Here is a 144,179-nt window from a genome sequence, read left to right on the forward strand (position 1 = left end):
TTAATCACAGGGCACCTGAAGCACTCTTGTGGACTCTGTTGTGGAAAAGTGTTGAACGTCTGACTGACTGGTTGAGCAACCAGTATGGGGTGTCCTGGCCAGTCAAACTGTGTTCATGTAGCCCTGGTCTCTACAAAGGTCTTGGCCCACCAGCAAGCTACACAAAGTTGATAAAATATCTGCCTAGGAGAAGAAGAAATGGAAAGGGCATAAGGATGTGTTGGTAGGGGACTGAAGAGCCCTGCAGTGAGGAGAAATGAGGGAACTGAGGTTTTTGTGATGGGGCTGTAGGTGAGACAAGGATGAGTTCATTGTTGTGATTTGTTTGAAGGTGCAGTCAACCATGAAGCATTTCCTGTGGAAATCATAATTAATTAGTGATGAAGCTGTTAGATTTACTTGTTGATAGTGCGTTGCATTGTTCTGCTTAATTCCCTTTGCCACATCGGGAAAGTGCTCTTCTTTATAGACCAAGCTGTATGAAAGGTCATATTTTTGACCCAAAAAGGTTTACTTAACGGTTTTAAATGATGGATTGCACTGTATCTTAACTTAATGACAGTGGCACTTGAAAAATGTGGTGGTGATGTATGAATGAGAAAAACAAGGCTTAGATCCTGGTCTCATGCCAGATTTGTGTTAGTCAGGCTCTGCTGTATTCTGTTTTGTTGTGTTTAACTCTGTGCATAGGACCCATCAACACTGTTCTCAGAGCACCTGACTTCTGCAGTCATGTTGAACAGTTCATTTGCCTAACTCTGATCTAATAGTAGGAAAAATCAGCAGTTATTTGATTTAAATTGACAGAGATTGTGCAATATATTTAATGTGGTGATGTCAGAATCAGATTCAGAGGATTTGATCTGGCTGGTGCGTTCATACAATAACTGGAAGAAGTGCTTACTGTAAAACAATAGGCTCTTACCTTTTCTTTTCTTTTCTTTCTTTTACTTGAAGTTTTTACATCTGGATCTGAAGAATTGTAACCTTGTGGGAAGCACTGTAGTCTTCTGACCTCCATTCATCCCCAAGGCAGGAGCAATGCTGGTAGCTAATGTGAGCTTCTCTAGAGCTCTGTAAATTGTGGTGTTTGTTTCTAGAAGATTAACCTCTCATGGGTTAGGAGGAAAATTCAGTGTAACCTGGCTTTCTGAGCTGGCTTTTTTACTTAGGACCAGTGAGCAACCGGTTGAAAGAGCAAACAGGCCCTTTTTTTACCCTGCACTTACTTTTTTGAAACATGTCAGGTATGGAAACCCTTCCTGGCAGAACCTCAGCCATCCTAACCATCCCCTTCTAGCTTTAAATCTGGTCGTTCTTCCATTTATAAAATTGTGCAGTTCTGAGCTTTGTAGATTGTAGATCTGGATATTTGTGGCAGGGATCATCCACTATGCTTCACCACTCACTCAGTTGTCATGTTGCAACCAATGCTTTTATTTTAACTTTGAGAAAGTTAGCTGTCCTGTTTGGAAAAAAATTCCAACCAATAAACCAACCAAAAACCTGAAAGCTTGGTGAAAGCTCATAAATCAGTTCTTTAAAGCCAATTTTGAGGTGATAGGAGGGAAAAACACATGAAGCTTTCTAAAAGGGTAAGTACGGAGAAAGAATTAAAACTAATTGCAGGGCGTCCTGTCACTTTTAGATAAGTACATTTGCCATATAAAGTTGAGGGAAGTTTTGACAGCAAAAGATAGGACCAAGCTTTCTTCCATCTTCTGGCTGTAAACAGGTAACCCTGACTTTATCATGTGGTGTGGAGTGCCCAGCGGCCTGTAGAAAGTATTGTTTTGTGTTGTCATTTGCCTGAGAGCTGTTCTCCTGCCCTGACAAAAACTGTGTTTGTGCAGTGTTTGGGGTTATAAACAGGATGCTCTATTTCAAGTATTAAATGTGAAATGACTTACCATGAGAGTTTCATTAAAGTAGTTGAAAAGTCCAAGAATTGCGTGCATGGAATTAATTTTTCTTTGCTATCAAAGACCCTTTGGCTTGGTTTTTTTGTCGAATTGGAGAACAACTGTGCAGATAAATGACTTTGGTGTCTGCCTCAAACAGCACGTGTGATGTGAGATGTTTGGAGACTTATTTTTTTCATGCCAAGTTGATGCAGGAACACTACAAAGTAGTTTATGTAGCATTTGGGCTGATATAGAGCCAGGTGGCTTGTCCAGAGGCCTGAATGTTTGCAGCCATCCCAAAAAACACATCTGTAGGTCACCAAAATGCATCCTGTGTTGCTGTATAGCTGTTGGATACTGGTCTGTACGGGGAATTTGCACGTGTGAGTAGTGATGACAGTGCTGGCATTAGGCACCTTCTGAGTATGCAGCACTGCCTAGAATGTGTGTTCCCCAGAGCTCCCCACAGTGTGCCACGTGCTGTGTATTTCCCACACTGAACTCACATTAGCTCATGAAGGGATAACCACAGTGGTGCTTGGGGCTGGAAGAAATGAGCTCCACCCCAGGGTATTGCCATGAACTTCTGGCAGTCAATAATGGGCACTGCCTGGTCAGTTTGATATCATGAGTGTTACCAAGAGGAACTAGCAGGGGAGTTTAATATTTTCTAATTGATTGATTAAGATCCCTTGGACAAAACCCATTTAAAATCATAGGAGTTTTTTTCAGAACTGGGTTTTCAAGTACGGTTTATTGTCGGAGAGCTGTCCCAAAGTAGCTATAATTAAAACATGTGTAACTGTAGCCTGCACAGTTTTTAAGAATAGCACAGTAAATTATACCCTTGTCTCTATATGGATTATGCCTAATTGTTGAATTTCAGATACGTGACTGGGAATAAAATGTGCCTTTTAGCTTTCTTTTAAGACAGTAAAAAATTGGATTGCAATTCATTTCATTCTTCTATTATGCTCATCTCTGTAGTACTTGAGTGCCTTGTGCTGTTACTATCAAAGTAATCTCTGTTGCATGTTTGCTATTTCAGTTTCTTAGGGAGAGAAACAAGCATGAGGAAAAGTTTTGAGTTTCAACTGCATGAAATGTGAGAGTTTTTACAGATGCACGTGCACACAACCAATCTGATATATTTAAGTTATTTTACTTAATGCTCACAACATGTCATTGGAAGTAGATATGTGTGGTTCAGTTCAACCAACTGATACTCTGAAAATTTGTTTCAGGTTCTCTTATACTTCAAACTTAGTTATCTTACATGGGAGTGTAGCCAAGAGGTCTCATTGCTACATGATGTACTATGAAATCAACACACAGTACAGACTAAACTAAAACTGGTGTTAGATAAACAGATCCAAGCATGGAGTAAGTCTGGATGACCTGAATGGATGTGTCATATATTGCTATGAGTTATTGATGACCTTCCATAATTCACAAGTGGCTCAGGTTCCCTCCCCCACTTCTGAGATATGAGATCATTAAAAATGTGTGCAAATAAATAACATATCTTGAGTCAGCTCATTGTATTTCCTATTGCTCTCCCTTTCCCTCCATGTATGGTATGTATTCATATCCTATTTATTTCAGAAACAGTGAAACTCCTACCAGCAGCCATTGGGAAGAGAGTTATATGGAATAGTTATATCATTGGACAGCTTCATAACTGTGAGGTTATAGACATAAAATATAGCCATTTAATGTGTTAAGAAAAACTTCTGCTGTTATTTATACCAATAGGGCTATTGTATTTAAATAAACTAAACTTTACAGTTTGGTCGCATCCACTGGATCAAATTTTACCCTGACTTATAAACTGAACTCTTTGAAAATCACAAATGGCATCATCAGTCTCTACAAAACTGACTCAGCAAATCCTCTGGGTATGGTGGAATCACATCAGGGAAGATTTGGTCTAGCAGCTAAGGTATTTTGACCCTAAATGTGCTCTAGTCTCAGTTATTGTTTGCCAAGTCTTCTTTCTTTTAACTTGAAGTAGTGCAACTCTCTCAGCCAAAAGTGAAAAGGATCCCAAGTCCATTGAAGTTAAATCTTTCCATTGAATTCAGTAGGCTTTGGATCAGCTCATAAGAGCAGCTGCCATCTTGGAGAAAATCTATGTGAAAATTTTCCTTGATTTCACTATTAATGATCTATGTCTTGAGAATACTTCATTTTTCTATTTTTCCTATACAGTATTTAAATGCAGGTTTTCATTCCTCATTGTTCATGCATCTTTTGCAGTCAGTTCCCATCAGCGGCTTTCTTACTGAGCTAATAAGAAAAATATTGCAGTTTGTAATCTCTTCTTTCATCTTTGTGTTTATTATGTTTTGAGAATGTATGCAGTTCCATGGGTCAGTCATGCCTGTGAAACAAGTTTTGTCATATTGCTCAAGGTTCCTGCTTGTAGCCACGTAGCCCCTTATTTCAATTTCTGATAGGCACCACCTGGAGAATGCTGCAGTAATTGAACCAATAGCACATGCCTGTGGGGGAAGGAAACTGAAGCCTTATGATCTTTGTTTTGATGCATGTATGGTCATGTCCTGGTTGTTCATTGATTGGTTATTTATTGGTTACTTCATTTATTGCTTATTTCAGCACATGGCAGCAATCCAGTTATAGTGGTGTTGCTAATGAGGCTGGTGCCAGTTTAGGAAACCCCTGCATTAAGAATACATACCTAAGTGATTCTTGTTGTATGATCAGAGAGTCAAAAAATGGTTTGGGTTAGGAGGGACACTAAAGATTATCTAGTTCCAACCCCACTGCCATGGGCAGATACACCTTCCACTACATCAGGTCACCAAAGCCCCATCCAGCCTGGCCTATGGTCCTTCATTCTATGTCTGAACATGAACATTTTGCTGCCTCCACTGAAGGTCTTACTGGAGAGCTTTTTTTTCATTGAAGGGCCATTTTCATAGTCCAAAGCATTCAGGGTGAGGAAGGCCAGAAGTAGAGAGTTACTGCTAGTTTCTGTACAGCCCAGCACATTTAGCACTACCAGCATGCTTTCTTGCAACGTGTGAGGGATTACTTAATTGACTTCAAGACAGCTTTCCAGTGGAAAGTCTTGGAGGAAGAATTTGGATGATGGAGAAGACAGAGAGGAAAAAAAAGCCCAACAAAGTGTTTGAATTCCAGGTTGGAGGGCATAGAGGATCTGGATGATGGTCCCTTCTCTGTAATGGAGCAATGCTGGCATTTGTAGAAATGATACAAGATTATAGCTGAGGTAATTGATATCTATGCAATCGCTAAAGATTCACTTTCCACATCTCCCAAAGTGATCAGAAAACCTGATAGTTCCCAAAATTGCCACCGAAGTCATTGATGCTGTTAGATAACATTGGCTGCATTCTTCAAATTGAAGTGCCCTCACTTTAAATATGATGTTTTAGGGGCTTCCCAAAACATGAGCCATTACTTCACAGACAGTTTTTCAAAAATTGTTACTTCTGTGTTAGTAGATGCCTGTCTTTCTGCTAAATAAGCCAAAGATTCAGTTAACTGTACTAACCGTACTGATTAAATCACCCTTTGACCCCCAAGTGCAGCTACTTTTCCACTATAGCCATGAAGTAATTGATGGAGTAGCACAGGAAAGCTTACATTCTTGCTGTTTGGCAAAATCATAAAAAAGTGTATTATTTCTTAATGGACTTAGGAGAGATGAGTAATTTAAATCTGGTAAACACATGAGAGCAGCAGTCACCCTTTCCTTGGATAGTAGAGGAAAACTTTGCTTTAAAAACTCATCTAAATATCCTCCTACATGAACTGAAAGATTGTTTCTAATCCATCTAAAACTGTAACAAATTGTTTTTATTCAAGCTAACAAGGTGCAGTACAACCCAGAGGGGTCCTGGTCAAACTTCCACCAGCAGAAATCAGCCTGGAGTTTTTCCTTTGACTCTAATGGGGTTTTTTGTTTTGTTCAGTGCTGATTTGAGAATAATGAGCAGGCTGGCAACCAAATATTTCTCTGATTCATTACAAGGACAGGCCCACTCATTGTAGAAGAGCCCAGATGATTAGTTTCTGCAAAAATTGATGAAAAACAAAAAAAAATTTGTCCATGGCCTCTTTGATGTGAATGGGGAAATTCACCTGTAGTGCTGGGTTCAGTTCTGGGCTTCAGAGCAAGAGAAACATGGACATACTGGAGACACTCCAAAAAGGGGACACAAAAATGTTTAAGAGACTGGAGCACCTCTCCTGTGAGAAGGGGCTGGGAGAGTTGTGAAAGAAAGAGAAGAGAAGAGAAGAGAAGAGAAGAGAAGAGAAGAGAAGAGAAGAGAAGAGAAGAGAAGAGAAGAGAAGAGAAGAGAAGAGAAGAGAAGAGAAGAGCTCAGAGGAAACTTTATCAGTGTGTATAAATACTGGAAGGGTAAAGAGGACACAGCCAGGCTCTTTCTAGTGGTGCCTAGAGAGAGCACCAGAGGCTATGGGCCCAAACTAAAACACAGAAGGTTCTCTCTGAATATCAGAAAACAGGTTTGCTTACTGTGAGGGTGACCAATCACTGGCACAGGTTGTGCAGGGAGGTTGTGGGTTGTCTCTCCTTGGAGGTAGCAGGAAGCTGACTGGACATGGTCCCGGCCAGCCTGCTGTAGATGGCCCTTCTTTAGCAGGGGGTCAGACCAGGTGAGCTCCAAACGTCCCTTCCAACCTCAACCATTCTGTGATTCTGTGATGAGTGGAAGAGAATTAAGAATGCAGCTGAGAAGAGCACATGTAGCCTCAACAAGAGGTTGTTCCATTGATTGTGGCTTCAAATCCCAATGGGACAGGTAATAAAATATACAGGGGGGGGAAGAGTAAGGAAACCTAGCCAAGACTACTCAGAAACTGTTGTATTCAGTAAGTGGTTTTTATTGGTATAGGTGTGGAATAAGTGTAAACTGGGTGAACTTGTATGTGTCCTGTGAATTAGTCACTGAAGTTAAAGAAAATGAAAGCTTTCACTCCTTTTTTTTTTTCTTTCTGAGGAGAAATGGTTCACTTCCATACCTATAAGGAAAATAAAATCCTCATCCTTAACTTTTAAAGAATGCAAGATTAAAATCCTGGGAAACAATCCACTATTAATTGTGAACAGGCACACAATTAGTGACAATTTGAGATCAAGGCAATGAATATCTTTATAAAGTGCTTCTCTTAAAAAATTAATTGTTGCTAATGTTTCAGAATTCCATCATATGGTTACTTTAAGGTTATGACAAACAGGTTAAGAAATATGAGTTAGGTCTTAGCAAGCCCTTTGGCTTACCAGACAACGAGCAGTTACTTTTTAAAAACCTGAAAGCACTGAGAAATGACTGTAATAAGAAGAGAAGAGCACTAGCAATCCTCAAAAAAGGGAATATTGTTAGCGATTACCATTTTTTAAAGTACTTTAGTCCAAAACTCACATCTGATAAGGAAAATAATCTTTGAACATCTAGAAGACAGTAAAAATATGATCAATAACCTGCACTGTTTTGTCAAGACTAAATGTTGCCAGACAAACCATTTTTATAGCCTAGACTAATTAATGGAAGAAGAAAATGAGGTAAATGTTATACTGAAGGTCAGAGTCTCAGCTGGAGAAAGGAAACATAACCATATTGACTTCATCATACTTATTAAAGCAAGCTGAAGAACAGCATTTATACTTCAAAACTGCATTTCTCTAAGTCTCATAAAGTTTCATCCAAAAAAATTAAATCAAATTTTTAAAAAACATTTCACATAACATGAAATCTGGGTAAAAGTCCACAAAACAGAGCAATTTGGAATGCTTTTAGGTGTTGCAAAGATTGTTTCTAAAATGTATCTTAATTACTGGCTTTCTTAATACTCCAGGAAAGGTCCAAATTTTATTAATGCAGCCTGGTACATGCTGTAAGCATTTTGAAAAAAAAGAAGAATGAAAACTATATACCAAGCTAGGGAGAAAAGCTGGGTAATAATACAAATGTGATATTTTAAAGGAAATAAGTTCAAAAATACTGATATTCAGAATTAAGAAGAAACATGACAACAGTAGTCCATTTTTACTGCCTAACAGTAGTCCATACTGACCTAAGCCCAGTTTTGTTTTGTGTAGATTTTTCAATCCTCTCTTCTATGTATGTGTTTTCATGTGAGTTACATAAGTTCAGTGGAAGGGATTCCCATTCTTTTCCCTATATCATTATCTACTAAAAGAATTACTTGGTGTTGGCATTACATAGTTACTGACATATTTATTAAAATTCATATCTAGAAGTATTTTGGTACATAGAATAATAAAGAATAATCTTTTACTACAAGAAAAGAGGTAAGATTTAGTGGACAATCAAAGGGAAAATGAAAGAGCAGAGACACAATACTGGCCAGCCCGATAAGCAATGATTTTGATGGAAGTGATGTGGATCTGTTTTTTATTAACTCCATCTTGAGGATATTCCTCTTCTCTCAGAACAATGTTGGTCAGAATTTACTCCCAAGGTGAGATTTTTCCAGCAATGTGCTGCATGAGCACTCAGCCATACCTTGGACATTACTTCAGCCAAAGGTCTGGAGCCCTGTAGAGGCAAATCCAAGTACAGTCATATAACGTTGAGATGATGCAATAACACAAACAAAATCAGTTTACAAGGCTCCTTAGGATCAGGACAATTTAGTTATATTAGGTTGCTCTTTGTGCAAGCCCACAAAATAATACAGGTGGGGAGGGTGCAGACTATGCCACCTCTGATATTTCAGAGCTCTCTTGGTTTCTCAGGTAGATGGCATTAGATTCCCAGGTGCTCCCATAAAAGCCAATGCTTTTTGATATACAAAGTGGTTACTTTTCTTGGTAAGCACCAAGGAAACATCAGAAGCACCAACAGGAACATCAGAAGAAGGAATTGCTGTCGTTGTGATGCAGGCATAGCTAAGCATAAACAAAGAAGGGGCAGCCTCATCTGCCTGGAGGTTTGTGAGAAAATAATCAGAAATATTTTTTACTGGAAACTCATGTGTCCAGTGCTGCATAAAGGTTATGTGCAGTACTACTGTTCACATGCTATAGTTTGTAGTGAGAATATGGGGCAATTATGAAAGTGAAATTTGCTTTCTCTGCAATGTGTGCAACATTTATTTGAAGTGAATTGTTCCAGGGAACATACTTGCCAAGAAAATCTTTCAGGAGATAATTTAAGGAAAATGAGCACCAAAGAATGGAAATTATGGGATTGAATTCGCTTAATTCAAATGGAAAATGTCTTCATGGTTTTTACCCAGCAGGTAATGCATATGTTTATTGCATTATAGAAATTACAGAGCTAGTTAAATTATTTCACTATTTCTGACATTCTGAAGATCTTTCCACTCCTTATGATTTGAAATTGATACTTTTTCTGCTTATTTTTACAATGTATTTCCAGAGGGTTTTGCCAGAATTTTATGATATAATTTTAGAAAATTCATATTTACTAATAATCTATTTTCTTCCTGAAAGTAGGGAAAATAATGAAAGCAGCAATGTTCAATTACATTTTAAAAATATTGACATATGCATTTGCCAAAATTTTAATAGGAAGTGCTGATACTGCTTGAAACATTCCCCTTGTAAAAGCGTAGACCATTTTTTCAACAACATAATGGCACAGGATTTGCTGAGAGCTATCATAAATCGTAGAATTGTGGAAAAATTCAGGCTAGATCTCTGGCGGTGTTGTAGTCCAGCCTTCAGCAGAAAGCAAGGCTAGCTTTGAAGTTAGATCAGGTTGCTCAGTCTTGTCCAGTTGCATTTTGAGTACCTCTAGGGATGGAGATGTCACGATTTCTGTGGTCAGCTTGTGCCAGTGCTCAGCCACCATCACTGTAAAAATTTTTCTTTACTTCTGATCAGGGCCCAAATTGGACACACTATTCCAGATGTATCTTCCCAGGTCCTGAGAAGAGAGGAATAACCACTTTCCCCAGAAATGCTGCCTACACTTCTGCTAAATGCACAGTATGTGCACAGCTCTCATTCCCAGAGCTGGGATTAGCAAGATCCATATCCACAAAGGAACGCCCCGGCTGGTTGACTCCAGTCTTGTGCTGAGCATGGTGGGCAGATCCTATCCAGGTGCAGGACTTTGCATTCCTCTTTGTAGCATTTCATGGAGTTCCTTCTGACCCATTTCTCCAGTTTGTCTGGGTCCTTGGGTGACATCCAGTGTATGAGCCACTCCCCCCAGTTTGGTACCACCAAGAGACCTGCTGAGGGCTCGTTTCATTCCCCTGTCCAGGTTATTGATGAGTTCAACATCTGTTAATCCATGCTGGCTGTTCACAGTTGCTGTCTTTACTTTCACTTGCACTAAAATGACCTGCATAAAGACTTACTCCTTAATTTTTTCAAGAACTGAGGAAAGAGTGACTATCTTTTAGCTGCCTGTACCCTCTTTGTCACTTTTTTTAAAAAATACCTTTTTTCTCTTACTGCAGACCCAAAGAGGCAGTCCTCCCCAAGGACATCTCTTCTCCATGGAGACATTTGGACAGAGGAATCACATATCATGAAAATAATCAAGTCTGTTCTCTCCAACCTAAAAATATTCTTGGGGGAACTGGGACTTCATGGGGCACAGATCTTCAGTGTCCCCAGACACGCCAGTGTTGTCTATTAATCATGAGTCTTTCTTTTTCCTGACGCAGGCTTCTCTGTCTGTCTGTCTGCAAACATATGCTCAGGTGTAGGAACAGGCTGAGCTTTGGAGTTGTTTATGAGAACCTAAACACGTCTGGCACCTTTGCACAGGACAAAGACCTTGTTCACTGAAGCAGACTGTGTAGAGGAAGGACCAAACATTCCTGCTAGGTCTGCTGATCCATGCCCCAAACATGGCTATTCCTCAGCACTTCATGTAAGCTTCAAGTCTAGGCCACATTTGAAAAAATATCCAGTGAGAAAGACAGAAATTATGAGGGTGATGGACTCCCACCCACTGTCAGGGGGGTAGGGTGGGGTGAAATGGGCAGTTTCTCATTCCTCTACAGTCCAGGGGGATGTGATGGGCTTGCTGTGTTGCATGGAGTAGAAGAAAAAGTTGTGGTATTAGTCAGGCTTTGCTTGTTCCATGTGCTCACTGCGAAAGAAATGCTAAAATAACAACTAACGGGTCTCGTAAAAGAAAACATGTTGTTTGCTTTCTCAGAGACTCTAGGTGACTTTAGGCAGAATCCGTGGAGAGGGGTTAGCAATCAGGCTATAAAAATGTTACAGCTCTAGCTTTGTTCCATGCTTCTCTATGGCTGAACACACTCTCACAGCCTATCTCAGCCAGCTTGATCCATAAACTATTCAGATAACAAATATTTTATCTTCTCAAATCAGAATTGCAGCAACTGCTCTTTTCATCAAGTAATCATTCAGGAATGAAGGGGACTTTGACATCAGAGGGGTGTTTCTGTGCCATGACATCCTGTCTGGGCTCTGGGAACTCTTGTTTCCCTGTGAAAACGAAGGTGGATGAGTGCTTGCTCCAAACACACTGCTGACGGCAGGGCTCTGCCTAGCAGCTCCCAACAGAGCCTGGGTAGAAAGTGGCATTACCTCATATGTCACTGTGATATTTTAAAAGGTTGCATAATTACTCTGACTGTTGCATTCGGATTGGGTGACAAGACTATGAAAACTGAAATATGATCCAGAAACTGTTTGGATTTTTTTTCTTTCTTTTCCCCCTTGTAGTCTGGGGGTGCACTGCAGCCTGAATGGTTACAGTGAGAAGGAAAGTCAGTGAGGAAGGGGAGAAATAGGTAATTCCAGACCCACCCTTTCTGCTGTTGCACAAGGCTCAAAGGAAGGGCATACAGCCACCTGATTTCCATCATTCCTGATTTCCATGATGGCCCTCACTGATGGTGCCCAGCACATTGCAGGGGGTGTTTTGGCACAAGACAGCTGTTTCCAGCTGTGATGTCATGGAGGAAAGACCAAGCATTACCCAAAAGCACTGTGCACCTGAGGCAGCTCCTACCAGATGTTTCATGACAACAGAGGACAGCAACATTCACCATGTTAGGAACCCCTCTGCCCTTTTTGAGGCAGTGCCTACTAATATTTCCCTGAGAAGGCACTTTTTGGAGTTTAATGATGCCTGTCCTGCTCCTGAGGATTGTGGTCTGTGTTTGGAGGGACACAAGAACCTGGTACTACCTGACCTCCACAGGCTTGGTACCTGCCTGGGACACGTAGCAGTCTCACTGAGTGATGGGCCCCAAATTAAAATACAGTGAGGTTGTGAAAAGTAGAATCAGTTCAGTGCAAAGCAGATGTCCTTGACTTTAAAGGGAATAAGGAAAAAAAGTTTTTTGTTACTTTCATAATAGATATTTGCATTCAGCCTTTAGACTGAGAACTACATTATCTGATCCAGACTAATCTGCTGGTTTTGGGACCTCACAGAACCATGGTTAAGATGAGCACACACTGAAGCATGTGAGGATCTACTGAGTGGTCTCAGCTTTTGCACAGAGTTTGTAGAACAGAGATGAAAAATGAGTTTCAAAAAAGGTATTTCTCACAGGCACACAGAAAGCCCTTTAAGTGTGGACTGCACTCCACACAGAAAAGAGACCACATTAAAAAGGGATTTAAAGCCCTGAAAGTCTTTTTGACTTCTGACTTCAAAAGAGCTCCCTCACAGAACTGTACCTGCAGTAGCTGCCTTCTGATCATATGGTCAGGCATGAGGGAAATTCATCTGATTTCTCCCTCAGCTATACAATGAAGCATGTTAAAAAACACGAAATTGGAAAATTATGTTGGGTTTTTAATCTTTTTATGCCAAACAAATGGATTCTTTATTTTCCACTCTATCTACTAGAAATGCAGACAGTGATGTATGAAATTAATTTGGAAGCTAGATGTTAGTAAGGTTAAATTTTAAATTTTTTTCCAGAGATGGGGTGAGCAATTAGGACTCCTTAGTGCCTTATCCAAAGTAAAAAGACAACTAATTTGGAAAAAAAGGGTCTGTTTTCCCAGACATCTAAATAAAGTGGAAATGAGTCAAATGAGGGTAGCAAGGAGGGATTGGGTAAACAACCAAGTTAAAGTTTGTTGTGATCTGCAAAGTAATTGAAATAAATAACTAAAATGCAGATTGTGTTTTGTTCTCCCAACATTAGGATTTTTAATTTGCCATAGAGAAAAGGCATTAAAAAAACCCCCTAAACTTTGGGATAAAAAGTCACAGAATGTTTGTTACTCAGAGTTCTGAGGTAAAAGCCAAGAAAATTAAATTAATAAAGTTGGCAGCAGTTTGTACTTCTCTTTGACTTGAAAGGAACCCCTGGTTACTCCTCTGTCCATGTCACAAGGAAGTGTAGGTTGTGCTGCTGCAGGCAGCACTGCCAGCTCTGCACCTGGCCTCATCCTCACCCCCTGGCTGTGCTCTCCTCCTTGGAGCATCCTGAGCTCCCCACGTGGGGTACTGGCAGAGAAAAACTGAGAGGGACCAACAACAGGCTGAGTGACCACTGTCCTCCGAGGGGGTAGGGGGCTTTAGTTCAAGCCAGTCCTTTTCATCAGAAAGGACACTTAACTTGCAGACTCTGCAGCACCATCCACAAGGATCCAGGAGAGCAGAAACACATCAGCACTGACTTATGGTCAGTGTTTTTTTCTGGAATGTGAGTGCAGCTCCTTGAGCCATAGGAAGAAATCAAACCTACATCTTTCATTTTTTAGCTGAGGGTATTAATTTTGTGTTACTGGATGGAAAGTTAACTACAACTAATTTTATTTAAATGACCTTTGTTTACATGACCTCGATTGTAAGTACCCAGAAAGTTAAATATTTCAAAATGTGAAGGGCTTATGTTCAGTAAGTGTCTAAACAAACTATTTCTGATAGATTAACTCCTCCTCCCCCCCTGCCCCCCGCAGTCTTAATTTGTTTTGGCAAAACCAGTTTGTTGAATTTGTTCAAACTTCAGAGAATGATCAGCCAACCTGAAATGTGTTTTGTGACTAATGATTTACCAAAAGAAATTTACTGTCTTCTTCCCAGGAGGCATATCGTTCATTTGGAAGTTCATGGTAAATTTTCCTTTATTCCTTTCTCTCCTTTACAGTGGATTGGAGCTTCCTCAGGACACAGGTGCCTCCCTTTTGCATTGCCATTTCAAAGAGGGAGATTGCTAGCCTCCTGCTTTGGATGGGATCAGTAGACCATCCTTTTTGCCTGCCTCATGCAGAGAAGGGGGCTGCTGTCAGCACTGGGGGGCTGTGAGGGCAGTCAAAGGGAGCCTGAAACCATGAGGACTGCAAAATCAGTGTCCAGTTAGTGTCTTGCCTGACTTTGCATGCTGTGTTTGGGCAGATTTGAAAGCAGGCAAAGAGGATTTGATTACCCCTGATTTGCACCATCCTTGAGCACCTTAGGCAGCTGACAGAACCAATTTGGATCCATGGCTCCTTGCTGCAGAAGTTTTAGGGAATGGGCTGAGAAAATACAAAGTCCTTCCAAGGCTTGGTTCTTCTTGGTGCTCCTCTAAAGCTGCCTAACAGTATGTTTAAATTAACCCCCTCTGGGCACCACCACAAACTTTCAGTGTTGTCACAGTGCTGATATAGCTGCAGGAGGGTATTTTTCCAGGGGAGTTTGCAATGAAGAAGAATTCAAGACAGAGCAATGGTGAAAAGTTTCCTAGGTCTCTTCCCTCACAGCTGAAGTGGAGCCCAGCCCAGGCAAGGGGCTAACAGAGGGAGAACAATCTAAGCATAACATGGAGCACTGTGGGGTGCTGGGGAGAACACCATCTCCTGATGTGGTAGCTTTCCCATGTCCCATGTAACACGAGGGCAGGGATCTTGCCAGTCCCATGCTGAGCACCATATGTGAGCTGGGTTACATTCACTCAGAGTCATTCAGCTGCTGATTGCAGAAAGCCTCCCGGGAAAGTGGGTGGTTATCTTTAAAATGATCTTCATCCAGCAGAGCAAGGCTTTGGTTCAGTTTTGCTAGAGTGGAGCACTCCCATAATTTTGAGTCATATCAGGATTAAATGAGTGAGTTTAAATATATGTTTTGAACATTCAAGTCCTGTGCAAACAAAGACCAGACAGAGGCCAAGACTAGCTGACGCGTGAGCAGCCATGTTGTTCCCTCTCTGGGCCAAGAACTGGATTCCTTCACAAAACCGTCTGTGTTGCAGTGATGAAAAAGTGAATATTTGACATAGTTAAATAGATAACACCCTGATGCCCCAGTAAAAAAAAGTGAATTAATGGGTTTGAGGAGACTCTATAAAGTGGTTGCTTGCAGCAGCAGTGAGTTGGCTGTGGTGCCCCAGAGAGCACCTTCCAGCTTAATTTTATTGTTTGCTGGTACAGATCCATGAGGAGGTATTCACTGGGATTTGGGTTACTCTTTTGTTTATAGAAAATCTCGCCTACCCCTTGCTATATAATGCACTCAATGTGTTGGAACTATGCTTGAAAGAGCAGATCTGGGTCATAGTGTCTCTCTCTTTTCCATCAGACCGAATTGTCATGCTCCTATTTGACCTGACTGGATTAACAATCCCCCCCAAAGTCTGTGCAGCTACCTATGGAACAAGCAGTACTGAGTGCCCTGCCTTTGGCTCCCCTGAGACAACGTGAAGCAGTGCCCCAGCTCGGTGGTGACGATGATGTATCAGCCACTGACACTGCTGCACTTGCCTGCTGAGACCAAGGGCCCACCACAGAAGTCATGCTGGTGTTCACTGGGATGCAAGAGACTGAACACTGATCAGGCTTTGAATCTCTGCAGGCTGGGTAGTTCATACAATATTAATTAAAAGCTCAGATAGGATAGTTTTCCTGTGTAAGTCCAGTTTAAAAAGTGAAATAGATGGAATGTCTGCAAACTGGCATATCAGACTCCTACAGCAGTGTCCTGTCCCACCTGCAGGATAGCTGGTTCTTACACCATGAACTTGATTTGTTAGCATGTGTGCTGTCAAAAGGTCTGTTTCTTATTTTTGTTGAGTTATGCCTTAAATGTGTCTTTTTTTGGCTACTTACATTCTCATTTCTGCACAGCAGCAGCCAAGCAGGGGCCCAATTCCTGGCCCTCGGATTTATTCCCATTGGTTTGATGGGCTGAGTCTGGTGCAGCCTGTATCACAGAGCACCTGGATGGACTGATTGCTGACATTTGCTGGCACTGCAATCTCAGCTGTGGAAACAATTTTGCTGGCAGTTGGAAGCCCAGTTTTCTGGGGAGGGGCCATATTTCTGGTTTGAAATGTGTGAAGTCTCACCAGAGCTCTGCTATCAGAGCTGCTGGAAATTTTCCCCTCACTCTCTTGGTCCACCTTCTCTCAACCATCCAGGCCTTACTTCTGCTTCTTCTCAAAATCCCTGATATATGTTTTCTGGCTTCTTTTGCTGTAATCTCTCTCCTCAGTTTTTCTTCATGCATTAGTTCATCCTTCACTGCATTTCCCCACTGCCTCTTCCATTTTACCTGCCCTTCTTCTTAATTTCTCAGGCCTCTCCTGTTTTTCTCCTCATGTCCACATTTTGGTCTTTTCTCCAGAAGCTCCATGAATGACAGCCTCAGTAATGGAGCGCATTCCTTGAAAAGGCCTTGTCCTGGACCTCAGAGCAACAGTGAGATGCAGGTCCAGATGGTATTGCTGGTGTTGATATTTATGAACAAGTCATGCTAGGGACCCATGGTGCCAAGAATTGTGCAGCTGGGCAGGAAAACACAGCTCTTGTGCCACAAGTCCTCATGTCCTCCACAGGACTAAAGGGGTTACAGCCTCAATCACCTGCAACTGAAGCATATGGAAAATAAGGATACATTTACCAAACTGTTTTAGCACATAAAGTTGTGAACACACTTTTTCTGCCCAGTCTGATATCCTTCTGCATGCTAACTGTCTTAATTTCATTCAAGCAATTAATTTTACTGGGGTGTAGGAATGACGCCCATGTAGAAAACACAGAAAAACTTGCTCTTAGTGTCTGAGTCAAGAGCACTCTGAGAGCTCAAGATCATCAATTTCTCTCCACAGTGTCATGGTGGGAAAGTAAAACTCACAGGAGTTAAAGGCAAGGAGAGAGAAGAGTGGGAGAAAAAGCAAGGAAACTTTATAGTCTGTGCTCACCGCCTGACTCTGGCTCACAGACCTGGAACGCCTCTTTTCCTGAGGCATGGCTGGAGCTGAAAAACGCAGCAAAGTCCTTGTATTCTGTGATATTCCAGTACAGTGTTCATGAAATTCTGTGTCAGTTTCACAGATTTGTAGAGGCAGAAGACTGTAAAGATTTAAGCATGAAAATCTTGATTTATATTCTTCCCTTTTATATTGCTGATGTTTAGACTTAAGGTTTTATGTCATCTCCTGGTTAATAGGTTTTGATGTGCCACAGGCTTTTCTATCAATATATGGTTGTATTGTTTCCTGTGACTTGGAGGTCAGCTGGCCAAGAGATAAGCAAACCTGTAAAGTTTAAGAGCAGTGAAATGGTTATTTTGATAATACTTAACTTGCCGAATACTTAATATGCACAGGTATTGTACTCAGGAGTGGAGCAGGGCAGTGGGATCTCCTTTAGCTTTCCATTCAGGATGCCTGCAGAATGAGGAAGGCTGGGCATCAGTTTGCAATTGGCTTGGTAATCTTTCATGGGGCCTGTTTGTGTCTCTTGTGCTGAAGGCTGAATGTAAAATGAACATTGTTAGCCAAGAAAGCAAATAAAGGGAACTGCTTCCCAAGGCATTTTACTCTGTTTATTTAACGCCTCTGAACAAACCCCTTTCCACATCCCCTGAACCTACTGGCCACTTCAGATAGCTTCATTTCCTGCTGGGTGAGTTTTTTCTAAAATGTTTATTCAGCTCCAGGAAATGATGATTTCCTGAATATTCTGAAACTTCATATTTTTGTTGTATCCCTGTTTATTTAATAGTTTTACTTATTGTACAAGTGTGCAAGGCACAGCAACACCTCTTGAAATGTAACCATGAGGACAGAGTGAAACTAGACATAGTACAACACAAAACAGAGTGAAACTAAATCTGGTTTTGCTAATTTATACACAAGTGTATTACCATTAGCATGAGCCATTACTCCTTATTTATACTGGCCTTAATGAGTTCAGAAGTAGGTTTTTAAATTTATCCGGCTCTAAGGAAAAGTGCCTAAAAATTCAAGTTAGTGAAGGAGAATTAATTAAGTTAAAGATTCTGTATTTCACAGTTTACATTAATGTCTTTTAGTTTTGTTTAAGCAGCAAACCAACGGAAGGGACTATATGTTTTCTTCACCCTACAGTGGGACTGAAAATAAGCAATGCTTATTTTGTGAGGTTGAAATTAACCTGCTGCCAGCACTCCAGCCTGACATGAATGTCACTACAGAGTGAAATTTGTGCACATTCTTAATGAAAAAGCCATAATACTTTATGCACAAGGATGGGAACCAAAATAACTACTCTGAAATGAAACGAGCTTCTTTAAAGTAAATTAACTGGGATTGGTCCCAGAGGAAATTCAGGAATTGCAAAGCCTTGCCATTTACCCTGGACTGAGCCACATGTCCCAGTCTTGCTTTCCTCTTCTCCCTTTGCACCTACTTGTTTTTAAATTTCTTCTTCTCCTGTCACTATTGGCTGTGACTCCCTTTGGTTTTTTCACATCTCTGCTGAGTCTTAAGAGAAATGCAATGTGAGTATGATGCTTGCCCCATGCTTACCTGGAACTTCCTCACAAAAACCTTCCTGGAACCCTCACAAAAACCATATCCTTCAATGTGTGTCCATTTGGTAAGATTTTTGAAGGAAGAAGAGACTGAAGACCAACCTTTCCTTTTCTTAGACAGCCTTTTATCCTTGCTCAGGAATCCAGCCTCTTCCTCTTCTGCAAGTCCTTTGTTGCCACTTGTATACTGTCTATTAAATATCCTTTTCAGACCCTTCCTTCCTTCCTTCCTTCCTTCCTTCCTTCCTTCCTTCCTTCCTTCCTTCCTTCCTTCCTTCCTTCCTTCCTTCCTTCCTTCCTTCCTTCCTTCCTTCCTTCCTTCCTTCCTTCCTTCCTTCCTTCCTTCCTTCCTTCCTTCCTTCCTTCCTTCCTTCCTTCCTTCCTTCCTTCCTTCCTTCCTTCCTTCCTTCCTTCCTTCCTTCCTTCCTTCCTTCCTTCCTTCCTTCCTTCCTTCCTTCCTTCCTTCCTTCCTTCCTTCCTTCCTTCCTTCCTTCCTTCCTTCCTTCCTTCCTTCCTTCCTTCCTTCCTTCCTTCCTTCCTCCCTCCCTCCCTCCCTCCCTCCCTCCCTTCCTCCCTCCCTCCCCTTCCCCACATTGTCTCCAGTTCAGGTGGACACATGCTGGTGACAATGTCTCTGTGACCAGGTCACTGCCAAGACAGAGCCTTTACAGCAGCAGAACAGGATCTGCTTCCAGACCACCACTGGTGATGCAATGTGACACCACTGTGCCCCTGTCTGACAGGATTGCTCCTGCTTCTGACACTAAATGCTTGATATCCATTTGCTGAGCTGAGGGTGCTGTTCCCAACTTGTTGCTCCCTCCCTGAGTTCATGTTGTGCAACTTTACCAGCAGGAAGCAGGGCCAAAAGTATTTGATTTTTAAGCAGGCTTTGACTGTTTTTACCTAATCTCTGATTAATTCACCTTAATTCCTGTGTGACCTGCTTTCTCCTTCTGAAGGGGGATAATTCCCTCTCTTCCTCCTGTTTAACATGGCTGGACAGAGCTCCAACCCTTTTGTCTTTTTCAGCCCAGGACTGTGTTTCTTAGTACCTTTTCTGCTCTAGCATAGATACCAGACCATCAGCTCCATCAATATCTTCCCCAGCTTTCACAGAAGGCTGCATCCTTTTGAGACATGTGCTATTTAGCTCTTTGAAATGAAAATAGATGAAATTTAGCTCTTTTTTGGCTTGGTGAAGATTTCAGAGGTTATAGGGGACCCATGGAGAGTGTTTTTTTTTTCTCCTCCAGAAGTTTATGCTACTTGGCCTCTATTATCACTTCAGCTGCTGAGAATCATTTGCAGTAATGTGTTTAAACCAGAAATTTCATGAGAAAGATCTACCCCAGGCTACAATTGCATTTGTAAAGTAAGCTGCTAGGTGACAGGAAAGCAAGTGAATCACACAAATAAATAGGTTTAAATTAACTCCAGGTCCTATACTAATGCATGATGACATTTACAGCTGCCTTGGCTTACCCTGCCATCTTCTGGTGATACCTGCCCCAAGATCAAAAGTTAGAGGTGAAATGAGCTGAAATACTTTATTACTAGAAACACAAGAGTTGGCTCCAGTCCAACAGAACAGTTTCCTCAAATAACTATTTTTAATATACAGCACCATATAGAATTCCTGCAATAAATGTTAGTATTTTAGACTTTGATTTAACTTCTTTCAATAATGTAGTTATTTTACTGGATGATATTTCACTAGGCTAGAGAAACCTCTCTGGCCTGACAATGCCTGCCCTGGCAAAGGCAGATTAAAAAAAAATGTACCCCACATTTCTCTCTCATTATAAACAACCAAAGATGTTGGGCAGACAGGACCACTGGCTGGCCAAGTATTCAAGACTGTAACTGCTTGGTCTCCAAGTCTTTAGATGCTCAGTTGGAAACTGCTTCTCAGCCATCCAAAACCAAACCATTTGACACTTCCTACAACAAAACCACCAATCTGAGCTCCAATTCTCTCACTGTGTCTCCCAGCTTAATAGCTTAAATAATTTTCTTTTTGGATGGTCATGTTGTGTTAGCATGTCAAGGCTTGGGTAGCCATGGGATTAAAGGGGTGGCTTCTCTGAAAAGCTGCCACAAGTTTCCCCCATGTCTGACAGAGCAAATGCCACATAACTCCAAGATGGACCCACAGCTGGCCAGTGGCCAAAGCTGAGACCAGCAGGGACAGTGGATTCTTTGGGATAATAGAGTTTACAAGGGGAATGATTACTGCCCAAGACCAGTTTGCAGTGGGAGAGAGGAGTGGGAATGTGTGAGAGCAGCAGTTCTGCAGACACCAGGGTCAGTGGAGAAGGAGGAGCAGGAGGTGCTCCAGGTGCCAGAACTGAGATTCCCCTACAGCCTCTGGTGCAGACCATGGTGAGGCAGAGTTTTCCCCATGGACTGTCAGGGTGCAAGTGGAGCAGAGATCCAGCCACAGCCTGTGGAGAGCCCTATGGCAGAGCAGTGGGATGTCCAAAGGAGGCTGTCACCCTGTGGGAAGCCCATGCTGGAGCAAGCTCCTGGCAGGACTTGTACTGTTTTTTTCCTGAAGGACTGTGCCCTGTAGAAGGGACCCATGTTGCAGCAGGTTGTGGGAAGGACTCACCTTGGAGAACTTCACGAAGGACTGTCTCCTGTGCAAGGGACCCACTGGTGTGGACCCTGCTGTAGCAGGGGCAGAGGGTGAGGAGTCCTCCCCCTGAGGAGCAAGGAGCAGCAGAGACTAATTGTGAGGAACTGACCACAGTCTCCAGCCCTCAACTCCCTGTGCTACTGCATGGAAGCAGGTAGAGAATTCAGGAGTGAAGCTGAGCTCAGGAAGAAGGGAGGGGTGATAGGAAAGGATTCAAAGATTTTTTTTTTCCTCATTACCCTCTTCTGATGGTTAAAAAGTTCAATTAATTTTCCCTAAGTGGAGTCTGGTTTGCCTGTGATGGCAATTGGTGACCTCTCCTCATCCTTAACTCATGAACCTTTTGTTGTATTTCCTCTCCCCTGCCCAGCTGAGGAGGGGAGCAATAGGACAGCTTTGATGGGCACCTGGCAGCCAGCCAGCATCAACCCAACACACTGGTTTTCCTGGTTTTTTCCATTTCTCTTTGTATCCTGCCCAGAATCAGTCTGTTTTTCTGCTTGGTTTTGCTCTTTGACCAGTTCCCAGTACTCCCTCTTTACAAAGATCTCAGCACTGGCCATCCCTTAAGGCTGGAATTGAGTTTGAATTTTTTATTTGGATATTTAAAGTGCTGCTGATCTGAAAAGTGCCCCCCTTACCCAGAGAATAATTTGGACTTTTTAGTGGAAAACCAAGAAATATTTGGTGTTTGGCAACAAAGGGATTAGTTATGTCTCAAAACTACAAGTCATTATTTAATTCTCACCAAAAATGTTAAACTTTTTTTGTCTGAAAATGTTTAGTTGCCATAAACAGAGGGTTGGGTGTTTTTTGGCTTTTCCACAAAATGTTGAAAATTTTCATGGAAAGCAGCTGTTGTGGGTCAAAAAAAAATCAGAGTAATCAAAAAAAGCACTCTTTTTACTGTTCAGTAGAGAAGTTTGGATGGAAAATTTTGACCAGCTTTACTTTAAGACCTTTTATGGTGCTGTGTTATGAAAGGATTAGACAGGAGCTCTATTGGACTGCTCCACCTATTTCTGGAAGGATTATGACAGTCTCTTCACTGCCCTCAGGCCTGTAAACCTTTCTCTTATGATATTCAGTATTTATTTACTTGTTTTGAAATGTTTTGCTTGCTTCTACTTTAATTTTACCAACAGGGCATCTTGTGGGTCTGCTTGATTTCCTCCTGGCTGTCTGACTCTTCTATGACAGATTGTTCTTAAGGGTTGTTCTAGTTGTGTGGCAGTAGGTCTTTAGGGCACTTCAGCCTTGCAGAACTTTGTGTCTCTTTTGGTGTTCCCCAGTGGCACAAGGCTTCCTTGCATCTTTGCAGCATCTTTATCCTGAGACTTAGCAGCACACTCAGACTTCCGTCCTCCTTGGTGCTTCAATACTGAGGAGCTTCCATGTTATAGAAGAAATTGTTATTGTTCAGTCATTGAGGGTGATCCTGTTGGTGTTATCACATTATTGCTCCTCTTCTTGGTGTCCAGGTTGTCTGAGATTCTGATGATCTCAGCATTTTCTGCACCGACTTGTGTCACCTACTCTGCTCTGGGACTGCACCCTAAGAGGCTCCGTGCTTCCTGAGGGCTCCTGCTCCCACAGCAGCACTCACTAGGGCCCTAATTATGGAAAACTGCACAAGCTAATTCCAGATGATGATGGCTGCTGGTATCCCACAGGGAAAAGCATTGTGGGGATGCAGGACCACGGCTGTTAAAGGCACTCCAGAAAGACAGGCAGTTTTCCATTCTCCACGAACAACCAATAACAGTGCTGTGTAGAAAGCATGCAGGGAGTTGTACTGGTGTCAAAATCATAAGGTAATGCTTTTTTTCTCTAATGCACTGAAGATCTCCAGGGACGTGGCAAGTCAGCTTTGCTGATTGGTATCATTACCCCCAGTGTGTTCACCAAAACCAACACTAATTAGTTCTCTAGACACTATGTGAATGCAAACATACTGGTTTTTATTTTGCTTCCTCTAACTCCCATCTGATCTCACTCAGTAGCACCTTCAAGCAGTGAACACATGAAGAAGTCTGCTGTCAGTCTCAAGCTCAGGAGCAGGGGATGCAAGAGGGATTTGCTGCAATTTCAAGGTCCTGATGGACAGAAGCGGATGCTCACAATGTGCTGTCTTGGCAGGTCTGAGTCTCTGTTGCCCATCAGCTGAGGCAGTGCTAATTCTAATTCTCATTCTCAGAAAAATGTGTAGAACCTAATCAAGTCAGGCTACATATGCCCTATACTCCATCTATACTTCTAAGGCAATGAGGAAAGTGTCACTTTTCTCCCCAGGCAGTCAAATCCCTGAGCCCACTGTTGTAGACAGGGTAATTAACCTACATGGAGCATTGATTCAGATAAAAGGGGCCATTTCCTGCACAAAACTAGACAAGTGTAAGTTGTGTGGGCTCAGCCTCTCTCTCCAGCCTTGCCAGGATCCAGACTCGGTCCACAAATGGGCTGAGCAGTGACCCAAAATATTCTGCAGGCAGTGACATCGTGTTCATTGTGGTGCTTGATCCCACTGTGCCCCCTGGAGCACTCAATGCTGCAGGACAGTATGAATTTTGCAGAGGTGGTGATAATATTTGAAATAAGTGTGACCAGATGGTGAGAGGTTTCTAATAATGTAGGACATGCTCTTAGCCAGTGCCTGTGCTGGGAAAAGGATACTTTTGGCATCTTTTTCTAAATATTCCTTTTGAAGCAGGCAGAGAGGCAGAGTTTGATCACAGTGACACTGGTGCAAGTCCAAAGTACCAGCCGTGAGTGACTGAATAGTGTTGGATTCACTGCGGGGTAATGAGATCAGATCCTGGACCACAGTGATCACTCTGTTCTGCAGTAGGCATATGTAACTTCTGTGTGAAAATGGCAGGGACTGTCGATAAAAGTGTTGGCCATGATTACTAGTGTGTTTTACAGGAGATGCAACTGTCAGTGGAATCTCTATGACTATAAAAGTACAAACCCACCAGATTTCTGTCTCGTTTCGGGGGCCGTGGTGCATCGCAGGTGGTGAATTGCAGGTGGTTTGCTAGGATAGCCACAGCAGTATCCTGCTGGAGGCTCTGGCTCTCCTGCACACAGCATGAGGAGCCGGCAGCCTTCCAAAGCATGGCAAAAAATTTACACCATTTCATGCTGCAGTGCTACAGAAAAAAGCCTGATTAATAAAAGTTAAATTCCTTACTTTTTTTTTCTGCCTTACAGTCACTTCTGCACCAAAAATTCTCATCAGACTGTTTTCCAGACATCACGCACTTATTTAGTTATATTTGATGCATGTGATAGGTAGGTTTGAAATCTTTGAGTGAGGAACAAAATAGCTGTTCAATGAAAGCATACAAGAGATGAGAGCTCATGAAGACTGCTAAAATGCCAAGGGGCAGTATAACCTTATGATACTTAGAGAAATATTCCTCAAAGGAAATATAATCAGTCCCTCAGAAAAGCAAACTGACCGTGGTTGAAAACAAACCTGTGAAGACATGCACCACACTGGGATGTATTTATCTGAGGGAGGGAGGCAGGAGCAAATCACAGTCAGGATGGTAGAGGCTGGAGAGACACTGTTGATTAAGGATCCAAAGTAATTTTTAATTTAAGTTTGGTAATAGATTCTCCTATGCTGACTTTTTCAGCATTTCCTTCTCTGTGCTTCCTAATTAGAGATTTTGCATTCTGTTTCAATTAAAAAGAAATAAAGCCATAAAAAGATTATTTGAAAAAATAAAGGGAGGTGTTTCTGAGAACTGCATGATTTTAGTCATAGTTTGTATTCTGAGAAAATCCTTCAACAATTTTGCCTTCTGGCTGGGGATTTCCCCTTCCTATCTATTATAAGATCCCCCAATAAATCTCCACTTTCAAGGTGAAAAGCCATTCTATATTTTAGGTGGGCTTGCTTGAAGGAAAAGATGCAGGCAGATTCAAGTGATTGCCACTTCTGGCTTCTGCCACACCCTCCCATCCTGTTTCAAAAATAGTTAACAGCAAATTACATAAGTTTAGCTGAGACAGTGAGGGCTCAGCACCTGAGCCTGGCTTTGGTGTCCTATTGGGGCTAACGACGGAGGGTATTCAGAGCTCTCAGTTGTGGTTTGAGGCTGTGGTAGGCACATACCACACTCCTTATGCCTATTTGATGGCTGGAAAATTACTATTACTACCTAGAAGATCAAAGACTCGACTTCAAAAAATAAACAAAGAAATGGAAAATGGTGTTTCTGCAGCTTACAGGCATGCTGGGTGGACACAGAAGGGGTTTGGTGAGGACTGAATGCAGCATGCTGCTTGCTGTCCATGCAGACTCCGGCCACATAGCTACACAGATATGGACAGCATCCCATGGTGGGATGCCATTGCCTCTTTGCTGGGATAACACAAGTGGCAGGTAGAATTGGGAGGTGGATTTAGCATGGCCCCTGCCAAGTTGAGCTGAGGTCTTTGCTTGGAGTGGTTATGTCTGGGAACAGGAAATTGAGAGACACTTTTATGGGCAAATTCTTTGAGAACATGCCAGGTTGCACCTGAGGAAAGCCCTATGATGAGGACTTGAAATTGAGATATTAACGTATAGACAAATAATGAAAAACTAAGAATTTTTCATTTCTTTTCCCCTTCTGAAATAAATTATTATGAAATTTTCATTCAGCAGTTCAGTAAACAAGAAAACTTTTTCAAAATGGGATTTAAACTACCAGATAAATCTGGTAGGACATTACCCTTCTGAAGTATGCCAGATATTCTTTGGCATGCTACTTGTTATTTAACACAGCCATTAAATGTGTTTTATCTGTGAAAGGGGAGAGGGAGAGCAATGAGACCAGCAGAAATGATGAATTAACTGGCTGTGATTAGGTGGACTTGCAGAGTGAGCTACTGCGGTGAACAGTTTTGTGAAAACAAGAAATGTTAAAGCTGTGTCTCTGGGGAGGATAGAAGTGTCATGACTCTAGACAAGGGGCTGCAATGGGCTCTTTTCATGGGAATGGGAAACAGACTTTTTGTAGGACCCCTGTGAGTGCTGTAGGACTCAGGACTTTGGGGTACCTGTGGTACCATCTTGTGATCGTACAGTCACTTATTGCACACTCTCAAGACATCTATCTGAGGCTAGGCATGATATTTTGGCAAGCTGCTTAGCACGTTCTTTTCAAATGTAGACTCAGCTTTTTCCAAAGTTTCTTGGGATTTCTTAGTAACTCATGTTGACAGAGAATCAGAGCCTTTGGACACACTTGAAAAAGACCGAAAAACATAGTATTGGCCTGAAGAAAGTTAACTTTGTTAAACAAATCTAATTTGGATGAAAGAGACTTTCGAGGATAATTTAGTGAAACCAGTGCATATCTGTGAACATGCATGGGTGAACATTGGATTTTTTCTAAAACGTGAGGAAGAAGCCAAAGTGCTCAGGTACAAGGAGCAGAGGAGCTGGGGAGGGGGGGGGGGGGGTAGAGGAGTGTTTTCTGCCTGCACTGAGCCCTTGTTTGTTACCTGATTTTGTACACAAGGCTAAAATGACATTAGATCCCCTGGAGCATTGGAACCTGGGAGTGAACTGTGTCAAGACACAAATGGGTGTTGCCTGTATTCAGTGCTGTGGTGCTACCTGTACCCCACTGGCTTGGTGTTGCTTCCTCTGGTTTGAATGAGTCTGAGTATGAGTTTGAATGAGTTCAACAGTATATGATCAGATCCATCCCCAACACTGGGCTATTTAATTGTGGTCATGAATGTTTGTGTTTTGAAAACTGCTATGGCACCATGTTCCAGTATTTTTGCCAGACATGCCATGGTAAAATCAGCTGAGTGACACTTCTCTTTGGTGGGGAGGGTTGGGAAATACTAATAAGTATGTCAAATGTGCTGAAGTCAGAAAAACCCCTTTAAATATAAAAGAAGAAATGATTTTTTTTTGAAACACACTTGTGCCATGAACATTTTCAGAACAAGGCTTTTACTGAATTGGAGCACAGGGAGAAGACTTTTGTTTTCAAAAGTAAAATAAATATTTCACATTGGGTCAAATGTAGCAGTTTGGGGTGACCCAAAAGGAAATTTGTCAATTCAGCTTATATTAATGTTTTTCCCCCAGCTTGATCATAATTGTTCTGCACTGCCTGGACCAGGGTGGCCCAGCAGGGACTTGTCTGCCTGAGCCCATTGTGAGGGCTCTGATGATGCCTTCAGAGCTGCTGCAGGTACCACTATGGTATCCCTAACCCAAGCTACCCCTTTAACAGCCAAGGTAAAAACTGCTGAATGTCCAGAAAATTATTACGCCTGCTTGTGTTGGCCAATCCTTAGAGGCAGTGGTGCAGAAATCCCTTCTCTCTGGGGCCATGCTCAGCCTCCCACCCTGGTGATACTTTTACCCACTAAAGAAGTTCCTCTGAAGCTGACAAGTCCTCAGTTAGCTCTGGGCATGCTGGGCCAGGGGAAAACAGCGTTAGGACATGGCATAGAGGGGCTGGGAGGCTTTGTCCTTCAGAGAGCAGGTAGAAGAGCAAAGGTTAGCACAAAAATGTGGCTTGATCCCCAGGCAAGTGGACTGGTTGTGAGACTGGGTGTGGTGTGCCATACCCTGGGGAAGGGAGGAAGGACTTTGGCGCAGCAGGGTTTACTTGTCATACCAGTGAAATTTGCAGTTCTCAGAGAAAAAAGGAAGAAAGAGCATGATTCTGCATGGGGAATGTGTGGTAGCAATTTATTCTGGGGCAGACTAAAGGTCTGTGTAGTCTGGTGACAAGTTTTTGGCAGTGGTAAACAGTGGCTGAATGCCTATTACGAGGGTCCAAGTGTGCGTGCCACTTCCACAGAAGCTTTCCCAGCATCCAACCATTCACAGATAGGGCTACGTGAACCAGAAGTTCTGTAGTACACTGAACACCTTCAGTGGACTTTTGTTCATCCAGTCTCCCCGTGAGCCCATGTAAAGTCCTGGCAGTCCATAGTTTAAGTGCACACTCTGTGCAAAACCATCCTCTTTCATAGGATTTGATCCAACTAACAGCTGTGAGCTCAACAGTGTGCCCTGGAAATGACAGTGAATTGGCATTTTCTTCTTAAGCTTCCCATGCTTCTCATGATTACTTGATTTTTGATCATATTAAACCCTTTCCTTTACTTTCAGGTTTTCTCTTTCCCAGGTTGAAGCATTCTGGGGCATTCGGCTGTTCCTTGTGTGCAAACAACACTCAACCTCTGACCCTTCTTTGTTGCTTTGCTCTGACCCTACTCCAATTTGCATTGTATCATTTTTAAGTTGTGTGGGTGGAAGAACATCCAGGACTGTACAAAGTGTTCCCAATGCAAGCCCATCCTGGCTTTACAGAGTGGGAAAAGCTGCTGAGTTAGCCTGGCTCAGCCATACCAATCTGAATGGCACTGCAGACAGAGACAGGCTGCTGTGGTGGGAACAGACCATCTGAGAAAGGACAAAGTGCTCCCCAACAGTGTGGGAGCTCTGTGCCCAGAGTGTCCCATCAGCCTGGCAGAGAGACCTCCTGCAGGCTCGTCCTGGAGGAAAGAGGAGGAGAGGATATTCATGAGGCAGGAAAGAGGAGGAGATGACATTCATGAGGCATTTATTCTTTCTCTTATGAAAAACCAGAAAACCCTCCAGCCTGTGAGCTGTGATATGTAACTCCCCATCAACAGCCAGGTTCTGTGTGAAGGAGCAAAGGCACAGGACACAGAATGGGCTGCTTGCCAATGGGCATGAGCTGGAACAAGGCTGATTTGATAAAAGCAACAGACTTAGGAAGGGAGAAGACCTTAGAGATATCTGGATGTAATAGAGAGTAACTGCTTATAAACTAAGTGGTCTTCTAGGGTCTGGTGCTGGACCCTAAAAAATAGTGGAAAACAAAAACAAAAACAAAAACAAAAACAAAAACAAAAACAAAAAAGAAGGATGGAAACTGGGTCCCAGTGGCCAAGGTCTTTATTGCCATAACTGTTACACCAGTGCACTCACAGTGGTCCATACTCTGTGTACAAACAGCACTGAAGATAGCCCCTGGAAACCTCTCTTGTTTGATATGTCTGTGTTGTAAGATGCAATTTCTCTGACGTCTGCTAAGGGAACAGAATTGCTTTTTAACCTTATTTTTTTAACCTTATTTATTCTCCCCAGCATGTGAAAAACACATGTTGAGGAGCTGAAAATTACTCATCCAATGAAGGCAGAGTCTTGGTAGCTACCTCTGAATAAATGCTGTTAGAGATTATCTCATTTTAAAATGAGCAAAGTTTTTGAAGAATGGACACTAAATATTTGCCCTAAGGTTCAGGGATCTCAGGATGCTGGGTCTTGGCTATTGCTGTTCCAGCTGTATCATCTTTGACTTCTGCAAAACCACCCCAATATAATCTACCAAGGACATGGCCTCCATGTCATTCACGCTGCTTTTGCTCCATAGGGGTATGGTTTGCCAAAGTCTTTAGCATTCTGTTTGTGGCTTGGTTTACCAAAAGCAGAGCCAACACAGGCAGTTTTCAGGGTGGGGCCACATGCTGAAATTTCAGTGCTTGCAATTTCTGTTTCAGATTAAAAAGAGATTAATTTCTGCTTTCCAGTGTTTTGTTTTGCAGCTGGCAGGTAGCTCTTATTTACTTGAAGATGGTTTTTACATCTTCTGTTTGAGTGCTTGGAATAGAGCAGGCCGTGTGAAGAAATGGGAAGAGTTAATCCAAGTAGGAGAGGTTTTGACTGCAGCTGTGTGAAAAATGGGCCAGAAAGTGTTTTATAAATTTATCTTTGTTTCAACAAAGCCTATTTCTTTTTCATACTTCAAGTACATGAGAGGGGGTAGTCAACCTGAAATGGTTTATTTAATCCAAAATAGAAAAACTTGGGTTTGGCCTGCTTAGTCCTAATAAAAGAAATAAATAAAATGAGTCAGTCTCTAACTGAAAACATCTTCTAAACACCAATTTAAGAAGATTTCAGTTTGAAAATGGGAATGAATACATCTCGGCTAATAAAAATTATTATTTCAGGTCAAATAAATCTTGTCCAAAAATAAGAAAAATCTGTTGTGGGTAGGGGAGAGAGAGAAAAATCCACTTTCGAGTGCTTGCAGTTAGGTCAATGGCAAGGCTTGACGAGAAGGACTCTTTCCCATGTGGAAGATCCAGAGATGTGCTCAGTGAGGAAACTTCCCATGTCACTTTAGCTCAAACAAATTTCGTGCTCTTGAGGAGCTGGGGTCTTTCAACCCACCTTTGTCACTTCCTTACACTTACTTGACTTGGCCCATCCTTTGGGATACCTTTGGGATACCACACCACCGCTGTGGCAAAGAGGCCACGTGGGATCCTGGGGATCTCCTCTTGAGCCCTTGGTTTGGAGATGTGCTGGGTTTGGCTGTGTGGTGGCTGAGCAGGGCCACAGACCCTGTGCATGCTCAGCTGCCACGAGAAGCGACATCAGCCTGGTGCAGGCTTGGGCAGCCAAGGCTTGGGCAGCTGATCTGCCTTGGACCATTACTGCAGCATTAAAGCCAGGAGAAATCTTGATTGAATCTAACTCATAAAGAGTAACTCACTGAGAACTCCTTGAGTTACTTGCACACATTTTTCTAATAAATGAGCCATGCAAATACTTAACCCTCTTATTGCTTCTTAAGAGGAACGTGTTAATAGTTTCTCTTTAGTAGTACACTCATTGAACATTTATCTGTGGGGCATTAAAGTTTATAATGAACGATTTAAAACCAAACAAATAATAAAAGTAGACCAAATATCACAGGTGAAATTGTGAATAATGCACCAATAAACTTTCTGATTAAACACCTGGAGTAGGTGAACAAGCATTTTACTGCAGAGGTCCTGAGGAGACCTACAGGTGTCCCTGTGTATTATAGTCAGGGTTCTGTCAGGAATCAGATCCATTCCCTGGGAGCTCACAGCAGGCTGTTTGCTGTGCTGATACCTTGGGTGCTACAGCAACTCTGCTGGGTGCCTTGGACCCTGTGGTCCAAACTGCAGGGAACAGCCCGTTTAATTGTTCTGGAATAAATCAGCTAGATCTTTTTAATTTGTTTCCTTTTGAACAATGATCTCTTGCAGTCTTGGCTCTCTAGCTCAGAGGAGAAATTTTATTAACATCAGAATTCACATGCAACACGGAAAATCCACATTTTTCAGCTGTTTTTACAATCGAGGCAGTAATGCAAACCCATTTCCAGAGCTTCATATTGCCCATGGGACCAGCCACAGTGCTGCTGGACAGGGAAAACAAAAGACTGCCTGAGAACCTGGGCATTGCTGGCAGGAAGCAAGAAGGCATATTGGATGCTCATGTGACATTCATAGGAAATGCAAATGGCCACCAACAGTTGATCTGTGCCACTCAGCAAATTTTTTTCTCACTTTATCCCCATTTTTCCCAATCTATTTTAATCTACCATCTATTAAAACCCCTTTCCTGTTTCTCTGCCATCCCTGCCTGTGCACTGGGTAACTTACCTCTTCCCATGTACAGGTGGGTGGCAAAGCACTGCTGCTGCTGCCCACTCTGGCTGCAGGGAGGGATCCTTTGCTCAACATCAGGCAAGTGGAGCAAAGGAGGAGCACAGGCAGTGTGGTAGCAACACACAGGAGGGTTTCCACAGTAGCTGGGGTGGGGGCGATGACTGGCAAGCAGCTGTTTTACAGACCACAGATGCATGTAGGACTGTTGTGCGTCTATAGGTGGGCATGAAGCATGAAGGAGTCCCAGAGTCGTGATTCTCTTCTTCAGCTCCCTTGCCACTTATCTTCTGCCTGCCCAGTTTAGGAGACACTGGCTTAGGATTTCCCTCAGTTAAAAAAAATAAATTAAAAAATAAAAAGAAGAAAGGTTGTTCTGGCTTTTGAGGCATGCACTGTAGTGTGGGAGCAGTAAACCCTTGGCGCGGCAGTCGCAGAAAGCAGAGCCGTTTGCTGAGTCAGGTCCTTGATGAGCTGGCAGCTCCGCATCGGCCGTCTGGTATTCATTGTCGGCAACTTGCAGTCTCAACTTCCTACATCATCCCTTAATCCTCTAAAAGATGTGTTGCCCTGACTCAGACCCCGAGTGCTCTCTCACTCCCCAGCCACTGCATCCCTTTCCATGGAGTCGCAAAGGACTGTGCTGACCTGGCCACCCTTGCTCTGGAGTGATGTCTGCCTGTCCCATACTTAGATCATGGCAGGCAGATGTCTCCAACCCAATCATGTCCTGTGGCTGGAAAGTTATTTGTGCCAGCTAAAGTATATTCCAGCTCTACTTTGTCCACTATATTCAGCATGGTGTGGAAGGGTAGGGTAGTGCTTTTTCTGCCAAACTTTCCCCACCAGTCATGTCTTCTCTTGACTAAAGAGCATGAGACCTTCAACCTTTCCTCCAGAATAATTTTGTCTTGACCTCCTTGCTTTCCCCTTGGACTTTCTTTTCTTGCTCAAGATCTGCTGTGTTAAAAAACACCATTTTGCCTTTGACAATCAGTGTTTTCTCAGGGAACCAGGAGATGTCATTGCAGGAGGTCAAAAACCTTTACGCTTGAGACAGATCAAGCTTTCTTGTTACAAATAATTGCTGTTTGCCTCCCTCTTCTTGATCTGGCCTTTATATTTCTGCACTGGCTGTACACCCAAAGGTAAATTGATGAAACTGGCACTAATCAGTATGAAAAATAAGAGGGCAAGTTCTTAAGGAAGGAAGGATGTTTCTAAATCAGTATAATATCCTGCTCATTTTTTAAGAACTAGCATATCTTCATATAATAGAAAGTTATATGACAGACCTTCAGTCAATGTAAAGAGGCAAAGTTCTGTGATTGAGTTACACTGTGCTAGATCAGTGGAAAATTTTGTCCCTGTGCTGGCAATTTAGGGAGTTTAAAATGAAATGTTGTGTTGCTGGGGCTTGTTGTTTATTTTTTTGTTCCTTTGTTTTAAATTAATATTAATGTGTCAAGAAACATAACTGAAAGAGCAGAGAAAATTTTTCTTCTATGTTTCTTATTTAGCTCATTTGCTGGTGTGTTTAAACTGAGCCTTTAACATCCCTGTTATCACCTGTTCTCTGCATCCAAATACAGACCATTTTTGTTGGTCCAGGTCCCCCGCTCCTGGAGGAAAAAAAAGCCTCTTTAAAATGGAGAAGGCCAGCGAAGTGCCCTAAAGCTGGATGAGAGATTCAGATTTGCAGCACTTCAAACATATTTATCTTTAAAACTGACTGGACTGAATCTAGGTGGGGAACCTTCAGAGAAATTAAGAAACTGTCCTTATCATTGAGGATCTGTTCAAACATGCCTTCTGCTTCCAGGTCACTTACTTCTGCACTTGAAATTTGAGGGAAAATTTAATCTGAAAAGAAGAAAAAAGAACATTCATTTAGATGCCGTATGGATAAATACATGTTATTATCTCCCCCACTCTCAAAGATGTATTTTTTATTCAAAGCTTCTGCTACTGTACTCTTTGCTGGTCCTAATTCAACCATATACTAAGTTGAAATGAAGCTATTTGCATTCACAGACTTGCACAGCATAAGAAGTCGTCCACAAACATTAGCTACAAGTATTACAATGAAGGCATTTTTACTGCTAATTAAAGAACCACTTCATGCAAAAGCAGTGTAAAATTACATCAAGTGTAAAATACACTCAGTTAAAGCAGTTACTACGTTTAATAAACAGGTTTTTTAGAGGTCTTTCCCATTGAACCAGAATTAGTTCTAAGTTCTTTAAGTCCTTTCCCTACATTGTCTCCCTGTACAATGCAGCAGTGAATTAGTGGCACAGATGACTGATTTTACTGTATGCTAACTTAAAGGAAACAGTTGTTGTACGGTGTTGTCTGTATATTGCTACAGTAGCTGTCACTGAGATGATAACACTTGGACATCGAGAAAAGTCAATTGGAAATAAGACCCGAGGAGAGTAATTTTCAATGATGGGCACTTTTTAGTTCTTTTTTGCTACATAGAAGCACAATAAAATTGTTCATTACTTTTCCTTCTCCCATCCTGTTGTTATAAACTGATGTGTAAAATCCCATTCTGAAATTCTCCTTTTCCCATGGTGTTTCAATGGGAGTATTTGATCTCCTGGTCTTCTCCAAGGGGGATTGTGCTAGCAAAGTAGGATCTCCTCATGTTATTTCAGGAGAATTATTTATGGGAAAAGAGCTAAGGAAATAGGGTCATTACTAAGGACTTGGGAATGGAGGAAGATGAACAGAACTGGAGGCTGTAAATTAAAGAAAGAATGAGAGTGAAGGAAAAAAGTCTTACAGCAAGTCACGGGATCTGGGTCTGCTCTTGCTTCACACCAGTTTGCAATCACTGACCTAAAAACTTCTACACAGCTTCAGAGTCTGTTTTGTTATTGTACATAACAGGTCTGAGTGAAAAAAAAGTCTGGGAAAAAAATTTGTAAAATACATGTAGATTCCAGGACAGATCCCTAGATGAGGATAAATGACACAAATCTCAAAAGAGTTCAGAAGAGCTGATGTGAGTTGAGCTCTTGGGGGAAGTTTGGGTGTGTTTAATTTTTTGCTGTTTGTATAATTTGTATAATTATCTATCATCTCTGAATGATAGATAATTATACAAATTGTTACTAAGCTTGTTTCAGCATTTTGTGTATGGCTTGCTTTTTTATTTTTTGAGAATATGTTGTACTTGTTTAGCTCAAATCAGTACAGAAATACTCATCCTCATTGTCTCCATTTGATGGATTTATACTGCTACAAAATGAACCCAAATCTCAGTTTAGTGTTTAAGTACTTCAAAATAAATCACTGAGTTGCAACCTTGGTATCTTTCTCCTTTGTCTGGTCGTGCAGTGAATTCTCTAAGTCAGCAAAGTGGCTTTTCAGCCTGACACCCTTCCTTGTCCTCTGGGCAGGGCAGATAAAGAGACACTTTTGAGGGGAAAGGTTGAAAAAAATCCTAACACTAAGTACATCTCTTGAATGTTTTGGAAACTTTCTGTAAATTGCTTTATAAATTGTTCAAATGATCACGGATGGGAAACTGCAAGAAAAGTGGTTCAGCCACAAACTAACGATGACTGATAATGAACTGCCACTTAGCCCGAGCGACTGACATTGTCATCCAAACTGTCCATTCTTTCCAAATGTTTGCCTGAATTGCTTCCCCAGGATTTCATTTGGTGATTTGAATCTCTTGTTGGCTGAATTATTTTTGCTTCCTGTAGCATTTCAGATAAATGAGATTGTACTGAGAGAAAAAAAGCGCTTCCACCATTCCAGTGGAGAAGTTTTTGGCTCTGCAACCTGTCTTTTTTCACTTCAGAGACTCTCCAAGTAACAGAACATATAACATAGCCATTTAATGTGCACATTGTTTCCAGCCTTCCTCCTAATGGCGACGCTGTAAATTGAACTAACCATTTGGTCATGTTTTAATAATTAACACTTTAACACAAAAGAGTCTTTTTGGTATCCTGTCATTTGTTGAAGTTTCATAGGTGATTTAAAAGTCTGTTTTGTCAATCTGCTCTGTAGTTGTGAGGAAAGAGATTCTAAATTAAACCTAATGGGCCTTTTTAATTTTTTTAAAGGGCCTCAGACCTGATTTAATTTGTGCCCGTAATACGGTGGTGTGATGTGTGTGATTTTACTGCCTCTCCATAGTAATGGCTCTGCTACAGTTGCAGTTCCCGTTGCAGCTGGAGGCAAAGCTTTGCCTTAGGTCACATTCCTGGTGCTGGAGGCACAGGCCCTGCTGCTAGAGGGATGTCTGCATGGTGTTTGGCCAGTGATGCCCCCCACCCCCTCTCATTTTAATGGAAAACAGGTTGATTTTCAGGACATTTAGGTCTAAGGAGTAGGTTCATCAAGGTATGACCTGATCCACTGGTTAGGAATTGCATTTCCTGTGATATATTCAGGACATACCGAACAGCCAGGTACCAGTGCAAACTTTTCCTAGTGCTTTCTTGCAGAAGGTATGATTTTGGATCATCAAAAGGATTCAGACTCTGAAATGGTTCAACAGGTCTAAAGGTACCTTCACATCACTGCACGTCAGACATATGCCTGACATCGGAATTAAGAAGCTCTTCTCCTTAGCTCTGTATCCATAGTCAGCTGAGAGAAATCATGCAATTTGTACTCCGGGAAGAGAGAGAATACACAGTGCAAAGAGGGAGACTCCTCTCCCAACATAAACACCTGCCATGGGAGATGTGAATACACTACTTCCCTTGCTTCTTTGCTCCTTGAGTGATCATGAGGCATAAAAACCACTTTGTGTGACATCTGAAATGGCTTTCCATTGCCAGCTTCTGTGCCCCTTCCTTCTTCCTGTGTTCTCACTCCAGAGCTGCAAGAGATTCTTTGGGGTAGGTAGGTTTATGCTCCACAGTCAAGTGCTATGTAAAGAGAGATACCTGGGCTAGCTTTGGACAGAGCCCTGGGATACTGCAGGGTGCCAGTGGTGGGCGCATACACCTGTTCAATGCTCTGTGCTTCAGGTAAGTTATGGTGCTGGCCAAGCCACTTGCCCTGAGAAGAGCCCAGGACTGTCACAGCACAGTGTAGCTGGTGGTCCAGATGAAACAGGTGATTTCACAAAATGGGAGATAAAATGAAATCCTGTCTGGAGAATGGTGGGGTGCTCACTGGTGTACTACGAGAGAAATAACAGCTCACAAAGACTTAACCCAGAAGAAAACTACCATCAGGGACCACACCCACAATCCGAATCTAAATTGCCAAATAACCCGCTTTCTTTATGAAATAAATGCATAACCACAATGCTGCAATGAAATGGAAAAGCAATTTTGCCCAGAGAATAGTGTTTCTAAAAGCACACAGGGCAAAACTCAGAACGTACCACACCCGAAGGTCAGGACAACAGTGAGAAATGAAATGCCAAAAAAATAATGCAATCTGGTAAAAAAAATCTCAACACATACATACACATACACACACTACTTTTCTCCTTCCTGCCCTTCCTCATGTCTTCATTTTCTCATCCTAAGAAGATTTCCAGATAGCTGCTAAGCTCTATGGAATTTGTGAAGAGAAATCCAGATGCTGGGCATGTACAGCACTTGTGCTTGTTGAAACAAGTCTCAAACCCTTAGCAAGGAGCTCAGCATCCAGCATGTAGCCAGTACTCAGGGTACAGAGGGCTCTGAAGGAGCAGTGTAGACCCTCATGCTCTGTTCAGCTGGAGCTCTAGCAGAATGTCAGCTCTCAGGTAGTCCTGCTGCATCACTTCTTGCCATTCGCCCATTCCTGCCAACATTTCCTCTTGCAATCAGAGAATACACAGTTTAAATGCAGGTTTCATATTTTTGTAGCTAGCCAAGGTTTTTCTTAATCCAATATCATGTTACTGCTGGTTTTAGCATGTAAACAGACAGAATTTACTTGATTGGCATTTTTAGAGGTGTTCTCCATTGGCCTAATTCTGCATGTGTTAATATGGACAATGAAATTCTTATCAGCTTTGGAAGCTTCAGCAATACATAGTATCAAAAATCTTTAGTTGTTTTTTGTTCACAACTTCTCTTTTTTTCTTCTCTTCTTTCTCTGTTCTCTTCTCTTCTCTTCTCTTCTCTTCTCTTCTCTTCTCTTCTCTTCTCTTCTCTTCTCTTCTCCTCGTTTTCATTTTAATTTTATTTTCTTCTTCTTTTCTTCATATTCTGAAAAAAGCTCACACCGTTTTCCCTCTCCCTAGTTTTTCCTAGCTGGTTATGAGGCTAGAGTGGGTCAGTTGATACACCATTATTCATCACTGCCACATACCACCACACCTACTCAATTGTCCCTTTAGTATCACAGTATTAGTGCTTTTATGGTTTTTAATCAGGACGTTCCTATAAAACTAGAGCAGTTGTTTGGTTGTATTTTTAATATGAGCTTTGTAAAATGTTGAACTCTGTGCAGAGGTAGCCAACACAAACAGATGGGGCCATTTGAGTTCTTTCACTAGGGGCCATTGATGGAGGAGGTTCGTAGGCAGTGACACTGAGGTAAGCACAGTCAAACTCTTGCCTTAGGGAGGGAACCCCACTGAATGTGATGGGCAGAGGAAGCCAGGCATGCCTCAGAAGGTGCTGACGTATGGGCAAACGTGGTGGTGGAATATTGCTAATTGTCAGGTACTAGGAAGAACCAGGCCCCAGAGATAGGCTGTTTGTAGTGCACTGAATACAGCCTTCTCCAAGGTAGGTTTGATTATGAGGAGAGGTCACCTGACTGACAACTCTCCTCAAAACCAAAACATTCTGCCTGGTGTCCTTTCTAGCAAAGAGTGCCATCTTCCAGAGTAACATCACTGTTGCAATAACAAACGAGGCTCCAAAGTCTCATTCTCCCTTCTGGCTAATGTCCCAGCACTGCAATCCCCGGGTAGCAAAAATCATGAGTCAGCTCCTTCTCCCTTCCCAGCAACTTTCTTGAGCCCAGTCAGGTCATATTTTCAAACTTTTCTCTGCAAACATGAGGGATGGAAACTTCTCCTGCAGGAATGAAAGTTGAGGTTTGTGTTCAGTGTCTTCATTCCAATCTGGGACTTGAATACTGGTAGCAACAGGGAGTGTTTTTAAGCTTCTTTTTTTTTTTTTTTTCTGTGGGGATAGAGTCCAATTTACACTCCAAGACTGAATGCTTGTGGGTTTGAAATTCAGTCTCTGCTTTTGAAGTTCTTTCTACTCTGAAATCTATTTTGAAAATAAAAAATAGTATAAAGTGTATCTAAATGGCACAGCACAATGAACAGATGGTTAAAACCTGTCCATGACTTTTTAGCATAACTCAGTAAGTGCAAAAGTGGGAAATTGGTTTTCTTGAACAACTGTTGGATGCTCCCCTCTCTTACACCAAAATGTTACACTGGCTGGAGAAAAAGAAAAAGAAAAAAGGCTTTGGGTCCAGACAGCAAGCTGGTTTGGGCTAGCAAGAAATATGGCCATATGTCTGCTTAGAGGCAGGTGAAGTTAGAGTTTGTGACACACTGAGCTAACGAAGCAACCTTGTTTGCAGTATTTGATCAGGAGTGTCTAGAGCTAGTTTGAGTGTCTTTATGAGCAGAAAGAGAAAGGAAGGATGACTGCAGGAAGGCTGAAATGTGACACTTTCCAGTGCTTTGCAGGCTGGGCAGCCTGCAAACAACTGTTCCCTGAATATTCCTGTCTTTGACTCTTTAATGAAAAGGTGGTTGCATGGTTTCTTTTTCATGTAATTTTTTTAAGAGAGAAAAGAGGGAGTAAGACTTCTTGAAAACCAGTGTACCTTGGGCTGAATGAATAATGTAAGAGCACCATTGTGCCTGAAACATGTGGCATTGTTTACTTGTGTCACAGTAAATGATTCATGTGGAAAAGCTGCATTTGAACAAATGAGATTGATGAGAGTTTTACAGGCTATTTTTGTGTAATTTAAAACAGTGCCTATACTTGATGGTAAAAATAAAAAGGAAGATGAGACAGCTAGTGCTGTGAGCTTTACTCATTCCTTATTCAGTCTTTGGCCATTGCCTGCCTCTGCTCCAGAAAGCCAAGGGTTCAGATGAAGACTGGAAAGAGAAAAACAGAACACGGAGGGAAGATTTTGATCTTGATCACAGTGACAGATTCAGAGATATCTGAGCTTACTCTTCCACATTAAACCTGGAGCTCTTAGTGCCAGGAAAGTCAGTTGATGGTGGGTACAGAGACACCTGAGCTAGCTGAATGTGTGCTGGGACCAGAAGGGAAGTGCACAGATGCAATTTATACGTGTTTTTGTGAGCCCAAAGGAACAAGGTCATAGTGCTGACACTTATTGTCTCCTGTGCAGTGTCCAGGTTACTGGGATAAGTTGCCTCTGGACCTCATCCTCCTAAAGAGGTAGGTGTTGTGCTGTATCCAAGGATCTCTACTAATGTGCCAGTTTCTCTACTCCAGTTCTTAATACCCTCTAGATATGTCTTTAAGGTTGCTTAAACCTGGAAGCTCAATTTTCAAAGTCATTTAAAGCTAAAGATAGATAGATAGATAGATAGATAGATAGATAGATAGATAGATAGATAAGGGTCTTTCACATCTCAGGAAAAATTTCTAGGAGATCAAAGTGGCTATTCTTTAGGCATCAGTTAATAATTTATATGGGATGTGGGAAATAACAACAGTCAAAAAGGCAAGAAAGAAACTTATAATGGGAGATTTTAACCAGAGAGTCGTTTGGTGCTGATGTCCCACAGCCAATGACAGATTTCCTTTGTGTTTCTATAAATAATAATAATAATGTTTTCTTTGCAAAACAGGAAATCCTGTATCCAGTATAAGGTAACCTGATAGTGGACTCAAGTCTGCTGAATGAGAAAGTGTTAGTTACAAACCCAAAAAAGCGCAGTTGCTGAGATCACAGTCAATTTAGATTTATTTTATACAAATGAAATAAGTTACTGACCAAAATGTGCCCATTTGAAACTTTAGTAGGGACAGTTTTCAAAGCTCAAAGCATTTGCTGGCATAACTGACTGAGCATATGCATTTTAAGTGGAAAGGCACTGAGAAAAATCAGGAATTATTCAAGAATATCATGCTAGTTTTTCTAAACCACATGATTTCATCAACAACAAAAAAAAAAGGGGTTATTTAAAAGACTACCTGCAAAAAAAAAAATCCCTAGTAAAACAAAGAAAGAATGAAAAAATATAAAATCTATAAAGAACAGGAAAAAGGTCTGATCCCAATGGAGTTAAAAAAGATATGCTGTTTTTTCAAGCCTGTAAAAAGCCAAAATATTTTTTTGCCTGTTGATACCCATGATAAAATCATGAATGCCAATTAAAAAAAGGGAGAAAGGTGGAGAAATGCTTTTTTTGTACCCATCTGAAATGCTGGGTTGTGAGATAGGAATGTTGGTAGCTGGAACCAAGAGAGATGTGCCATGGACACGTAAATTTATTACCCGTAGAGATGATGGTGATGGTGATGATGAATTTCTAGCATAACTGTGAGAATGAGTGATTTCTGAAGTTTTGCTAAACAGTTGCTGTCATTTTCTAGATGAATAAAAAGACTATAGAACAATAAATGTTCACCAAAATGCTGTGGTTAAAATGTTCAAATTTCAAAAAATTGGTCACTGTTCATAAGGGCCATCAACTGTGATTTCAGTTTCTCTACAATTTTTTGGGTTTGCTTTATTGGTCTGTGAGAAGTTGGCAGAGAGAAAGAGTTGACTGCAGCCCCTGGCTCTCATGGTTGACTTTAGCAACCTGAATGGGCAACATGGCAGGGCACAGGCAATCCAACATGTTTCTGAAGAATGGCAAGAGCTATTTCCTGACACTGGAGATCTACAAGCCAATTAGGTAAGATGTGCTGTTGGTCCTGCTGCTCATTAGCTAATGGGAGGAGATAGAGAAGACAGGTTTATACTGCTCACACAGGTGCACATTGAATAATAGACAGCAGGCAGAAATTGCAACCAACGATGTTCTGATGGATATCAGGACAATTTTTCCTCAGAAAGTTGATAAAATATTGGCACAGGTTGTCTCAAGAGGTTTTGATGTCTCTGTTCTTGGAGGTGTTCAAAGCCTGACTGTACTGAGCAACCTAACCAAGCTGGATATGTTTTGAGCAGTTTGGGCTTCATGACCTTCAGCAATCTAATCCAAGTTATTCTGAGTCAGTGGTTAAACTGATGGTTCTGTTTTTTAAACCTACAGAAACCAGAAAGATAAAACTGAATGAAGAATTAGTTTAAAAATGAGATCTATTACAGCAGAGGAACAATGCCATTAACTGTGATTTCTTAAATCTGTAATATCCCTCTAGCATACTTACTATGTTCTCTCTGTAGTGAAGGTAATCAAACACAGGACTAAAATATTGGATGAGACAGCACATACTTCCACTTGGAGTCTTTTAAAATCGGCAGTTCCATCCCTAATGTTGCTGTTGGCAGAAAAATAAACCATAGAAACAAAGAATCATTTAGTTTGGTTAGAAAAGACCTTTAAGATCATCAAGCATGGCCATTAAGGTAATACCTCTAAGTCCACCACTAAACCTTGTCCCCAGGTGCCTTATCTACACATCTATTCACTACCTCCAGGGATGGTGACTCTATCCCTTTTCTGAAGAGCCTGTGCCAGTGTTTGATAACCCTTTAGGGGAATTTTTCCCCTAAGATCCAATCTAAGCCTTCACTTGTGGAATATGAGGCCTTTTCCTCTTGTCCCATCACTATTTACTTAGGAGAAGAGACCAACCCTGAGCAAGCTCTACCCTTCTTCCAGGTAGTTCTAGAGAGCAATAAGGTCCCCTCAAGCCTCCTTTTCTCCAGGCTAAACACCCCTAGCTCCCTCAGCAGCTCCTCATAGGAGATGTATTCCAGAATGTTCCACAGCTCCAATGAATGGCCTTCTCTGGACACACTCTAGCCAGCACCTCAATGTCCTTCCTGAACTGAGAGGCCCAGAACTGGACCAAGATTCAAGGTATGGCCTCACCAATGATGAGTGTGGAGGGACAATCCCTGCCCTGGTCCTGCTGGCCACACTATTTCTAATACAGGCCAGGATGCCATTGGCTCTTCAGCCCACCTGGACACACTGTCTCATGTTCAGCTGCTGTTGACCAGCACCCCCAGGTAATTTTCTGCAGGGCAGCTTTGCAGCCACTCTTCCCCAAGCCCTTAGGGCTGCAGGGGTTGTTGTGAACCAAGTGCAGGAGCCGGCACTCGGCCTTGTTGAATCTCATCCAATTGGCCTCAGCCCATGGATGAACAATCTTTTTTGGTTGCACTGGGTCTGTGCTCAGTAGAGACCTGCTCAACCCCTGCTCTCATGACCATTTCAGGAAACAAACTGTATAGCCCTCAAAATGCTGAACTGTGGCACCTTGCATATTTACCTGTTTTGCTAAAAAAAAGCTGCAATCCAGCAAGGTAGTATGAGATGCATTGCTGTCAACCCTTCACAAACCATCTGAAGAGAAAATAAGTTGAATAGAAGATCCTTGTTAAAAATATTAGTCATAACCTTGTAGGTGTGGTTGCTTTCTTATTACCCAGAAGGACTATGCTTTTACACTACTGTTATGGGGCCAGTTTGACCTCATCTCTAGGTAGGGAAGTCAAGATAACCTAGTTAACCTTAAATACAAGTTTATATGGCACTTGGGGTACCTACATACTTGAATTAGTAACAGAACATGTATGTTAAACTAATGACTTTGGCTTTTAAGTGGCACATTAAATATGGGGTTATATTACCTAGGAACATGGGAGAAAACTCAGGCATCCTGAAATCTTCATGAGATGTGACTCAAGGAATTTAAAGTCAAGCTCTGAGCACAGTGACAGGTCTCCTGGTTTGAAGAGGCAAACATTTATCTCCTGCCAAAAGTATCTGAGAAACTGATGTCATCTACCTGGACTTGTACAAAGAAATAGACACTGTTCTGCATGGTATCCTTGCCTCTAAATTGGAGAGATATAGATTTAATGGATGGACCACCCAGTGATTAGGAGTTGGCTGGTTGGTCATACTTAAAGAATTGTGGTCAACAGTTTGACGTCCAAGCAGAGAGCAGTGATGGGTCACATTCCTCAGGGACTGGTATTAGGGAATGGCTGTAAACTGAAAGAGAATATGTTTAAATTAGATATCAGGAGGAAATACTTCTCTATGAAGATGGTGAGGTACTGAAACCAGTTGCCTGGGTAAGTGGTGGATGCCCCATCACCCTGTGTTCAAGGCCCTGAGCAACCTGGTCTAGTGAAGGGTGTCCTCGCTAATGGGACCGGGGATGGAACTAGATGATCTTTAAGGCCCCTTTCAATCCAAACCATCCTATGCTCCTCTGATTCTGTGATAAAGTTAAAGATTTGCATTTGCATGATCCAAAATGGAAAAACAAGCCATAGGTCATAATCTCAAGGTCTTAATAGATGACATTTTTTTTGGTTTGATAAAACAGATTGTGGGCAAAAGATCTGGGCAAAAGTGACATTGAATGAGGGTAGAAGAGAAGACTGTTCACCAACGAAAGAATGCAGAGATTTGGGCTACTACATCTTTCTTGAGCTGATGATTTAATTCCTTCATTTCACAACTATTGCTTAAAGTGTTAGTGAAAGAATGGCCTTTTCAGAATACTAATTCCCACCTGCCTGGGATTTTTCATTGAGCTTTGTTGACAAATGTTTGCAATGAACTCTAGGAGCAATTTTATATGAAATATTACACTAAAATATCTTGGAAAAAACCCCAAAGGTTTGAGTTCTTACCCATTTTCTCTCTTGCTCATTTTCATTACCTCTTGTTTCTCTTCATGTTTAGATGTGTGGCCACTGGATGATTTTCAAAGGCTCCCGGGCTCAGACCTTTGGCTCAGACTCCCAGTGATGATGGAGGGCTCAAAGGAAGAATACCAGCATCTTTGTCTTCTCACAGAGAGTGAGATTCAGCAAATGGAAGAGGAACACGTTATCTCTGGAGTTTGTCAATAAACCTCTAGGTGAAACAAAAGAATTATGTTTGCACTTCAGGTCAGATCTGCTGAGAAATGCCTGCAAACACCAGTACATTTAAGATATATATTCAAGAACATTTCATCCTTGTGAAAATATTACCCTATTAAAACAGCCAAGGTCACTGAGACCCAGAGTGATCTTCTGGTCACAAAAGTTAAGAATGCCTGGCGGCTACTATAATTAAATTATGAGTGCTAGGAGAATAGGGAAAGCAGTTTTCCCACAAATATTTATTTGAATTTAAAAGTGACTCTAGACATGACTTTGGTCAGAAATCCTCTGTGTTCTGGTTGTTGGGATTTGGCTTTTTTTCTCCTTGAAAACATTCGGACACTGAAGCTGGGTGTGAGCACCCAGGCCATCCCAGTTTCCACAGCCTTCTGCTTCAGCCCAACTGAAGAACAAAAGCAACAATCTCAGCTCTGAATCAAACACAGTGGGGCTTTTGGATGTTTGCAACTATCAATTCTCATCTCATGAACAAAATCCAGGTGATTATCTGCGTCAGTTAAGAGACAGATAGAACAAGAAATGTTCGATTCTCACCAGAGCATGTCTGTGGGCAAACCACCAATATAAAAGAATATTAAGGTTATGATAAACTGCCTTGATAATCATTAGCTACTTATTTTCATCTTTAAAATCTTTAAAATCTTTAAAATCTTAAAATTTCATATTGCTGGTCCATTTGGAAATGCTCTTTTGTTTGGTCTAATTTCTGCTTTTTGGATTTTGGTTAATTTTCTTTTTTTCCCTCCTGAAATGCAGAGCAAGCAAGTTCACATGCAAGTACATGCAATATGCAAAAACTTACTATCTCAAGGCCTCAGCAACAAAGCAGAAAAGACATCTTACACTACTTTTTTTTTGGGGGGGTTTCCAACTATATGAAAATGTACAACATTGAGTACCAAGGAAATTATGAGCTGACCACAAAACACTGTGCACACATATGTGTAAAACTTAAGTACAAGGGGTGGCAATATGATAAGTTTAGTATGGCATATATATGACAATGCTGTGCTGCCACAATAGGTGTTCAACAATTTTCTATTTTTGTTTACAATAGAAAGCTTTTATTGTTGTCTAATGCAGCTATACAAAAGTAAAAAAATCCCCAAAACTCAAATAAACCAACAATAAATGGCAAAAACCCTCCAGCTGTGTCTCATGTGGTATTTTAACACACACTATGTAAAGAATATTCAGCATTTTAAAGTAAATTTAACCTGCAGCTAGCTGAGGGATTAAACATGACTATTCTCAACTTGAATGACCCTTTCCCCTAAGTCAAGCTGCCCATTTAGCGCCCTTAATAAATACAGGGATAATTTAAACCATGTGGCCGCAAATTGAAAACATGGGCTTTTGAACTATGTATTTTCTTTCTCATGTTGGAACTCCTCCCTGGAGATATACTCAAGTCCCATGATCTTGTAAAAGACAAATCTGTGTATCTTTTTTATTAAGTGTTTCATGATATATATTTTTTCAGCTCTGTTGCAGTGGATGCATCTGAAAGATGTATTCCGTTGACAGTGCACAATACCTCAAAGGCTCTTGATTCATTTATCAACTCAAACTAATAAAAGGAGGATAATATTTCCATGAAAAAGAATGGGTTTTAAAAGCAGCTTGACAGCTTGGTAGAATACATCAATTAAGTGTAGAGAGAAATTGAAGGAAAAATGGGGATCTTACTTTCCTTGCTAGCATTAGAATTAATAAAAAATATTTAATCTGTCCTTCAACAGGAAAGAAATAGAGTTCATTCCCAGCTTGCATACCTTGTGGTTTGAGCTGAAGAATGTTACACTCTAGTCTATATTCAACTACTGGTTTAAATTATAGCCTTTAGAAAATAATCTATCATTCACTTAATTAATATCAACAATCACAGAGTCAGTTGGAAAAAAACCCACACAACAGAAGATGCTAATGCAAAATTAAAAATGTTTCTGTCCATTTTTATGTTCATAAAAAACATCAAAGGGTCTCATCTATTGGCAGCTTTGGTACTCTGTAACCTTAGGTCTCTTTCATGTTGATCCAAGGAAGGTTCACAACCAGTTTTTCTAGTCAGTGGCCCATGAGACACATCTGGCCCCATCATTTCATCTGTGGTCAGAAGAGACACAAAGTGCTCTGCTAGACTCTTTTACCAGGAACTCTTTTTAGTACCTTATTTCCCTGAGAAAAAATCCTTGGTCCTGCCTTTCTTACCACTGTTTGGAGATTTATCCCTATGGAAGAAGTAATGGCTGAAGTTCCTCTCCAGCACTAGGCCAGAGAAGTCAGCTTTCAGGATTTGGTCTCAAATCCAGTTGGGTGCCTTTTCCAGGCCTTTTCCTGTTAAAATTGGTGATGTCAAGACAAGAGATTTTCTCCTAAAGGTGGAATATTCTTGTCCTCCTCTGAAAGGTCCAGATGTCACTGAAAACAGGGTGGTAGGAAACAAAAAAAGCGAAGGAAGATGTTTCCTTCTGGAGATCTTATGTGCAAGCACTTGAATGCAGCTGAAAGGTTCAACATGACATAGCAGAGAGCAAATGTGCCCTCTGAGGATTCAGTGGGCAGGTTTGGAAATCTCCAGCTGAGACAGTATGTTGTGTTTGACTCCTAGGCTGGTGCCAGGGATCATTTGTATTACTTAGAAACTTGTCTTCATATTGTCAGCTTGGAATCAGTACGAAGCCCTTGGATCAACAATGTCTCTCTTCTACCAATGATTTGCTGGAACAAACTGAGTAAAATTAGGGCACAGTGTACCAAGAGCTTGTGGTAAACAATTTGGTTTTGGTTCATAAGGTAAAGAAATGGTGAAGACAACATTTTATGAGCTATATTCCACCTGAACAGCAACATTCATTCCTGTTTTGTTATTCTAGCACACTACCAGCAACATTATAAACCTTCTCTGCAAAACACAACTCTGCAGCATAGTTTACTGAAATGTAGCCAATTTATTGTAATTGACCACACTGAAAAGATTATTTTTGCAACTATTCTTCTATCCCCTAACAATACACTGAATATATTGTGACTATACAGTCATGTCAATACTGTGTCCCATGTCCCCCATCATTGAAAGAGTTGTTCACAGCATATTTCTTACATTTCCTTGTATCTTTATTTTCCTGAGGGTATAGGATGAGAAAGGAGAAGTTTGCATCTTCAGATCTTAAAAAGAGTTTCTGCAGGATCTGATGCATCCAGATCCCAGCTCTGCAATGCCCCAAGGCCCTGCAGAGTGGTGCAAGTAACAGTCCGGTTCACTCTTGTGAAGACAACAGCTGGGGTGTCCAGTGTTGCTTGTCTGGGTTACAGTGTAGAGACACAAGTTCAGTGAGAAATCTGCTCTTAGTGCATACTCAACTTTCTAGCTTTGCTTTTTGAGTTTTTAGAAGCTGGTGGGGTAGAGGTTGACTGAGTTTCCTAAGTAATCTGTTTTTTTCACAAGGTTCAAAAATGATAACTGACAATTTTGCTTGACTAGCTAGGAACTTAGTTTGTACATTTTATACTTTATTAATGGATTATTATTATTATTATTATTATTATTATTATTATTATTATTATTATTATTATTATTTTATGGCTTAAAATTTTATAAATGCACATTCCTTGAAATAATTTATGAACATTCACTGCTTTGTGCATTGCCCTCTAGTCCCATTCCCAATGCCAGTAGACTGCATTTTTCCTCAAGAAGAAAAGTAGAGGAGGTAAATGCATGAGATAGCTCAGTCCTACAACCCCTGTTTCATACTTTTATGTCTCTAGCAGAAGAGTGGCCCCATGCAGTTTGCTGGCAACTGGAATCTCTGCTCAAGTGTCAGAATTACATCATCTCCATAGCATCAGGAAAATTTTGGAATATGATAGCAAGGGACAGGAAGGTTGTCTTACCTCTGTCTGCAGGGCTGCCAAATGAAAAAAACCCAATGTTGCATATTCTTAAGTTACACATATAATAGGGATCATTATAGTTCAGCATTTTGCTGAATGGGGCCCTTTCTGAACTTCCAAAATTGGAGGTTTTCTGTGGGTGCTTTCTCTTGGCCTTGTCTCTGTATTTGTCTTTCCTTCATGTCAGTCCTGCTTATGTACCTGAGGAATACCTACTGTCAACAAATTAAAAGGGAGATGTTGATGGCTGCAGCTGATTGAGCATCATCTGCAAGTTACTGAAGTTTAAGTTACTATTTCTAGTAAATCCTCCAACTTTGAAATGGAGGTTTGTCTTGATTTAGTTTATTCCTTATGGTATCAAAATGTGGTGACAGCTTTAAAAAGAAAAATAACATAGTGCTTCAGGGAGCAAAACCAGAGTACAGCATTTTTAATGGTTTTAATTATATTACAGCACTGTTGGTCTTTTTTTTTAAGTATTCACTCCTCATATTTTTCTTTTGTTAGTAGCCAGTTGACAGGGGGAAGCTCTTATTCCCTGTTCATATTATTATGTTCAGCTTTTGAAATTCCAGTTGGAAACATTTTGTTTATCAGAGCTATATGAAGAGTTGTTAAGTGGATCTTCATTAACTTCAGCTTTTGAAAGACCCATTTAGTTAAAGCAAAAGCTCATCACTCCCCTTTTTCTATGCTCCCATGTTGATTGTCCTGGTAGAAACTTTTTGCCTATATGCAGGGGAGAGAGATGACATCAGGATTCATGCAAGGAAACCCTGTGGAGTGAAACATTTCTGTTTATGAGCAGTGATAACAACAAAATAGTTGAGCAAGAGCCAGAGCAACCACACATGAAAGGTCTGCACTGCTGCTTTCAGGGCTTACACGAGACCTTCCAGCATCAATGCCTGTACTCTTCCACCCTGACCACCTTGGGACAGGTGGCATCTGCTGGCCTGAGACCCTGCCATAAATACAGGGGAAGGAGAAGAGCTTTAGACAGGACCCTCTTTGGGATGGAGGGTCTAACTTATGTGAACTTGTGCACAGGGTTGTTCCTTGAAAGAAGAGTGGTATAAAATCACATTTTCAAGGGAGCATTCTGAGTCTATATGAAACTTTCAGCCAGCTCCTGTTGGAACCTTCAAAAGGTCTTCTGACTCTGCAGCCTTCAGAAACCTGCCATGAGCTTCAGGCTGAAGGAAACCTTCAGTACAGCTGCCAGTCTTGACTATGTATCTATGGTAGGGAATTGACAGGAAGAGGATCTTATTTTTTTCTACCTGATTTAGGGTGAGATCTGGCTAGAACCAATAAAACCAAAGGATGGGGATAATTCATTTCACCTTTGCCAGGGAACTCTGTCATTTTGCCACCTTTAGCATGAAAAATTATTCTGCAGCTGAAATACTGCCAGGAAAATGCCAAGTGCAAGTTATGCATCGGGATTTCTAGGCCAGGTCTTTAAATGTTGCCTATCTATCTCATCTTTATTTTATACATTTACTATAGTTGAATGCGTTAAAGGGAAATGAACAATCAATTGCAGGAATAGAGGGGGGAAAAAAAGGCTTCATTTTCACAGCTGGTAAATCTATCCCTTTTTTTACCTCTATTTACTCAGACTATTTTCTGGTTTGGAACTCAATAGTCATATGTGATTTTAAAATCTTTAAGAAGCTTAATCCTCACAGTTGTAACAACATACAGCAGATTCATACAAGGACGGTAAAATCCATGGGGTAGACTGCCAGGAAACTGGAGACGTGCCATCACTGAAAGTTGTCATCATTGACCTGACAAATCTTAAGGGATTTTCTTGTTTCACTTGAACTTGCCCTAGTGCAAGGAAACAGACTGGATGATCTCTTGAGATCCACCCTATCCCTCCACTCTGCAATCTTATCTTGGATTTCCTAGTGGCAGTGTAGCCTTTGTTATTATTTTCTGCTGAGCCAAGTAACGTAGCAACCTTTGTAAAATTAAGCTTCTATTTTAATAAGCAGACACCCTTATGGGAACCCAAAAGAGAGTAAAAAGAGGTTTAAAAAACATAACCTACAAAGAAAGGTTGAAAGAATGGGGTTTATTTTCTGGAGGAGAAGAGACAAAGGGGCATGTGATATATTTTCCAGAATGCAAAGACTGCAACAAAGAGACCAGTGAATAAAATAGCTGTCAGGAAAAGGTCAATGGGAATTTAGCTTAATTTGCAGCAAAGAATATTCAAGCTCCATGTTACAAAGTAAATTACCAACTTTGAGAGTGATGAAACACAGTCTGCTTAGGGAGGCTGTGGCTCTCCCCTCTGCTTGCCTCAAGAGCAGGTGAGAATAACATCTCTCGGGGGTCATATACTCCTTACTGCAGCAGCAGTGTGGTGGATCAGATGAAGCTGAGCCTCTTCCAGTCTTCTGTCTACAAAAAAACCAGGATCCATGAGTGAAATGTTACCACTGATAACTCAGTGTTACACAGGGTGTGTACCCCCCCAAAAGCCTGGTCGAACACCTCCTCAAGTCAGCCACAATGCTCGGTAAAACAACGTCCTCTGGTCTCCTGGCTGGGGGCCATAGGAGGCCCTGGGATGTAGAATGCTGAGTCTAGCAGGGCATTTAGAGGGAGAATGGTATATGCTTCCTCTGTTCTCTCTCCTGATGAGTGCATCTGACCACTTTTAGAGATGGGATACTAAGCCAGACAAGGCTTTAGGGGTTTTTTAGGTAAAACCACACTTTATTCTTACCTTGTTTGTGTTCAGGACCCTGAAGAAGAACCACAGAGGAGCAATACAAGAGTTTTATCCTGTGGATGTCTGAGACAGGCTTGTTCCTCCCTATCTATTCCTTCCTGACAAGTTTGTGATTCTCGCCTCACACACTTTTGAGACTAAAGCAAAAAGACATAGCAGCACAGGGTGTGAGGAGCCAGGTCCTGCTCAAACTGGTGGGAAGTTCCTCCTGGTTTCCCCAGAAGACTTAAAGCCATCATGTAGTGCCTTGACCAGCTTTCTTTTGTCATTAAAATTGACTGGAAATATAGCTTGTGTAGAGACACCAGCATTTGAGAATTTAGGAGTTATTTATTCCAATGATTGCTTCAGCAAAATACTTGTAACATTGAAAAACTGAATCCCCATGTTCCCTGTGGTAATAAAAGCACCTTAAACAGACTTCCTAGTCAGGCACTACCTAATTTGCCACAATGAACTCCCTTCAGCTGTTCAAATCCCAATAAACTACTCATTTTGGAAAATGGATTCCCCTAAACACTCGTCAGTAACCATGATCTAGGAGTCTAGCTTGATGCCAAACACCAATAGGTAGGTTTCAGGAAGAGCAGCACGTTGTACAGTGCTCACAGCATGCAAACATGTTGTTACATGTGGAGGGAGACTAAATCAATGCAGCAGGGGCTCAGCTGCTCAGATGTTTGTAGGTCTCATGGACTTCTTTTCCTCAGTATTACTCAGTTGAGCTGCAGCCAAATTTCACCCAAAATGATGCCCCAGCTTGCCCTGTTTAAGCCACAGCAGTAGCAAGGCAGGACAAATAGCCCTATGAGGAGGTCACCCCAAAGGACAAATGTGCCTAACCCCTGGAAGCAGTTTCTGGCACCCAAATAAAGGGACTGAAGCAGGGATGTGAGCAGGCAGCACTGCCTGAAAGAAACAAGGTCCAGGCAGGGGACCCCTGGGGTGAGAGAGACATGGAGGGAAAGTCAGGCTGCATAATGTCTCTCTTGAGAGTACTGATGGTAGCACATCAACTGTAGAGCCTGTGTGGACCTGATCTCAAAGGAGTCTTTGTTACAAGGGTTTTGCAAAACAGCCGCGTATTTTTAAAGTTTTCATTATTACAACATTTTGCAAAGACTTCTTGCAAAACTTCCCTGTTCTGTAGAAAGAAGCTTGGCAGGCCAGAAGGCTGAAATACCAGAGCCAGGTTTCAGCAGGTCCTGCAGCAGCTGACACAGAGCATGGTGGCTAATGACTCTGAGCTGTACCAGCTCTGAATGAAAACTAGGGCTAATTTTAAGCTAATTCTGTGTGGAATGTTCCTATTGGTCTGGCCACAGGGAGCCGTCTGCACATCATTTTAATCTTGTCACTTTCTTTAATGTTTCTGTGTGTCATTTTAGAATAGAGCACACCCTGATTTTCAAGTTCAAAATCTATTTTGAATTAATTTGCACACTAGGCAGTGAGAAGACCTCACTATGGCTAATGACTGATGATGCCAGTATTTATAATCCGAAGGTTATTTCTTTCTGCATTCCTTTGAACACTCTGACCTACCTCCTGCAATAACAATTTAGTAGTTCAATTCAATTTCAAATGGAAAATGAAATCAGAAACCAAACAAGAATGCTTTTTACATTTTATCAAATGTGATTTGTGATATTTAACTTTCCTTAGTTTCATATCTACACTTTTGTAACCTTTTTAACTCTTTCCCCTCTCTCCTTCCCGCACCCTAACAGCTCTGGTTCATTTCATCTCTAAAATTTTCCAAACTTGTGAACTCAAAAGACAAATTTTAACTGATGCAACAACTTTCCAATCCTGACAGCCATGGGGGACTGGGTTTTCAAAAGAGGCCAGTTTCGCCATTGGGTCGAGAGCAGACTCTTCACATGCTGTAATAGGAACTAATAGAAAAACAATGGCAACAAAAATAACAAGAAGATTTGGGTCAGTTCTATCCCACGGCCACACCCTTGTGGCCCCTGGATATTTGTTCTCTCTTCTGTTCCCAAGTTAAGTGCTGAAAGTCTTAATGTGCCCAGATAACTTCAGAGAGAGAGGGGGCAGGCCAACCTTGCCAAGATTTGTCCCTCTGATTTAATGTGAATGCTCTGCTACCGTTTGCTCAGTAAAGAGTGTCTCCAGATGGACAGGCTCTGCCTCTGCACGCTGCACTGGGAAAGGAGATATTCCAGCCTGTTCTGACTCTTCTCAATCCCTCCTGTGCACAATCAGGCAAAAAACCTGCATTCCCCTGGAATCGATTCAAGCCACCCAATCAACAAAACTAATTCACACAGTCTTTGACTGAATTTACCCATCCTGTTTTTGATAATGTGTCAGGAACAGGACATTATAAAAACCTGGCTCTGGACCCTTCCTGGGGCCTTATTCTGCTTACCACCAGGATGGATTTGGGAATTGGCTAGAAAGTTGTCATCAATCTTTCTTTTTGACAATGTCCCTTTGGGGGAGTGACAGCAAGGTGCTCCATCCTGCTATGGGTGCCACTGTGCTCATATACGGCTGAGCAGCTTCACAGCCACCTCCTGCAGCACCTCAGGCCTTGGCTATGAGCATGGGGGTGGCAGGTTGTGTACTGGTGTTTTGCAAAGCCAAAGTCTCTTTCCATGTCAAGGAGGTGCCTTGAAATGTGGAGAAATTCCTTTTTCCCCCACATGTCCAAGCTCCTTGAGACTGACACCCTCTGTGCCTTCCCCTTGGTCAGATGCTTTTAGGAGTATCTCCTGCTCTGTCTACTTCACCCCACAAATATCATCTTGTGAGCCTAGCAGCATGTGACCCTTGCCACGTGCTGTTTTCAAGACTTTTCAGGGTCTTTATCAAACCATCCCTTGTTCTTTGTAACTGGATTTCTTCCAAGTCTTGCTCTATTGCCTGGCAGCTTTCGTAACAAAATTTCCAGTGGTCTCCCACTGGGACACTAACCTCTCCCATCTCATTCACAAAGGACTTTTCTGAAGTCTCAGTCTTCTTGGTTGGTTGATATTCCAGTCTGTAGTTTTTGTTTCCCAAAGGCTGTGTGTTGTCATTGCAGCTCATCTTTTTCCTTTGGTTTCTTTTCAGGAGAAAGCTGCCTTTCACCCTATTACTAGATAATGCTTTGGTCCCTTTGGGCTTCTCATAGACTGCAAGATATTTTTGTGTCCTTAATCTGTAAGTTTAAGGTTCTCTTTCTGAAGCTGCTTCTCGTCTAGACTCCCATGTGCCGCTGTGAATGCTCATACAAGAAGACATTCACTCTCTGCTTCTGTGACTTCTTTTCTGACACTTAGAGGAGGAGGGTGCTTTTCCTGCTATCATTTTCCTTGTGCTGCTTGGAAAGTGTGGTCATTTCATGCATGTATGGGATTTGATCACACTCCTCAATACCTCTGGGACTCTGGGACTTTTCATGACACTGGGAAAGAGTCAAGGCTCATTTGAGCATGGATACAGGGAAGAAACTCCATTGCTTGGTGGATTTACTGCCTCTAATTCTCTTCTTTCCTTGGTACAAGCAGGTAGCTGCTATGAGCAGTTTTCCCACTGACACTGAGTAGGTATATTCACATAATTTTTCTTCTGGGACTAGATTGGACCTTCACCCTGAGTCAGGATAAAATGACCAATTTTCTCATCTGTGCTCTCCTGCTCATAAAGTTCTTCTACATCTGCATTGCACTGTGTGCATAGCTCACATCAAGCTGCTGTGAGCTCAGAGAAGTGGTTTCAAGGCAGATGAATTGTATCTTTGCCCTGAGACAGTCTAATGACAGCCTAGACCTGAAGCAATGCTGACACAGCAGTCATGAGCAATAACTTTGCCCTGACAAAGTGCAAGTTCCTCAAGTAAATTTTACCCTGATTTAGGTAACTAGACAGTGGCAGATGTGGCAGCAGGGAACTGCTACCTGGATACTTCAAGTTCCTGGAAGGTTCTGCAGATGATGCTACCACTTCTCCTTCTGCTATTACGTGGCCTGTCTACAGTGTATGTTCCTGCACCAGAGCCGCCTCATCTAGGAAAACCCTGCTTTGGCTCAGCTTCAGCTTGCGAACCCTGAGTTAGGAACCCAGGTTCCTAACCCTGAGTTAGGAATTAATTTGCTGCAGGTCATCAGGGCTTGTGCTGTAAACTGTGATTTCTATGCCCTTGAACCTCCATGGGAGCACTACATCATAGCAACTTTCATCTTCCTGTTGTGTCCAGTTCCTCTTTAAATGCTCTTTTGCTGTTGTATTAACTCAGGAAGAAGAGGGCATGTCCTCAGCAGAGGCAGCTGTCAGGAACCTGTTTCAATATCTTTCTAGGACTCAAACCTGGGAAGTAATAAGCATCTGTGCTCCTCCTCCATGCACAGCCCCCACCAGCTAAAACACCTTGACTCTCCAAGCTGCAAGATGAGCTAAAGGCAAGTTCTTCCTCCACCCCAACCTAATCAAACCTCCACCTTAATCCTGAAGCCACTTGGAGCTGAGAGCACAGAAGTTGTGGGGCAGCCTCTTAGAGCTTTCCATTTATATTGATGGAAGAGAAAGTGGCTCCCTCCAGAGAAGACCCCCAAGGAGGTGCTGTGAAACCACATGAACCTGGGGAGCCCTCAGAAGGATAAAAGCCATGCATATCCACAGCACATTTCTCCCCTCTCCTGACTTTGTCCTTTGTTCTGGCTGTGCTGACTGTGGGCACTGAGGTGGCAGGCAGCTTGCCTCTCTCCAGATGGACTTGCTGCTGCCTCTATTTTTCTTCTTTACTTTTTTCTTTTTTTTTCTCTTTCATTTTTTTCTTTTTTCTTCTGTTATTTTTCTTTTCCTTGCCACAAGCTAAATCACGATCACAGGGAAGTCAGTGGCAAAACTGTCATCTGTTTGTTGGGGACCCAGGTATGGCCGTGTGTAAATGAATTGGGATAAAATGACAAATGGGTTGTGGCCGAATATTTGTACCACAGCAGATAGATGAAGACTTGAATAATGTCCCATGATTTTGGCTGCTGTGGTAGCTGAACTAACACTGAATCCTCTGAATACTGATTGAAATATCTATGCTCTTAAGAGTGTGCTGAAGCACCCAAATACATCTTTCCCCCTCAGAGTTTGTATGCAGCCCAATGTGTTAAGGTCAAGATCCACACTCCAGAGAGAAGCAGATGGTCTCCTGAGTGATGTGTTTTCACTCACTGAACATGAATATGAAAAAGCTTTCTTATTTTCCAAGCATATGAAAGTCAGTAATGTAGAACAGTCTCAGGGAATCTTAATATGTGAATAGACATGTGTTGCAAGAGTTTATTTTGGTCTTTGTACTCACTATGGATTCCTAAGATTAAATGATACCCAAATACTATATATCATTGTTTTTATTGACTTGGTTCAAACATCAGAGACATGCTAAATACTGTTTCAATTTGTGTAGATTTACAATAATTCTGACCTTCATAATGAACTAAATAAAAGCAATTCTGGAGTCAGTAAATGTTCATATTTCAGAGGTACCTATAAATTATAAATACCAAATACTCTGTATGAATGCACTTATGGTGTTGCAGAGCTGTATTGCTGAGTGAAAGGGGTGAAGACAGTTGCTGGAAACTCTCTTATATATACAAATTATGTTGAATTTTAAAGGCCAATCCTGCTCTCTCTTTACGTCACTTTTTCTTTCGTCTCACTTTACAGCACTCTTTAGCAAAGAGCCTTAGGTGAAGGCGCCAGCTAAGGACCATCCCCACCCTTCACATCCCACAAGGCACAATGCACCATATCCAAACCTGGTTCTCTCTCTACACCTCCTTTGCCCTCAGGCAGTCTGAAGGCCTGTTCCCCCCATGGCCTCTCTTCCCCCACCCCTCACCCATGCAGAAAGGGGGGAACAGTGGGAGAAGTAGCCCCATCACCTACCATGTTAGAACCCTGACAGATTGTCCAGTCCTGGCCAAGGCCAGAGTCACCTGGGTGGTTTCTCTGAGTTCAGGCCGCATAGAGAGGCCAGTATCTGCTACTTCTTCCCAAAATAGCTGTGTTTAAGAGGGCAGGGAGGAATGTCAAAATGTTTTTAATAACCAACACAGCACCGGGAGCATTTACTTCAGGTCTTATTGAGCCAGTGGAAAGAGACCCATGGATTTCAACAAGATCTGTATGAGACTTTAAAGTATATTGTACATCTAAGAGACGTACAAAGCAGAAAATTTAGGGAAAAAGCTCTTAAGCATTTTTCCCCCCTAATCCTCCACCTGTACCAGCTGTTGGAAAACATCTTGCCAAGAATCCTCTCTCGTCATGCTCACTACAGAAATTTCCTGAGCTTGTCCAGCCAACCAAAACATTAATTTCAACTAAGGCACACAGATCTCCCCACCTTTCTCGCCAGCTCAAGTAACATTAAACGTTTTATTCAAACACAGAAAAACATGGAGATTCGGAGCTGACACTGCTGCTTCTCTATGAGCTCTGTGTATTTTCAATGGTTCTGGCTAAAGATGTGAGGTAAGGAAGAAGTGGAAGTGAGAACAGTGAATTCCATGTTGAAAGAGTCATATGAAGGTTTTTAACAGCATTTTAAAGTGCACCTGAAAAATTTAAAATTGCATCCATTTTGTGTGCAGAAAATTACATGGTTGTGCAACCTCTTTGTGTACAACAAAGAAATAACTGCAAATGCCTGTATAAAATGTCATGTCTGTTCATTCACCCACTTGCCAAATGCAAATAGACATGTCTGCAAGTTCTGCAAAAGGGTCATGTAGGAGTCTGTGTTGAAAATACGCCCTTTCACAGTATTTAGATGTTTTCTCAGTTTGTTCTATCTGCTTATTTCCCACCAACATCTAAGCCATGTAACGAGGGCAAAAGAAACCCTCTGACAGTTTGAGGCACCCCCATAATCAACATTTCATTGGTTCTTAAGAGCATTAAGGTCCAGAAATTAATGCTGCAAGAAACTTTATCTGGGAGCGACTGCCTGATGGATGGAGCAAACCACAATGGTAGGCATTTAAAAACCCAGCTGACTGTGCCACACTGGCACTCCTGAGTGTGAGCAGGATGTATTGTTCCTCCCCTGAAAACTCTTACAGCATGCTTACTCCTTCATGAATTTTAATAAATGGGTTCCATGCTATGCCTTTTGAATCCACTGACACTCTAACCCACTGATTGTCTGCAATTTTTTTTGTGAATTTTTTTTTGAGTGACATAAATGTTTATTGTTGCCAGTATGCACTAACAGTATTGGCTGAAAATTGATGTTAAAACATTGGGGTTTTTTTGAAACAGAGGGAGAAATCCTTCAAAAATAACAAATTTCTCTTTGGTTTGTTTCTTTGGAGATTGTTGCTAGATTTGTACCCTAAGCCTGCTTTTAATTTCTTTTGACTCAAAATTTATTTGTCTCTAAAAAAAGGGGTTTTCAGAGACTGTTTGACTGGTATATGAATTGTAGCAGAGGCCACAATGTATGGGGTTAGAAGAGAAATCTTATTAGTCATCTTCTTTTTGTTCTGGTTCTGACTCACTTGTTGATTTGGAGTACATGTGTTATTTTGCTTAGACTTATTTCCCTCTATTCCTGATGAAATGAGCTTAGCCCAGTGATTATGACTGTATCTTGACCCACCAGACCATTAAATATCCCTCCCAGGCTTGCAGTGGCTTTGTGCAGATCCTCAGATTCTCTAGCACTGACCCCAGCTCCCTGTATCCCAATGATGGGGAGCTGGGAGTTAAAGGATGGGTATCCCAGAAGCCAGTATGATGAAGGAGATGGCAGATCATGAGACACTTCAAGCCATGATTGTGTTTTGGGTCCTTCCACTGAAGTGTTCTCCTACCCTGGGGTAAGTGCTGAGAGGCAATTCTATTTTGTGAACCAGAAACTGTGTTTGGGTGTACCCTGAGGAAGTGGGCTGGGATGCAGCCAGTCAGTTTCATTTACAGGCTTGTAGGATCATCACTCCACTGTCAGCCAGGATCACCTACACTTCAGATACTCCAGCAAGCATTTCAAAACCCTACCCTGGTGAACATGCCATGGTCCAGTTGCTCCTCTACGACCTCCCTTCAGCATTAGAAAAGTGTCTCCTGATCTCTAACCTCAGTTCTGCCTCCCTTTATGTCTCTCTTTTGTCACCCTGTGTATCATGGCAGAAAGCCCTCTCTACTCATGCAACTCTATAATTTAAATTTTCTCCTGCATTATGTTTCTCGACCTTTAATTAGACCTTTTGCTGTTCTTTCAGCTTAGCACAGCTGAATCACATCTTTCTGGGAGAGCAGTTTACCAGTCTGCACACGGATCCTCACAGTCACTTTGCAGGGATGAAAATTGGTTATGTGTTTCACAAGGTGTAATTCTGTTTATACATGGCTAGTCTGGGGCTACCCTCTTCCACAAAAACCCAAAGTTGCTGCTCAGCTTGTGATCCTCTACAGCCTCTGGATGGTTTTCTGCAGAGCTGCTGGCCAGGCAGCTGTTCCATCCTGCAGTATACAGCCAGCTATTGCCCCTATGAGAAAGAATCTGCAAGCTTGTTTCCAGAGTAGCATGTTTTCTGGTTAGACCTTAAAAATACTGGTTTTCCAAGATCATTTTGAATTCTAATCTTGTCTTCCAAACTCCTGACAGTCCTTCCCTGCTGGCTGCCATCTGTATATCCTCTCTGTTCCATCGTCTGAGGCATGAATAAAAATATTGAATATGACTAAGTCTGGGAGAGGCTGTGCCCCACCTATCCCATATGTCCTTCCACTTTGACTGGCAATACAGTCAAATATCCTTTCAGTACAAATCTCCTGCCCCACCATGTCTTCCTCTGGATTACACCACACCAAAGCTGACTTCAATAACTCTTTTCCTTACCAGGGACAAAAGCTAAAGTGAAAGGCTGATATTCAGTTCCTTTCTCTATGCTCATTATTTGATAATATTATTTATTATTATAAATAATAATATTATTTAACAATTATTTGCTGTAATAATGAATTCTGAGATAAATAATCTTTAGGCACATAATTTATTTGGAGGTAGACATGACATTCATCCTTTCTTGTTCTCTCACCATAGCCAAGACAATTCCATCTGCATGAAATGCATAATAATGTATCACACTAACACTAATGCAAATACATTAATACAAAATTTCCAGATGTACTTGAGATATTTAAAAAAAATTCTGTGAGCCTTACCTAGTTATTTTTTTATCTGTTCTCTTGAGATTTGTGTTTCTGCCATTCCCTATTATTTTCTACAGTTTTTCCTCCTCTCTGCTGTGTCATGTTTGTTCTGCTGCCCTTGCTTCCAGGGATTCTCTGAGCAGACAGCACCTTCCCTTCAGTAAAACCTTGTCCTCCATGCTGGAGGTTTGCAGTTGTGCAATTTTACCCTTTTATAACTTCCTAAAATTCTTCCTCAGGTTGATCTACTGTGGTCTCAGCCTTGGGGAAAATGAGAGCATTTTGGGCTATAATACAGGGGGGTTGGGGTTTCCTGCTCCTCCCTGGCCTCAGGGGAGAGGTGGGGAGCAGGCAGTCCTCCCTGTGACAGTGGCACCTGAGAGGGGCTCAGTGCTGGGCTTGGTAACTCCTTGGCTGCAGAGAGAATCTTGAATTTTGGGCTTGTTAAATTGCCCTCTCATTATAAAGGCAGAGCAGCAGCTCAGATCAAAAACCTACCCAGGCAGATTAGGAATGTGTCAGATGCTGAAGTCCTCAAAAATGCTAATACCTTGCTGCGCTTTTATGTGGTTTAAGTTGTGCATTTGTTTTGGAGCCAACAGACAGTGCCAGAAAAGAAGACGAAGCAACATTTGCCAGTCCTCCCTTTGTAAACCTACATTGCACAGTAGGAAGCAGGAGAATTTACTTTAACTAAAGCCAAGTCAGTGGCTTAATCTTTGTAAACACGTCTTAAGTGCTCTGCCTCTTATCTTTATGCAGTGGCTTTTGTACTGAAAAAAAAAAAAGGTAGAAAGCTGTTCAGACAGAAATATCACAGTTCTGACATGAAAACTGGTCATCAATCACTTTCCTGTGGAGCTCTGTGTGGGTATGTGTGTGTGTGTGAGTGAGTCTGCGTGTTTGTGCTCCTGCGTTGTTGAATCAACAACTGGTGACCTACAGTGCAAACACAGCCTGCTCCTGCAAGAGAGAGAAAGAAAGAAAGAAAGAAAGAAAGAAAGAAAGAAAGAAAGAAAGAAAGAAAGAAAGAAAGAAAGAAAGAAAGAAAGAAAGAAAGAAAGAAAGAAAGAAAGAAAGAAAGAAAGAAAGAAAGAAAGAAAGAAAGAAAGAAAGAAAGAAAGAAAGAAAGAAAGAAAGAAAGAAAGAAAGAAAGAAAGAAAGAAAGAAAGAAAGAAAGAAAGAAAGAAAGAAAGAAAGAAAGAAAGAAAGAAAGAAAGAAAGAAAGAAAGAAAGAAAGAAAGAAAGAAAGAAAGAAAGAAAGAAAGAAAGAAAGAAAGAAAGAAAGAAAGAAAGAAAGAAAGAAAGAAAGAAAGAGTTAAAAGGGAAAAATCCTCTACACAACAAAATCTGAGTTCTCCTGAGTTGTGAATTGTCTGGAAAAGTCTCCCAAAGAGGAAAAGGTCGTGTTGCAAGCTAAACTCAAAATTAGAAAACTATCTGATTCTCTGTGTAAGTGTACACATGTGCTTGTTTGCAGAAGTCAGATTGATGTTTTAAAATGCCGTTCTTTTAAAAAATGAAATCAGCATGCAAGACATGTTTGCTACTTTTTCAGGCTTTGTGGAATAGGTGAGCATTGCAGATGCTGGTAGTGCGCTAAAAGTAGGTGTGAGAAATGGCAATTTAAAAACTCAGCTTTTCATGTAAATCTTTTGCAATAATATGTTCTCCCTATCACATGCAGATTTACATTAGGACAGTCTTTTAGACCATCTATCATTCCTCATCACAGCACAAAGAATACCACACAGAATATTGGGAAATTCAAGGCACAAAATAGTACCAATTTGTGCAGCACTGAGTAACTGGACAGCTGAAATGGAACTTAGAGAATGCCACGCAATATTGGTGGACCAGAAAAAGCTAACAGTGAACCCCTTTGACACAAAGGGAGCTTCAGAACTTCCTATTCCTCTATTTATATGTAACAGTTGTATTTGCCTCATCTCTCAGTGCTGTGCAGATAAAGACACCCAGGGGACATTTTTCGAGGTGTTGTGTTTACAAACCTTTTTCTCAAGTGCATTTTCCTTTTTAATCTTTTTTGTTATTTGGGTAACAATAAAGGGCAAACTGGGTGCACTGTGCATTAAACCTCCATTTTTCCCAGAAGCTCTGTGATGTCCCTGCAGCCAGACTATTTTGGTTTTGGCACCAGAGGAGATCCCTTTATGCAAACAAGGAGGCTGTGCATCTTCTGAATCCCTGCTGAAGGAAGGTACTGTGTGCTGGTAACATGTCATGGGCTGCTGAAGGAGCTACTTCTATTAAAGTCCATAAAATATTACACAGGACTGATGTTCAGAGGGACCAGTAGGATGTTTCCTCAGAATATAACCAATGGTGCAAAGAAGCTGGGCTGTTTTCTTGACCTCTTTTGTTGACAAGGTTTTTATCTTTTGTGTAGCATGATCTTCTGAAATAGCCTGAATTTTCTCTACTGAATAAAAGAGAGGTTATCATTCCAAATGTTACAGACAACAGATTCAGTACTATATTCAACTAGTAAAACTCCTACATTAGATCTTGTTTTCACTACAGCAGAATGACTAAATAAAAAATGAACACAATGGCTTGTGTATAACTGATGACAATGGGATTATAATTATTGTTATCTCCAAACAGAATGAAGTCCAAGTTAATAAAGGATATTAATTGTGCTTTAAAGAAAAAAAAAATCATTTTAGCTAAAAACAATGCTGGGAGAAATTCAGCTGGGAGAAAGACTTTATTAACAGAAAAATCTGAATGATGATTGAGAATCATTGGATAATACTTAAGGAGATGCCCAAAAAAGCCCCACCCAGCAAAAGAATCTGCATTCATTAAAGGGCCTGCTGCAGAAGGGAAGTAAAATTTACGCATATGTGTACTTGGATCCCAGAAGAAAATGGAAAACACTCTCAATGTCAATACATGTAAATTAGCAGGTAGATTTTGGAGAAAATTGATATAAGGGGAAAAAGGTAACAAGGAGAACCATGACAAGCAGAGCTGAGGAAAGTTGCCTGTTGAGGAGTATTTTCTTTATTTTGGGGATTTTATCTTACTATTTCCAGAATAAAGAACACTAAAAATGACATGTGTCCATTACGAGATGAAAATAGTAAAACCACCAATAGGAAAAGATGTTAAAAAGATGTTAAAAAAAGAGGCTTATTCTGTTGTATTTTTGTTTTCTGTCCAGGGAATAAAACCCTAAATCCTAATCATTTACTCATGCCAGCCAACAGTAATCACATAGTTTTTGTTCTAGTTGTAACTAAAGAGGAGGTTAAACAGCAGATGATAAAGTCGGGCAAAGATCCCAGTAACCTGTATCCAGCAGTCTAAAAAAAAGAGCAAGCAAAAGAAAATAAATCTTAGCACACTGGGGAAGTTCCAGATGCCTGGGAGAAAGCTAGCACGATAAATGGCATGAACCAGATAATTTGTAGACCTGTCATCCTTATGGGGATCCTGGAAATTGGAGTTGGTCCTGCATAACGTTTTTATCGGGCAGCAAGGGTGATGCAGAATCAATGGGGAATGTGCCAGATGCACCAAAAATAGGTCAACTTCTGGTCTCAAAATACACTTCTGCAGGGGTATGTTCATCATCTGAAGATGTTTCTGTATACATGTATTTCTGTGAATGATGGGAGAGAGAATCGTGGGAGAAAGGAAGCAGGTGGGAGTTAAAGATCTCACACTGGTGTTGATGTTCTTCAGACTCTTCACAAACAAAGCACAAAAATATGCTCCACTGAAAAACATACCTGGGAGAGGTCTAAAGGGACCAGCAAACCAGAAGGTGGTCTGATTACAACCTAGAGATAGTTATATATTAACAGACAACTCAAAAGACTCTTAGAGTCTGGCACACAAAGATACAAAACAAGATCCAGTGGCTGGGGTTGGAAATACATTTTTAATTAAAAGTAATTTACTGTAAGAAAGTACTTCATCATCAGAACTCACAATGGGTAAAAAAAATGTTTATACTGGAAGTTTTTCCAGAAAAATCTGTTTTATTCCAACCATTGTCTTTGGATCTGAAGCTTGAACTGATCTCAGTAAGTCCTGTGGTCCATGGAAAAAGAACATTGGCTTGAGGGTCCTTGGTGAGTCCTGTCCTAAAGTCCATGACCTGCAGAGAAATAAAGTAATGCTGCATGCTGAGCGATCTATTCTGAGTCAAGTGTCTGACAGAGGAGGCCCCACTCCTTGTGAAATAAATGATTTCTGAATCAAGGCCATGTTTCATTCAGAAGAGTGTAGTCATTTAGGGTGAGTGTAATAGCTTGGCCGTTCAAAAAACCACAGTGCAGTTATCTAATGATAAAACCAGCAAACAGAGCAGTGTGAGAAGGGTGGCTATTCACTGTCTTCTTTAGCACATCACATTCAAATATTTCCTTGGACTGGAAGAGATACTCTTTATTACAGAGTTTAATTTGTCCTTTTGGGAAAATGGGGTGGAGGAGGAAATCTTCCAGTGTTTTTGCTTTGTTCCTTTACAAGCCATTATATCTGTATGTGAAAATACCACTGAGCAAGTTGGCAATATCACTAATTCCCAACAGCACAATTATACCCATTTTTGCTCAAATATAAAATGAAAAAATAAAAAATAAAAAAATAAAATTAAAGCTTTAAAAAGGAAGAAGCACTATGTAAGGTAAAAACCAGTTCAGAGAAACGCCATCAGAGCTGCTGATTTCAATATGTCTTTGCTAAAGCAGCTCAAACTTGAAATTAAGCAGCAGTGGGGAACATCTGCAAACCATCAAAGATGGTGCAAAGGTTGGTGAAAATCTTTGTGGCCTCTGTGATTCATAGATACCAGCCAAATACAAACAAAAGCTTTTCTCTTTTGTGACAGACATAGTATTGTGGCTTGAATCACACAGAGCCCTATTGTTGGGTTATTTTATCTTATTTCTTTTGCAGATTCAAGTGGAGAAACAGGCTTAAAGAGCTGCTGGGGCAGAGCCTGTCTTGCATGAAGGCAAGCGAGGTGGCTCTCTCATCTCAGGCTCTTCTCTTACAGCTTTCTGTCAGTGGCTCTTTCTTCCCTCTCATTATCTGTCATGCAGAGATGTGACTGAAGATGAGGCCAGACCTCGGTGGGCTGCAGGATTTTAGGACAACATCTGTGCAGATTTTAAGAACCTTTAAAGTTTCTTGGTGATGCCTGCCCTTAAAACCTATGACCTGCAGAGAAATAAAAGCAATACTGCATGCTGAGTGATCCTCTCTGTGTCAGGTGTCTGACAGAGGAGCCCAGGAAGCTTGGGTAGTTGTTTGGGTGTTTAAAGAACACTCAGGTCCAAGCTACACCAGCAAGACTAATAAACAGCTGGTCTGGGATCTTAAACTTAGCTCTACAGTCCAGACATGCCTTTTGTTTTGAGGGAAACCTGATCAGTCCAAATGCCCTTTTTTGCTAGTACTTTATTCCATGTACTCTCAGCAAAACTGATTAACAGACATTAATTGAAATCAAGCCTCGCGTCTGCAAAGTAATCTATTGTAGAGGCTGCCAAACCCAGCAGCCTGATCGAGGCAGGGTGGCCACATCTTTGTGCTCCCAGGACTGTCCCACAGAGGGTCTGAGCACACAACCACCGCAGGAGAACATCCACACTCTCACAAGATGCACATACACACATTGCTGGCAGAAATACACATACACAGGTGGCTCAAATGGGCCTGTCCTGTCCTGTCTCTGGCAGTTCTAGGAAGTTCTGGGAGTGGGAAATGTACACATACATATAATGTGGGTGCCTCCATCCAGGGGGTTGGATTGTCAGCCTGCCTAGCAGCTGCCCCTGCGCCCCAGTCTCTGCAAGCACTGGCACCTGGGCATGCAAAGTCCTGCGGCTGTGGTCCCACTCCAGGTCCCTTAGGTACAACCCCCTTGTTCAGTCTGGAGAAGAGAAGGCTCCAGAGAAACATTTTTGCAGCCTTTCAGTACTTAAAGAGGGCTTATACAAAAGATGAGAAAAAAAATTTTAGCGAGGCCTTTTGCGATAGGACAAAGGGCAATGGTTTTAAACTAAAAGAAGGTACATTTAGACTTGATACAAGGAAGATTTTTTTTTTACAGTGAGGTTGTTGAAACACTGTAACAGGCTGCCCAGAGAGGCAGTGGATGTAGACATTCAAAGCCAGGCTTGATGGGGCTCTGATGGGGCTGATGGGGCTCTGAGCACCATCATCTAGTTGAAGATGCCCCGTTCATTGCAGGTGGGTTGGCTTAGATGACCTGTAAAGATCCCTTCGATTAAAAAAAATTCTATCATTCTATCTATGATCAAGACTGAGGCATTTTGAAGATCAAAATTCCATCAAAAATTAGATCATATCTGACAGAAGCAGCAGCAAAATCTCTGGCCATGCTAAGGTCAAAGGGGACTTTAAGATCTTTTGTTGAAAGCTTGAGTGCCATGTTTGGCTTGAGAAATTGATTTAGCATCCATCTCCCTGCAGCACATGTTGTGCACGAAGCCCTGTAAGGACTCTGCTAACTTGCTACTGTCCCCTGTAGTCCCTTGTTACCACAACTGATGATGAAAGGCAATTCCATAAGAACATTATCTGCACCAATGGACTCAGTACTGGCCCTTCTTACCTTGGGCAGGCTGGGCTCCAGCACTTCTGTGAATCTAGCTGAGACTGATCTGAGCACCCCTGCTTTGATTTTTGATAAACTAGCAGAAATGCTTCTGGCTTCAACACTAGAACTGTGCAGAAAGGTCAGAGACCTGGCTTTAACTCATTCCGACCATAGCAAGCATCCCAAAAATGTGTGTGCCTTTCACTGAGATGGTCCCTGAGCCAGTCTTTGATATAGCCCCATAAACCTCCACCATAAACATCCAGTGCTGAAAGAGATCATACGGAACCCTACTGATCTTACCTTTTTGGCGCCCTCAACAGCTGCTTTCTCAAGCAAAAGAGAGCAAGAAAGGTTTCATGGGGCTGATTAATCAGGGGCATTTCCCTCCTCCCCTTTTCCATATCAGTCATAGATACAGTATTTAGCAATTTCCTTGGCATTCAAATTCTCAGTGGCTAACAATTCCCAAAAAGAAAAAGGAATGGATATTCTTAGCTGAAGTAGAATTGTCCAACAAGTCAACCAAGCAATGTCTACAAGTCCAGATCAAAAGACAAACAACTATTCTTTTGTTTAAACTCCTAATATTTCAGGGATTAAATTCAGTGTTTGGAATTGGCTTAGTTTTCCTCATTTCCTAGGAAATGAGAAAAACTAAGCCTCCAATTCTTTCCAACTTTGGTCACAGTAGGAATTGTTGAGATAGTCTTAGACACCAGCCATCACCCAGAAGAAATCCCAGTTTACTCTTTCTGGATATTAGCAGCAGTTATTAATACCTCCTTTCCTGTAGTGGTTTTGGAGGGCTGTCAGATGGGCTTGGAGTACTGTATTTACAGATTCTTCCAAGGGTGGAGTACTTGTGCTTGTTTGGTAATGCTCTTGGCCCCTTGTGTGGCATCTTTAGTGCTCCTAATCTGTAGGTGAAATGGGACCCAAGAGCATAATTTTACAAGATAGTTCCATTATAGATTAGGAGCTGAACTTTCCCTTTGCTACAAGCCATTTAAGAACGATATTCTTGTCATCTTTTTCACTTATTTCCCCTTCTGGTGTAGCCAATATGTTAGAACCCTTTGTAAAAACACGTCATTTATACCTATGTAAGTATTTGCTATTGTAGACAACTTGCTTAGAGTTACCTGGCACCAGCAAGAGCAGAGCATACAAAGGTAAATGGAAACTCATTTCTTGAGTCAGCTTAGGGCTGAGGGACTTCGTGTTTGCTGTTTCCGAACTGTGGAAATTGCATAGAAAGTTCTGCAGGTATCAGCATTTTGCGATAATCATTTCCACATAGTCAAATAGAGAAATTCATAATTTTGGTTTCTACACTAGATTTTGCAGGCTTTTAGAGCAAACTGAGAGACCTCTGAACAATATCCTCCTACATTTACATCTCAAAGTGTAAAGCTCTTGAGGGTGATGACTCATAAAGCATTTCTTCCTTCCTCAGAGATCCAAGCTTGCAAATGGAAACAAGGTCTGCAATTCCAGTGAGGAGGCTGGCATGAGGGGTGGGAGGAGGTGTCAGGGCCCACACCACATTACATGATGATGGATTGATGGGACCACATCAATGGGCCCTGAGAGCTGTGTGCCTCTCTGGGTAAGAGGAGGTGGCAGGAACAGAGGAATGTTAACCCACACATGAGGCAAGAAAGGCCTCAAAGTCAATAAGCAACAGCCTGGAGGTGCCTGGAGGCTCACAGCTAAAGCCAGCAGGTGAACTTGGTTTCCTGATGGGAAATCTCCAGCCAGTGGAAAGTCACCAAAGCCCTCACCTGCTCCCCCACTTAAATCAAAGTCACAAGGTGTCATGCCACAACACAAACAGAAATAAAGTCTGGTTCAACCTGCAAGCTATACATTTAGAAAACAAGGCTGGCCTTGCTAATACCATGTAGCTCCCTTTGCAGCTCCTGATATTTTAAGTCTGGAAGAAATTACCTGAATCTAGTTGTGATTATAAGCTGAAGCCAGAGTACCTGCTTCTGTCTCTTTTGTCACTAGCCCTGTGGTAACTGGAGTGGTAAAAGTCAGTCAAAGGAGTAAGAGGGAACAGTTAGCATCTCCTCACAAATGCTAAAAGCAGCACCAAATGACGTGTATGAATCATCCCATCTACTCTTATACAAGCTAGGATAAAAATGTAGCAGTCACACAATCTGCAATAAACTGTCATGCTCTGGGACATAATGCATGTCTTAGAGCTAAGCAGAAACTGTTCCATGGGCAAGTCATTGCATAGTGGTACATTGTGTTTGCACCTTTCTTCAAAGCACCTGTGCTAACAGCAGTCAGGCAGAAAAAAAGATTGCAGGAGGGATTTGACTGATCTGAATGGCAATTTCTATCTCACTACAGGTTATATTCTCTTCCCCTTACAGTTTTGGGGTTTTTTTCACAACGAAATCAGGGAGTACTTATGTCCTTGCTAAGAGAATGTGTCAAGAATGTTGCTCAAAGGGAATATGGTTCCATCCACTGTTAGGTTTGCCAGGTAATTAAATTGCTCTTTTAATGCTTACTTAATCAGAGTGACTTCTCTGTGGCTCTATGTGAAGAAATGATGATGTTTTACTGCCAGAGATTATACAAGTGCTTTTGTGTTTGATATAGTTTAGGAAGCCACCACTCCTTTTGTTTTGCCTCCTGCAACAATGTTCAGAAGACTGTATTTTCAAATGTAGCATTTAACACATTGCAGTGGTACAAACATCACCTAATCCACAGGGTGACCAGATCTCAAAGGCAAAGCATGTGACAACAAACTGAACAATGCCAGGGCATGTATCTGGGCACTGAGACTCAGCTGTGTATATTGTTAATGTGTCACTGCTCTTCCTGGCAGATTTTCAGTGCAGCCCAAACACCAGTATCTCAAACGCTCCCCATTTTGGGGGTTAGCATGGAATACTGACCACTCTCCTCAAACTGTTTGGGTGTGGTCACTCTACTCTGAAGATCTGTGCAGTGTAAGTGAACTGAAGCCCACTCTTTGCCCACTGTCCTCATTTTGATGACAGCAATGGACACAATTTATTAGTGTTGATAGCAGAATTTCTCCCAGCTCATGCTCTTATTTTCATTCCCTGTGTTCCTGCATTTCCTATTCTCATCAGTCCTCTATTCTGCTCTATCACATTAACATAGCATGTTGCCAACAAGTCGAGCAAGGACACCCATTATTATGTGCTCCCACAGGCAAGGTTTTTAGGGCTGAAGTGCTGGCAGAAGGTCCTGGGTGCTGCATTTTCTCATGTTTAGGGTCCCATTCACTCAGACAGGCCCTACATCTGCTGAGCAAAGAGTGGGATCTTCAGTGGCCAGTAAGCTGACAGGTACTGAAGAGAGCCAATGGGGAAAGTCCTAGAGAAGAGCAGGGTAATCCTCCTTTACAGAGGCAGAGCTGTGTCTCTACAGATGCTCCCTCCAGTGAAAATAGGTGATTCTGTGATGCTCTGGAACAACAGTCTTAAACCAGACCTTTTTTAGGAACTACTAGGTGCAGAGGAGACTTTCCAGGCAGGCTTTCCAGTAAATGCTTTCTGGGTTCAGACAGAACAGGGGGATTAGGAAACATATATGTGTTTACAACCTTGCAGTGGAAGTAGGTTGCCCTTGTCTGCCTAAATGATTTGTGGATGAAGCCACAAATTAGCCACTGCTGAGATTTACGTGGTTTCCTCTGGCTAAGCCTCATCCGCCCCGTATGCCTCACCACAGCTCCCCTGAGCAAGTGCTTCATAGGGCCCCCAGGACAGAAGGCCAGACCAAGGTCAGGATACCCCCAAATTCATCAAAATGAAGCCTAAATGAACACCACACAACATGGGGGCACTGTGTGGGGACCCACACAGCTGTCCCTCTCTCCCCAGAAGCTCCTGTGTGTCATCTGGTGCTGGATGAGGGGCAGAACTATCAGCACAGGCTTGCTCCATCTGTGCACACACCATCTGGGTGCCTTCTTCCCTTTCCATGCAGCTGCAGGTTTCCTGCTGCATTTGTTCGTCCTCCCACAGCTGGAAACAGTAAGAGGTAGTTTGATCTACACATTATACACAGGAAGGATTGAAGTTTGCAAATTTTTAGCACGCTGCATGCTAGCAGCCCACAATAATCTTCATTGGCTGGTTTGGTCACTTTGTGGTTGCCATTTGCATCCTCCTATAAGCAGACGCTGTGACTCCTTTAGGAAGAAAATGCTCTTGTCACTTTGTCACCTCACTGTCATGAACCCCTGTCCACCATTTGCTATTTTGTGGAAAGAAAAACCATCCCCAGCATTGCTTTTGTCCATCAAGAGAAAGGGCTGAGCTGGCACTTTGCCACATGTGGTGAGTGTAGGTTGGTACAAACTGTCTGAGGTTTTTTATAGCGCCTGTCACCAGAGTATCAAAGCACTGAAATACTGTTAGTCATGTTTACCTCCACACTGATCTTATCACCAAAGGCCAATCCTACTGGAGACCATTGGTCTTCCATGTGGTATTGCTTAGAGGGTTTGTTTTGCTAGATGGACTGATCTGCAGCCAGCATTGGGATAGTCTCTAACTCTGGGGTCAGATTCCAGGCTTTAATTAATACTGATGATAAACACACTGCTCGTAAGGGCTTTTTTGTAAGGTGACTTTAGTGCAGTTTATAGATGTGTATTCTGAAATTAATTTATTTCATGTTGTGAAACTTCCAGTGCTTAAAGAGGTCTATGGACACTGTAAGTCTTGAAATCGAGGTTCAAAAATCCTGTGACAGGTGCAACTCATGTAGGAAACATCACAAAAATAGATTTATTGTGATATTTAGAAATAGCTGACTGTACTATTCCAAGTTGACTTGCAGTTTTCTCAAGGATCTATAGAATAATTACATTAGACCTTTTAAATTTCAATATATTTTCATGCTTTGGCACTCCCCAGACACATTGAAATAAATCTGGGTTTTTGCATGTTGCAACAACTGGGTGCGTGCTACTGTGGTCAGTTTTAATAGGTATTAATACAGTGAGTAGCAAGCAAACTATAACTGTTTCACATTAGACATAATTTTACAGCAGACAATTTTATAAGGAGAATGGAATGACTCAAATTCAGTAATTTGTATTAAAATATCTTTTACATTCCCTGTGTTCCAGTGGAACTGATGACAAGCCTAGAGAAGCATGCTAGGACAAACAGACCAGAAAATTAAATTCTTCTAGTTTTCATATGCCGCAGCAGGAATAATTTGCTTCTCTTTTTTTTTTTCCTCAGCTTTTCATTTTTCTTTTTGAAGAGAGGATTACAATGTAATCTTACATTTCTAAATCCTATCACAAATATTTTTTTAAAATTCATAGAACTGTGATCTGTTCCATTTTTTTGGGGGGGTCGACTCTGATGTGGTATGTGTGATAGATTGCATTTACTAGGATGTGAGGAAAGCCAAAAGGTTAAAATCAAGGTTGCAATCTCAGGACTCTGATTTTTGAGGAATGTTTATTCTCTCAATTAAACATATACATATACTTGCCAGATGTCCAAGATCATATCACATTTTTGACATACAACTCATGTTTAAAGAGGTTGTTCTTAAGCTCTGGATGCTCCTGAAAGCAGAACACTTGAAGACACTGTGTGCCTTTGGGCAGAAGCTTTGAGCTCAGTGTGCCCCATTGATCAGAGCCTCTAAAGGCTCTGAAGGGCTCCATGGCTGCTGTCAACTGCGGAGAATCCAAGGTCAAAACTTGCTTAGTAAGAACAGAAACTCCTTCAGCTTGGTTTTAGCTGCCCTGAAGTGTCCTTTCTGAGTCACTCACCCAGCTATAATCAGTGCAGAGAGAGACAACAGCTGTAAGGCTGTGTCTTGTCCCAAGCTTAGGTATTCCAGTCCAGCAGGAAGGCTGCTGCATGTCTGCTCATCACCTACAAGGAGAACCCAAATAACAGCCTTGGCTAGATAGCTAGCATTTAGATAGTTTCACTGTAGGCTGGAGCACCACCAGCCAGCTAATTGAGAAGCAAAGACTGATGGAAGGTTTGTTCAGGTTTTGTTTGTTTGTTTTTGTTTGTTTATGTTTTGTTTCAAAGCCCTTTCCTTACCCTGGAGCAGACACAGCCACTCAGCTTCTCTGAGCCAGTCATAAACCAGAGCAAGTACTGCCTTCTCCACTGGATCTTTAACACTTGTAAAATAAGGACTATGAAGATACTTGAGATAGTTGTTACACAAGGCTGATGCCTAGTTATTAGTCAGTGAATGCAAAGGGCTGTGTAATTCATGGATCAAAGATCTGGGCCCTTTTCACTTTGGTTTAGGGATTTCCATTGCACTCATCACTTCCTCTTAAATCCTGACCCTATAAACACTTCTGTATGTCCTTAATTTTTTTTACGTGAGGAGTTTTCTTGATGAGATAATGGTATTACTCACTACACAGCTACTTATTCCAACTCACTGTATTTATAAACCAGGACTGTTTCTCAGAAGTTCCAAAGGTCAAAGCCCTCTATATGTTTACGTGAAAAAACTCAGGTATTTTCCATTTGAAATGTCTTTATTTCTTAGCACTAGAAATAAAAAATATTTTGCTTTCAAAATATAGAAGATTTGTAAATATATCATAATAATAAAAAATCTAGTAATTTTAACTAACCTTCTTTGTTTCCATTTTCCTTTTATTGATATTCATTAAAGCTATTTCTCTGGAGAAAGGTTTAATTCACTAATGCTATTTCTCTGGAGAAGGGCTTAATTTTGCTACTACTGGTATTGGTGATATCTAGAGCTGTGAGAAAACTTAAAATAAAAGAAAAGATGTATATATATTTTTATAGCTTCTTGTTTGTTTTTATCAGATGGGCTGATATATTGTTCTGCATGCCTATCTTTGTGATACTGAAACCCAGCAAAAAGAAGCCTTACTGACCCAGATGTTTTTTCCTTTTAGAAAACTTGCTTTTCTCATAGGGGTCACAATGTGATCAGGTTTTGAATTTTTATGGCAATGATTCTTTTCTTTTAATAATGCCTTGGTTCATATGGTCATGCCATTGCAGGGATGCTTGCATTTAAAGAGAAAAAAAATTGCAGGTAAACACAGGACCTGGAAAGTACACTCTGACTTTCCATAAAAGCAGCCTGAATCATGCTTCAAAAGAAAATTGCTTGTTTTTTCATCCAGTCTCACTTGGGGCAATTTTCAAGTTCTTGAGGCAGTCAAAACTCAATATCAGGTTTCACTGCTGGTAATTTCTTCATTAGTGTTGTATTGGCCGACATCTGAGGACTGCTTACTGGAACTGATGCTTTCAGCTTGTAGTAGAAATTAAAGTTGCTTTCATTTGGTATATCTCCTTAGGGATAAAAATAGAAACAGCTCCAAGGGAAGGGAAGGGAAGGGAAGGGAAGGGAAGGGAAGGGAAGGGAAGGGAAGGGAAGGGAAGGGAAGGGAAGGGAAGGGAAGGGAAGGGAAGGGAAGGGAAGGGAAGGGAAGGGAAGGGAAGGGAAGGGAAGGGAAGGGAAGGGAAGGGAAGGGAAGGGAAGGGAAGGGAAGGGAAGGCTGTGCTGCTGCCACATTAGACTTCCACAATCTGACTGCAAACACCTTGGGGTACTGAACACTCCTGTGTGTCTGCATGGGAAGGAGGGGTGAGAATCCCTTACTTCTGCCCCAGCAAGGATTTGGGTGGTATAGTATAACAACCTAGACACAGCCACACAGCTTCACCCTCTGCCACTCACATCCTTGACTGAAACTAGGACAGAGGAAAATAACCTTTTTCTGACCGGAAAACAGAAGGCTCAGGTCTTTAACTGCAGGCAAGGACCCCTAGGGATAACAATGGGGTGAAAAGGAAGCCACAGTTTTTTGAAACCTGGATGTAGCAAGGTTGTGCGCAGGTCTCAGCTGTGTTGAAGCACTCTTCCTGGGCAGTACATTTCCTTCTCCACACTGCACTTGTTAAAAAGCTATAAAAACTTCTACACATCTGTCTTCCCCATGCAGAATAGTGGACTTTCACCGTTACATAGCATTATTAATATGTCAAGACCCATATGAATAAATGACAGGCAGCACTACTCAGGGACTTTTCTTGCAAGCCAGGTGAGTACAGTATGGCCTTGAGGCTTTTCCCTGAGCTGTTTTGTGAGATGCTGTGCTTTTCTAGAGTAGGAAAATTTGATTGGTCCTTTTAACATTCTTCCCTTTCTGACAGTCACAGCTCAGTTTGGTCTGTTCATGCTCTGACTTTAAGCCTGAAGCCAGGTCCTGACTGTCTCCTATACTGAAAAAGTGCTGTGCATCACAAATGTGCTATTTACAATATAGCTTGTTTTACTGGTCCATATGCCATAACTAAGAGTTAGTAACAGCTGATAATTACATATGGATTTCACATGAGTGATAAACAAATGCCCTGCAGGCACCAGATTTGAGTGCTGAGTGCTCACCTCCATCAATTGTACAAAAAGCAGGAACAGCTATGGAAAAGTCAGTACCCTTCTGCCAATGCCTTCCAGTGTCACCAGAGAGGGAGTTATCAGCCTTTCAAGGTCATCCCAGTCTATGACTAGCTGAAAGGCCAGGCAGAAACATCATAGAAGTCATGTAGAGTTGCCTTAGCCACCTCTTGGCAGTATTCAGGAAAGAGACAGTTCACCTTCAGCAGGATTCTCCCCGCTTCTGATGCAGTAATCTTTCTGGATCTGCTTATTTTAAGTCTAGGCAGATGCTGAGGAGGAATCTGTGATGAATTCACACTCTTCATCTAGCTGAATATTCCGGGTATGTTCCCTTTGATGTTCATGCAGAGGCTGAGACTCATGGCTGGAAAAATATCACTACATTTTCTGTGTATATAGTGCATCTGTCAAAAGGTGTGAAGATCCTCTATCTAGTCAAGACTTCTTGTGTTTGCCATTCACCTGGCACAGCACTTATGAAGATCATCACAAGTTTCCCTTCTACTGTAATAAATGTTATTGACTAGCAGGCATTGAAATGCTGGTAGAGTACACTGGCTAGAGTAGAAGAGCAACACAGACCTATCTACATCTATGAGAACTGCATAAAAACACACTCCAAGTCATTCCAGTCATTCTGGAAAACAAAACAAATGCACAATGTGTAACACTATTCAAAATCACAGCCTTAAAGCTCTGTGCCATAGAGATGACAGCAGTGAATATCATGCATAAATTTAACAAGTTGGAAAGAATAATCAACCCGTGCTTACATAACAGTTACATGAAAACTTCCTAAAAATTTTGCCATCATGGCTACAGCCCTCCTTTGTCTAGAAAGGTAGCCATGTCCCAGCAGCCCCAATCTATGAGGGGGGAAATGACCCTCATTTCCACCAAGGTAGCTGGTGAAATAACTGAACTGCATAACACGAACTGGCAGGCTGTAGAAAGCTGGCTGAATCTGATCACAGGGTCTGCTGCTCCAAAACAAGGTCTTGGGAGCTTGTCTTTCAGAGTCCTGGGGTGCAGAGAATAAAACAGTTATAGACAGAGCTGGCTTAATAGGTTAGAACTCCAAGCAGTTGTCCAAGACCCCAAGACATCAGAGCCCTGTTTGGTTCAATTTATCCGAGAGGCATCCAGCAAAGGGTCTGAGCCCTTTGCCCAGGCTCTCTACAGCTCTGACACCACCTGTACAGCAAAGCTGCTGTGCTTCCAGACAAGCCCAGCAGCAGAAATGCCAGAAAAGATGAATCTAATCTTGGCAGACCATCCCAGACACTGCACTGGACGTGCTCATCACCAGCACTCTCATGCGGATGTTTTTACATCATGAATGTAGACATTGCACCATGGCACACCACCATCCAGATATCCTTATAACACCAGAGCTGTCCAAGCCAAAGTTCTGGGTGAAATCCAGAGCTCTCCAGATGGCCAGTGCCATCTTGTGTCCTTCACTTGAATATTTTCACAAGTATTTTGGAGAACACGGGATGAGATGGGGCTATCTGGATTGTCAACACCGCTGCAGCTGAGGGCAGCACACCGCTCAGTTTAGTCAGAAACACCCAGGATGATTTCCTTCTTATAACCCCTCAGAACATTCCCCATTCCCCAACTCACACCTGTGCAAAGTCCAAGAAAAGTAAGGCTGGAAATGATGCCTACCTCTTACAGCTGACACCACCGGAAGACCCTGATGCCCCATATGGTCATGCAGAGCTCTGGACAGAGAAGCACCCAGCGTACAACACTGCACTGGACAGTGCTGGGGTGGAGAACTGGGGCTCACATGTGCCAGTACAGCACTCCTAACTATTCCAGAATTAATTTGCATTTGTTCCTTTCTGGCTTGCTGAGACAATTTCTCAATACAAGCAACATGCTGTACTTTCATCTCTGCTTTTTAAAGGTGTCTGATTGGTTGCATCAGACCAATGAAAATAAAATATTATAGTGTCTTTTGATACTTTATGTTTCCTCCTTTAAAATGGAGAATCGGCTGTTGGGGATCCTTTCTGAGTTCTGAATTCCTCCTTCTGCATCTCCCACTTGGCATGGACCCATGTTCTCTTTTTTTCCTAAAAGCCAAGCACCATTGAAGTCTCACAGAGTACACCAACAAGACTTGACTGTAATCCTGGTGGTCCAGCTGCACAGAGGAAGGCTTTCTCCACGTGCAACTTTCTAAATGGTGTAAAAGTCACAACAAAGTAATGCTGTACAGGATATGCTGACAGGCTCACATGTCCCATTTATTATTTTGCTAAGAGCTTCCCTTTTTCAGGAGGTTTGAGAGCCCCTACCCTCAGCCTGTGAGTACCTTTGGTTCCCTGCATCTCCAAGGTGCTCTCTGGATTGCAGTGGGTTGCTGCAGCTGCTGTGGTAAGTGCCATATAAAACCTCTGCTGGACTGAGCACAAGTCAAAGCAGCCCTTGAGTAGGCTTCACTCATTCAGCAGCCTCCTGGGGCATATCTCTCAATGTCTCATTTTACAGCCTGTCTTTTCCTGCATTCAGCCTGTATAGTCTGTAATTTTCCCTCATTCCCTTCAGCTCCATGTGGACCATGATCTGAGTGACCACTGATCCACACAGATCTCCTGGAAATATCCTTAAATCCTGTGTGCTTAGGGAGGAAGATGCCTAAAAGGAGCCACATGTACTCAGTGCCAGACTCCTGGGCTTTGAGAGAACATACAGGGAGAAGGAGTCCACCACCAAAAAAGCCCATCCTTGTTCAGGAGCCTGCCCCACAGCATAGCCAGGGATGAAGGAGGAGACATCAGGTGGACACCCCTGCCCCTGGCTCTGCACATCTCCACATGTCCCTGCACACAGCAATGTGTGTCACCAGTGGCAGAGGATTCTGTTATGCTTTGGAACTACGTTTGTTAATTGTTTCTCAAGTTCAGTTTAGGCAAATGTCATTTTAGCATAATTTTATTTACACAGGGGACAGATTAAACCAGTAATAATAATGACACATATTAGGTGCAGCTGTTCTATTTTTTCGCCCCAAGCAGGCTTGCAGCACTGTTTCCTAATTTAAGTCCTGGTGCTACAAATCTGAGTAAATTTTACACATGGGAATATTTCCTCTAGACTTGATGGAGGCTGCTCAGATGTAAAAAGTTGGATTTTCTCACAAGTATTCTCAGGACTAAAACCATACTTTAAGTGGCCCAGTTTAACCTCATTTTTGCCCATATTAAAAAAAGCAAACCACCAAACAGGGCCAAGGAATCCTCTGTTACTCTTCTGACCAAGTTTTGTTTAATTATTTAATCATAGTCATGCCAGTAAAAGCAATGTGTTTCACTTTGGAAACAGTCTTGCAAAAGTCTGATGATGATTGTCTATATCTCTATATCTTATCTTATTGATGTATAAATCTTAAAGACTTTATCTCTTAAAAAGAAAAAGGAATTAAGTTTTTTTTGGTGATGAAGTTTTTTTTCCTCTAAACCAAAAACAGTAGGTGATTTCCCAAGATAATGAAACAAAAAAGAGATAAATTCACAGTCAACCTCCTTAATGTGTATTCAAAGATGGTGAATATATATGCCGTGGAGTGACAGATTCACAGATTCTGTGTAACTTTTTACATATTTTTTAATTTGTATCCATAACACATTTTAAAAAAAAGAACAGAAATTAAGAGAAATTGAGGACTAATATGGGAAACTGTAGAAAATCTTTTATATCCTTTTAATTAAATTTATTTCCATTTATAATTATTGTATAACTTACAGTATGAAAATTATTTTAGAATCGCCTGAATTTCTGCACATCTAAATGCATTTTTCCATACAATAGGAAAATAATGTTTGTTTCAGAGAAGCCATAACATTGGACCTTATAAATTGTGGAGTGATCCTCACACAGCAGGTATTATAAAACATTCTGCCATGATTAATCTTTTCTTTAATAAGGACTGAAGACTAAAGAGTTTAAGTTTCTAATAGCTCAGGAAATTTTCAGGATGTTCCATAGACATTTCAGGACATGACCCTCAGTTGGATAACAGAGTTGTAGCTCACTGAGTTTCTTGTCTAGCTGTTGATAATGACTTCTATTATTTTTTCCCATTTGTGATTTTTTAAATTCAATTTTCCTGTCATTGCTTTGTGCTGTTTTTTAGTTTCTGCCTTCTCTGACTATGATAGAAAAAAGCATTGAGCTATTGTGGGCACTAGCAGATGGGGGCAGGGACAGGCAAATTAATTCAGCACAGGGCATTTGGCACTCTTTTAATTTTGCAGACTTGTCTTTTCTACTTAACAACATTCCCACTTAGCAACATAAAAACATATTTGCATTTAATAAAGGGGAAACCAGATGAGAAAGTAAAGCAGATCTTGCTGTGACCTTAATAGATTGTGAAAAAGAAAAGGAAAAAAATGTCATTCAGTGCTTCTTGTAGCTAGAGGCCAAAGCCTCTGGCTGTTGTTACAAGAACACTGTTACCACTAGTAATAATGGGAGATCAGAGAGAGGATGTAACTAGAAGGAGCAGTTTATGGAAAAATGACCATCCCTCTATTAGACTCAATCACATACAGGCACACAGAATGGTTGTTGTCACAATTCTACAGTTGAACGACAAGAAACGCGTTGTTGCTGGATCACTGTGGGTACATCAACAGCAAAACAAAAAAGTGGCTAAATAGCGCAAAATATACTGTGAAAACAGGAAGGAAGAGCATGTAGGTGGGACCATATGGCACAAGCTTCTTCAGTAACTATAGAACACTCCTCTTCAGAGAATGAAGAAATAAGATCTTGATATAGAAATGTTTTCCCATGCAAAGTACTTGCTTATTTTAGAACATGGAGGGAATCAAACTTGAGGCTCCTGCTAGGATCTGTATCTTTGCTGGGGGTTTTTGGGCCATGTGGATTGAGGAGCACTAGCAGAGATGCAAAATCAGTGATAAGCACAAGAATGATGTATGTCCCTGACTAGAACAAATGCAAAGGGAATTCATCCTGTGGTTGGATGAAGTTTTATTCCTAAGGTTGGGAATAAAACCTGCTTTTTGTCCTTACTGTTTTCACTAAACATAGCATCACTTTTTGGAGGAGAAATTGTGTACAAATTGATTTCTTTTCTTCCCTCTTTGTCAGAAAGATAGAAATTCCATGCCATTTTATTTGTGGAGAATTCCTGAGACATTCAGTCACAACAGAGAGGATGGAAGAAAACCTAGGACGGGTGTGTATGTTGAGTGAGGCAACACAGATGGTCCTTGTTAAGAAGTATGAGCCATGTGGAACCCTGTGAAGATACAATGTGAGGTTTGCTGGATTATTGGGGTTGCAAAGCCCAGGATGTAGCCCCAAGAAACACAAAGCAGGAATTGTTTTTTGCTGTTGTGAGTGGTTTCAGCATTTAGGGCCTGAATTAGTCAAAGAGGACCAAAATGAATTCCCATATGACTGTAAGAAAATGCATGGGAACCTCACCTTGGGCAAGAGGGCTTTGGATTCATGAAGGACACATGGGAAGGAGGAGGGGGAGAGAAGAGAACAGTTTAAAAAAGCAAGGACCTGGATAGTGCAATAGGAAAAAAGGGAATTATAAGAAATATGGCAACATAGTTATTCTCATTTGATTTTGAACTTCCATTTCCTAGAAGGGACAGAGGGACTGATTTACACTGAATTACCTCAGTAGTGGGAAACAGGGACACCGGCCTCAGGCTTGAAATGCATAAAGGGATTGAACAGCTTTAACTGAGAATGACAACTTTGGTATAAGTGGCATATGGGCCAGAACACAGGCTGAAGTAGCAGAATACACAAAGCTGCATTAATCTAGGCTTCAGTTAGGGAAAAGGAAAATAATTACACTTAATAATGCTGGTGTTGGAAGAGAGAACTGCAGAAAGAGAAGGGAAAGTCACCAGTCCAGGGAGAGGCTATTCCAAGGACATGTTGAGGGCATCATCCTGCTTAAATGATTCAGTCATTTGACTCAGGAAATGGAAACTTCACAGATGTATTATCTCCAGACACATCTTCTCCTAGTTCTTTCCTCAAGGATGTCTGGATAATGGTGTCTTGTGGTTAGCTGGACTACCTGTGCTGTGTTGTCTGGATGCAACCCTAGCTATCAGTCTCTGATAGCAATCTTCCCAGCAAAAAAAATGGTCTTTTACATGTACCAGTGATGCAGACCTAGAAAATATACCAAACTATAACTGGGTTTTTTTGTTTGTTTGGTTGGTTGGTTTTTTTGGTGTTTTTGGGGGGTTTTTGTGTGTGTGCGTGTGTGTATGTTAATCACCAGCAAGTGATTTTATTTGAAATGAGCATGACAAGCATGACAGCAGGAGCACATTGTAGGAGTTCTGGCACAAATCCATTTGAGCTGTACCAGACATTCATGTTCTTTGTAATCCTGGCTATTCCTACACCAGCAAGGAGAGGATATCTAAATGTAACCCCTGCACTTACTTAGCAAGCCTTTCAGCTGATTAGTTTTTATGGAACTGCTGCCTTCAGCAAGACCAGAAAACTCTGAAAAAGCAAACATTTCTTATCTTCTAGTATTTCTTGGATCTGAATCTCTCCTACCTTTCCCTAAATTATTGTTTTCTTCTTGAGAGATCAAGACTCAGAGTAGGATTTTCCATCCCTCTGCCTGGCCACAAGGACTGCTCACTGAGTTTGGAAAGAAAGATAGAGGTGACTGGAACAAACTAAGCCTGTCTGCTTTCTTGATACTGTTGGCTCAAGGGAAGCTGTTTCTCTGAACAATTATAGTATTGCTAAGCAAGTTCAAAAAGGGAAGAATTCCCTGACTGACTGAAAAAAAAAGGATATCCAACATCCTACAAATATTTTTTTTCATTCTAATGGTAGAAATAGTGCTGTTTTCAATAGATGGGAGCAATTTGTCCTCAGAGTATCATGGTGAGGCTGTGGAGATATCCTTGTGCTCAGAGTGCCAAGGGAAATGCTGCACTCGGAACACCTTCAGAATGTGTAAAATACAGTACAGCCCAGGAGACAGGATGCTTCAGTGAGCACCTCATGGCACAGCACCATTAAAGACTGTGTAAAGTCTAAGAAGACTTTTTTGCCAGAGACATAGTTTTCATTTTCCAATGAAGGCCAAGGGAGTTGTTCACTCATCCCCTCTGTTAAATCAAATGACTCCTAAGCAGTGCAGCTCCATGGAAGGCTGAACCCTGAGCAGAAAAGCAGACACAAGTCCAAAGACAGCTGTAGGCCAGCCTGGGAGTCAGGGGCTGTTTGCACCAGGGCTGATTTTGGGTCCCTGCCTGCAAAGTGCAGCTCTGTGAGCCACTGCAAGCAGGAGAAAGCAAAGTGTGTGGGAGGTTTGTACCAGAGAAGAATGAAACTTCTTAATTTCAAAACCTGGTTGCCATAGAACAAAAAGCAGTTACTTCAAGTGTTTGGAAACAGGGAGTTTCATCCTAGTAAACACTTAGGCCAGTGTTTGTTCCTTGCATAATAAAGTCACTGTAAGAGAGCAGAATTAATTGCAATAGTAGTCTTTTGAAAAGACATTTTCCTGCTCCGAGATTCTTAACATCTATTGAGATTGTCAGAGACTTAGAACATTACTATATACAGATGAAAACTTCAGTGTAGTGGAAACTGGAAATATCTAATGATTTTAAAAAGTTCATTTCAGAATTTTTTAAAATTTATTTTCTTTTTGTTAATGTAATGTGGTTTTAACTTTTATTCTACTTTTTCACAGTATTATACAATATGTAATTAATGACAACTACTTCTCTAATGTACTCTTATTTAAATTACATTTAAAAAGCACAGAGGAAAGAGAGGTAAGTGTCATTTAGCAAGTTTAACTTTTTATTTTCTTTTTTATTTCAAAGTGTCTCCTGCTTTAATTTTGACACTGGCATAAATGCCAGAACATTGCATAAAAATAAAAAAAATTAAAAATTAAAGTCCCTTTAAAACTGAATAAAGAAGTTCTAGAAGCTCTGAAAATATTATTTTCATTGTAAAAGTGATAAACTGGTAACTTAGATATTATAAAAATCTAGGTTTTTACAACTAAGTTTAAATTTTTATGAAAATTATACCTTCAGACAGTAAAAAAGCAAGACTGAGAATAAATTCACACTGGTCTATTATAGACTACTCTTCTGCAGAGTAGTTTTCATGCAAGTTTGTGAAAACATATAAACTTTTGATCTAGAGCTCTTCCTTCAGAGACATAGTTCCCACTAAACCTAAGAGACTTGTGCATGTCATTGCATGCATAAATCTGCAGAAAGAACTGAGCCTAAAGTTTGAACAAAACAAATTGATCAGATGGCCAGATAAATATGGTGATGGAGGATATGACTAGGCAGGGATGGCTAAATTAATTCAATTGCTTCATGTTTGCCATAGGCAAACAGATACCACAGGTTAACTCTGAAATGTGCTGCAATGCTAGTTTTCATGTGTTTAAATTCTTTTTAGCTGTGTCTACTGAGACGAAAACTGTTTTAGAGAGAAAATATGCATTTATATAATTTTTATGAGAATAAATATGGAATTGATTCCAGATTTTGATGTAGCAGACAATGAACCCATGTAAAACACATCAGTATTTAGACAAAATAATATTCTAGAAAAAATTGTCATTTATTAATCTAGAGGCCAGCAGCTGGCTGTGCAGGAAAGCTAAGAGAAGCTGGACTTTCACACGTGTCACCCTAATGAACAGGAAGAGTCCTCCAATGGGGCTAAATGAGCCTTCCACAAGTGGTCATCAAATGGTGGGCATGATGTGAGAGAGGCAACCTCCTGCTCCTTCCAGACATGGCCTCCTGGCTTTAGTGAATGCCACAAAAAAAATACAGAGGGGAGAGAGGAGACTACCAAGGTCCAGGCACTACCTGGGACTCTCACTGTCACCCCTATGCAAAATCACCTTTAGGACTCCCGGGGGTTGTGACTCCATGGGAAATGCGTGAGATCCCACTGCAGCTCTGGCATTCAGACCTGGAAACCTCTCTCCCCAGACAAGATAACATCTGCTGCTGCTGCTGCAATTACAAGGTGATGTGATATTAGTCAAGCAGTTTAAGTGGTAGCAGGCTGTGCAGGAGTAGAGAAAGTTCAAGTGTAAAGACAGCTGTCAATGCACAACTGAGCAGGGAGGGGGTGGAAGAGAGAATTGTTACAGCTGCACATAATGGCATTCATTTCTAGGAGGGGAGGGTTGAGGCTTGGTAGTTTGGGACTTTTTTTAATGTAAATAGAACCTTAGAAATTAATTGCTGCCTTCAGTTAGGGAGCTGGTCAAGGAGCCTCTCTGGTTTGGAGTACCCAGCAAGAATTCCCACAGACTGGTGATGGCCAGGAAACTTGCAAGTGTGTCAAAGCTGCCTCTTTCTCTGCATCACGTGTTATGTTTGCAATCTTATGGTGAAGAGAATGGAGAAGTGCTCTGACAGCATGAAATAACCCCAAGGTCTCACACACACACACACACGCACACTCACACATACATACACACACACACTCACACATACACACACACTGAATCTACAAAGTAGAGGCTAACTCCAACTCCACCATCCTGTCCCTGCTCCATATGGCAGATAATTTGTATTTGCCCAGATGCCAGGGAAGTTGTAATTCTAAGAAGTCTAGAGCATGGACTAAATAGGTTCTGGATTGCCTGTATGATCCTGAGGGCAGGAGAAATGCAAGCCCCTGGGTGCTGCCATGAACACCTGGCCCCTGTAAAACACAGAAAGCAAAGCAGGAGCTTAAGGCAAATCCTTCAAGATGCAGGTATTTCAGGGACTAAGCATCCCTCCCATCCTGACAATTCACACCACAGGTATCAGCAAGGTGTTGCTGCACTGAATCCTGTATTTCACCAAGATGATTTTTTTATATTACACCAGCACCCAAAGTCAGACATTTGAGCACTTTGAAAACACCTCCTGTTCAAACCTGGGCCTCATGGTGAGTCTGCCTCATCTCTCCCTTCTCTCCCAATTGTTTGGCTGGTATCCAGTTTTTGCGGGGTTTGGGGGTTTTCTCAGTGTGGGTTTAGGGGTTTTTTGAAAGTCTAAGTCAACAGAACAAGTCCGTGAAAAATATAACAATGGCTAACTTCTAATGAAAGAAATGTGCAGACTTAAGGAATACATGGAAAGAGCAAGCTCTGGACCCTTTGTACAAAAAGGGGTATTTTCCCTTGACTTCTCACGGTGTCCTGGGGGGATGGGGAGGATACAATTACGATGATCTTTGCATTTTTTATTGCCACCTTCCTTATCTCTGGAAATTATGATACACACAGACGCTGATCCTTCTCTCACCAGAGTAAACCCACAATAAATCCGATGTTTTTGAGTAAACTGGTTACACTTCCCCAGCTGCCCCCTCCCCACGCCACCTTGGTGTCCCCGCCATGCCCCAGGGAGCTCTGAAAAGCATTTGGCCGAGGGTGGGAGGAGGGGAAAGCTGAGAGGGCTCAGTGTTGCTGTGTTAGGAAGTGACAGATAGAGCCAGCCAGGCGGTGCCCCGGCCATGAGCACGATGATATTCATTTCACACAGCCCTTGCCTGTTCCAGCTGGAACGATAGGAGATGCAAACTTTGACTTCTGCATTTGAAAGAGATATTGTTTGATGGAAGTGTGTGGGTGGCGGGTAAAACAAGCAGCTAAGTGTCAGCACAAGAAGCAAACATTCTCCTTCCCTCCCTATCCAATGTAATTTTTGACGTAATGAGCATTGCTCCCAATTTTCCTTCCAAATAGGCATTGCACCCATCCCCATGGCAACTGTCATGCTCAAAAGATGTCCTGTCAGGAGGCATGAAAGGCCCAGAGACATTTGTATTAGATGGTCACAACCGTGCTAGCTAATGCCTAACAAATACACCACGAGGCTGCATTCGTCAAAATGAAGAGCACAAACATTTGTGTTTCATTAAACAGAAATTAATAAGATTCAAATAGGAAGAAACCAAACTGGACTGGTTTTTTTGTGTATACAGCTGTGTTATGAAGTAATACAAGGAACGTTAGTATGAATAATGATTGCACATGTGCATTCAATTTATTTCTTCTACTTCTTGTATGGTCTCCTTTAACCCTTTTTCTCTATAGGTTTTTCAGAAATCAAACACAGGTTTAACAGCTGGGCAAGACAGGGATTTCAACTGCTCCTTTCACACTGCCGAGGCCCAATAGCACTTTTTTATTTAAAGGCACTCTGGGTCATTGGGAAGTTGTGCTTTTGAAAAATGTTCCCATACTTCATGATTGAATACATAAAAATGGTGGTCTCAATTTTACCAGGGAAAAGAAGAGGTCCAGTCTCTAAACAAGGCAGGTTGTATCCAGAACCACTGTGCATCTTCCTAGCTCCCTTGGCCACAGGGAAGTGGAGCTGATTTATCCCAGCTGAGGATCTCGCCTCGGGTCCAGGCACTGAAAGAAAATAACAAAATTGAATCATGTTTCCAGCTCAGCTGAAAATCAAAAGTGAAAGTTCAGGAAGACAGCAGAGCCTCCTCCCACGACAACCCTTCTCCTGGCTCCTCATCACCAAACATAACTTAGAGCAGTTCCTTTCACCCACTGCTGCAAGTAAACAACAAAAGTGGACTGTGTTACACAGCCTGACAATGACAGTCTGTACTTGGCTTTACTGGCCACAAAGGCTGTGGTAGCTTTGCTTTCTCTGGTCAGCTTAACCTCATGCTTTTTCTTGTGAGAAGGGAAAAAAAAGGAAAGTTGGCCAGGGTTCTGATTCTACCACAGGCCCAGGCCTCCTACCCAGTGTGTGTGGGTGTACCAGTGCCTGGCCAGCCTCCACATCTGCTGCTTAGAATTATCTTTCCCTGTTTTGACCTCCTAGCTTCACAGGCAGGAGAAATAATCATACCAGAACCTGCATTTCCATCGCACAAGGTTTATATTCTCACAAGATCTAGTTTTGCAACAGTTTGAATGCATATATATATATTTGTGCCAGGACTCTTACCTCCTCCTTCCTCTCTTTCCCCTTTTCTCCTCATACTCCTGTCTCTTTGTCCCTGAAACTCCAGTTATCCCCCAACCCTCCATCTCTCTGGCTGAACTGAATAACACCCTTATCCAACACTGGGCAAGTGGGAGGAGAGGCAGCAAATGGAAAACATTTCTCTTTCTGGCTATAATTGCAAAACAGGAATTTGCTATTCCATCAGCATGCACATGTCCAGACCTGGGCTTTTATAGAAAAGCCAACTTTCACTTAATCCTTTGGATAGACAACTATTTTTCTGGAGAAGTTTCACCAGACTCCCATATTCCCATCCTTAGTTTCCCCAAGCCTTCTGACCTGGTTTAGGGCAAATTTGGGAGGAAACTTCCAAAGGGGTCCCTCTAGAAAGCAGATTCAAGTGGCCCCTCCCCCAGCTGGTTTGGGAACAAGATTTCCCTGGAGAAAAGTGGAAAAAAACTGTTTATTTAAGAAACAAAGTATTCACAAGCCGAGAAAATGGATAACATTAAAAAATAAAACTTCTCGCTGTTCTGAAAAGATGGCAAATTCAGAAAGTCCTCTTTGTGGGATCAGAGCTTGGCTCGCTCAGTCTCTTATCAATCTCTCCTGAGCTGGAAAATGCTGCTGCCTTCAGGACAGGACAACAACCTAAAGAGACCCACAGTCTTCCCCAAACCGAACTGCTGCATTAAGCAACAAGCTGTGGTCAGTTCTGGATGACTATAAAACAGCCCTGGCATAGGCTCATTCCTGTTGTTGCATCTCCTGTGTTTGCTGTGTAGTCACGTGAGATGATGAGCACTCTGCCCCTTGTGTGAAGCACTTTCCACCTTCCTGAACATCTCCAGACTCTGAAGACACCCAGCCTTGGAGCAAGGCAGGAAACTTAGTCCACAGCACATGTTTTAAATTGGAAAATTACTATTTCCTGAAGCAAGAAAATCTTTGCTACAACTAGATCTTTCCTGAAAAACTTCTGTTCAGAAGCTCCAGACCAAGCTTTCCTCCAAAGAGAAAGAGGAGAACTCCTGTAGAAGCACATCTTGGTGCAGCTCCTTAGCCAGGGGTTCAGACACCTGGCTCAAGCCCCGGGCCCCAAACCTTGAGAGAGAGACTTAAGCAGGGTCTACACCCTCCAAGGTTTGTGCTTCAAGAAATCATCAACTATTTTAGACAGTTAAACACACTGTGCCTCCCTCTTGAATATTTCTGAAAAATAATTAAGTTGGAGTCCACTGAAACAAGGATTTATTAAAAAAAAAAGAGTGGAAAAAAATTTCTCAATTTATCCTCTTTATATCCTTTCTTTATCCAGCATCTTGAAGGAGAACAACCCAATATTCAGTATTCCCTTGTGGAATTTCCTTCTTCCAAGAAGAAAAACAAAAAGTTCAATTTTCCTGCTAAATAGCTTACATGCCTAACAATGCGTGTTATGATAAATTCTTGCCATATTCATGAGCAAAATTCACAATAATGGGTGTCACTTTTAATGCCAATCCTTTCAGGAATATTCCACATTTCCCAGCCCATATCCCTCTAAAAGATCATAAGGTTTCATGATCTTGTGTTTGACATATCACATATGTATTATTTCAGCTCAGGCCATTGTTTTAGTGAAGCCTTGGAGCCTTTGCAGTATCCAAGCCTGCATACAGAGACATCTTTGAATGATGTTTCTGAGCTAAAATCAGGCTTTGGTTTTTTATATCTTTGTCACTCCTCAGCTGGACAACATGGTACAAGACAGGAGCCATCAACACTCAGGAAATGTGGTTCATGTGCCTCTCCAGCAATGTGAGTTACCATAAGTTTTTCAGGCTTATTCTTCCCTCTCTGGAATGTTTTCTGCTATCTTTTTTAAAAAGCTCAACATTTTAAACTTCAGTTAAAGAAGTAGAAGCAGAGAGAGATGACCTAGGAGGACCACAGTGATACTGCCTAAGCATGCAGCACCGTGGTTGGGAAAGCCAGAGCCTACCTGAAAGGTGATGAGGAAAAGCTTCACAGCAGCAAAAGCAAAAGGAAGACCAGGGAAAATGTGGGCCCCCTGCAGAGTAGGGCAGGAGACCTGGTGACAAAGGGCCTGGAAAAAGGCCAAGGTACTTCAATCTCTCCTCCTTGTCTTTACTGATAAGATATACCTTCAGGAATCCCAGTCTCAATTTCAATTTCCTGAAACTGGTGGAAAAGGTGGGAACAAGGCAGAACTTCCCTTAGTGGAAAAGGACCAGGTTAGGGAATATTTAAACAAACCAAATGTACCCATGCCCATGGAGCTGGCAACCTACACCATGAGGGGGAACTGTGGTTGCTATTGTGAGGCCGCTCCTGGTGGTCTTGAAAAAGTCGTGGGTGTCTCAAGAGACTCCTTAGGACTGGAGAAAAGCAAATTTCACTCTTATCTTCCAGAATGACATGAAGGAGGATCCAGGGAACTAAAAGCCACTCAGCCTCCACACAATCATTAGGAAAGTGATAGAACAAAACATTTCCAAACATATTAAGGACAAATCGGTGACTGGGAGAAATCAGCGTGGATTTATAAAGGGGAAAATATGTCTGAGCAACAGAGTCTTCTGCAGGAGCTAGGCAGCTGAACTGGGGCTTGGGCATGATACAGACACCAAACACAGAATTGCCTTTTTGCCATTTCTTTCTTGAGACTGCTCTGTAAGAGGGATGGCATAATCTCTGGCAGGCCTCTGGCCTCCCTCATTTCTGAGTCAACTTCTTTAAATGAGCAGATTGTTAAGACTCCAAAATATCTGTAGTCAAAGCTGAACAACATGAACTGATAAAAGTCAAACTTCACGAAAGATATTGCCTTGTGTGTATTAGCCAAAAATTCTACCCTTGCTTGCTTGAAATCTGTATTTTATTTAGTTAGTCTATATGAATATGTGGTTATGGCTGCAGCATGAAAATTCTGGTAATAGTCTTTATAACAATGAGTGCCCTGGCCCAAATATTTTCCTTTATGTCAGTGAAATTTCTGATAATTAATTTTGACACCTTGTATTAAAATAAAAATAAAGAACCCTTACTGAGGTTCTTTAGCCAAAAATGTAGCATAACACTCAGAGAAGCTTGAATATTTTCCAGAAGACAGGTTTTTTTGTCAAAAAAGATTTCCCTGATTTTACAAAATGGAATTGTTTCACAAGAATCTCATTCAAAGTTTGGCACTTAAATGTAAATATAACATTTAATTTTAGCTTTATTGAACTGTCCAGAAATTATTCTGTTCTGGTCTACACCAAGAAGACCTCAGAGTTTTGAATTGAAATGCTGAATGACAGAGGTGGGAAGGTGAATAAAACCTTCTCACTTTCACACAGGACAAGAACATCTAGCAGATGTCAGGCTGGGAATGAGCAAAAGGAAGCTCTTGCACGTGTGTTTATGCTGAGGATGTTCTTCAAACAAGATGACAATAAAGGTTTGGGGGATGAATCCTGTGTGTGCTACTACAAAGACACCAACCCCGACAGAGAAAGTCTCTGCACCATGACTACTAGACAGTATTCTAGTGAAGAATTGCTATTTGTTTGCTCTTTGACATTTGGTACAGGATGCCTGGTTCAGGGCAAAATGAACCTTTAATCTTCTGTTTCCAGGGAAGTAGAAGTGAGCTTTCTGACTGGTAGCAAAATTTGGTTTCCATCTGAGTATTTTCTGCATGTTCTATCTTTATGTTTTTCAGGACAAAAAACCCGCAAAACAAATACAACACACAACCCCTCACACACACACACCAACATTCAGAGGTTTTTATTACAAAAGATTTACTTTTTTAGATAAAAAACCCAACATTTATCAAATTTTAAGTTTGTTATATACTTAGAAAACATAAAGGAGAAAATAATAAAAGCATGGAAGAGAAATTTTAAGCTCCTTTAAACCAGGTAACACAGCCAAACACTCTTTCTTTTAGACTACACTTTGCTCACAATTCACTTAATTATTTCAGCAGTTATTTCTGCAAAGTGTACCATGCCTTATGTAACAACACAAACAAATTCAATAACTAAGCCAACTTTAGTTTCTGCTCCCTAAATTTGTAGTCTGAAAGAATTTAGGTCAGGTTTACCCTCAGCTTTTGGAGAATGGTCTTGTCCATTTTGCTCAGGGGACCAAGACATTCCAGAAGCATGAAAATTACGTAGCTAGGGTCAAAATCCAGATTTGAGATGTCATCTTTAATTTTTAATGCCCTTGGCTTTTCCTATTGGCATAAGAATCACAAGGCCTTACTATTTTGGAAAGTCTATTTCTTATTATTTTATGTAAACTTTAGGAAAAGCAACATGGTTAATCATTCAGTGACTAAGTATGAAAATCATTAGAAGGAATCTTAACAGTTTATTGAAACATTTGCTAACTACCATATGAAGATTTACTAGCCCTTTAAAACTATGATTATTTTTCCAGGACATTGGAAGCTCTTTTAAGATCTGTTACAATCCAATATGCAATTCTTTTTCAGCGAGATTTCACAAAGTATTGAGCTATTTTTCTTTATGCTATGCCTGGCACGTATGTGTAGCAAGTTTGCAAGTTTGGCTGTCATGAATATTTCTTGAGAAACAGCCTTGGACGGAAGTAATTTTTCTAAATTAAATAAATATGCTGTTTCTGATTTTTCAAAATACCCAAAGGAACTAGCTCACATTCTAGATCAATGGCCTGCAAAATTTCACCTTGAAATATGATGACTTTTTTTACTTAGTGAAGAACAAAATGTCTCTAGGAACAAAGAAACTCTGCAGTGGATTGGGTCCTACAAACTTTACTTTCTCAGAAAGCAAGTTTTCCTATTAATTTTAATGGTGTTGGTTATCTGAATTTTTGAGTTAGCTGACAGCCAGAAGCACTTTGCACAGGTGTCTGTACAGTCAGTATTATTTTGCAATTAGCTTTCTGGGATATTTGGACTTCTAAAGAGAAATGAGGTTTGTTTGCTTTCTTAGGAAAAGGAAAATTTCAGTCCTCTAACAGATAAGGATTTATGAGAGTAAAATTCCAAATCATTTAAGACATGATCCTCAAATCCTTTTTTTCATTTTCAGTTTGTATAAGAGGAGCTGAAGACTCCAAGTTAAGAAGCATAAGGGTAGGAAATAAAACCTTTTGAGGGCTCAGGCCTCTCTGAAGACAGTAGCTCAAGTTGGGCTGGGGGCTCTGGGTACAACAAACTATGGATGAATTTCAAACACACTGACTAAAACCTTTAGGAATCAATGGAGAGATGCAGATTTAAATGAGGTCTTAATGGCTTTGTTATAGAAGGGGGACAAGAGTGTTACAGAACTTCTGTCTCCTCAACGCCACAAAGCATTAGAAATGAGAAGGCACAGATGTGCATAGGGAGGGCAAGAGCAGCCCTGAATTCACCCAGCATTTAACACCATGCAAGAGCAGCGAGGAACCTAAGGCAGAATGGGCTTCAGAGTGTTCATGACTTCGCTGTTTGCTTGAAGATAGACAGCACTTCAGCTCAAATCTCTCTGCAAGCAGGGCTTTGTCTTGTCCCAGATACTCTTCTTAGCTTTGGCAATAGCTGCACAGCTCTCTCTCCTCTCAGTAGTCTGCCAAAAAAAGGTAAATTGGATGTACAGGAAGACTTGGGTCTGCTCCACAAAGTGTTATCCATAGAAACAGAGTCAGCAAGTCACACAGATGTGCCCAGAAAGGCTATTAGATCATCAGGATTGATTTCCTAGGATAAAATAGGCCATGATTTTGTTCAGATTTCTTTGGGTTTGGGGTTTTTTTTGTGTTTGTTTGTTTATTTTAAATTAAATTTGTTCCATATCACGTTTTCTACCTTGAGTTTCTCTGAATCACAGTCTTCCATATATACATCTAACCTTGAAATGAAGACTTTTGGGACAATAAATTGCTTTGGCTTTCCAAAACATTTTCTTCAGTTGTATTTTTCTTCACTTTAGTCCCAGAATATCTTGTGATGAAAGAATGTGTGGCACATTCAAGTTACTTATTCATCCTCTTTTTGAACAGATTCTGAGGTCTTGCACTGTGCAGAATTTTTTTCTCTCCTCTGAAATATTTTTCCTGGCTCATTTTTTCATATCTTCTTCAGTTTTTCAACATATTCTTATAAATATGAGATGACCAAAACTGTACATAATGTTCCAACATCTGTGTTCCTGCAGCTATGTACAAATGTAAAATTATACCTGTATTTTTGACCATATTGATTGGCAATATTTTCTCATCTATAATTTCCTTGTTACATTTGAGTGAAAAGTTATTTTAAAGTTCCTTTTACCCATTGAAAAATGCAAATTGAAACAGACCAATACATTTTCTGAAATAATGTTACATGTCTGAAATTATTGCAGCTGAAAACATGTGTTTTCATATATGTAGGGGTACAAGGAGAACCTAAAAAACAGCTGAAAAGTATTGGGCTGACATTTTAAAAACTAAGTATTTGAATGTTTTAGTCTGAAATGTTAAATTTAAAAATTTGCTTCGGCTTTATTGTAAGAACATTTTATACTTGAACACCAAATAAAATATTTGTGTTGGGTCAAATAAAGTAATTTCTTCAATCTATTGTGGGTTTTTTAAGTCATCGATCAAGAACAATTTAAAGAACAGAATAGCAAACTAACAAGGAAAGACTTCTATTCTGCCTCCTTTATTGATAATTTTCACTTTGTTTACTCTATATTTTTTTCCTTAAAATTTCTGTCTGATGAGAGAACCTCTCATTACTTTTGTTTAGAGTTACCCATTTACCTTCATGAATCCTGGCACAAAGTCAACATCTCAATTATCTGAAATTATCCTGATACACTAAAATCTATTAAGCATCTCCTAAATATCAGACCACTAAGCCAAAGGTCACCTCAGATATATCTTCTTCTGGAACAGGTGATTTTTAACAGCCTCTGTAGGTATGTTGCTCTGTAATACTCCTGTGAGCAACACCTAGCTTCTTCAGCTGCCTGTGAAGTGTCTCATGGAATGATTTATTTCAAACATCACTGGCTACATCTTTAAAAGAATTTTTGCCATCTCTAAACTATGAAATTCCTATAGGAATTCCTCATTTTCCTCTTCTCCTTTCATGATCCACCTACAGTTCTACAATGGAAAGACAGCTATTTAATGGACTCATTTATTTCCCTGTGCCTTTACTTTCTGTATTACTTTTCTGCATTGCCATATTCGTGTCTGCATCATCTTTTTTCCTACCACATCTTATATATTGTCACTGTAGTTCCTTTATACCTAGTTACCTTTCTCCTTCTGTCTCTTGTTTGTGGAATTGAAATGCTCTGGTCCATGCAGTACTTGTCTTCTAAAAAGATACTATTCCTCACTATGCTTTTTCCTGGCTTTTCTTTCAGCTCCCTGAAATTTGCAAGAGCCCATTGCCACTTATTATTAAAACTGTCCTAGTATTTATTCTCTGTGAGTCCTATTAAGCATTCTTTACCTAAACATGCTAAAACAAAGCTTTTAATCTTAATGCTACCAGCATAACTGCCCACAAAGCACATGGTTCACATGGTTCACAAATGTGAAATGCTTGAGACAAAAAGGCAAGGACATAGTAGTTTCAAAGTCAGTTCTTTTCATCATGTCAGTTTGCTGTGGCAATGATTTGGGGGTTTGCCTGAGCATGTGCTATTTAAGGAGTTCATCACAGTCTTGTAGGATGCCATCACCATTCCATGCTCAGTCCTTGCACTCTGGTGCTGACTGGTGGGGCTCAGAGCCACAGTCATGGCTGCACAACCCACATCCACATCCACATCCACTCTTGGGTTTGGATTTTGCTTAACATGCCACTGGCATGGGTGGATGCAGCCAGACTGAGGCCAAAAAAGTAGGATTGTTGCCATTCAAGTGTGATTTAATTGCAGAGGAAGAGCACTTGAACAAAAGCTAACTTTATTGACACTGGTAGGGAAAGCCCTGTTCTGGCGAGCTGAGTGTTTAAATGGTGGTTAAAGTAACCTCTAACAAGAAGGATCTTAGTCCTTAAATAATGGGATCATGGGGTCATATGAAATCCTCTCTAAGACGGCAGAATCTTTATATAAATCATGAGAGCATAATCTCTCTGAAAAGCACAAATAACAAAGAGGGCTCAGTACATGGATGGTAGGTCCACAGGTCATTCAAGTTTAAGTCCCTTCTAAAAAAGGGGAATTCAGTACCTAAATACTGAACAATGTCATTGTGTACCATCATTACAATAAGGAAATTATTTTTAAGATGGAAGAAGCAACCCCTTTTGCTTCTCTGTGGAAGTCTGTCACTGATGCTGTGACATGCATTTCTAGACATACATACAGCAGGGATTACAGTGCCTATTCCAAGAGGCTTCCTGAGACACTGCAATTTTATTGACTTCATTTCTGTGTGCAGATGTGTCCCTTCTACCCCGGACTTACACCAGGCACGTGGTGTCCCCACTGTCTCGCTGCCCCCCTCCCTTGTCACGTTATCCCTCCCTGCTCACATTGTACCCTTGTCTCAAGGCATTGTGCCCACAGCTTTTTGCAAATGGTCCTGACTCCATCATGTGGTAGCTTTTAGGTGGTCTGAAATACTGCCAGCTGCCCTGGTCCAAGGCAGAGTGACTCTCAGAGCCCTCACAGGACTATCTGGAATAACATGTTGCTTCTCAGCACAATGGACAAAGACTGCCACTTCAGCAGAAAGCAGCAGCTGAACGGGACATGGAGGGAGGTGTGGCCTTCCCACAGTGTTTATTTAAAATTAATCATCACTGCCCTGGAAAGCACATCAAAGATTTGGTGTGGAGGTGCCATTTATACAAGAGGAGCTCATTGTACATAACTCCTATCCATTATGGGTCAAGCTGCAATGTGGCTTTCAGAGAAGATGGCTCTTCCAGGGATCTATGGACTGCCAGGACCTTGGTCCTGGGTCGTTCCCAGTCAATTCTACCAAGATCCTTTGGAATGCTATCCAGACCTGTGAGCCCCTGGTCTAAACCCATTCAGTGCATTTCTTCTGAGAGCTCTAGCCTGTTTTTAGAGTGTGTTTGCAAGAGCAAGGGGCTCTTGGCTTATCCCATGAGACGTTGTTCTATGCAGGCTATCACTTCAAAGTGAGAGAGCATTATACTATATTTGAAACATGTTATAATGTAAGAATCAGATTATGCAAAAATACTCTCTCATAAAATTACGTGTTAGAGTTCAACTGCACATTCACAAGCAAAGCATTTTATTTATTATGGTTTTATATGTAATGCAGTTGTGTCTGTATGCATATGCTGCACTTAGGGGAAGAAGAAAAGCTCCCATAATGAATATACAAACATCTTCAAGTCAAACAGGCCCACTTACAGAGATATAAATCCCCCTGAGGAGCACAAGTCTGACAGGTCTTTTATGTCTTTTGCTTAGAAGAAGTACATCTTCCTGCTGCAAGATCAGAGGGATGTCTTTCATCTTGAGCAGCAGTTACATTGGTATAACTGAAGGTAAAGTATCTCTCTGTGCTTAACAGGCCTCTGTATCATTTGGATTACATGTCTAGGTATATTTCTGATAAAAGTGTTGTCTTTGTTTAATTCAACAAAGACAACTGCTGTGAAAAGCAAAGATTTCCATCATTAAAGTAATATTGGTTTGTATTTAGATCAGGTAACAGGTTCGCACAGTTCTGGTAATAAAGTAATATTATTATTATATATATATGCATGCATGGAGTGTGTGTCTACATGTGCCTATTTACATTCTCTTCAAATATGTGCTTCTAAAGAGAGACTGACCTGGTAGTCCAAGATCTGAGAAACTCTGAAAGCAAAGGTCACACACATATACTTACTAGATTTCTGCTCCTTGGCAAGATCTAATCCTGAATACACTGAAATAAAGACCAAAATTTTCAGTCACTTCCCAAGTACAGAATCAGGCCTGCTATCCAACCACAGCTGAAATATTTGAGAAAGCTTTGCTAGACCAGAAAAAACATGAGTGGCTGGGAAATTTTCAGGTTAACTCCATGGCCACAGGAAAAAGAGCTGTTCCCCTACAGGAAAGGGAAAATGAAGGCTTCAGTCAGTACAGCATGCAAGTGTGTGTGTGTAGCATCTTAGGGTGTCTGTCCTCATGGTGGGTTGATGTTTTTTTATAAGTTCTCTTTGGATGGGGACTAATTACTGCTGGTTTAAATTACATTAAAAGTCTGTGGGTGCAAGGGCTTATCAGTGATTAAAGAGATGACAAGGGGCACTAGCAGCTTGGTTTTACTTCAACATTATTTTTCACTATATTCCATGTTTTCTGTGCTTGTGAATATTTCTAGTAAGGAATGTTTTTGGAAAAAAACAACAACTTTTTGAAAAAAAAAAACCTTTCTGTTGGTAGAAATCAGTGTGACTATGGGCCTTTCCACTCCTCCAGAGCAGTATAATCCTGAAAAAGGTGCAGATTTGCCAGAATCAGGGTTGTGTTTTGGTAGAAACTTGTCTTTTTTCCTTTTAAAAGAAACTTAAAGCAAAATTTTGCAGCTGCATTTGATCATATGTCAGAAAGGCGAACTGACCCTGCTCATGTGGCCCCTGTTTCTGGTCCTGGAACAGGCCATCTTGTCATGTTGTGAGAAGTTCTGGACCACCAGAGATTTTAGGGTAATGAGATGCAAATACTGAGATGATGCAGAGCTGAGTCTGCTCCAAACAGCTGCAGGAATTACTTCTGTAGCATTAAGTTTAAATCATTATTGTTGCCCATGTCTCTAATATCTGACTTAGGTTAGGAACTCGGATTTTTTTGGGTTTTTTTTGCCCAACACGGGCTCAGTCTCCATTCTCAACCTAAGAGTGTATTGAACACACCTCCCAGCAGTACAAAGCCATGAATCCAACATTCCCTTATACTCCAAGAAAAGGTTTTACATCAAATTCCTTCAGAAGTTTTAAAATGTTGTTTGGAGTCTTTTAGTCTTCTGTTTTCAATAGCTGTATTTTTTTGGCATGTTGCACCTACATTGTTTCAAACTTAGTTCTTATAAAGACACACTTGTGATGTACTTAAAGGGTGCTATATAAATTCATGTAAATTGTAAATCATTTCAGCAAACACTTGCTCTTCAAGACCAAATCAAACTCAGGAGAGGCTGATAGTAAAAGGAACACACAGGAGGATGAGAGGAGAGCCGTGTTCACCCTGCAGCAGACCATTACTGGTCATCACCAACAGCCTACGAGATGCCAAGGCCCACCAGCCCTTTTTTGTGAGCAGAGGAGCCACAGCCTCCAGCTTTGGACTCCTGTGTAACTTCTTGGCTGTGCTCACAGGCTGTGGGGCAAGGGGGATTGCAGGCACAAGAAGGAGCCCAGCCTCGGCAGCATTGGGACAGAGGGAGCGTGTTGGTGCGTGTCCTCCTGCCTCTCCCAACTTGATGAGCAATTTTCAGGCATAAAGCTATTGTTTCGCTTGCTGGGCCTTCTACAGTGGCTGGGCCAAACTTCCTGCTAGGAGCCAGGATCTGCAACCTTATGAAAGTTGCAGGGCCCGGCAAGCTGCCGGTATTTTCAGCTGGATTGAGCCCAGAACAATTTTATTTTCATCAGAAATGTTCCCTGGCCCTACCACATGTGCAAGCATATATGAAACCACCAAGAAGGCTCCCTCCCCCAGCTATCTTATTTAGCTAAAATTCAGCTGCCCAGAAGAACTGTTTCTTATCCAAGCCCTTAGAGACAGGAGAGGAGTGGAGAGATTTAATTATAATCTTTCTCTCCGTGCACCTCCCACAGTACGCTAATGCTTTTCATTAGCCGAAGCCAAAACCTTGCTTTATAAGCTGTGAGAGCTGTCTTTTAAAAAACACATCCAGCATTAAAAGAGTTCTAAATGGCAGTAACAGCAGTGCAACCCTCATCCACAGGTGTGGGAGATTCGCTGGAGGATTGCTGGTGGAGAGGCGAGTTTTATTTGAAAGACATCTGATTCCTATTTCTGTCCACTGGCTGGTTATGCCTCACATTACAACACTTCTGTGCCCACTGACAATTTCAGTCCAAATGAATGAGAGAAAAGACTCAACATCCAGGAGCTCTAGATGATTTTTATAAGTATCCAGATGTTTAGACTTTTATCTGAAGCTTATACAAAAAATATGAGGCCACTCCCAGGGGCAGCTTGACAAATATCCTCAGTCATTTATTCAGTGTATAGGTCTAGAGCAGACATTCATATGGACATATTACTGGAGTAGGTACATCTGTTAACCTCAGTGGCATGGAAATGCAGGAAAATGAAGAATTACATTTTTGACCCACAATTGCAATGTTATTTGAATGACACAATTAAAGGAGTACCTTATATTGATGGAAAGGTTCTGAGAAAATATTACTGACTTAATTGTCATTGCCTTACAGAATACATTGAGCTGACTTTCATCTTTGAAAAATCAGAGTTTGTTTCTGGTACCTCCCCAGAAGGTGATTACCCAGAGGTCTGAGAACACTATGGATGGAGCTTGGTTCCCCACAACACCTGATTCTCTATTATTTTTCTTTTTTTTAAAGGAAAATGTAATTTTTCTTCTCATTCCCTTGCCCTCTGCCAGCTTCAATGGTATAAAGAGACAAATAAACCTCAGCAAATCACTAGGGCGGCTTCAGGGGTATTTGTTTGCTTTATCTGGTAGCCCTTGGAAGCTTCAGGCCGGTCCGGTTGTGCCAGCTCTGTACAAACACTGAGTGAGGTGGAAAATCCTCATGTGTGAAGAGCTGACAGCCTGTGTGGAGGGAAGAGCACAAGCAGCAGCAAAACAAATACCTGTCTGGTCAATAAAGGACAAGTGAAAAGGCCATGGGATTACATGGATTACAGTACTTGGTTACACAGATTAACCAGGCAATTAAAGGCAGCAGGAATAATAAATATCCTTCCAAGGGGAGCCTCTATTGGGCTGTAGGCTGAATGTGGCCATTCCAACTCTAAACTGGTTTTGCCAGAGAGGGAAAAGACCCTGAAAGCAGACCCATAAATGGGACACGCTCTCCTTGATTCCTCAAGAAATTTTATACCATTGACTGGGGTCTTTTTCATTTATATTTTGATGGTTTCTTATCTTACGTTTTAAAAGGAAATCTGCTGAATGTCTAAAATGCCTTTTGGCAGTCAGGCCTTTTGTTGCTGATCTCCAAGTTAAAAACAGTTTAACTTATCAAGAAGCTTTGGTGTAGATCTGGTGTAGTGGGTTGGTTCATTTGGTTTTTAAATGCTTTCTTTTGGATCACTTTTAATCATCACTTACATTGCACATGGCCATTTATGCATTGACAGGTTGATGGGGACTTCAATGTACATAAAACTTTCTCTGTCAGGACTTATGCCTCTCTGTCAGATTTTATCCTGTAGTAGAGAGGGTTCATGTACAGTTGCTGACAGATAAAATAAGCTCCTCCAGCAGCTGCAGCTCTGCCTCCCACAGATTTTTTTTTTTCTGGTTCACATATGAGTCTGTGTCCCCAGCTAAGTGTTGAGAAAGCACAGGGCTGTGCCGGGACAGACAAGCAGGAGCACGGCACCAGACCTGCAAGAGGGACAATGACTTTGCCACATCAAGGCCTGTAGTGCAACACTAAATGTGTTGGCATCCTTATTTAGCCCCAGGTGCAGGAGACAGGTAAGTAAACCATTCTATACTAAAGAAAAATGCATTTCCAGCCTGGATTTCTGCAGAGAAAACCTAAAAGGCAAGAAGCTGACTTTGAAAAAAAGATTCAAAGTAATGAATCATATAAAAACTGAAAAAGCTCATGAATTTTAAGCCTGTCCCATGATTTTAAGGACCTGATTCCTGAATTTGAAACTCATGGGTTTCAATATGAGAACCTGTGTTCTGTTGTGTGGTTCCTAAGGCAAAGCACTAAGGTTTCCTTCAAGCCTGGTACAATCATCTAACACTTGAGGTATTCAGATATTATAGCTGATATGAAAAGATGCCCAGCATCTGTAATTCACACAGAAGACAATGGAAACTGCAAACACTCAGCTCTGAAGGATCAGGCCTTTAATCATTAATATGTTTCCAGATCTATAAAAAAATGTTTCCTAAGACACTTTATTTCTGCAAGAAATTCCCTGTTGGCAAGAGACTTTTCATAGCTCCTTAAAGACCTATAAGAAACTGTGGAAGAAATAAAGAGGGGTTTTGCTTATGGAAATGAGACCTACTAGGGAGCAACTGGAAATGTTTTTATGAGTCTCTGTAATGAACTACAGTAGCAGTTCCATGTTGATTTTTATTGGAAGACCCAATAGTTTTTTCTTCTTCTTTTGTAAGCCTAATTTTTTCCCACCTGAAGCTTCATGTGTGGTCTCTTGGCAAAGGAGAATATTTTTGTAATGGCTGATGTGATATGTCTTTGTTTTAAGTAAGGAGATATTTCAGAGAACACTTCAAAATTTTTTTCAAAGCTTTCCTCGTTCATTTCAGAAGTTGAAAACAGCTAACACAAAAAAAATCCAGTTTGATTTTATATTTGCTCTTTAAGAGATAGAGCTCATAAACATATACTTGGTAATTTCAGTGGTACCAAAATTTGGGGCTTTATTAAAGGTAATTTTGAAGACTATAATAAAAATAACATCAAATATGAGGAACTATATGGATAGAAGATTTAAATATTAGATATAGGTCCATCAACCAACATGAGGATATAAACCAGAAGAGATAACAAATTAACATAGATGCTAGAAGCTTTGAAATAATTAAGGTGTTCATTGTATTAGAATTCTTCAGCCCTCTTTTTGTATTGATGATGAACATTTCTGTAAATAACTTGTTCCAAGTAAATTTAACCCAAACTACTGTTCATGTCCAATAACTGATTTCTAGTAGTATCTGAGAATGGTCACATTCCCTCAACTGACTTGGCACACAAAGAGTAGTTCTTATAGGGAAAAAATAAGGAAAAGGTAACTTTCAGTGAGAGCACCACAGTGACTTTTAAACAGACCTATCAAAGTGGACAAAAAACTGAAGTGCCCCATATATGACAAACAGCTCTGTAGTGATACTTTGAGTTACCCCAGGTATCTCTGAAAAGAGCTTCCTCCCTAAGCAAGTCTGGAAAGGAGCATGTAGCTTTTTCATTAGCCAAATTTTAAAATGCCTTCAGCAAAATTTTAGCAAACAAGTGACAAGGTTTTGTTAATGGACTCACTTTAGTTTGTGATACATGGTCTGATCACAGAGGTCACCGGATCTGAGCTCCGTTCAGGACTGCTTGTTCCAGCTTTCCTCCATGGCCATGGCTGTCAAAGTGGCACCCTCAGGCTTGCCTCCCTTAGCAGCATTCTGGGTGCTGAGTCTTCTGCCTCCTTCTCACCAATAGACACTTGAGTTGCAGCCCACAGAGATTTCACCTCAGTTTTCATTAAGCCTGCTTCTGGGAAGTTCTGTTGGTCTTACCCTTTTTGTGGCTTTTCTTAAGAAAAAAAAAATGCAGGAGATAAAGTGATTCCTTTAATCTCTGGAAGAAGAATCTTTCTCCTAGCAGACAAGTGCCACATCTTCTTTCTGTGTGCTCCCCTCTACTTTATTCCTGTTAGCTCCTATTCCTCCCCTTATGCTGATAAATCCATTCCTGCTTGTTTGCTTAACTATCTTCAGCACAGAACCTTTTTTCTTTATTTATTTATTCCCTACTGATACTTTTATTGCCTTTGGTTATATTTATTTCCAGAAAGGAGGAGAAACATGGAGCACCTTTTCCAATTATACCATTATGCCTATCATATTTACAGTACAGTGTATATCCTGGTATCCTGTTTTTCTTCAATTACATCAGAAAATGAATCCACCTAATTCTTTACCACATGAAAATATATTATGCTCAGTAGGGAAGGGACTGCTTGCTTGTTCCCTGTAAAATTTTGTTGAGGTTTGATGAGGAGCAAGTGCATAGGACTCCACCAGCAGGGCTTCCCCAGCCAGCTGCTTGATCACCATCATGTTCTTCTGCTCTGTCCCTGTAATGTGCTCAAGTGACCTGAGGCTGTGTCTGCTCAAATTTGGCTTGTTATAAACTCTGCTAGGTCAAAAACTCATTTCAATCACAAAGCAACTATTGTAGGGTGAGATGTCATACCCAGGGTAACAATAACTTCTATATTTCTGTTTCAATGAAAGACCCTCACCACCAATAAGAGCAATGTCAGGCAGGCAGACTATAATGTAGGTAGGTTGGTTTCTGATACAAGGGTTAACTTGCAGTCCTGACCTCAGTCAAATAAATTCAAAGTTTCACACAATTCCACAACAGCTTGTTTTCCTTCTTCTGCTTCTTCTGCAGCTTCACATTTCTCATGATAATGAATACCTGTAGCAGAAGATCCAATGAAAAGCACAATTATTTTTTTTTTGGTAGTCTTTCTCATGTAATTAGAGATGCAAATGGTGAGCAATCTCATCAGACTATATTTTCATGTTTTTCATAAATTCTCAGCAATATTCAATGCAAATAGGGGCTACTTGATTCAGACTTCTGGAGATTCACCCTTATTTGCTAGTCACTCTTTCTCAGATTTGATCTGTATACCTTGCCACAGACTTTTTATACTGTGCTGCTTGTGACGAGGCACCGCCATGCAATACATTCCATCCAATGTCTCCTTTAACAGGGACCTGGATATCAGGTCTTGGAGAAAGGTTTGGAAGGCAGCACTGAGTTTACAACTAGATATGAGCTTAAGCAGCAATCGCTCAGTGATTTTCTGTGTAGGTTCCAGCGTGCGATGCAATGTATTAACTGGAGATAAAATGTCCCTGTGGATTGTCTTTCTGTACTGAAGTAAATCCTAAGTAATTCCTTATGTGCTGCTTGGATGACTCCTTCAGACACATGACATGACTGTCTCAAGTAGTATACCTGTTGAGAAACAGTCCTTCTTAGACCATTGGGCTGTCCACAGCAGAATTCCTCTCAAAACAAATGGGGTAGTGGTAGTGGCATTTGAGGGCTTGGCTGCATCACCAGCTTTCTGATATTTGATGTGTATATTGAGCTGCTAAGCTTGTCTCAAGGTTTTATATGTGCCCATAATATTATTATTATTATTATTATTAGCATTATTATTAGCATTATTAAAGAAATTCTTTAATGTGAGGGTGGTGAAACACTGGAATAGGTTGACCAGGAAAGCTGTGGATGCCCCATTCCTGGAAGTGTTCAAGGCCAGGTTGGATGGAACTCTGAGCAAATCAGTCTAGTGGAAGGTGTCCCTATCCATGGCAGGGAGTTTGGAACTAGATGATCCTTAAAGTCCCTTCCAACCCAAATAATTCTAGGATACTATCCTTCAATGGCTACACCCCTTCAAGAAAAGAAGTTCTGATAATAATACCATTGTACGTATTTCATATAGGATTCATCTGACCAACTTTAGCCCTCAAAGTGTTTGATTTCCACCATTCCAAAACAGAATGCACAAAATAAGTGGGGTCATCTCTTTGCTTGTGTGTGCCTCTCTGATCGACTCCAAAGGAAATCTGGAAAAGCAGCTGAATCTACCCTTGGAAGTGGAAAGCGGATACTGTCATGTCCTTCAGGACATGGACATGGAAAATTCAAATAAATGATTTAACAATTTATTCATCTACCAAGCCATAGTAATTTATTGTGCACATGATCCCAGCTCACCCAAGCTAAGTGCTCACTTTAATCATTCTCTAAAGACACGCCTTAAGTTGTGGCAACTTAATTGCTTATCCAGGTCTATTCAGACCTCATTTTCTCAAAGTGCATGGTCATATTCACCCACTTTGTTCAGAAAGGCAACTAAATATTGGCTAACACTTTACACATAACCCGAGACACACAAAATTAGAAAAATGAGAGAAGTAATAGGTCTACAGTTGTTTTTATTTCAGGCAAACCTTCCAAGAAACAATGCAAATGTATAAAAGTAATAACATCTAGATGTCCTCTTGGTGTAAAGTTGGGAGAAAGGCACTAAAGCTATCAAAAAATATTTATAAATATTAGGAGTCATATTATATTTTTATTTGCTTTCAAACAGGAGCTGTGTGGCTCAGGGAAGGGAAACACTGACCTTTCATTTCTGTTCTCTCCAGCTTCAGTGCTGCTGCAGGCCCTAAGTGAAAATGAGTCTATTGGTCTCATCCAAACCTCAGCCCATGTTAGCCCACATTACAAAACACCAGAGAATTTGGCATGATCAGCAGTTTCTGCTCAAGAGAGGCCCAGGACTGCAATAGCAGAGGTGTTAGAGATCAGAATTTGGGAACACTGGTTGAGTTATGTGGGAAAGCAAAATACTTGGTCTCCTGCTTTCATTGGGACTGTATTCACTTGCACAAAATAAACACAGTATGAACAATACAAAAAATATTTATATCACAGCAAATGATACTTATAAATAAGGCAAACAGCTCATTACCACCATTCACCCAAAGGTCACAGAGTGCTTTTAAAGCAGAAATTTAGCTGCACTGGTGAAGCAGTGTAATATCGTTCTTATTTTACAGATGGAAAAACTGAGGCACACAGACACCTTCCTATCCAAGACCGCACAGGAAATCTGTGGCAAGACCAGCACAGGCTCCTGATCACCGGAGTCTGCATGTGGAGGGGTTTGGGGAGGACAGCTGAGCTCCCTTGCACTCAGATGCCTGTGGCAAGAGCTGAAGCACACACCAGCAAAAGGTCAGTGTATCCATTCTCCAAGCCATAAAGTTCCAGGCTGAAAAGAAATATAAATGAAATTAGATTTTTCTGAGGTTTTTCTTTTTCAAATATTAATTGTTTCTTGGCACCAGGAGTCATTTTTACATCAAAAATAGTTATGTATTACATACTGTTATTTACATAAGTTTGCACTGTCTCTAATTTGGAAAGTTTAATAAGAATATAAGGAAAACCTGTAGACCACTGGATATAAGCCTGATGCTGTCCCTTAGCACCATGTGATGGTAAACTGTTCTAGCTGAAATGGGTGAATGTCCTCTTATGTCTCTGTTTCCAGGTTACTGGTTTGTTTTTTTTTCCTGAACTGATATCCACATTACTTCCTCCTTACATCCTCTGAGCTGTAAACTAAATTTAACATTATTCTGGATCGCAGGCTTTTGGCTATAAATGCAGCTGCTTGGAGTAAAATCAACCACCCAGAAGAACCCAGCCTAGGAGAAGCAATGCCTGGGTACTGTGACAGAAGTGATTTTTATGGGAATGAAGCCAGAGGAAAATCAGTTGCTCTATAGCTGAGGATCTCCCAGATCCTTTTGCAAGCCTCACAGTATCATCAGCACATCACCACATGTGCACAGACTGTCATTCCTACAAATTATTCTCATTCTTCATTCCCAGGTGCTTGGTCAAATGCTTTGACTCCTTTTTTCTTTTGGTGACTCCAGTCCTTTCCTCTTTCCTCCACACCTTTCATTTTTGAAGGCTCTCCCCTAATTTGCTGTTTGCTCTCCAAAAAAAATGCTATACTATGAGTCATTAGGTCCCAAGTGGACTTCTCTGCAGATTCCTTATTTTTATGCCTGTCACCCAGTTCCCCTGCATTACAATGAGCCCCATTAAATGGGATTACTGGCTGAGGATACTGCCATGCTCCCTAAGCACCAACCTAGTGTTGGAAGCAGCACTGAGCTGCAGGGCTTCTCTGGACAGTCCTTGGCAAGAGGACCATCCACCACAGGGAAGAAAGATGGGCTTTTTCTTAAAAACTAAAAACCATATTTAACTGGTGTCCTTCATGTGAGCTTTCAGCCTGTGAGGAGCAAGCCAGGAAGCAAAAGGAAGTCCTAAGGGAGTTGGTGCAGCACACCTTAGGATGCATGTGCCCCACAGCACATCCAGCTGACTACATCTCTGGCTTGCAGTGTGGATGGAGCTCCAGCAGAAATTATTGTGGAGAGGCCTCCAGGAAGAAAGCAAAAGAGAGAGGAGTCACGCTGTGATGGCTTCTTCAGGCTGAGACATCTTGCTAGCTTTTAAAGCCAAAACACAGTTGTAGTGTTAATGCTGCTTAGGTTAAATATCTCACCTTCTTCAGACAAGCCTGGGGGAGAGAAACTCAGTCTGAAATGAGAAAAGTTTCCCAAAGGTGAGTTCATAGATCACAAAATGCGGAGATGGAAAGAATCTATTCAATCATCTATCCCATCTCTCTGCCAGTTTAGAATTACTCCCCATGATGTTTTTAACATAACTGCTTTTCTCATTTGAAAAAAAAGAAAAAAAAAGTGGGAAAAAATGGGGGAGAAATGGTCTATGAGCTTTTCTATGAAAAACTGTTTGATTCCTTGACTTAATTCTAGTGTCTCCTTTTGCTTTGTGCAGATGAGTTCAGCATGTGCCAGGATGAAGAGCAAACCAATATTTTCTGGAGGGACTCTTCCACCACCTGCAGCATCCAACAACTGGAAAAATCCTCCCAATAAGTGGGTTGCATCTGCATTTTCTTAACTGTGTTAAATTTCTCCTCCCTTTGCATGAGACTGAGAAGTCACTCTTCCATGATAGCATTCTGTGTGGTTATGGACTAGCTAGCCTGGAAAGTGCTACCTAGTCTCCCCTGTTTCAAATATTACATGCAGAATGAGACACACCTTTACTAAAATAATGGAAGTAAGCCATGAGTCTAAAAAGTGGTTTGGATGGTGCAGTTATCAAAGAAACCATCCTATTTCACTCTGGGGAAGAGAAGAAGAAATAATGTTTTTCACCTCTAACTGAGGATTCCACAAGTCTAACTTTTTTTTTTTTTTCCCAGTTTAATTTATGTCCATGTGTTACATAGTCTGGATCTCTTCTAAATGTCTGGTTGGACACTGCAGCCTGTTTAACCCCCAGCACAAGTTTCCCTCTCAGAGTCGAGATGTCCTGGGGCCCTTGCAGGGCTCCTTGACAATACATAAATTTGGGACAACCCTGTCCATGCAAGAAAAGTTCAGAAAACTGAAGATAGCACGTGTATTACCCAGAATGTTCTATTAACACAGGCAAATGGTAACCTATGGAGGCAGCAAGACTTTCTCCCTGCTCCCTCTGACACTGATGCTGCAGTGGGAGTGGTGGCAGCAAGACTCTGGGTTTGTAGGAGTCCACTCTGGGGCTCCTCAGCCCATGCTATAGACACTACGGCCACTTTCAGACTGCCGAGGTGGGAAACACTGGTATCAGTGTAACATCAGAGCCAAAATAGCTTATTTTATCAATTTAGAGTAACAAAAGTGAAGAACTTCTCGCTCCGCTCATCTCTTGCATTCATCACCATGAAATGGAAGAATGTGTACAGAGTCGTGCAACAAGCTGTCACATCAGCTTCAAAATCAATGGCCCACACAAGCAAATTTCCCTACTGTACAGCCTTGTTATTTAAGATTATTTAATCAAAGGTGGCAGAAAGCAAGAGGTGGTTGTTGTTTATTAGTTCTTTTTTCCCCAGGAAAGCAATTCAGCCATTTCCAGAACCAGCCTGAGTGTTGACAGCAGCGTCTACCCACAGATACAAGGTATAAATTGCTTAATTATGTGTGAAGATTATGGGAGCCATGTCAAGCCTGAGTCACCAGCAGTTATTTGAAAAGGTGAAACAAAAATGATTAGCAGATTCCTTTGGAAAGTGGTTATTGTAATTTTCCTTCAGGCGCATGTGGGTGTTGCTGTGTCTCCTGGCAGTACTGTGGCTACCTCCACAGTGTGTGCAATGGCAGGGGCCAAACATAACTCAGGGCTTGGACATTGCAATATTAATAGCCTTCCAGGGGACAATGCAAGGGAACAGATGAAAAGGTGGATAATATGATTTCCTAAAAAGAAAAAAAAAAAAAAAAACAAAAGAAAATCACCCAAGCAAGTAAAGTCTTTGGGTTAAAGACTATTATTGTAGCACTAAGGACCTTTCCCTCACCTGGTTGTATGCAGAAAGCTTTCAGCATTTCCAGAACTACCACTAAAATGAGGAATGCCCAGTGATACTCCATTTTGTGTAGTCTTATGCTGCTGGCAAGCGTTGAGCCCATGAGTGTGACTCTGAAGACAGAACATACCTGTTGGATGTCACAGCACAGTGCAAGCAGCACAGTCCTACTGGGTAAGTCTAGTTCAGGCTCCTCTTCACTGGTGCCATTTTTGACTCCTCAGGGGAGGTAGGTGCTATACTGGTACATGCTGCCATTAGCGAAGGCAGAGTTGCACTTGAGGTATCACCACAGTAACCGTGTGATTAAAAAAAAAAGAAACTTGTCTCTTGGTGTAGATTTTCAGCGCTTTGGGGAGTGCAGCAAACATTGCATTGGAAAAGAGCCTTCCTGCAGTGTTTGAGTTCCTGCACTTTCAATCCCTGCAGATAGCGTGGAAGTGGGTGGAAATTTAATAGTAATAAAAAATAGGGATAGTTAGCTTAATTGTTTTGACCTTCTGAAAAAGCTGAGGGGAAAACGCAAGAAGTTTCTTCCTTTTGTTTATTTATTTATTTTTCTTCCTTTCCCTCCTTTCCCTGCCTCCTCTCTCCCTTCCCCTCCTCTCCTCCGCCACCCCATCCATGCCTCCGCGGCCCGGCCCCGCCTCCCACCACTCGCTCAGCCCTCCGCAGCCCCCGCGGCAGCATCACTTTTTTCGCTTTTAATTCCTCCCACCTTCGCCTTCCTCCCTCCCCGCGCCCGCTCCGCGCCCAGTTTCTCACCTTCTCCGCAGCCTCCCGCCACCCACGACGGGGCCGCCGCGCCAGACCCGGCTCCCGCTCCGTTCCCGCTCCGCTCCCGCTCCGTTCCCTCTCCGCTCCCGGGGCATTCCCGGCTCCGTTCCCGCTCCCGGTGCGTTCCCGCTCCGCTCCCGCGCAGCCCCCGCCGCGCCCCGTCGGTGACTCGGCAGCGCCACCCGCTGGCGGCCGCGGGAAGGGCGGCCCCACGCAGCCCCGCCGGCCGCGCCGCGGGGACCCGGGGGCACCGAGGGCGCTGCGGGGCCCCTCCGGAGCAGAGCCGGCATGGCGATCACCGACAGACATCGATGCAGCCCAAGCCTGTCACCCCGGGAGCCGCGCACGCCTGCGCATCCCGGTGCCAGAGGCAGCCTGGAGGGCACTGGCCAGGATCCCTCACCAGTTCCTGCTGGTTTTATTCTGGGCAAACAAGGTTGCACCAGGCATTGAAGTTACGCAGCACCATATGCAGAGCTGGGCAGCAACGTGCAAGGCTGGTTAAAGCCGAGTAATCCTGTCTCAACCTTTCCTGGGTTGTCCATTCCCACCTGGAGGCTGAGCCCAGGCCTGGCCTTGTCCTGCCCGTGGGAGGGATGACAAAGGCCTGTGGCAGCTGGGGTGCCCTGCGGCTGTGCCCAGCGAGGGCAGCATCTCTCGGCTGCCATCTCTGTGTGCCACAACTCCTCCTCCTCCGTGCGGCAGGCACTAAAGGTCACAGGGATGCTCCTTCAGGAAACGCTCTCTGTCCTGAGTATGCTCTCTGTCTGGGGTGCACACTCAGCAGGAGCCTCCAGACAAAGGGTCTGGAATTAAAAACTTTCACATTATGCCTGTCCAAAAGGGAGGTATTGATGGACTGCAAAAAAACAAGCTTTGACAACTCTTTCATTCCTTTGCTGGTTTGATGGCACTGCCTTTTACAGCGCTCGTTGCACACTGACCTTCTCTAATGACCGCAAACATGGCTAAAGAAGAAACCAGAATATTCTGTGGTGTGATGCAATTATAAAATCAGTTTTCCTAGGGAAGTTTTCCTAGGGAAGTTTTAGATTCTTTATGTGACATTTTCTTAGCATGTGCAAGTTTGCACATAACACAAATTTAGCAACCTCTGAACTGTCTGGAGAGGTTCAAAGTGACAGTCCCCCTTAAGCATACAATATTCAGCTTAAAATTTATAAAAAACCCTCTATTTCTAGCTGTGGGCACCTGTCAGATATCGCACATTTAGTCTGGCACTGAGTATTTGAAGTTGATGGTGAAGGAAATATACTTTAATGTTTGACAAACAAGGAGCTCTGCTTCTTTGAATCTGGTCAGGAATTTGGAAGGCTAAAGCAATCTCAGAGCAGGGATTCATGAGCTCAGGTGTGCTGCTCAAAGGTGGATGACAGACAAAATGTGCTACAGAGGTATGGAAAGGTTACCTAAATGGTAAGACTGGTCAGAGCAAAACCAACACCTTCTGGAAAAAAGGGTTCCAGTCTTCTTTTCTGGTATAAATCTCAAACTTTTTCAAGCAGCTAAAAGAAAATGCAGGGCAGTTAGCATGAGATTCATTTAAGAAAAAATATCCATATGAAAAAATCATAAAATATTTTTTCTACTTTATTTTTTTCAGTTTTCAAATTTCATCCTAGATTTTGGAAACAAAATCCAAGTAGTTCTACATATACCATGAAAAGGTGTATATGTACATTTTTGTTGCATTACTATTTAAGTTTTCTATTTTCCTGGACTACTTTGCCTCATTTATTAAGCTGAGCCTCATGTGCAGAATACAATAGGGGGATACTTTAATCAGATGGAATTGTTGATACATTCATGCTCAGGGTTTCCTTGCTGATTCAGTTTCTTATTCACTAGTTCCCTGCTGTAGCAGGGGTATCTCATGTTTGAAACCTTGCATGCTGGTGGGAAACATCCTGATCCTTTAGATGCTGCTGTAGGAACATCCAGCTGAAACAACAGATCCAGCTCAAACAAGGACTGCTCACGTGGGCAAGGATTTGAGTCATCCAAGCCCAAAAGGACTGGTAAGGAGGAGGAAGCTGTTTCATCAAAAACCTGGTAGCAGGAGATGTAAATACATAACCAGGCAAAGAGGCTGATTTTGTGGATCATATGCACAAGCAGTTGTGCTGAACTGGGTGGTGTCATTTGGAAAGCACCACAGAAAAGGTGCATACAGAGAGCTCTGAATCAAAGGTGCTTTGATGTAGGACGTTGAGGTGGGTATATGGAATAACAGAAGTGCAAGCAGTGTTTGCTCTCCTTCTGAACCCAAAGTGGAATATCCTAGCATTAAAATCTGAGCTTTTTTGGGTGTGGCAGCACTGTGTGTGTGGCACTTGAGCTAGTGACAGCAGGTCCCTTTGCACGTGTCGAGGGCAGGGAGGCAGAATGTAGGCTCTTCTCTCTGATGCTCTAAATTTCATCAGCTGCATAGCAAACACAAGGCACTGCAGAGAGCAGCTTGCACCCTGGCTCAAGGGCTGCTCACCCTGGCAGGGGACTGCCAGCCTGCCAAGGCCACGAGGCCAGGAGAGCTGTGATTCCCCACCCCAGGGGCATGTCTGAAGGCAGGAGAGCTGTGATTCCCCACCCCAGGGGCATGCTGGATGCTCCTCTTCTAGCACTCTTCATCTCAATTAAGGCACAATGAAACGGGACCTTGAGCAGAACGTGCCAAGGGGGAACTTGAGATAAATGTGCAGCTGCACACATCTCCTGTAAGGGGGTAAGTTGCACATTTTGCAATTAGGGTGAGCTAATTGTATGTGCACAGGCAGTTGCCACAGCTCAGCTGATGGGTGGTAACTTATTAAACCACAGTAATGTGAGCACTTTGAGTCATGAAACCATACCCAAAGTGTTTGCAGACTCAGGGTCTCAGAACCCATTGCCTTCCCATTCCCTTGCACTGTCATCTTGAGGACAGGGAGAGGAATTGAAAACCTGTGCTGTATATTCTGATGCAAGATGAATTTCCCAAGGGATTCTTGGATTTCTAGCCAGAATTTCAAAGAATTTAACAATGTTTTCTTTTTAAATGACCGTGAATCAAAATATTCATTTTAAGTGGGAATGTTTGGGAAAGAAAAAGTTCTGGAAATTTTCAGCATAAACACTAGTTCTTGTACGAAGACATGAAGAGTGATATTCAGGAGGCCTGAATTTCCCCCAAGTCTCTGGGCCTTGTGTTTCTTCAGCTAGAAATCTCTGCAAGCCTTGAGCCATCCAGAAGGGAACCTGTCCAATTTGGTGGAACTGTGGCTGGACTTGCTAGGTTCTAGGAAGCTTGAGGAGAAGATTATCTGTCAAATACTTTCACTCCTCTGCAATTTCCTCATTAGTTTTCTGTACACATGCATGTGACCTGACAAACAGAGTTCAAATCAGCCAGGGGTTATTTTATTTGTTTATTTTCAGAATTTTCCTGATGCCAACCCTGTTAGCAACACTGATGAAGTGAGCTTTGACCTGGACAGCATAGCTGAGATTCTGGCCCTGGTGATGTCAATGGGATCTTCCTATTGATCTTCAGACCAGGATTTCAACACACTGAGCTGCCTACAAGTGAGGGTATAGAGATTATTTGGGGAAGATTTTCTTTTAAATGACTTTTTAATTAAACTGGAGATAAAACCATTTGTGCTTGAGGCTAATGCATTGCTGAAGGAACTGGAACTCAGGCCTTATAATAGGGTATTTTTTGTGTGTGAGAGAGGATGGAGTGAACTAATAGAAACAACTGTAAGAAGCCTAAATGGTGGGAAATAACAAAACAGTCCCTTGCAGCTGGGGAGCAGGGGCCTGGGCTCCAGCGGGTGGCTGTCACACCAAAGTGTGTAGGGGTGGTGGCACCACTTTGTGCTCTGCAAAGTGGGGCAATCTCAGGGCTGCAGCTGCAGCTGCCTCCTCACAGGTTTCCTCCCCTGGCTTCTCTGCTGCCTTCATGTCTCCCCTACAAGAGGATACCATTAGAAAAAGAGCCAAAATTCTCCTTTCAGAGGAGTTCTTCAGCTTTCTGTCCTTCCCTATGATGGGTGGTGCCACCAACTGTGGGTGCACGCTCACTAGAAACCGGAGTAGGAATGTGTATAACACCTTTGTGTGCATTCCCTCTGTTTATTTGCTGCCTGCTGTTATGCTCAGCGTTGCCCTGGAGATCACAACATTTCAGCAAACACCACCGTGTTGTGCTCCCAGGAGAGCCCTTTTCCCTCTTCCCTTCAGGGACAGAGTCACACTTGGAAAAAGAAAGCAGGTATCTGGACCTTCATGGCACTTTTTTACTATTTCTAAATAACTCCTAAGCTAAGACATCCCATACAAAATTTCAACCCTGTGTTCACACCAAGAACCAATGAGTAAGTTTTTTTTGAGGAAACCTTAATTGTAGTTGGGAGAATGAAACCAGTGTAATATTTAAAGAGTGAACATAAAGTATGGCAAATCGATCAGAGTATGGAACCACATTTGGAAAGTATTCAGCTGATGATATTCCTGATCACATGTTAACAAATTAAAAAAAAAATTAAAAATCACATGTGGAAATTTACTCCTCCAGCCAATGGAAAGAGATACTTTTGTATCTCATAGTCAACAAAATTCCCTCACCTACTACCCAAATCACAGTTAACAGGAGCTTAATTTATCCCTTAAAAAAAAAAAAAAATTTACAAGCCCTTATTCCTGCTCAGCAATCACACAGACATTAAATCTTATTGCAGAAAGGGGAAGGGGGGGGGGGGGGGAATGTCTCTTCTCAGCATTACAGCTGCAGCTGTTTGACAGAAGTAAGTGACTTCATAAACCATCCTGATTTGGCAGTAGAAGAGCAGAGTTTTATGCTGTCTGCTGCGTAGTCACGGGGCTGAGAAAGCTCTGCAAAGCAATCTTCACAAATGTTTCACCTCAGTTTATAAATACCTTTGCTTCACCGTGTTAATGCCTCTTCTGCTTTGCTTTCCAGTCACCACCACTGGATCATCTACCAAAACCTTTTATTGCTTTAAAGTGATTGATCCCACTGGACCCACATGTTTTTCTTCTTCCTTTTCTTTGTCTTTTTTTTTCTTTTCTCAACAGAAGATACTTCACTTACACCTCTCCATTGGTTAGTTGGCTTATTACGGTAAAATTCAGTAAAAATCTAGCAGACTGTCTTTATTTACAACATAATCAGGCTGTGCACCTTCTCATGAAAGAGTCCATACTTAAGCACTGTTTTCTCTGTCTCTCTCAAGTGTTCATTCAATAAAAAATTACTTGAAAACACATTTTCCTGAGCTGTGATGAAAACAGAGATTTCTGATGGTTGTCTTCTCAGCCTCGACATTTCTGTATTCATTTCAAGACCTTATTATTTAAGAATGAATTCTTGCTCCTCCAGAGCAACTTCTGGAGACATTCCCAGCTCCTAATAACAAGATTTTGGTATGAGTTTGATATGAGAAGGCTATTCACTACTTTGCAAGAACACCATTTCCTCTGGGAAATCTTCACTGATGTAAAGTCAGCAGGAGCTCTCACTACAATGAAATCTCCAGGATTCACCTTTCAAGGTATCTGTGATTTTTATAGGAGCGTTACAGCTCATAAGCTTTGCTTGTTCCTTGGGCAAGCAGCCTGCTCCTTCACATTGCCAGGGGATTTTGCAGGATTTGTCTCAGAGCAGATCGGACCGGAATATAAGAATCTGAGGGGAAAACTGCCAATGAACAAATGAGTTTCTCAATGATGGTCTTCAAACACTGGTGAGCTTCAAGTAAGTCTTTCTCAAATTGTTGTCCCTCTCTTTGTAAAGCCGTATGACTACAGATGTTTCTTAACTCAATGCTATCCTAAAAGAACTAGCAAAAAGAAATGAGGGAAAAATACTGCTCCACAAGCATTCTAGGCTTGATTTTCTAAGCAGAAATTTCCTAATTATGCATGTTTTCTGATTTAGTGTGAAAGATCTTCAGGTTTGAGATAAATGTATGTAACCATGGAATAACCACTGCAAGATGTCTTGGCAAGAAGTCCTAGATAGCAATTGCACCTTCTCAGTATCAATGGGCACCTAATTCTCCAGGCCTCAACAATTTGCTATTTTAAAAAAAATTATTTCTGCCAGACAGACCTTTTGCATCTGCCCTCAATAAATTTAATTCCTTCTACCCTATCAGGCATGGCTAGGACCTCAGGGAAATGTTATATCCAGAGGTGTCTCAATGGTTCCTGAGGGGACTTTATGACAGCAGCCCTTGCTGAAGCATCACTTCCATGCAGTGTTCCTCATCTGTGATGTGAATGGGATCATCAGTGAGGCAGGTGAACTCAACAGCTCTGCCCATTGCACACCATAACTAATTCTGAAGGCTTCCCAGTCCCCCAGAGGTGGCATGGCCTGAAGCATGGAAAGCACTGCCGTAATAGCTGCCTGTGATGGGGAAGTGCTCTGCATGGGATAAATGCATTCCTTAATGCAGTCAAACTAACATTGTATGTTGAAGCTCATGGAAGCCCTTGACTTCTGTGTTCACAAATAAAAGCCAAGTGGAGCCAGTTTTTCCCTAAGGATGTGTAGTGCTGCTGGGTGTAGGACCTTGCCTGTGGCATGGGCAGCCTTCTCCCTGCCACTGACCTCAGCCACCCTAGGTTTGTGAGTACTGTAAGGCAGTGCCCATTTATGCAATGACTAAAAGAAAACATTCCCTTTTGCCTCTGTCTGCTCCCATCCCTCCCTAAAAGAGCTCCATTTGACCTAGACGATCCCAGGTTCATAAAAGAAAAGAGGATTTGCAGTTAAGGATTAAAATGCAATTTAACATCAAAACCGGTCATGAGTGACTGCCCGAGCCAGCAGATAGAAGGCATTTGTTATGGCAGCTCTGGAACTGGCCATCCAAAACCTTTTTTTGGGCCCTTTGGTATTGTATGGTAGCACTTGTAGGTCTGCTGTAGGCAAGGTGAACTCACTGCTCTGGTATGTCCCTGTGCCGAAAAGCCAGGGAGTCCTGAGTCAGGAGCTTAGCTGAAAAGCAGCCTTTTTCACATATATTTCCAAAGTTTCCTTTTTCAGAAAGATTTTGATGTTTCCTTTGAAGGTCACCTTTCAAATCTGTTCTGTAAAGTTGCCTTAGATATAAAATCCTTACTCAAATATATTAAAAGGTCAAATAAATTGCACTAAGTAAACAAGCTGGCTTTGCTAGCTTTTGCAGGTGTCCAGCACATGGGAGAGTTAGGATACATGACAGAGAACAAAAACTGAACTTATTTATCTCCTTTCAGTAAAAGTGGGCAGTAACTAACTGAAGAAAAAGTTTCAGACTAAAAAATTCTTTCCATTTTAGCTTCAGGAAATAGGCCCCTTGTGAGCTGAACTGATAGAGAGCAACAGCTCCTGTGGTACTTTGCCATTTAAGAGAGGGTAACAGGAATATTTGCAGTAATTTAATTTTAAGTGTTTTCAATTGCAGGACAGGAGCAGATCCTCCCTGCAGCTTTCATTTGTCAAGATCCATATGTTTAGACAGATGAGTTAATAAAGAACCTCCTCCAGAATAAAAACAACATGGCCTACTAGTTTCAAGGCTAATTTACAGCTTAAAATTTTCCACTGTTCTGGGTCTGTTTCATGCAGTTGTCATTCAGTGGTAGGCTGAAGTTTCAGGATGTTTCTGATGGCCCAGCTTTTATTTTTGCACCTTAACATAAAATTGATATTATCCACCAACTTGGTCTGCGTTTATGAAGAAGCCACTTTTATAAAGGCTTCCTTGGAGAAGACACAAACGGCTTTCTTCCATATTTTGTTTTATTCAGAGATGCCAACCTGACCCATCAAAGAGATTCCTACAGCTGGCTGTTACAGACAGCTGCCTTTTTCTTCAGCACACTCAGATTTTAGACCCAGGCCTGCTGCCAACCCTCAACATTTTTTCTTAATCTCCATGTGTCCTGGTAGACAAAATTTCCACTGAAGGCAGAGTGGTAGTGGTGGTGCCCTGGTCCAGGTGCTGGATGCTCTCCATGACTGGTGAGCCAAAATCTGGGAGTCATGGCTGGAGTGCCAGAGCTCCTGATGTCCATTTCTGGTAATTCAGGACTACCACCCCCACTGACCTATTTTATATTTTTCCAGTAAAAACTCTCAGCATAGCTCAACTGCTGGAGGAATAAAATGGCCATTTTAGAAAATTATTCCTGTAGCATTCCTTGGGTACATGAAAGTCTAAGCTGAAACTTTTTCCCAGAGGCTCTGCCTGGGGTCAGTGGGGAGCAATAGGAATGGTTTATGTGACCCAGCCTAGATGGCTGCTGTAGGATGAACTGAATCTGGAGTGTCTCTTTCTCTGTGATGATCCTAAAGGGAAACATGGTTCGAGCAGCTCAGTCCTCAGGAAACATCATGAGACAGATAAACCCCACTTCAAGTCTGTATTCGTCTCTCAGCATCTGTTTTCTAAAAAGGTTGCATTTGGAAGATATCTCCTAAGACATATACCACCGAGAATGGTGGAGTTTTTAGTAATTTCTTGTAAAGTTACTGTTCCTGTGGAAAAAAGAAGGCCCCCAAGCCCCTCATGTAGTTTGTTCTGCAGTTTGTAACTGGAAAGCCTTTTTCTAACACAGCAGGTGCAGATTCATGCAGAGTGCAGGACTATTATATTAATAAAATGGAATCACCTAAATGTATTTCCTCTGAGCTTCCAGAAAGATCTTGGAAGCATATCCTCACCTGAAAAAGTTCAAATTGTTCATTTGTCTGTATTCAAGAAAAAAAAAATAGCCACACAAACGAGTATTGATGCCTACAGCTTGAAATAACTTTATGGAGGGTGAGGCAATTTTTTCCAGCATCACTCTTCATATTAATTACTTTAAAAAATGAACATTCAAAGCTATTGGGTCCAGGAACAACTTCATATTATCAGTGGTTGCAAAATGAAAAACGTGCATGTTGGCACATTTGTTCAATCTGTGGTGGCAAGCAGGGACTCTGCTTCTGTTTTATGTGAATTTTAATGAAAGCAATTTATCTCGTTTCCGCCAACCCGATGCCATTATTTGTGAATCAGTCATCAGATCTCGTGCATAAGAAAGAATGAGTTAGTTTGGTACTGAGAACCAATCTCTGATTTGTGGCAGGAAATCAGCAACCAGAAAACAAGCTTATTAACTACCATTAGAAATGTCATCTAGCAACTGCCACCGTTCCAATATTTGTCACCCAAAATGGGCAAATCCCCAGGGTGGAAAGCTCTGGGCTTCTGCTATGTGAGCAGCTGGCACAGCTGCCTGGCTGCACCAGCCCTCACTGATCTCCTGAGGACATCTCCATGTCTTCAGGTCACCTGTGGCCAAAGCCAGCAATGCCTGATGACGTGCTGCTGTTTGGCCTTCAGTGAACTTGCGGATTCTGTTTTGTTCCCTAGGGATGAGTCTCTCTCCAGCAGGAAAACAAAGCCTGTGTCTGGCACTGCTGTGGCAGACTTAGGCAATGCTCTGCCCCCTGCCTGCCCGCCAGCCTGCAAGGAGCCTGGCAGAGCTGCCTCTGCCATCATTGGAGTCTGGGTGATGTGACTCACTCTCAGTACAAACTGAGTGCTACTGGGCTGATTTCATGGCAGCTGCACAGTTTCACCCGGATGGAAGATCCAGGGCAAGGGAACTACAGGTGGATGTGTGTGTCTGGCAATGCTGCTCCTTTTGTCTAGGAGTGCTGAGCCTTCTGCCCTGATCTTTCTTTGTGCTGGGCAGAGCAGCAGCACCATAGCATAGGGGAGGAGAAACTTGCACTGTCAGAAGGTTTTTTATTATCCCTCTCTGCCAATCTGGCACCTTTTAAGGACACTATTTTCTTTTCCCCCTTAAAGAAAACACCATGACTGTTTTGCAATTTGGATGGCTATTTTACCTTGGCGTGATTTATGTTCCATTCCCTTCTGGCTGCCATTGAGATTGGCCCAGTCCTATCCACTACACATTTCTGCTTTAGAGCCACCTCACAACCCCTTGGTGCAACTTCAGTGCAAGAGACAGGATGTTATCAAAAAACCTGGAGTAATGCATAACTGCACCTGAGCACAGCCAGGGCAAGCCACACACTGCTATTTTGGGAAGCTTTTATACCTTGTATTTTTCCTTTTCAAAAGCACTCATATTGCTGCTTAAAATACAGAATCTATTTTTAAAAGAGGCTGTTCTGTTCACCTTAGCAGTGTGTAATTATAGGAGAGAGACAGCACAGGCATTAATACAGGGTGCCTTTATGGGGGCAGGAGGCACGAGGAGTTCACTTGTGGGTGTGATGCCAGCAATCAGCTGGGTAGACAGCAGGGTGAAGGGGTCACCTGGGTCCTGGGATGGGGGAGAGGGCCCCCTTGTCCTTCCCCATCTCTCATCTCCCCTTTGGCTAAGCCATCTCTACAGTTGTACTGCAAACTCAGTAACACGCTTGCTGTCAATAGCAAAGTTTGCACCCAGTTGTTGTGAGGGTGTCACACTTCATAAGAAATTAACACCTGCCTTTTAATTGCTGAGGACTAGCACTGTAATGTGCACCGGGGTGCAGCACAAATGTTGTTGTCGGTACCTACAGAGGATGGGTTATTTCAGTATGTTCTTCCCATTCCTTGATTTTATACTTCAAGACTGTGTCTGTGTTTTGGGACTGTTTTATAGAGTGATTTTTTGGAACCAGTTCAGCTGCTAAACTAACTAATTAGGGGGGGAAAAGGAATGACCTCAAAACAAAGGGATAACAGGAAAATCAGGTTTCCCAAGAAGTAACCGAAAGAGAGGTAACTGTAGCAATAAATGAGAAGTATCAAATACTGATTCCTACCATGAGTGAGTGTCTCTGAGCCATAAACCTGGAGCTTTCCTTCAAAAACAATGAGTGGAGGAACATGTTATCAAGGGCTGCCATTTTGAAGGGACTTCAGCCAATTCATCATCTCAGAGCTTACCTTTAAGGAATTGTTCATTGGAATTTACAAACAGGTTTTAATAGAAATGGATCCCTTGCATACAATTTACGTCAAATTAAAATCCACAGCAGTGAAATTACTTGTAATTAAAGGTGTTAGTTACTTGTGACACAGTGTTTGAGGAAACCTGTTGCAGAATGTATGTACCATCACTGAAGAAGGATTGGGATGGAAAGTCCCAGGGCTCAACAGTTCATGACAATGGGAAAATAGGACCTAACTTAGCTTCAAATAGAATACAAAAATCAGAATCCAAAGTAAACCAGTCTCAGTGGTATCTAAACTTATGCTTTCATGCTAGTAGATATTAAAGCTGTTCTGGGAAAGAAGAGGAAGAAAACAAAACCTTAATTGAGATGGCTGTATTTCATCAAGCTAGCAAAATCCAAATGTCATTAGCCTTATTTTAAGTTATGAGCAACAAAAAAGTTACTGTAAAATTAGTATTGCAGAACTCCAGTCTGTCACTATTGTCTCATTTTTAAGAGTTTTGTCTGACTATTTAATTTGATGGGGTTTTTTAACACATTTAACACATTTTAACATCCTTTTTAGTTTCCAGTATCATCCTTTCCACCTCAGCATGTATTTATTTCTAGTGGACTCTTAGGTGGGTCTTCCTAGAGACTGAAAATAGTTGGATCCAAATGTTTAAAGGTGCTACTGATTCCTGATAACTAAGTTTATGAGTGAGTTGTATCTTGATTTGAGATAGCTTGGGTTTAATTTTTAATGAATTATGAACAATCAAAAACTGGACACAGTATACATGAAAAGAGCATCCTGCAATATGTCAAGTTCATCACCCAGATACTGAGAAACAAAAAGACGTAGCAAAACTTCATTCACAAATATTCACCCACCAGAGGAGACTTTAAAGTGGTTATGTCTTTGCTGCATTCAGTATGCCCCAATTTCCCACATTGTACTGATCTTTACTAGGAAAGTTGGCATAGAAACAAAAGCAAATTCTAGTTTTAGTTCACCTAGCCCAGCAATTTGTATCTACTACTGATGGTGTTTCTGTGGCATGCACCTTTGGTACTACAAATTGGACATGAACTGCCATCTTGTTCTACATGGTATACCCAAGATATAATAAGGTAAACACCTTTTGGACAATGCCAACGTAAACTGACTGGGGACCAGACACTGGAGAGAAACTGGACTTGGACAACTATACCCATGAATTGCAAGCCCATACCTAGGCTTTTCCTTAGACTTCTTCCTGGGCTAATATGCATAACAATTTTATTTATTGGAAAACTGAGGATTTTTCCGAGCATATGTTCATTTCACCTCTTATGCTGGATATATTGTGTGTTAGTTTTGAACAATTCTGAGCTCTGTGGGTCAGCCATATTCCACTTGCAGGTTACAACTCTGCATCTTGTGTTGCTTTTTGGCTCCTTGAGGACTGCAGAATAGCTTCACAGTTTAAGACTTTATGTGCATTTCTAGAAATTTAGACATATGAAACTGGCTTCTGAAAAAGCTATAAATAATCTTTCCAGGCTACTGAGCATGTTAGTAAGCCTTCATTCTGCCAAAAAAGCTTTTTTATCCCCTGAACTCCTGTGATGCAACTGCACTTAACTGTCAAGTAGCTTTCTGTTTTATGGGTTTTAGACTTAAATTACTTAACTGAAAATTACTGTAATTGAAACTCTTGCAGTTCACATGGCAAGACCCAGCATGTGCAATTATGAGTGCAGTCCACTGCCATTCTGTCAGAAACCCAAGATCAGTGTACTTCTTGTCTCTTTCTTACTTAGGCTTGGGTGAGGAGGAAGAGGATTCCCCTGTAGGAGAGGAAACAGGAGATGCTCTACGTGTAGAAGAAGGGAAGTTAGTTCTGTTCATAGGGACATCTTGCCGTGCAGAGCCATCTCTTGAAGTGTTTCACATCTCTCCAGCCTTGGCTGGGCCAGCCCCTCTCGCCAGGGCTCACCAGGGCTGAGAGGTAGGTCTCCACTCTCTTCTCCTTCCTTAGGGCTCTTCCCCAGAACTTTTCTCTCTCCTTCCAGCTCCTGAGCCCCACCATGCTCGGACACCTTCCCCTCCTCTCCTGGTCCATGCAAGCTGGGCCAGACCTGCTGGTGCTGGAGGTTTGGGTGTGGGAAGCCTGTGGGGGCTGTGGGGAATTTGGGGGGCTGCAGAGCCCAGAGGAGGAGGAGATCCCCTGCCTGGTGCCTGACGGATGCAGGCAGAGCACCCAAACCAGCCATCAGCATTCCCACCTCTCTTCCTGCTCCAGACCTGGGTGAGCAGTTTTTAACCCAGTTTGGCCCTTTCTCTCCTTGTCCCCTCTTATCTCTGGCTCTGTGCTGGGTAGCCACCTGCCCCACCTGCCTCTCCAACACCCCCTGGCAGGTTCAAAGCTGCAGGTCCCTGGGAGGAACAGGCAGGAGAGTCCAGAGCTTGGGGTTGCCAAGCCTCCTGCACAAGGCAGTGTAAATCCTCCCGTGGTCCCTGCTGGGAGTGGGCTTGCCCTGGTTGGCCCAGTCAAGGGGATGAGTGGCACGTGGAGTCAGCTTCCAAAGGCTGCATTATAAACCTCAGTGCCAAAGGACTTCACAGGGTGTTTCAATGTGTAATTTAAAATAAGAGCAAGGGCCAGGAGCAAAGTCCCTCATTCCACACCTCTCCTAGTTTTGGGGATGGATCTGGTTGATACTCCTGCATCCCATGCCAGGTACCTCCCAGTGACACCCACACGGAGAGGCAGAGACACCTGGAAATGTCCAGATGGGTCTGGCCATCAGAAAGGCTGATGATAAGCCAAAACTTCTCAGACTACCTCCAGTTTTATTACTATTATTATTATTCACAACCCCAAAATGCATCAAATGCATCCAAACCTGTCAAGCTGAGAGTATCACGTTTGGAGCATGGAAAAAAAAAAGTCTCAAGTAGGAAAACAGTGGGTTGGAAACGGGAAGGTTGAATGAGCCCCACCTGAAATAACTCAAAAAAAAACGTATTTTTGGCTTTAGCAAGTCAGCCAGAAGGATCCTATATGTTTTTGTATATAGTTCCCAGAGGAATTAGAACTGTAAGATTTGATGCTAAACCTATTTCTGTGCTGTGAAACCAAGGACAGCTGTACAAATATTTGCTGTTTTTAATTAAACCTAACATTGCTACTTCCTTCATTTAAGTTAGGTCAAAGGACTGGCAATTTTATGCTTTGATAGATGAAGAAAAACAGTTGTGGGTGTTGTGTTTTAGAAATATATTATAAAATAAGAAGTCTGAGGGAAAAGGCCTCTGAGGCTATAATAGCTCTACCCTTGTGCTTTCTTCTCAGAGATGTTTTGCTTGTCAAATGTTTTACCTTATCCATAAAGCAACTATTTCTGGTGTAATTCTGCTCATTATTTTTCCTTGAAAGACTTTTATTTAAACTTTCCTTACACTCCCTAGCTAAACTTTAGATAACATTCTCTCAGCATTGTGTTTTTCATAAATGTAGATAAATCTGCTTTGATAGGGGGAAGTTACGAGGGAAGTGCCAGGTCCCAATACCTTTAGATGAGCTCACCCCCCTCCAAAACTATATTGCTTCAATCACTCAGCAGAATTTCTCACAATAATTCCCACTGGAGAAGTGCTGGTCTTTCTCCTGCTCTGTAGAGATGGGATTTATTGTCACTGTTTCTTAAAAAATCAGGGCTAGATTATAAACTGTCTGTTAAGAGACCATTTTTGGTTTCACAGCTAAGACCAAAGAGCACTGAGCTGCAAACAATAGAGGAAAGTTCTTGTTTCAGCTCCATGGTGTGTTGCTTGTCCTGGGGTGAGTCCCTCAGTCTTTCACTGTGGCAAATGGGGACAATGATGTTGACTCCCATGGTGATCTGTTTTAGGACCTGTACAGTGAAAATGTCAGGTATTACAAATTCAGCAGGCTTTTAGAAGAAGGTGACAATGACTTAGTATTAAGCAGTTGTCTTTTTGTCAAAAATTCTGCATTGATAAATGTGCATTGTCTGTTGGATAACAGCCGTTTTCATAATTTTTTGTTTAAAAATCAGGAAAAATGCTTAGAAAGTCAGAGTAACACCTTTAAACACCCAAGCATGTATTGTAAAGATTTTTTAGATTGTTTTTAAGTCAAGGTATAGACAAAAGGTCTATATACCTTGGAGTGTACTCCTCCAAGGAGAAGTAAGATAAGTGTTTTTCTTGTGTTGATCCATATTTTGTCTTTTGTATTGCTTTAGATTTTGATTTACAGAAAAAAAAATTGATATTTCAATTTTCATCCTAGTGAAAAACCTCAGATTTTTGTGGGGGGAGAAAAAAGCATAATTTCTTCCCCTATGCTATATACAATGAAGAGAAATGAGAAATTGTCCTTTCTGCCTAGTTTTTTATTTCTGCTTTAAAATCACATACTAAGTGAAATCAGTATTATAGGATTTAATAGTCTTTGGTATGTTTTCAGTACAGCTTGCCATTATTATTATCAATGTTACCATTATATTACTACTGCCAGCAGTTTTACTGTTGCTGTTGTTGTGGTGCTGAGCATTAGTGTTGATGTTAGAAGAAAACAGTTGTTTTTCTAAAGATGTAAACCTCATCTATCAGTTGATAAACATCTGTCAGCAGATGGATATCTGTTCCTTCCTCTTGAGGACTATCAGACTGGCCTGGCATGCATGCAGGACCCACGTCAGGCACTCAGACCAAAGTGCAAATGTGCTAGATAGTGAATAACAGGTACACAAGTAGGGGAAAAAACAGGCACATTTACAGTTTATCAGCTTGATCTCTTTTTAAGTGCTAGAAGCATGATCTTCCTAGGTGGTCTAAAGTCTCGGCAGGATTAACATTTTTATAATACCTTTTTTAATATAGAAACCTAAAAATCTTCAAACCATCTAGCAAACTTGTATCAGGAGTTTGTGTAAAAATACTATACAAGGCCAACTGCAAAAATGAGAAGTGGAAGTGTGTCTTTATTTCCAACATCTGCCTCCCTATCTGCTCCTTTTTTATCTGTGTACCATGCGGAGTCCTGCAGATACTGAGCAATTTGTGAAGTGGAGAGTAAACCAAGAGGAGATGACTTCATGCTAAAGAAATCATATGCGGTGACATCTACCTTTGTTACCACTGGCCCTTCTCGCCTCACACCCAAAACCTTGGCAGAATGGGTCAGCTGACTGGTTTTAGCAGGGTTCCAGTGTGTGTCCATAAGCCCAGAGATTCTCTTCCTGGCACTGCTGCTGTCTCATCTGCATTGCTGTGCATGCCTGAAGGGGCAGAAGTGGACATAGGAGCATTTGCTCCCCACTCCAGGACATAAAGTAGGAACAGCCAAGCTTTTCCCCTCTGTACTTGTGCTACAACTGAAAGTATTTCTATATTCAATGAGTTTTTCTCAATGACTTAACCATCCTTTCAGAAAAATAAGATGAATAGCTGCTTATTTTAATCTGGCAGCACTTTGAGCAAATACAGCATTTTTTCTGTCTCATGTAGCTCAAGGCTTAAAACCCAAAGAGCAAGAAAACTCCTCTTCCCCCCCTCGCCCTTCCAAAATGAAAGTCAAGATTTTGTGGGATTCAGCACAATCCATGGGATTTATGTTGCACCTGTTGAATTCTCATAAGAAATATCAATTAAAATACTGTGACTTTGGAAGGAGCATAGGAAATCTGCGGGGAGACTCAAACTCCGTGGCTTTCCTGCACCTGCAGCAGTGTGCCGTCCCTGCTGTGTGCCTCTTGGACAAGGAGGGGCTGCTGGGCTGGTGCCACATGCCACTCCTTTTCCATTGGCACATGGGAGGAGCCCATTTCCCCCACCTGCACCCTGCTCACTGCTGCTTGTTTGGGTTGGCAAGCACTGAAGGTATCGGGACTATGAGGCCTTGCAGACAGAGTGCTGGGGTTTTTGGTGGCATGGATTTGGGATGCTCTCCCTTCCCTTGAGTATCTGGACTGTGAGGCAGGGAGGGGAGGCTGAGATTTTGTAGCAGTTGGCTCCAAAGCCCAGTCCAACCTGATACTAATTTTAAAAAAGCTTGAGTGGCTGTGAGTCAGTAAGCCTTTGTTTCCCAGCTGGTGATAGTAGGATTTAGCAGGAATGGTTGGGTTCTGCACTGCTGTTGGTTGTTGCTGCTGCTCTTTGCACATTACAGTGATGGTTGTATGGGCCTGGGGGCACAGGACCTTAGGGAATACTTTTGCTCAGGAGACACCATGTTTCCAGGAAATGTGCTACATGTTCTCCCAGAATTCTGCAATTCTAATTTGGACTTGATTAGGTTGTCCTAATTCTTCCCTTCCCTTCCCTTCCCTTCCCTTCCCTTCCCTTCCCTTCCCTTCCCTTCCCTTCCCTTCCCTTCCCTTCCCTTCCCTTCCCTTCCCTTCCCTTCCCTTCCCCACCACCATTACACAAAGAGGGGTGGAACTGCTGCTGCCCAGTGTGGAGGTGCTGGGGATTGCTTTGCTGCTGTGAAACTGGCCTTGGAGATAAGCCTGCAGGTATTCATCCAGAGAAACACCTGCCCAGTGCATATTAACAGAGCTTAGGCATAAGCCAGGTGCTGAACAATTACAGATGCTCCAGAGAATTTCAGAGACCCAGTAAAATGCTTATGGAAAAACAAGCAGAGGCTTTCAGGAACATGGCTTTGAGCATAATTTCTGCCGTCTACTTGTCCATTGTTTGGCTGGATGTTGATTTACTTGTTGAGTTACTCTGTTAGATCAGAGTAACTCAAGCCCACATTCTGACTCCCAGAGTCACAGGGAGTGTGTTTTCCCTGGATCAGGCTCATCCTTAGCATTTTGGTTGCACTCATCTTGCAGGTGTCCCCAAAACAGGCAACTCATCTCCCTGAATTGTGGCAATGGGGGACCACATTTGTGATCTCCCCCAGGGAAAAAGACAAACAATGTCCTCATTGTGATGCTTGTTGATGAATGAGAAGAGGCAAGTAAGCTGTAAAGTGTTTCCACAGTCTCTGACCTTTCTCAACTAGAGGCATTTTCTGGTGCCTGTGACAGTTTCTCCTGTTTAGTAGCCCACAGTAGATCCCCTTCCAAGTGCCTGACCCCTGTCCCTCTAAACCTGTGCAGACACAATGTCTTTTGGCAACAAAGTCATGCCCACTGGTTACTTGAGGAATCACTTTATGTTTGTTTTTAACTTGGCTCCCTTATAGCACATCTGTCTTGTACTGAAAAGGGCAAGTCAATAGTCATTCCTTCTCCTCAGCAGACAGCATTTTGCAGCTCTCTTTTGCCTAGTGCTCCTCTCCAGCTTCTTCCCATTCCCCCCACAGAAGGCCAGCTGGGATTGTCCCTTCCCCTGAAAGCATGGAGTCAGCCCAGCTCACCCACAAGTCCATGAACAGCTGAATGAGCATGGGTGGCTCAGCACTGGTGTGCTGCACACAGCCCATGTGGCTCAGCCCTGCTGAGCCCCAGCTGGCTCAGCCCTGGGGTCTGGCTCTGCAGCCAAGGTCAGGCACAGCAGCTGGGTGCTGCAGCCTCTTCCACCCCGTGGCTCTTCCTGTGGGGAGCCCTTGACCAGACTTAGGTGTGTGTTTCTAGGATACAAACACAAAAATATTTTCAGTCTCTTATGTGTCATTCTGGGGAGACATTTTGCCCTCAGAACCGGCCTTTTTATATAACACCAACTAAATACACATTGCACCTAAGTGGAGATACTCTGTTAGAAATAAATGTGCTTATAAGCATTTGGAAGTGTAAAGGTGATATTTATAAAGTGACCAGAACACCCACTATGTGCTGCATGAGCCAGTGAAAATAACAGCTGCTGAGTTTTATCAGCTTTAGAGCACCATAGGAGCAGTGCACAGAGTGGTTCATCTGTGATGTGTCAGTGCTGAGCACAGCTGACTAATGCACTGCTGTAGCTAAAGACAGTGTAATCATACAGAGACTATAAGTGCATGATAAAATGAGTAGCAGTTTTATGGCTTTTCAGATGCTTTTTCCTAATATCCACATCTGTACTGTATTTGTGAGGGTAAAAGTAATGAAAATTCCTGCAAGCGAAAATAACTTTATTCTTAAGAGTATATCCAGGGGTGTTGTCTTCCCTCTAGCCCAGTGGTAAACATGTTGATGTTGGAGTAAAGAAAGGGTTCTTATTTGTCCTGGATGAGTGAAGTACAGCTTTATCATTCTGCATTAACTTCATATGCTGTATACACTTTTTTAAATGACTAACTGATGGTTCAAAAGTCACAGAAACTTTTTCTTTTTTTTTTAATTCTGAAACCATTAAGAGTTCCACATAAAATCTAGGGTGTAAATTCTAACAGGAATTAAAGAAAATGCAATTACTTGAAGTGACTGTTTTGTTCTCAGAACAGTTTCCACTATAGAATGTTATGATTTTTAAAAATTTTCTGTGTTTCTGAAAGAGATGTAATTTTCCTTAGGTGCAACATCAGGTAAACTAATGGAAGCTGCAATTCAATGGACACTGAAAGTCAGTATAGAGGTGCATTGATGCAGAAAGACACAGCCCTACCTTCTCCCAATCTGGCCTCACATTCCTGCTTGTGCATCACCTCCTCCATCATAGTTGTGCAGAGAACTGGAGTGAGAAGCTGATCTAGGTTTAAACCTACCCAGCAAAAACACTTCAGATGGATTCCCTCCCCAGAAAAGCTAATTTTACAGATATGGAGGCTGCTGTGCCAGCATAGGGAGGAATGCTGTGAGGCATGAACCAGTGATGGAATATCAGTGATTTCTTTCCTTAGCAATACCTTTACCAATTTACAGTGTTCATCAGGCTGTCACCACACTAATCTAAGAGTAGAAATATTAATATTAGCCAGTACTAAGTGGGACTAGGTATTTATTTATTAAAAACCACAAATAAATACAGTTCTGTGTCTTTAGAAAAGGGGCCATGAGAATGGTTTACATTTTTCTGGAAGTCTAAATGCATGTTATTTGGCATGGAAGGGAGTTGCTACAGGCTCAGTCTCACCTGTGCTAGCCATAGTTCACTTTGCAGATGTGCTGAGGGATGTTCAACATGTTAGCAGCAAGTGACTATAATTGGACCTTCTGGGAAACATTATGGGTCACCTAAATTCAGCAAAGACTCCAGAGGGAGGAAACTGAGCTTAAAAGACCTGAGAGACTTGAGCTTGTGCTGAACACAGGATATCAGGTGGTGGAGGAGGAACTGACTCTGACCAGAGGGGCCTGGAAAGGAGCCTGGCTCGGTAGGGACAGACCTATAAGGCTCCTAGTGAGGATGTGAGCTGGCTAAAAAAGATGGGAGGGCGTTCTCTGAGAAGTTTTGAATTTGCATTAATGAGGCTGGCTTTCAAAGGGGAAAAGTTCTTGGGAAAACAGGAAGAGAAAGAGGTTGAAGCAGAGCCAAAAATTAGGCTGGGTGAACAGCAGAAATCATAAATCTGTGCACAGTTTTTACCTGCTCTCGAAAAATCCCAGTCATGAAAGAAAACCAAACTTTCATGCTTGAGATCTGCACAGCAACACATGAGCAGTTTCTATGGGTGAATGCTCAGCTGAGCAGCTGAACGAGAGGCTGGCTGTTGGTTAAGAGTTAGTGATTGCAAACAGAGAGCTGTTTATGTTCACAGGAGAAGAATGGCATACAAATATCCTACTGTTAATGAAACAAGGTCGGGTCAGGTGAATAAAAAGGATAAGACATTGTTTGTATAACAAAAGGGGCTGAGTAAGGACTTCAGAGTGGGGTGTGGATGAAGTTACATAAACAGAACCATTAATAAATCTGCTGTCAGTACTGAACACTTGCCACTTATGCATGTGGGCTAGGCAAGGGGCCAAGTGAGTACACATTCATCTGTAGATTCCTAATTTTAGCTGGATAAAATTTGAGTGTACCACTGTAAATGGAGTCCTGTGTATTTTCCCTTTTGTCAATGGAAAAAGAGGCAATCTCACATGGGGACATATTCTGTTGTCAAACTCTCACAGAACTACCTATAAAGGATGCATATATGTGGGTGGCTCAGAGTAGGTGCCTCTTTTCTAGATGGCTGAGTTAGGTAGATGAATCCCAACTACAGAAAGTGCTTTTCTTCAGAGTCATTGTGGAGTTTTCAAAATGTAAAATTAATGCTTGAGAAGCTGAATGTAGCTTGCAGTCACTAATATTGATCTGTAAGTACATTTCCGTCTCCCCAAACTTATTTATTTCTGCATCTACCCATCTTCCATATTTATGATGGCAGCTCCCACTAGATTTGACCAAAGAGGTATTGCTTTGCTATTGATGGTCCCACGATACATGAGTTCATCCGAGTCTCCTGTTTGAAACAAGCATGCAAGGGGCCAATTCATTGAGCACAATTTATTCCAGATCTTTGCAGAAATATACAATGCTCTTGAGCCTGTACAGATGTGTAGCCAATAGGGAGCTGTTTGGCTATGCAAGTTTTTTATATATTTTTCAACTAAATCAGAAATCCAAATGCAAAAGTCAGCACTCAGATGTCTACATGGATTTGTGACTCTCCTGCCTGAGTTGTAAGGTTATAAACCAACTGAGGGATTAAATTCATATGTACATTCTTTTTCTTTATCTGACAGACCTAAGATGAATAATACTGCTCATTTACAGAATTACAGAACATTTAAATGAGAAAGGTTTCTTTAAGCCACTGAGGTAAAACCATGGATCTTTTGAAAGGGTTTTGAGAACCCTCAGTGTCACCATTTTCCACAGGAAGACATCTCTTCTGCTAACTCTGATGATTTCTCGTGTGTATTTTTCAGACCCTTGCCCACTCCAGCTTAAAAATACTCAGAAAGGGGACATGTGCTGGCAATCCTACTAACATAAACCGAAGTAATTTAATAAAACTGTAAAACTGTAGTAGAAAAAAGATGCCATTGGCAGTGAATACACAAACACTCAGGTTGCTTCAAACCACAGAAATGGGTTCAAGGATTATTATAGCTCAGGATGTACACATCAAGTTCCTGAATCCTGCCACACCCATCCCTCTGACCTTAGTGCTGTCCTCATCACAAGCCCACCAACAGCTGCTCAGGTGGCCAGCGAAGTACATGAGAGCTGTGTCACACTTGCTGCCAAGCCCTCATGCCAGAAAGGGGGGTCTGGACTCGCCACAGACAGCTCAGGGCATAAAACCTGACCTCACGGTCTTGCTTTAAAAACATCATTTGCAGGCTTGGTCTGTACTTTTTTGGAAAGGTTCAGCTGAAAATGTTACACGGGATAATGCTGACACCTGAGGGCAAGATGTGTTATATGGGGCCTGCAGGAAATCCTGAGCCAAGGTGGCATGGATGCAGTTTGCCTGGGACAAGGCTTGTCCCTTGCAGTGTAGATTAAAGCCAGTTGGCACCTGCTAGAAGGACACTCTTAATCCAGTTAGACCTTTTTTCAGGGTCCAGATTAACAGAAACCTGAGATTATATTTGTTTCAACTTTCAGATGATGCCCTGAGTACCCTTCAGCTTAGGATGCTTTTAAAATGAGCCCCAGTTTCTCTTGGAATAGTGATTGATGTCACTGCCAGGAAGATATCACAGACCCTACAGCTGGGGCTGGGCTGGTACCTACATTTAGGGTATGGAGGTCAGCAGCCCGTGCTGGTGAAGCTTCAGAAAAGACAGTCCCTAAACCCCCAGGCCTCACTATTGCTTAATCAGAGAAGAAGGAAGACTGTACCTTTTACTACAGGCTGAAAGAATCCATGATGAAGTGGCAAGGCAAAAATAGGGTCAGTCTGGAAGAAAAGTCTTATATGTGCAGTTAGCTTTTCAGTATAGGAAGAAGTGATGACAGCCTGTTTGCTTCCATCCAAATCCCTCTATCATCCAGTCTTGGAGAGGACCAGGGTCTCTACATGGGACACACTATATTTTTAATCCAATTATATTATGGCTCAGTCCCTCTCCTATGGCTCAAGCTAAAGCACTAATACAATTAGACAGCAACTGGGTTTAACAGCCATAGCCATGAACTTGATGGTTTGCATAATTTAGCTGGGAGTTTCCTTAGAGATTTGCTGAAAACACTGAACTTTGGGGTTTGTTTTTGTTTTTCTTCCAAATGTAGAAATAGAGACTATTACAAAGGCTATAAATACAAACCTGATTTCTCTAGAAAGAGAGGCCTATGCAGTGTGTGTTCTTATTTTGCAAACATGGTCATGAACTGCTATTAAATTCAGTGTGGCTTTGCATCTTAGGGAAAAGCCTGCAGGATTGGGCTTCGATCCATGGAATTGCATGCCAGCCCTTCCACAAATACAGCATTATCAGTTTTCACATTGTATTTTTCAATCAGAGGTGTGGCAATCAAATGTGCAAATTCTATAGACAAATGGAAGAATGTGAATAGAAAAGAAAAAAAGAAAAGGGGAAAAAAGCCTCCCAAACCACAACTGTCAAACTGATGTCAGAAGTCAGGGATGGTGAAAACAATATGGCTGTCCTGTTAACATTATCACCAGCCAGAGGAGCAGCATGACATGAAAGCACTTGAGTATCTCCTTTGCAAGCCCCCTCCTAGATCAGAGCTATCTCTGGCCCTGAAAGTACCTCACAATATAGTCCTTGCAATAGGAAAAAATCCACCTCGATTAACAACAACTTTGTGGTGTTTGCTGTAGGTGATTTGCTTTTTAATGTCATTATAAATTAACATCCCACTACTATAATATGAAAATTAATCCAGATTTAATTTCTTTTTTTTGCTGCTCTGTTAATTTAATGTAATCCCACTACTATAATACAAAAATTAACCCAGATTTAATTTCTTTTTTTTTTTGCTGCTCTGTTAATTTAATGTAATATGGTTTGGACAGGTAAGCATTTAAAATCATAATTCAATTAAATTACCATACCTGCTAAGGTATGTCCCTGACCAAAGAGCACTGAGTTCCTTAGAGTAGAAATTTAGACAAAACACAATGTCTCATTTTTATTCTATGGTTCTATTAAGGCACTGTGCCTAAAAGGAATCAGATTATATCAGATGTGTTAACAGGATTGTAAACCACATATGCATGTTTTGGTCCTGTTAATATAAGGCAAGATGCTGTCATTTTCTTGAATAGTTGAAGAAGTGTTTAATTTTCTTGTGTAGATCTTCATTCATGCATGTTTGAAGTTCTAATGGGCTATTGGACATTTTACAATGAATCCTCTGTATCTTCACTCACCTGAATTGCCCATGGTCATACTGAAAGTTAATTGGAAGATGTGAAAAGTCCAGGGGTATAATTTTTTATTTTCCATTACAGGGCAAAAAAAGGGAGGGGAGAAAAAAAAAAAAGAAAAAGAAGGAAACTTTTGGTTCTAGAAGAATTCATTTGAACCATTTCTAATTTTACTTACCTATAGATTCATACCATGTGGTTGGTTATTTAGAGTTTATATTATGGATGGTTATAGTTACTCAATGAAGGAACATTTGTAAAGACGTGCACTGGATACAATGCATACTCTATCTCTTCACAAGTAGAAAAAACTTGCCGAAATCTTCTCCCTCACACCCCCCCCAAAGACCTGGGACTCTCTCCAGGTATCTGTCTGATTTTGCTCTGAATTTTCCACCCAGAGTTGGTGAAATATATGTAAAGATAATTCTGTAGGTCATGCTCATGGCAGAGCTAGAACCAGTTAAACAGGGCTCCCAAACCAGACCTAGCAATGTGCTCAGCAGGTGAGTGGAGAGCCAGACAGAAGGGCCAGATGGATGTCAGATCTCTGTGACTTCATCGTTGGCCTCTGCAGAACATGCACTGGTGAATGAGCTTCACTTTTGGGCCTGAGAAAAGGCAGCAAGGAAGAAATGGTCTGGGTCAGCTGCAGCCTCTGAGGAGAGTGGGGTGCTGTAAAGGATCCAAAGACATTCCCAGAGGGCTGAAAGATGAGACACAGGGCTGTAGCAGACCAGCACCTGTCTAGGGCAGCAGCTGGAACACAGGAGAGCTACAGCAACACATCACAGTCACCATTGCATGGTTTACATTTAAGCAACAATGTGCATTCTTTAATGTTTTCTTACAGTGCCTTGCACTTCGATTTTTCAAGTGATTTTAAATAACTTTTAACTAGCTAAATAGATAACCTCAAATGAAATATTTAATTAGACTTTTCCAAACAAAACCTTTTGTTGTTGTTGTTGTTGTTGTTTGCTTTTTTGTTGTTTGTTTGGGTTTTTTCTCTTCAGCAAAAGCAGTGTTTTCCACTGCAGGTTTTTTCAGAGAGTACTGTTTCTTGTCTGGAAGGTCAGCCCAAGCAAAAAATTTCCAACAAGCTCTATGTTGAAAAAGTGGTGGGGTTTTTTCAACCTCTGAGACCCTGAAAAGTACAGTTAGGGCTGCTGTGGCTTTTCACAGCATTTCATACTGGCTTATTTGTCTCACTGTTTATGTAGATAGGGGGCTGCTAAGAAGTCTTTTCTGGACCTTCTCATCTCAGATGTCTAGGACACTTCTTACTCCTTCATTTTGAAATCAGAGTGAAAGGATCTTTTCTCCTCTCTTTTCACTTTCTTTTCATCATGCCAAAAGCTGTCTTGAATTATGCAGCTTTTGTAAAACTCCTTAAAATTTGTTTATATAAGAACAAACCGTAAAAATTGAAGTGAAAGGACCAAATCCAGTGCTGCACTTACTCTCCATTGATGAGGTACTCAGGGAAAGCCTGAATGGCAGCATGTGAATAAGAGCAGAAGTGAGATTAAATAATACTTTAGAGAGTTGAGGCACCATGGGCAGGCAGTGCAGATTCTGAACATACTCCCTATGGATCCCATATGTAAAGGTGGACGGTTCATTCACGACACTGGCACAAAATAAAGATTGAGTTTCTCACCCACTTTGCATGGCAAACTCATGGTGTAACTGGCAGCTGTTGCTATGACAACCATACTTGGGAAATTCATACAGTGCCAAAGAAAACAGTGCTCCTCCTCTCTTTATAACTGGTTTCCTCATGGCTGGTGCACTGGTGCTGCCCAGCCTGGCATGTGTGCTGGGCCATGGCTGGGGCAGGCACTGTGCCACAGAATGGGGCCCTGAGCTCTGTGGCACCCAACATAGGAAGGACATGGACCTGTTGGAGTGGGTGAGAGGAGGGCCACAAAGACAATCAGAGAGCTGAAGCACCTCTCTTACAAGCACAGGCTGAGAGGGGTGGGAATGTTCAGCCTGGAGAAATCTCTGGGAGACCTTACACCTGCCTTCCAATACCTAAAAGGGGGCCCAGGAGACCTGGAAAACAGGCATGTTGTGCTAGGACAAGGGAGAATGGCCTCAAATTGAAACAGGGTAGGTTTAGATTAGATATTAGGAAGAAACTCTGTACTGTAAGGGTGGTGTGGCCCTGGCACAGAGAAGCTGTGGATGCCTGTCACAATCCGTCCTAATGAACGGATGACGTGATGGTTCGTAGGAGTGATCTCAGGGTGCAAAAAACTGACACGGCACAAGGGGGTTTGCAGAATAATCAAAACAAATATACCTTTATTAAATGACCACAGCAAAATGTGATAGAGGGATTAAGGGAGAGAAAAAGATAGAGAAAGAGAGAGAAAAGAGAGAGAAAGAGGGGGGTATAGCTACCAAACGTAGAGACTAAGCCCTTTGGTCCAGGCCAGTTGAGGATCCGCCTGTTACGCTGGGGAGATCTCAAAATCTCTAGCTAACTCAGAGGTTTTATTATGATAATTCTATTGAAAATTGTGAGGGGGGAGAACAGATACAATAAGGAATAGATGTAACAGGTAGTCTATGTTCTCAGCAGTAAACAAGAGCCATTGTTTTCATGTTCCAGTGGTCACAACCTGCAGGCAAACATCTCGTTTTGGTCAGTTTGCCTTCCCCACACACCTCCCCCGGGTTGGGGGTTTCAGTCCCAGTCCTTGGAAGGAGGAGAGGGGCCTTTTCACATAGGAGTTTCATGTCTCAGTCCTTGACAGAGAGGACTGAGACCTTCTTACATCTCAGTCTGTCTGTCACAGTGGTTGTAAAACAGGTGAGGGTCTTCTGTGGGAGACCACCCGAAACTCAGGAGAAGTCCAGCCAGGCCAAGAGGTGGGACAGTTTCCAAAAGCTATTATTGCAAAAAAGGGCATGGTGCCCCCTTCTTAGCATACAGCAAACAACACCTGTGAAAACAATAATTTAGCAATGCTCTCAGGTCTCAGGGCCTTTGGCGTGTGACTTTCTCCTTCAGAGCCAGAGATTTTCAGACAGGGAGGGTCTTCTCTTCAGTGGTCCCCCAATGACAATCGTGAGGCAGATGAAGGAAAATTTGGACAGACTCTCACAATGCCCCATCCCAGGAAGTTTTCAAGGCCAGGCTTGATAGGGCTTTGAGCAACCTGACCCTAGTGGAAAGTGTCCTTGTCCATGGCACAGGAGCTGGAACTAGATGATAATTTCCAACCAAACCATTCTATGACTCTATGATTCTTTATCCTTCTGGGAGAGAATCTTGCAGGCTTACAAATGCCCCCCACAACTATGCCTTGAAGGCCACCAGAGTCCTTTTCTTTAACGCCCTCCGTCACTGTCATTGCCAACCAAGTTATAATCATATTTTAATGGGTTTTTTTTGTTTGTTTGTTTGTTTTTTTAACTAAGGTGAAATTACTGGAATTTACTTATTACAAACACTGCTTTCTGACCAGTCACCGAGCCCCCTCTTTTGCCAGTGCATGGATACAGAGTTTCTAGGTGTTGAAAACATGTAAACCCCAGAGACTTAGGGTGAAGCTGAAATAGCCCATCCTCTGATTGACAGCTCAGTCATACCATTTAACAGTATTCCTAGAGTGTCCAGGCATTTTGAAGCAATACACAACTCTGTCTCTTACTTGAATTTACTGCCCAAAAGTAAATCCCATTGGCCAAGTCCCTACCTTCCCACTCCACGAGGCAGCTGTCCTGTTGGGGAGACCAAAGGACTAGCTGGCTCCAAGAGCCTTCCTTGTAGCAACCATGAAGAGTTCCTGGAAGATACCTGACTGGTCCGAATCACTCCCACCCCAAAACCATACTATGGGGACTGTAAGGGAGCTCAGCCTTCTGCTGGGGAACAGACTGCAGCAGGAAAGGGTTTCATGACTTTCTTGCCCTCCCACGATCTGCTCATCCCCCCCCATGTCACCACAACACCTTAGCAGCACAGGAATGACTCTCCCTGGAACCTCCCCCCTCCTGCCAGGGCTGCTCTGTGCAGTGATAAGAAGCTTCCCTACTCTTTACTGACTTATAAACAGAGGATAATGCTTGGCTTTATGAATGCAATTTTGCCTGATTTTTGAGATACTGACACAATGCATATTTGCAAAGGCTGTTCCTTCCTCTGGCCATCTGAGTACAGTGTTTGAGAGAGTATTTATGTTTGGATATGTGAGATCAAAGACTTAGGCAAACAAAGGCTTCAACAGAAAAATAACAAATAGAAGACACTTGTAAGAGCTGAACACAGTTGAAAGCACAATGAATATGAGGATAAATACAGGTTCCTGTCAGCTGTATGCTTGAAGGAAGAGATCAGCCACAGACACAAGAGTCAGGCACAAAAGCAGAGTGCTACTGTGTTTACAGAATCATGTTTGCCAGGGAGTGCCTGAAGGATCTGAGCAGGGTACTGGGAAAATCTGTGCATAGATGCTCTCAGCCAGCACCAGAAAAGGCAATGAACATTCCTTCTGAGATCTGGAAGGACCTAGAACAAGCCCCAGAGATTGTGTTTTCCCAACCTGTCAGAGCACAGAGTTAGCAGCTGTGTTTTGCCAGTGTGCTGGCCAGCACAGCCTTTCCCCTCTGGTACCAGGGGACTGTTATTTTTCAACCTGTTTCTGGCTGACAGGCAAGAGATTTCAAAGGACCACTTTTCTGCAAGACAAAAGGGCACGTGGAGTTACTGAGGGATGATGTCAGTGGATTTGCAGCTAATATTTGCATGCTGTCTTTTCCCCATGGTAGCTTACCTCTATCCCAGCAGAGTCTAGTTGCAAGGCAAAGCTGCAATACAATTAAATCACTTAAGGGAGAAATCTCCCCCAGATCCCTACACAGGTTACACTGGCCCTCAGCTACCTTTCAACACAGACTCTATTGTTTCATTCTTTCTGAAAAAAAATAGCATCACAGTTTGATTCTTACCTTTTTTTTTTCCTGCCAAACCTTCCAATTCATTTGCCCAGAAAGAAAAGGAAAACAAACAAACAAACCCACAAACAAACAAACAAAAACCACTAAAAAAACTTCTTTCCTTTAGCTCTAAATAAATATTTTGGAAGTACATGCACCCAAAACCTGTTCTCTGAGATCTCTGCTGGCATAATATTGGTAAGTTCTAGAGGATGGCATAATTTGGTAACAAATTAGAAAGACATGTAAATAAATGCCTGACTTAATGCACTTTTAAGGTCATAAAGATCAGAGATGGACAATACTACCAGAACTCATGTTGCAAACAGCAGTAACTGTCCACAGAACAAAATAGTGGAAATAAAGGGACAAGACACACACACACATGCTGAGAAATCATTGCTGAAATAAATGCCCAAACACAGCAAATTAGGCATCCTGAAGACACATAGAAAAGTTAAAATGAGCAGAAAACAGAGGAACTGACATATTGCAGGAATTGTATATTTTTCTCATGCAGGTCACATACCTAGGAGCTATGTGCTTTACAGGAATCTGTCAGTTTAGTGCCTTGATACCAATGGTTCTTATCTCCACGCTGCCTGAATGCCTGGTGGTTCTGGTTTGCAGTTCATAAAAGCAGTTATTCTGAGAGCAACAATTTATTTGTGACCCATTGTGGTTCCAATTTCTATTGTTTTCCCCACTGAAAACCTCTAAAAATACATGATGTCATTTTTTGAGGGTGAAACTGTAATAGCTCATCTTTTGTTATGCATGTTCACTATCTTTTCTTGTTGTTTTTCTCAGGAATCTTCTGTTAAATGAAAAATAACATAATACAATAGAACAGATACTATTACATGTTTATTACTAAATACTGAAATTTTAAAATGATTGTACAGTTAAGTGTTAGACAGCAGAGAAACCCTGTAGAATATGTGAAGAAGCGAGGCTGGTTAAGTGCATACACTTATACAGCATGGCCTCCTCAATATTTCATTTGGAACAACAGGGACATGGGATATGCACCTCCACAATAAAGATGGGTGATGAACATATTGTTCTTCAAAACAGGGTTTAAAACTCTTCTTCCAGAAACCTCCTCCTTTACCACTCCAGGTAGGATCTGGATCCTAAAGGTGTCTGTATGCAGGTATTTATCTGGGGGCATGTTGTGTAAGCTCTTGCTGCAGTCAGCTGAAATCTAGTTACTCTCAATGGGGCTCCTAAAAATAGGTGTCTAGTTGAGACTCCCTGGCTCCATAAAGAGGCATCCATACAGGCTGTAGGTGTGACAGAGAGTTAGAATAGGACTTAGGGCAAACCAGAACCCTGCAGTAGCAGCAGGATGCTACACAGATGCCCTTTACTATATGACTCCTGTGTTCAACAAGTCAGTGAAGCCCAGTGACTTCTGGGTTTGCCTTTATTGTGACCATAATAATTGCACTTTTTAAGATATTGTGCCTTCATTGAGTGATCTGGTCCTGATCCTGACATGCAGGATAATTCTGAAGAAGCTGTACATGACACTTTTAAAGGATAATTATAAACTGTGATGCACAGAAATGAAAAAAAAAAATCCCAATGTTCTTTCAGACTAAGGGCTGCTCTAGCTATGGTGGCAATCCTGCTTTGGGAGGGAGGTTTCACTGCATGACCAGGAAATCTCTAGGCATCTCTTTCAACTGACATTTCTATGATGCTACAGGCCTGGCTTACTCATTCCTACATAACTGAACACTTTCATAATCTCTTCATGAGAACTCCATTCTTGACTGGAACCTGAAGTCAGTATTTACATTTTTTATGACTTTATTTTGAGTCTGAGTTGCTTCAACAATTCCCCTGGCCACGGCTGTGTCTCTACATTTGTAAAGGGTCCAGCACACCCTCTGTGCCACGCAAATAACAGTGTCTCAGGATACTGTAACTATTCTTCAACTGGATCTAATTATATGGAGGCCTTACAAGGAGAAATAGCTCATCAACTTTAGGAAAGGCTAATTATGAACTTAAAGCTGATCATTTATGTAAGTGGTTTTCAAAACACAGGTAATCAAGAAAATAGCAAATATTGATTTTAACTGGACCAAGACTCTTGTTCCATGAGCAGCAAATTCTTCCCGACTGTGACAATTCATTATATTTGTATAATCTCTTGACAAGTTTGAGCTGTTAGGAGGTGTGAAGGTATGCTGCTACAAATGGAAGGAGATAAGGCTGAACTTGTGCACAAAGTCCAGGTGTCCCCACTTCTTTACTGTTAGCTCCTTTTCTGCCTTAGCTCCAAATAGTTCTCCCCAAAGCAAACATAAGAGAGAGAGGAGCTGTAAGCAGGGTAAATGGGGGCACTGATTGCTTCTAATCCTCTTCTATTTTGTAGTAGAAACAACAGCACCGGTGAGACAAGCCTAGAGCAGCTTGGGCTTAGAGATTCCACAGATTTACCCAGAAACTGCAGGGGAAAGGGGGAAGGAAGGGTGGATACTACCAGTGCAGTAGGTGTGTTAGTTAGAAAGCACCTCAGGGCTGTCCAGCTTTGGGGGGCTCTATTGCACGGTGTTATGGTGAGTACTTGCACAGTCAGAACAGCTGCATCAGCACTAATGCAACAAAAAGGCCCAGAATAGAACCTTTATATGTCATTTTTCCTTTTCACCTAAGAAATTAATTTCAGAACAGAACGAAATAACTGGATGTAATTGAACAGACATCCAGCTTAATACTTGTGTTTGTAACATTTGATAATTTTTTTTTTTGGAGAACATGGTGTTGGATTCTCAGTTGACTCATTCATTGTGTAAGTATCCACTAGATTTCCAACCACTGAGATTTATTTCTTTTCATTAAAAGTCCACATTATTATTTATATGGTCAAGAACATAAGTAATGTTGGAAAAAAATAAGTATTAAAGTCTAAGAAAAAATATTCAAATCAATAAAAACAGAAGAAAAGAAAAATATGTAGTACATATTAAAAATGAAAACAATTGTTATAAATATAATGGCCTTAAATGTTTGCTTTTATGTGACAGATGTTTTTAACAAAATGTCTATGTTGGCAGTTTGAGCACACTTATGATTTTAATTTGTGTAATATTCCCTTTTAGTATTGATGTCTATTTACAACATCTGTGAAGGGTCTGTAACCTGAATGTGACAGGGAAAAACTAACAGACTGCTATTGGAATCTTTCCACTGGGCCCATGTAACAGACTATTAACAAAAATCTTAAATAGCTATTCTAATCATCAACAGCAATCTTACACAAATTATATCAGACCCAAAGGACCCGATTAACTTTAAAATGCCTTACAGACCTGAAACATAAATTTTGCTCCTCCTACCTTCCTCTGTAGAGTCAAAATCAGATCATATCACAGGCACTGGTTTTAGCTAGGCACACACAAAATCAGTATGCAGGGCAGGCTGCAGACACACAGGCAGGGTTCCACTTTCATGACAGGGAAAGCACATTTCTGAGTATTAAAATTAAATGTAATCCTCCTTTTTCTTCCCTGTTGCTGTTCTATAAATCTCCAACTGGAATTCCCATTCTGTAACAACTCTTTCAAACAGCTGGAACTTGGACAACATCCTGGCATGGAGAGGCATTAATATGTCATTGAAGAGATACCACTGATAGAGGCAGATACAGGATTTCTGCTGGAGGAAAGCCAAGTCTTACCAGGATGGTTTCACATAATAGAAAAGTGTAAATGAGAGAACATGAGTTGGGGTTTTTTTGCTATTAATTTCTTAATATTTGCACCAAAATTTGAAATGCTAACTGTTATTGTTATGTCCCAGAGGTCTTTTCCACAGAGTTCTTGCTTCACGCCTTCTAAGTCAGGAGCCAAGATTCCCCCACCTTTTGCCACTTAGGCCCTCTCTTTCCCTCCCCTCCCACACATACCCTTTGTTTGACCCCATCTATACTACAATAACTATTTAATTAACAACAGTTGTTAAATTTGTTTATGGCTTGACCTTGTAAGTTTGGCTGGCCAGTTAAGATGGAGCCAAACTGTTTTATATCTCGGTTACAAAAAAAAGCCTAGGTAGAGACCTCAGCTAAAGAGCTTTTTTTAATGAAAACTGAAAACTAAAATGCAACAAAAAAAGGTCATTCCATTTGTATCCCCTGTTGGCCTCATCCACCGTGGCTGCTCAAGATGCATTATAACCAAGTCTGTGACAACAGAGCCCGACAGCCATTGACTACTAAAGTTTTCTATTTCTCATGCAGCAAAGAAGTAGGACAGTCCTTTGAAAGTTTTTTATTTAAGGCAGAGCTTTTCATTTGAGGTAAAAAGATTTCTTCATCTCTAACCCTGTTTTGCTTGGCATTTGGAAGCTGGGTCTTGTTTCTGTCAAGACAGCCCTAGGGTCTCTGACAATCTGGGTCTCTGCTGGGCACAGCTGCTTCTGTCTGAGCTGCTGATATTGTCCCATGGGTAGGAAATTTCTGGTGTTCCCTGCAGTTACTCCTTCTCTCTCTCCCACTAGACATATTTCACTTCTTCGTTTCTATCTTTTTATCCTCCTTTGCCAAAATCGTCCTTATTTCTTGTGAGTTTATTTACAATTGCTCTTTCCTTTTTCTGCTTTTTGTCTGTCAGAATTTCCACATTAAAT

General features: G+C 41.7%; 1 long non-coding RNA gene across 3 annotated transcripts; it reads right to left on the bottom strand.

Moving 5' to 3' along the window:
• Positions 1-43,126: 43,126 nt before the first annotated feature.
• Positions 43,127-110,623, bottom strand: LOC143693354 (uncharacterized). 3 transcript variants are annotated; one of them, XR_013180936.1, is made up of 3 exons: positions 102,884-110,221; positions 86,985-87,119; positions 43,127-44,684 (listed from the first exon to the last, which is right to left on the bottom strand). It is a non-coding gene; the product is annotated as an uncharacterized LOC143693354 (long non-coding RNA). The 3 variants fall into 3 exon arrangements; XR_013180934.1 differs by lacking the exon at positions 43,127-44,684 and adding an exon at positions 50,865-51,104; XR_013180935.1 differs by lacking the exon at positions 43,127-44,684 and adding an exon at positions 110,382-110,623 and having other exon boundaries at positions 79,377-87,119; positions 102,884-110,039.
• Between the last annotated feature and the right edge of the window lie 33,556 nt (positions 110,624-144,179).

Source organism: Agelaius phoeniceus, chromosome 2, assembly GCF_051311805.1.
Source record: "Agelaius phoeniceus isolate bAgePho1 chromosome 2, bAgePho1.hap1, whole genome shotgun sequence".
NCBI classification, from domain to species: domain Eukaryota; kingdom Metazoa; phylum Chordata; class Aves; order Passeriformes; family Icteridae; genus Agelaius; species Agelaius phoeniceus.